Source organism: Vombatus ursinus, unplaced genomic scaffold (assembly GCF_900497805.2).
Source record: "Vombatus ursinus unplaced genomic scaffold, bare-nosed wombat genome assembly UNPS02014880.1, whole genome shotgun sequence".
Lineage (NCBI taxonomy): Eukaryota > Metazoa > Chordata > Mammalia > Diprotodontia > Vombatidae > Vombatus > Vombatus ursinus.
In genome coordinates, this window is record NW_020954658.1 from 184,511 (window position 1) to 328,689 (window position 144,179).

The 144,179-nt window shown below is 35.8% G+C and overlaps 4 protein-coding genes and 5 pseudogenes across 4 annotated transcripts in view; all 9 read left to right on the forward strand.

Moving 5' to 3' along the window:
* Positions 1 to 2,510, forward strand: part of LOC114028350 (olfactory receptor 4F15-like) — a 2,538-nt gene extending 28 nt beyond the window's left edge. Inside the window, exon 2 of the mRNA XM_027842600.1 lies at positions 1,561 to 2,510. Within this exon, the coding sequence (XP_027698401.1) occupies positions 1,561 to 2,510 (950 nt within the window). The remainder of the gene's footprint in view (positions 1 to 1,560) is intronic.
* A 24,706-nt stretch (positions 2,511 to 27,216) lies between these two features.
* On the forward strand, positions 27,217 to 28,206 carry LOC114028363 (olfactory receptor 4F6-like). The gene has a single exon (XM_027842612.1). The coding sequence runs from the start codon at positions 27,217 to 27,219 to the stop codon at positions 28,204 to 28,206; it is 990 nt and encodes a 329-aa protein (XP_027698413.1).
* Positions 28,207 to 36,446: 8,240 nt separating this feature from the next.
* On the forward strand, positions 36,447 to 37,368 carry LOC114028364 (annotated as a pseudogene).
* A 9,815-nt stretch (positions 37,369 to 47,183) lies between these two features.
* LOC114028351 lies at positions 47,184 to 48,123 on the forward strand (annotated as a pseudogene).
* Positions 48,124 to 65,776: 17,653 nt separating this feature from the next.
* Positions 65,777 to 66,727, forward strand: LOC114028353 (olfactory receptor 4F6-like). The gene has a single exon (XM_027842602.1). The coding sequence runs from the start codon at positions 65,789 to 65,791 to the stop codon at positions 66,725 to 66,727; it is 939 nt and encodes a 312-aa protein (XP_027698403.1). The 5' UTR covers positions 65,777 to 65,788.
* A 17,992-nt stretch (positions 66,728 to 84,719) lies between these two features.
* Positions 84,720 to 85,658, forward strand: LOC114028401 (olfactory receptor 4K15-like). Its single transcript, XM_027842641.1, has one exon. It carries the CDS (start codon positions 84,720 to 84,722, stop codon positions 85,656 to 85,658), a length of 939 nt encoding a protein of 312 aa, XP_027698442.1.
* Positions 85,659 to 103,801: 18,143 nt separating this feature from the next.
* On the forward strand, positions 103,802 to 104,738 carry LOC114028417 (annotated as a pseudogene).
* An 11,765-nt stretch (positions 104,739 to 116,503) lies between these two features.
* LOC114028418 lies at positions 116,504 to 117,443 on the forward strand (annotated as a pseudogene).
* Positions 117,444 to 133,939: 16,496 nt separating this feature from the next.
* LOC114028423 lies at positions 133,940 to 134,879 on the forward strand (annotated as a pseudogene).
* The last annotated feature ends 9,300 nt before the right edge of the window (positions 134,880 to 144,179 follow it).

Consider the following 144,179-nt stretch of genomic DNA (forward strand, 5'->3'; position numbering starts at 1 on the left):
CCCAAACTACTGTCTTTCCCTGATGAAAGCATCTTTTTCCCACTGCCCCATCTCGAATCTTCTGGTCAATATTTCTATGTGGTTATTGAATGACATAAAACTAGTGTAAATGAGGAAAGGTAGTGGAAGAACAGAACTATAACCAGGAATTGTTGCACCTGTTTCAAAGGGTAAGAAAGGCTCCTTTAATTCGAGGCATGGTAGGGAGAAGTGAGGAAACAGAACTAGGGAAGTGGTACAAAAGGTAGAATGGAATGTGAAGATCATTTTTGATCCTCCAAATCAATTCAATGGACATTTATTTATCATGGATATTAGAGAACACAATGACAAAACACATTATAACAGTCCCTGTCTTCAAGTAGCTCATGTTTTACCCTGGGAATACTGCATGTAAAAAGATAAATCAGATACTTGCTTAACTTCTTTTAGGCAGAGCAGTTACATGCCTTAGTAGTCTGACCTTCACTTTTATGGGGAAAGGATGTCAGAAGGGAATATAATATTTTATTGGTGACAGCTTATGTAGGCTCACTAGACCATGGGATGCTCCCTCCCATCCTATCCTATTGTTCTGGGATTCGCCGGCTCTAGGAGTCATCTAGTCCTGGCCCAATCTCCTCCTTCACCTACCTACTAGCCACTGCTGTTTGGACAGAGGTCCATTCTCAAGCTCACCACTTAGTGACAGGGAGACCTTTCATAACATATTTAAAAATTGGAAGTCACCCAACCCCACTTCAACTCTTTTTTCCTGGCCTCGGTTTGGGAGGGGGCTGCCTATGTTGTTAGAACTACAATGTCCTATGGGAAGAGGAGACTCCTGGTTGGCCAACTTCCCCATAAGCTGGCAGAGGGATTGCAGTGTATGTATAACATTCACCAGAGGATATGGGTGTATTAAAGTCCTATCTCTCCTATGTCATCCCCTTCTGAATAAATGTGAAGTCACTTCCTCTTCCTGGGTTCCAATGCTAATTTGACACATTCTAAATGTGTCTATTCTTAGGCATGGCCCTTTCTCCCTAGCTAGTATAGCTCTATGGAAGATTATGATTGATCTAGTCATGTGACTCTAAGAACTTGTGCAAGTTAACTCAAGTTTTGGAAAACTGAGGCTTAAACATGATCTGAACATGAAGTTGATGAGAGAATATCTGGAAATATGTAGGGGAAACTGTGGAAATTCTATTATTAGTAAAAGGATTGAATATATTGAGACTATGATAGGAAGTAAATGCATTTGCTTTATGCTTCTGTTTCCTCAGTCTGTTGTATTGCTATGGTTCATTTTTCTCCTCCTCCTCCTCCTCCTCTTCCTCATTCTTCTTCTTCCCACATCTATTCTTGTGAACCTTTTTTTCTTCTCCTTTCTTAACCTTTCCTTTGCTGACCTAATCTTGTTACCCTTCTACTTTCTTGCTTCTCCAAAACCTCTGACCTGCAATCTTTTGGAGTTTTTGCTGGTAAGACAAATACAACATCCACTTTTCATCCCCACAATTTTAATTCCTTTCCTTGTTCTCTACTCTTAGGTCATTTCAGCAACTGTGGAACCAGCTGAATCAATGGATGGAGCAAATGACTCTATGGTAACTGAGTTTGTGCTTCTGGGTCTCTCTTCTTCTTGGGAGTTGAAGATTCTACTCTTTTTGTTCTTCTCCTTGTTTTTTATGGGAATCATGCTGGGAAATCTCTTTATTGTATTCACTGTGATTTTTGACCCTCACCTGCACTCCCCTATGTATTTCCTGCTGGCCAATCTCTCCTTCATTGACTTAGGTCTATCTGCTACCACAGTACCAAGGATGATAGTGGACCTTTTCAGTGAATATAATATGATCATCTCCTTCCCAGGTTGCATGACACAGATGTTCTTTATCCATGTCATGGGAGGAACTGAGATGGTTCTGCTCATAGCCATGGCCTATGACAGATACATAGCAATCTGTAAGCCTCTCCACTATTTGACAGTTATGAGTCAGAAAATGTGCATTTGCTTTGTAGTGACTGCCTGGATAGTTGGGATGATTCATGCTCTTTCTCAGTTTGTTTTTGTTATAAACTTGCCCTTCTGTGGCCCAAACAATGTGGAGAGCTTTTATTGTGACTTTCCTCGGGTCATAAAACTTGCCTGCATAGACACCTATAGGCTGGAGTTTGTGGTCACAGCCAATAGTGGGTTTATCTCCATTGGAACTTTTCTCCTATTGATGATATCCTACATTTTCATCCTGATCTGTGTTCGACAACATTCTGCAGATGATTTGTCCAAAGCCTTCTTTACCTTATCAGCTCACATCACTGTGGTGGTTTTATTTTTTGGTCCATGTATGTTTCTTTATGTGTGGCCATTTCCTACATTGTCACTTGATAAATTCTTTGCTATTGTTGACTTTGTTATCACCCCTGTCTTGAATCCTGCTATCTATACATTAAGGAATAAGGATATGAAGATGGCAATGAGAAGACTGAGTAGCCAGATTGTGAGCTCTAGGGAGAACTTGTGATATATTTTATTGATCAAGGTCAAGAGATAATTTTGGCTTACTATGCTCACATTGGAATATGTGCATCTAATTTTCAACATGTGAGATTATACAAGTTGGAAGAATATGTGGTATGAGGAACTCTTAGCAGTTCATCTAGATGTAAGAGAAGAGATGATTTTGCTTATCACTGAGGATAGGACATTCCTTCATATTGAAAAGGACTGAAAATGTTCCTGAATTATTTTAGGAGACAACACATTAAACTGTCATATGCCTATTTCAGTGCCATATTTTGACCAGACTTTACTTCATCTTCATTGCATGCTGGATATCTTCATGGAAATTCCATGTATCCAATTGATAAAAATAGGGGTTTTATATTTATGTAATAAACATAATATATAATAAACATAGAATAAAGATAGAATAAAATGGCAAATAACTTCCTCAGTTTTTCCATTATAAAAGTGTGAAGTCATTGGAACAGGAATACTAAGTCAATGATACTTAAGTTCTTGAGTGAAACTTGTGATTTCTCCTCATGCTTTGCCAGTATGGGCAGCTACTTTGGAGGTATATAGAAGAGATCCTACATGTATCAACAAGGTTTTGGATACTGATTTTGGGCCATTGCATTTTCCTGTAACTTCTTCATTCTAAATGTGGCTACAACTCACTATTTAATGACTTGCACCTCTACCTTAATTATTGATTCTTACTTGGTATGCCTGGCTTAGGAAAGAAACATCTAATCCACAGAATAGGAACCACCTTCAGTCCTCAGTATTTAGGGGAAGGTTAGTTTTTCTTGCATAGGGTGATCCATTCAAATAAGAAGCCCAAAGAACTTGCTAAGATATGTTAGCTCATGGTCTATAGTGTGTTGTACTGCAGGAAGTAGCACTGACTTTGTGGTTCAGTGGACAAAGCACGGGGCCTGGAGTCAGGGAGAATTCAAATTTTCAGATATTTTTTAACCATGTAACCAAGTCACTTAACCTCTGTCTACTGTAGTTTCTTCAACAGTAAAATGGGGACAATAACAGCACCTACCTCCTAAGGTTGTTGTGAGGATCAAATGAGATAATATCTGTAAAGTAGTTAGCAACAATGCCTGGCATATAGTGGGCACTTAGTAAATGCCTGTTCCCCCCCCCCCCCCCCCCCGCTTCTTTCCTTATGTTTGTAAGTTTCAGTAAAACACAGGGTCAGGCTGGTTGCCAAGAAAGATATACTAGATACCACTGTAATTCTAGGTTCTATAATAAGTATTATCAACTTTTCAATAAATGGGAACACATAAGGACTTTGGTGTGAGTGATATTTGCTTCCCAAGTTCCTTTTGTAACTCAAGTATACATTGCACGTGGCACTTGAGTACCCCATATAATATTTGGAAAACATAGTTGTGCAAGCAGCCCTTCCTGGCTTATCTCCTGCCTTCATTAATCTTACAGAAAACCAATGTGTCCTGATGTCATCTTAATTATCCAAGATGGAATGCAGTCCATGATTTCCCCACAAGGTTGCAATGAACTGAAGCCACTAGTGAAGTGGTCTTTAGATAGCTTTGGATCCTGAGTGAATTAACTTAAAAAGATGCAGTATTCTACTGGGTCACCAGAGGGCACTCATCCTACACAATTCAGTTACCTCCCCACACCCCTTCCTCCCAGGAATGGCTTCTTGTGGTAGTACTGCATTGCGAATTTTGATTGAGGTATGATACCAAAATAATTACAGGAGTAGAAAAAAATCTATTACTCTAGCAAATGGACTTTTTTCTATTAGTCCACTCAAACTCCAAATTCTTAAAGTACAGTCAAACTATTGTGGCCAAGTAGTTTATTGAACATAAAAGAGAAATAGAATAAGTGGTTCTCTATGGAGCTTCCCCCCAAACATGACTTTTAACGCCTATACCAATGGATTGTGATAGCTTGTGGAAAGGTAGGGGCATGTGTGGGATCCAGCTTAGGGTCTAGACTGAATGAAGAGAAAACCAGGAAAATGCAGGGAAGGGAGAAAGCTGATCTGCCCTTTTATGTCACCAACCAATGGGATTTTCAAAAGTCCCTAGTTCTTATCCACTGGTGTAATCTTGCCTCTGACTCACCTCTATGGCCTCCATCATAGAGGAAAAAACATGGGCTACCTGAGTTTCAAAACTTGTTGCCACTTGCCTACAAGATAGGCAGAAAAACCTCAGTTAATTACACATCCTAGATCCCCAAAATGACTTACAGGGATTCTCCCTCAATGGTAAAAGAAAAAGGGTACTTCAAAATCTGTACGCCCATACATAAAACTCTTTATTTCAATCAATTGCCTGATTGAAATAAGAATACTTGAAATCTGTACACTCCTGTATTTTTGTTGTTATTTAGTTGTTTTCAGTCATGTCTGACTCTTTGTGACCCCTTTTTGGAGGAATTTTCTTGGCAAAGATACTGGAGTGGTTTGCCATTTCCTTCTTCAGCTCATTTTACAGATGAGAAAACTGGAGCAAACAGTTAAGTGACTTGCCCAAGGACGCACAAGTAGTAAGTGTTTGCACACATCTATTAAGTGTCCCAAACTGGATTTGAACTTAGGTCTGCTTGACTCCAGGCCAGGTGTCTATCCACGGTACCACCTAATTCATCTGGGTCCATCTGTAGTCGTCTTGTTCTGTATCTTGCCACTGGACCCAGATGGCTCCAGAGGAGAGAGTGAGATTAGTGACTTTGCACAGCCCTCCCTCACTTAAATGCAATTCACCTGCAAATCATGGCATTACCTTCCTCATGCCATGATGCTCTTCAAGAACAAAGACAAACAACAACCACCTAGTTGCAGAAGGTAATGGGAGATGAATGGCAAAGAGTGTTCTGATTTGTGTAAGACAACTTTTGAAATACAGATCTATAGAATTTTGAGTAGCCATACTGGCAGGACAGATAAGAAGAAAAAATACAATGGAAAGTGTCACAGATGAGGAAATTGACACACAGAAATGCTAAGTGATGTGATGATGTCACAAAGCTAAGTGGAAAAGCCAGCATTTGAACCAAAGTTTTTTTTTAATTTGTTCATCTATACATCAAGGTTGCATAATGAGTTAGTGACTGTGCAACAACAGGAATCCAGTTCCTAATTCCCACTCCAGTAACTATCACATCACCTAATTATCAGCCCTCCTTTCCCTCACTGTTGATTTTCTTTAACCTCCCCTTAGCCATTGCGCAAAACTTTCTTCTTTACAGTAGTTTTTTATTGATATATTTCATTTTTGCATAAGTCATTTCTGGGCATGCCTTACTTCACTACCCTTCCTCCCAAATTATTCAAACTTCTCCTATAAGAAAGAAAACTGACAGTGACAACATGCAATAATGTATGTGACATTCTGCACCAGTGTCACCCATGTCCAACCAACTAAAAGGGAAGACGTATATTTCTTCATCTCTTCTATGGGACCAAGTCTAATTTTTATAATTAATCATTGTTGAGTATCATGCCAATGTTCTTTTCATTTACATTGTTGTAGTCATTCCATATATTGTTCTGATTTTGCTCACTTCACTGTGCATTAGTTCATTGAAATGTTTGTTTCTCTGGATTCTTCATATTTGTTCTTTCTTACAAACTAATAGTATTCTATTATATTCATATATTACAATTTTCTCAGCCATTCCCCAATCCATGAACTCCCAATTTCCTTTTACTTCTTTTCTACCACAAAACTGATATTTTGAGCATTTTGTCATATGTGGAGATGGTTCTCACTGGGATCAGACTTTCAAAGCTTACTTTTGCAGTTCTGGGAAAACACAAGTGCCTCAGAGAGAAAATCCCCATGATGGCCAGATTAGGGACTCTTGCACCAACTGCATCAATTGGCCACTGACTCTTGATGTTAGGGTGGGATCAACATTTAATCCTTTCAGGCACTTTCAAGTGTCTAATGTTGTAGACTCTATTCATTTCTTTAATAATGCATTAAAAATCTATGAAGGTATTGCTGAACTTCTTTCAGACATGTGTGTAGGAAAGATCCAGAGTGAATTGTGTTTAAGGCTTGGTCTTTGAGAAAAAAAAATCTAGACAGCAAACCCCAAATTAACTAGGCAGCTTTTGGCCATCAAAATTCACCCTTTTTTGGTCAGAACACCCTCAAGTTAAGGAGAGGAGAAGAAAGGAGAGGAGAGGAAAGGAGAGGAGAGGACAGGAGACAGGAAGGGAAGGGAGGTGGGGGAGGACAAGCTGAGTTGCCAGCTGGAACTGACCAGCTGGTTCACCATTCATGGACTGGACAATAGGTCCGTGCCCAAGCACCACCTGGCTCAGAATGAATGTAAATAGTAACTATTTCTTTTTTGGCCAGCAACCCTGAGGGTCTTCCCCTCCAAGTTTAATTTTTTTTTTGTTAAAGTCTCCATCCCTTGACTCACTTCTTTTTTTAAAATACTATTATTGTTATTTTTTTTAGGCAATTAGGGTTAAGTGACTTGCCCTGGGTCACACAGCTAGTAAGAGCCAAGTATTTGGTCTGAGGCCATATTTGAACTCAGGTCCTCTTGACTTCAGGGCCGGTGCTCTATCCACTGCGCAATCTAGTTGCCCCATTGACTCATTTCTTAAATAAGCCTATTCATGGAATAGGCTCAAAGTAAGAACCTGAAAAGACCTTAGCTTAAAAGGGCCAAAGTCTCCCATTGCATCCTGGGTCATCTTCAATGGTCCGGATGGATATCTGGCCACTGGACTCAGATAGCTCCGGAGGAGAAAATGAGGCTGGTAACTTTGCACAGTCCTCCCTCACTCAAATCAAAGTCAATTGTAAATCATGTCATCATTTCCCTGATGTCATGGTTCTCTTCCAGAATGAGAATGAAGGACAAGCCACAGGTAGGAAAGATTAAATTAAGGCCAGTGTTATGGAAAGAACTTTCCCCTGGCAATTAGAAGGGTCTTTGACAAAACACTGAAGATTGGAGATTGCAAGAAATTCTCCGCCATATTTGGGTAGTCCAAGATCAGTGAAGAACTTTTGTTGCCCAGATCAATTTTAGGCTATCTGGAATGTACTCCTTGTCTCTAGAAAGGTTCAGAGGCTCTCAGTGCCACTTGAGTAAGGAACAGGATAGATCTGTGTAAGTAGTTGTGATCTAACTATTTTAAGTTGACTTTCTAAGCACTGGACTGTCCTAGATTATTTGGTTGACCATACAGCTTGTGGGTTAATTCTGCACTTTATCTACTATCCAAGGGAAGGGATGGAATCTGAGATGTATTTCTAGAAACTCTTAATCATATCAGGGCTCACATGCAACAACACAGAACTCTTGAGCAACCCCAAATGAAATCAAGTAAATCTCCTCCCCTTGCCACCCGCTCCACCTCCAATTCCAATCACAGACTTTAAATTACTTGTGGAGAAACTAAGGGGTCTGAGGCAGGGATACAGTACATTCAGAGAATAATTCAGGGGTTGCATGGGAACTAGATTTCTGCCTGGCACTTGAAGTTTAGCAGACCTCTATGACATGTAAAATTTTTTGCAATGGGGTTTAGATTGCCCTAAAGAGAAAATTTATTTCTTCACTATCATCATGCAAATGTGGTCTGATAATACTATAAATCTATGCAGAAGAATTATTCATATTTAAAGGAGGTGGAAGACACTGGAAAATCAGGTCCTGGAGAGAAAACTTCATTTTAAGAGGCAGAGACTTCAGAGAGAGGTACATATACTTATTTTATACTGGAGTTGACAGAAAGACAGTAGAGTCAGTGCCATGGGTAAAGAATCAAGGTGACCAGCTGTAGAACAGCTTAGGGATTGGGAGAATGAATCATGGTTAGGAAAAACACAAAAGAGAGGGCCAAGACCCTTTGGGGGTTGGAGTACACCTTTCTTCTCTCTTCCTTGTAAAAATTCTTTTCAATTTTTTTCTCTGGACACTATACTTCCTCCATATACCTTTTTTTTTTTCATTTTAATGCTTCTACTGGTTCCTGTGATGGAGTTTTTTTTTTTAAATATTTGGAGTATTTGAGCTTTGTTGGTGACAGATGGTATTCAAAATAAATTTTCTTTTTTTGAAGTGAAATACTTGTGAAGGGATTTTGTTTCTTTCCTCATTTCATTTATTGTAGTTATTTGGAAGATTGACATAAATATTGCAGCTACAACCCACTATTGTGTCTCTGGAACTATCATATTCTAGTTCAGGAAGCACTAGTTCACATGAGGTATATAATTAGGCTCATATTTAGTGTTGGAAGGTACTTCAGTGGCAGTTTAGTTCAATCCCTTATATTTACAGACAAGAGGTGTGAGACCTATGGAGATAAGGTGATTTACCCAACTTCATACAGATAGGAAGTATCAGAGACTGGATTTGAACCCCAGAGATTTGATGACTTCCCATTCTATTATGCTGACTCCTTTATGTTCTCCAAGTTCATGCAAGTAATAAGCATCAGAGAGATTTGAACACAAGTCCTATGATTTAGGAGTTAATGCTTTTTCTGCTTATCTTACAGTTACTTTCTGTCTTCTTGTCTTCCTTACAATTACTAAGCTCATAAACTCTATAGTGGTAGTTTGTTTCAAGTTTCCTTAAAACAAACTCCAGACTTCCACAGTTTTTTTTTTATTTCCTCTTTTACTTTATCTTTTCTCAATGACATGAAAATTTTTTAAACATTAGGTTTTTTTAAAGTTTTGAGTTCCAAATTATCTCCTTTCCCTTCTCTCCTTTACCCTCCTCAAGAAAAAATAAAGAAAGGAAAAAAAGTATACTTTGATCATTTAGACTCTGTTCTTCCTCTGGAGGTGGATAGAATTTTTAATAAATCCTTTAGGATTATCTTGGATCACTGTATTGATCAGAATAGTTGCATCATTCACAAATCATCACTGTATAATAATCCTGTTACTATGTACAATGTTTTTCTGATTCTGCTTTCTTCACTTTGCATCAGTTCATGTAAGTCTTTCCAAGTTTTTCTAAAGTGTGGCTGCTCATCATTTCTTATATCACAATAGTAGTCTGTCACAAAAATCATATACCACAACTTGTTCAGCCATACCCCAATTAATGGTCATCCCCTCAATTTTCAATTCTTTGCCACCACAAAAAAAGCTGTTTTAAATATTTTTGTATATACAGGTTCCTTTCCTTTGTCTGATCTTTTTGGACACAGTCCTCATAGTGATATTGCTGGGTCACAGGGTATGTACAGTTTTATAGCCCTTCAACATAGTTCTAAATTATTCTCCAGAATAGTTGGACAAGTTCACAACTTCATCAACAGTGACTTCATGTCCTAATTTTCCCACATTTCCTCCAATATTTGTCATTTTCTTTTTCTGTCATATTAGCTAATATGATAGGTATTGAAGTGGTACCTCAGAGTTGTTTTAATTTGTGGTTCTCTAATTAATAGTGATTCAGAGCACTTTTCCACATGACTGTAGATAGTTTTTCCTTTTTTCTTCTGAAAACTGTCTGTTCATATCCTTTGACCATTTATCAGTTGGGGAATGGCTTGTATTCTTATAAATTTGACTCAGTTTTCTATATTTTTGAGATGAGGCCTTTATTAGAGAAACTTAACTGTAAATTTTTTTGCCAAGTTTTCTGCTTTCCTTTCAATCTTGGCTACATTGATTTTGTTTGTGCAAAACCTCTTAATTTTAATTTAATCAAATTTATCCATTTTACATTCTGTAATATTCTTTATGTCTTTCTTGGTCTTCCACAATTCTTTGTATTGATTATTGCTTCAAATAAGAGAGTCATTGGCAGGTTTTTAAAAAATAGGATTTTTTTTATCCTAATAGTATTTGAGAAGTAAGTTTTGTCCTATGATACATAGGGAGAACACCCAGAAAAAAAACAGGCACACATATAAGTACATTGATTTGAGTCAACCAATTTGAACAGAGTTATAGAAACAGTGGATCATTTCAGAAAGAATAACTGCATCAATACAGTAGTAAGTACTTAATGTCTCAATTACAATTCAATTTTGTCAAAGTGTTAAAACACTATTGTATACATAGACAAAGTCATAGGATTTTATTAAGGGGAATATCTGTCATTGCAATAGTATGAAAGGAAAAATCCAAGGTAAAATAGGAATTGAGAGCCCTAAGATTGGAACCTATGGTTCAGAAATAGTTGAGAAATGTGAATTTTGAAAAGAAGACATAATGATGAAGAGAAGGCCCTACAAAATTCTTGATTCTACCCTAGTCTTTGCCAGTGTATTGGGATAAGGCAGAATTCATGTCTAGGTCTTGTAATTCCAAGCCTGGGGATATTTTTCATGGACAAATCCTGGAAAATTATAGATTACATGAAACTAGAGAAGGCTAACATGTTGGATGACTAAGATGGGATCTATAAAAGATCTCTATAGACTAAAATGATGATCTGAGTCTAATAAAATACAAATTAACAGGGATAAAATTCTTACTTTTGTGGTTAATAATCAACTGCACATTTACAGAATTGTAATGGTAAGGTAAGATATGAATTCTTGTGAAAAAGATTCCAGTGAATGAGAAACTCAGTAAGAGTCAATTTCAATATGGAACAGCCAGTGAAGTAGATGTGAGCTTAGTCTTTTTTTTTTTAAGGGAGACACAAGGGTCCTGAAGGAGAAAGTGATGGTTCTGCTACAGTCTACTCAGACCACCTTTGGAATATCATGTATAGCCTAAAATGTCACATTCCAGCATAGATCTTGATAAGCTAGAGATCATCCAAAGGAGGGAAAGAAGGGTGGTAAAGGGACTTGAAATGATACCATATGAGGATTGCTTGAAGAAAATGAGTATGTTTAGCTTAGAGAAGAAAAAACTTGATAAGACTCTTCAAGTATCTGAAGAGTGATCAGTCATATGGAAGAGGGATGGGACATTTTCTATTTATCCCCAAAGGTCAAAATTAGAAGCAGAGTGAAGATGTAGATAGGCAGATTTTACTTAATATAAGGAAGAAAAAAAAACATAGCTAGTGTTATCCAAAGTTGAAAGGTGGGAGTAGGAGGACACTGTCTCAGGAGGACATTGATTTCTTCTCCTTGGCATTACCCAAGTGGAAGTTGGGTGAGTCATTGGGTGCTGTTGTTGAGGAGATTCTCATTCAAGATTGGATTGGATTAGCTGGCCACTAAGATCCCATCCAAGTCTGAGGCTCTATGATTCTGTCACTCTAATGTACTGCTTAAGTTCTGAGCTTCTGACTGGTATGGTCAAGCCTTGAAGAGGAATGGTTTAAGGAAGAAGATCTTCTATAAGATAAATAGTGGATATTCCTGTTCTTGTATTTATTGTGTCAGGATCCATACTGGGAAGGTGAGGGGTTTATCTATGTCAGTATCCAGTGCAAGTTGGAATTCCATTGTGAGATTCTAAATACTTTCAGATAAAATCCATGTATTGCCCACTCACATGGGTTCTCATTTGCTCCTCAATCTATGAACCTTAGCTGTCAAACATGCTCAAGTCTGGGGCACAAAAAATTTCCTTTTAATCAAAGTTTTAGTCCTAGACAAGTCTATGGTCTGTGAATATTTCCAGTTTGACCACAGTCTTTTATTTATCCTTACTTTTATTTCTTCTACCTTCTCCTAGCCCTTTCCCTCTTTTCCCCTCATTTTTTCATTCCTTCTATTTCTCTTCCTATTTTATTTTTTCTTTCCATAATTTGATATATAAATTATTCCTTCCATTGACTTTTATTGAACAACTACTACAACTATATCAATGAGATGGATTTGAGAGGAATACATGGTCTTGACTGCAAGAAGTTAACTGCCTAATTAGGGAGGCAGAACATGTAACATGAAAAGATAAAAAACATGGAGTAGTATTTTATAAGTACCAAATCAGTGGTACAGACAATAAATACCCCAAGAGTTCAAAAGAGGAAGCAATTATTGACAACTGGGCTGGTCAAGGAGTTTTTAAAAAAAAACATTAATTAACTAATTTTTAGTTTTCAACATTCAGTTCCATAAGATTTTGAATTTCAGAATTTTTTCCCCTCCTTTCCTTCCCCCTACCCCAAGACAGCATGCAATCTGATATAGACTCTACATATATATTCATATCAAAAATTTTCACTTTAGTCTTTTTGTAAAGAAGAATTAGAACTAATGGGAAGAACCACAAGAAAGAAGAAACAAACAAACAAACAAAAAAGAGAGCAAATAGTATGCTTTGATCTGCATTCAGACTCCACAGTTCTTTTTCTGGATGTGGATAGCATTTTCCATTATGAGTCTTTTGAAATTGTCTTAGATCCTTGCATTGCTAAGAAGAGTTAAGTCTATCGAAGTTACTCATCACACAATGTTGCTGTTACTGTGTACAATGTTCTCTTGCTTCTGCCCACTTCATTCAGCATAAGTTCATGTAAATATTTCCAGGTTTTTCTGAAATTCTCCTGCTCATAATTTCTTATGGAGCATTCATATACCCCACCTTGTTCAGCCATTCCCCAATTGATGAGCATCCCTCCAATTTCCAATTCTTTACCACAACAAAAAAAGCTGCTTTAGATATTTTTGTATGTGTGGGTCCTTTCCCCATTTTTATGATCTCTTTGGGATACAGGGTAAGAAGTGGTATTGCTGGGTCAAAGGTTATGCATAGTTTTATAGCCCTTTGGACATAGTTCCAAATTGTTCTCCAGAGTGGTTGGATCAGTTCACAACTCCACCAACAATACATTAGAGTTCCAATTTTCCCACATCTTCTCCAACATTTATAATTTTCCTGTTTCATCATGTTAGCCATTGTGATAGATGTGATGTGGTACCTCAGAGTTATTTTGTTATTTGTTAAAAATTCTGTGTAGTTCAGGAGAATAGACAAATGAGGACAGGATAATGTAGAGGGTAATAAGCAGGCAGGATATTTTGAAGTAGGGGAAATATCTAAGGATGCCTGTTTCCAGCTTGTTGCTCTATGTGGTTCTTTGGAAGAAGGGTATAGATATATCTTGGATTGGGGCTGGTGGAGTTCTACAGTTGTCAGGATAGCCTGTGCTATTATTCTGTGCCCATTTTTTAAGGGTGGAAATACAGATAGTGTTATTTCAGAATAGAGAGAAAGGAGGAATGTGTTTTGTGGATATGTTTTTGTTAGACATTTGCTAAATATGATAATAATGATGATGATGGATAGTATTTATATAGTGCTCTAAAGTTTGCAAAGTGCTTTACAAACATTATATCATTTTATCCTCATAGTAACAATGGGAGGTAGGCGCTATCATTAACCCCATTTTATAGATGATTAAACTGAGACATAGAGGATAGATCTCTTGCCCAAGTTCACACAGCTAGTAAATGTCTGAAATCTGAACTCAGGTATTCTTAACTCCAAGTGAAATGCTTTACCCACTGTACCATCTATATAATAGTCATTTTGGTAGTTGAATATGTTTATTTCATTGTGTCCTGTTCCTCTTTTGCTGCAATGCTTCCTGTGTGCTTTTACACAATGAGAATCTTGGTTGCTTTAATGATATCTCTTTTGTTGCCCGTGAGGAAATATGGGGTATTGTCTGGACCTTAATACTAGGCATAGATTAAGTGTTTAATATATTTGTTGAATGAATGAATCCCAATGAATGATTCCTGAAGTTTCCCGATTTCAAAATCTCTAAATTACACTGACCTAAACCTATCCTAGTCTTTTAACCAGAGATTGCATTGTGCTGCACCTCTAATCCTCAACAATATAATTCAATATTTCTCAATACCATATTTTTTCACTCCTATTTTGTGTTTTTGATCCCTTTTTCATTATCTTACTGATGACAAATGCCTAACACTGCTTCCTGTTGGATTCCTAGAATTGCTCCCTACTCATTTCCCTTTCCCTAATTTTTAATGACTACGCCATGATTATGGATCCCTATAGGTCTGTTGCCATATTCATGCATGGATTCCTTCCAAATATCCCTGAATAGTTTAATTTCTCAGCTAGAATCTCTATCTCTTCTGGTTCTCTCAACCATGCTGGTGCTGAAAACAGAGGCAAGCCCTGGGGCTAGCTGGGTTGGAAGGTAGCCTTGGTCTTGGCCATAGATATTTTCACCTCTGACAGTGTGGGAAGTTGGGCATCTGAGCAGGGGAAGATTGAGGGAACCTCTGCTAATAAGAGATGTCAGACCCAGCTGTGTTGCCAAAATGTGGCCCTGGCCAGGAAGGCGCCAGCACCTGGCAGGGATGCTGCTTGCTGTGGGCACTTACAGGAGGGTGGAGTTCTTGGTTTTAATTTCAGGCCAGAGGAAAGACCTGAAGGATGATCTGAGGCCAGTGCCACCCTCCTCCATACTCCAGGACTAGAGGTGATTATAATAACAAGCTACTATAAAAAAAATTAGCAGGCAGAGGAGAAAGAACCCAAACATAGAAAGTTACTATGGGAATAGAGAAGACTGGGTTTTGTCTTCAGAGGAGGATATTGAAGCAAAAAAAAAAATCACCTCTCCTTCCCCAAGGAGTAACATCAAATGCTCACCTGTCCAAAAAGAATTCATAGGGGAATTTAAAAAAGACTTAAAATATCAAATGAGAGGGATTGAAGAAAAATGAAAAAAAATAAGAACAATTCAAGAAAAACAAGAATATTATGAAAGGAAGTCAGCCAACTAGAAAAGGAGATCCAGAATCTTAAGGAAGAAAATTAGCAAATTTCTTGAAAATTAGAACTGGGCAAGGGAAAGACAGCAAACTTATAAGAGATCAAGAAATAACAAAACAAAATATAAAGAAAGAAAAAATAGGAGAGAAAGTTTTTAACGTACTGGTAAATAAAAAATAGTTAAAAGTACTTTGCATCCATAAGAATCAAACAGCCAATCAGACAGCCTTTATTGAGTTCTTCTTGTCGAACACCAACAAGTTTATGGGTGTGATATTGATTAATTAGTATTCTTGTTTTGACTTTTGAGTAAATAAATGCTTTTTGTTAAAAGTGTATTTCTGTCATCTGCCTGATTGGTTCATTGGAAACACATTGTTGAGGGTTTGGGAGCTATGGTATTAGGAACCTTGAATGTAGTTGTTAGCAGCTGCTACTTTGAGAAACTCCACTTTCTAGAGTTAATTCAGTTTGGTTGATCAAGTCACTGCACAGAGAGATGTCCTGGGCCAGGGCAACAGCCTCCAATGAACTTGTATTCATTTTTCCCAGTAGATAGGTAGATAAAAAATGCGAATACAAGTGTATCAGGGACTGCCCTTGCCCAGGCTTTCTCTTTGTGTATATATCTAAATGTATGGATCCATATGCATATAGCATATTTATATAGATAGATTTACCTGCATATTTATGTAGACATATAGAGCTAGAGAAAGAAACAAAGATAGAGCTTGAGACAGAGATATGTACATGTGGTCTCCTCTTTCAGAATATAAGATTTTTGAAGGTAGTCATTTTTTCACTTTATCTTTAAATCACCATTGCTTAGTACAATATTTGCAAACAATAAGAGCTTACTAAAGGGGCAGCTAGATGGTGAAGTGGATAGAGTATTGGACCTGGAGTCAGGAAGACTGATCTCCCTGAGTTCAAATTTGGCCTCAGACATTTACCAGCTATGTAAGGTCACTTATCCCTGTAAATTTCCTCAGTGTCGTCATCATTGTTGTTTGTTCTTGAAGAGGACAAATTATATCATGAGGGTGATGTCTTAACTTGCAAGTGAGTTGGATTTAAGTGAGTCAGAGCTGTGCAGAGTCATCAGCCTCACTCTTTCTTCTAGAGTCATTGGAATCCAGTGGCAAGACATAGGTCAAAATGACTGGAGAGGGCCTTGGATTCAGTGGGGGACCTTGGTATTTTAAGCTAAGGTCTTTTCCAGGTCTCAGTTTGTCTGAGGCAATACCCATCCAGTGATTAAAGGTTAGGTAAGAATTGAGACAAAAGATGGACTAGTTTGCCTTCATTAAAGAACCGATCTGGAAGAAGAAGACCCTCAGAGTTTCTGGCCACAACAAAAACAATTTCTATTTACACTCACTCTCCCTCATTTTTAAATGAGCTGGAGAAGGAAATGGCAAATCACTCCAGTATCTTTGAGAAGAAAACCACAAATGAGGTCACTCTATCCACTGTGCCACCTGGGTCTCCCAATACATCTATATCTATTTTTAACTCTATCATTTTTATCTATCTCACTAATCATCAAGAATTTTATTAAACACTCCTGGGAATATGAAACTCATTACTTCACAAGAGAGCACACACAATTTTAGGACAGTTTAGTTATGAAAAAGTTCTTGCTTAAGCTGAACTGCAATCTGTCTCCCTCTAATTCTGTAGTATATACTATTTAATTCCAGTTCTGTACTCTGGAGCTACATGGAACAAGTCAAATCCCATCTGTAAGTGACAATCCTCTAAGTATCTGAAGAAAGCTAATGTCATTGCTGTCAAAGATTTCTTTTCTTCTGGCTAAAAATCTTAAGTCTCTTCAATTGTTCTTCATGTGACAGGATTTTCAGGCACCTGCTCACCTTCCTGCAAAAGTGCTTCAACTTGTCAATGTTTATCTTAAAATACTATTAAAAAAACAGAACAAAATTTGTTAGACGTATCCAGAACATGCAAATTTAGGACAATCATCACTTTTGTTTTATACATTATTATGTTATTAATATATCCTAAGATTGCATTAATTTTTTGACATCTATGCCAGACTATTGACATATAATGATCTTGGAGTCAACACAAATCTTTACATTCTTTTCTTTTTTTAAAATTAAATTTTATATTTTCAAATAACTCAAATCTTCCTTCTTTCCCTCTGTCTCTTAGCTCCAAATGAAAGACTTTCTTTCTCTCTCTCTCTCTCCATATATATGTATACACTCATGTGTAGCTTTTCAACTGAAAAAAAAAGCCCTTGTAACAAATATGTTATCACATACACACACACACGCACACACAGAGTAAGTGCTGGCCTTGGGACCTGGTAATACAGGACTCCTAACTCCATGTTCAGTGATCTTCTCACACTGGCACTCCAATATAGAATGACTGAGACAATTTGTGGATCCTTAAGCTCCTGGATAGTTATGAGACATCTCTTTCTGTCATATCTTGTAAGACTCTTTTGCCTCTCCTCAGACCTTTCCCCTACACTACTTCATATATATCTACATTTATTTATCTATATCAAAATATATTCTTAATACTGACAGCTTGAAGCTTAAGTTCACCTTCACAAATATTAGCTTTATAGCTTTCTATAGCAGTGACTCTATTTGTTCCCCTCAAATCATTACCATGAAGTTCCTAGAAATATTGTTCTATCCTGAAGTCTTAATTGATCGAGATTAAATCAATTTGTTCAGGGAAGTTACTATTTTTACCCTAGCTTCATGTTTTATTCTCCAAAGTCACGGAAGCTCATTCTGGGTTAAGGAAGGCATAAGTAGTGCTCTGAGATTGGCAAGATTCACTGCATTTGACTAAGTACTTAGCCTAGTTTGAAGTTAGAATTCATTCTCTGACACAAACTTGGTTGCCAGCAAATATATAGGAAAGTTTCAGAGGACAAATCAAAAGATCACAGACTATTAGAACTCAAAAGTAATTTAAGCTTGTAATTTAAGTCCACTTCCTTAGTTTATAGGTGGTAACTGAAAACAGAGATAGAATGAATTTCCCAAAGCCTTACAACAACTAAGTAGCAAAATTGAGATAAGAACTTTGTTATCATTAACGTGCTCTTTTAATAATTTGAGGCAGCCTCCAATGCATCAGAGTAAAGAATCTGAAAATAACTTAGCCTCTTTTCCAGTCCCTTGGTCATACTTTCCAATGTGTTTGTTGAATTAGATCACATGCATTTGTGTAAAAGGGAGAGGATATGGAAAAGTATGATAGTTTGATTTATGGTGCATCTGCTACAGCAGGCACAAAGTAGTTCAAGTGCTGGAGAGCTCCTGTTTACAAAGGGATTCAGTATACATGAGATAAGAAGGTGTGGAAACGGACTAGAGGATCAATCTCAACCCTGCTGTCTTGCATTGACAGAGGAAGTTTCTTTATTCAGGAATTCTCTTTATTAGTGAAATCAGAAGTCTAGGCCTAATCCCTAACATGTCCAGAAAATGGAGGTCATGATACAAAACAGATAGAGAGTGGGTATAATAATAGGAATCCTTGAATGTTCAAAGGACAACATGACTGAATATGGTGATTGGAGATTGTGGGGGGGGGCAACAGTGAAGATCAGAAAAAAGAAGGAATATCAAGGAAAAATTTCCAATTCAGAATTCATCACAGGCTGGGCTTTTATCTTAGTAGCCAAAACCTCTTCTATGTTACCAGTATCATGCTGTTCCTGGCACTGACGGGAGTGAATTTATTGGGTATGGACTGAAAATGAAAAGAAATTGAGGGCAGCATGATCCACGAGAATTCTGTATTTGAAGTCATATGACCTGTGTTCAAATTCCTCTTCTGTCATGTGCTAAGTGACTTTAGTCATTTAACCTCTCTGAGCCTCAGCTTTTTCCATAAAATTAGGTGGTCAGTTTTAATGATCTCTAAGGTTCCTTACAGCTCTAAATCTTTGATTGTATTATTTTTTTAAACACTTCCAGAAACTCAATGCCTTTTTATGAGAAATTGAATGATCCCAAATCAGAATTAGGCTGTATGGCTTAACTTTGTTGTTGGGTTTGTCCTTTATTTTCAAAGAGATCCATGATGTCAGGGAGATGATGACATGACTTGCAATTGACTTTGATTTGAGTGAGGGAGGGATGTACAAAGTCATCAGCCTGACTTTCTCCTGCAGAGCCATCTGGTTCCAGTGGCCAGATATCAATCAGCACAACTGGAGATGGTTCAGGATGCAATGGGAGACCCTGGCCCTTTTAAGCTAAAGTCTTTTCAAGCTCTCACTTTGAGTGAGGCAATGCCCATTCAGTGAGTAACTTTAAGAAGTGAATCAAGGGAAGGCCTCTTTAACTAAAAAAAAAAATCAAACTGGGAGGGGAAGAACCTCAGGGTTGTTGGCCAAAAGAGAAACAGTTATTCTTTACATTCACTCTGAGCCAGGAGGGTCCAAAAAATTACCATCAAGTGGTGCTTGGGCAGGGACCTATTGTTGTCCAATCTATGAGTTCCAGAGTGAATTGGGTTTAAGGTTGGTCTTTGAGAGAGAAATCTAGCCAGTAAACCCAGAGTTAAGTAGGTTAGAGTCAAAAGATGATGGGAGATTGGATTCTGGGTAGCTCTGATGGCTTGACAGATAACAAGAAAAAGTGACAGAAAATACCATAGATAGGAAGTTGAAGCCTAGAAAAACTAAGTGAGATAAGTAAGGCCACATAGCTGAAAAGTTTAAGAGCCTGGTTTGAACACAGGTCTTTCAATTTATTTTGGTGGCCTAGTGAGTTAGTGGAGACCAAAGATTAGAATCCAGGCCCCTACTCCCAGTCAATGCTTACTCATACTACCTGATTTTCCAGCACTGTCTCCCAACATTATTATTCCATACCCTCCCCTTTATTTCTGGATCATATTTTTTCTTTCCATATTTTTTCTTTTTAAAAATAGAATATTTTGTTTGTATATGACTAACATTTTTATATCAAAATCAATTCTGGTTAACCACATGCCACCCAATCAAAAGTCCCCTATAATGATGAAAACAAAAAAAAATTTAGACAAAACTACCTGAGTGACCTCATATGATGATGTATGTCACCTTCCTTACTCATTTTCCCCAATCCCAACTGACCAGAAAGAGAAGGTGTATTTCCTCATTTCTTCTCTGGGATCTGAGCTAGTCTTTATAATTACTCAATGCTTGGCATCATTTACTGTTCTTTTAAAATTACATTATTTTATTCAATGTATATATTACTCTACTTGTTCTGCTCATTTCCACCATTCTGCTTTATTCCATTTACATCTTTGTTTCACTCAGTTCCTCATGTTCATTCTTATTGCACAATAATATTCTATCATATTCATATGTAATAATTTGTTCAACCATTCCCCAATATATGAACATCTATTTTCTTTCCAGTCCTTTACTACCACAAAATGAGATACTTTCAATGTTATGCCATATGTGGAGTGTCATTCTTTATGAGTTACATGGACCAAAGTTTCTTTTTTAAAATAATTTTTTTTATTTTTAAAAAGAAGGTACCACTCTTCTCCTAGCTACCTAGGTTTGTAACCTAAGTGTCATCCTTAAATCCTTACTCTGTCTCACTTCTCATATCCAGTTGATTGCTAAGTCTTGTTTCTACTTCTGAAACATTTTGTATGCCACTCCCCTTCTCTCTCTTCTGACAAAGTCATCAACCTGGTAGATGCTCTTATCACCCCACTCCTGAATTATTGTAATACCCCTGCTTTAATTATGTCTCCAGACTAGTTCATCTTCCACTTAGATGTCAAGTTGATCTTAATGTGCAAGTCTGACAATGTCACATCCTTCCCACCCCATTCAGTCAACTCCAGCAGATCCCTATTGCCTCCAGGATCAAATAGAAAATGCTCTATTATGCTTATGAAGCATTCTTCTCCCACCCATAACCTAACCCCTTCCTACCTTTCCAATCTGCTTATACTTCATACCTCACCAGTGACATTGGCCTCCCTGCTGTTCCTTGCAGAAGACATTCCATCTGCAGATTCTGAGCATTTTCACTGGCTGTCCTTCATGACAGGAATTCTCCATTTCTTCATCTCTGCCTTCTAATGTTCTTGGTTTTCTTCAAGTCTGAGCTGAAATTCATCTTATGCAATAAGCCTTTTCTGATTACCCTTAATGCCTTCCCTCTGAGATTTTCCCCAATATATCCTCTTTAAATATTGTTTGTACATACTTGTTTGCATGCTGTCTTCCTCATTAGAATGCAGGGTACTTGAAAGCAGGGGCTGTCTTTTATCTTTTGTTGTATCCCTAGTGGTAAGCATAGTGTCTGGTATGTAGTAGGTTGACTGATATGACTTAAATTCTCCATCTATCTCTTTCCATTTCCCTGTCAGAGAAATATGTCATAACACAAAAAAAATGAAACTAGAAAGAGAAAAAATCAGCAAAACTGATCAATACAAAAAAAATTCTGAAAAAGATGTAATATTCCTGTGACCTCCCACCTCTGCAAAGGAGTGGAATGTCTTCTTAAGTCTTTTCTATGGGGCCATGATCTTTCTTTGTAGTTTTGCAACTTTTGCTTTCTATTATTTTTGTCAGCTTTCCATTTAAATAGTTTCATTCATTTTCTTGCTTCTGTTTGCTTCAGTCAACATCAATTCTTCTCTTTCCATACTTCTCTTTATTCATCATATTAATAATTTCTTAGAGCACAAGTAATATGCCATTATATTCAGATGTCACAATTTATTAAGTCATTCCCAAATTCATTGTTTCCAGGCTTTTTGGATTTTTGTGCTTCCACAAAAAAAACTGCTATAAATACTTGGGACATAAGAAGGCTGTCTTTTTCATTAGTGATCTCCTTGGGGTACCTGTCTAGAATGGGTCCAAACTTTCAAAGTTTACTTTAGTAACTCTGGGGAAATACAAAGTTTCTCAGAGAGAGAATCCCCATGGTGGCCATGCTGAGCCCAGGGATGCATCAATTGGTCACTAAGCCCTGATGTCAGTGTGGGAGTTAAACTTAATACTTTAAGCCTCTTCCAAGTACTGCTCATATCTTTAAAAATGCACCAGAAATCTATGAAGATATTTCTATACTTTGTTCTTCTTCCAAATAGGTAGGTAGGAAAGATGAATTTAAAGTTGGTTTTATGGAAAGAAGCTACAACAAAGCTTATTTCCCCTTAAGATTGGAAAAGTCCGTGCTAGAATGTTGCATTTGGTGCAATGACTCCAAATGCATATTTAGAATGCATCCTTTGCTTTGAGAAAGGTTTAGAAGGTTCAGAGGCTCTCAGGACCTTGGTAAGGACAAGGATGAGTGTAGGTTACCAGCTCTATAACCTATAGCATTTTAGAGTGTCCTCCTGCAAACCAGTTTATACTTGAAGATTTGGAGGACAGTAAGTAAATGGAGGGTTGATTTTGCTTTTTCAACCATAATTCAAGGGTAGAGGAAGATGGAATCTGAGGTCTTTTCCTAGATTTTATTTAAACTAGGATGTATTTCTTTTTAACCATACATAACTTGCAGATAGCTCAGAACTGAATCAATACCCAACCTCCACCAAACACCCATAGCCTATAAGAATTTAGTCTGACTGAGACCTCCTGATAGGTTTGGGATGGGGGTATGAGTAGCATTTGTTCTGGATTGGAAACAAATGTGTTTTTGCCTAGAGCTTGAAGTCCAGCAGATTTTTCTGTGGCATGTGAAAAAGAAAAGTGGCACTGGTATTTACATTTTCTAGGAGGTGAATCATTGAACTAATGGCATGCAAATTTAGTTTTACAATGATATCAAGGCATGTAAATAACTCAGGCTCATTATCATCCAAGAGAGGAAGAAGAATGTGGAAAATCACATCCTAGGAGAGGGATTTCATTTTCTGGAGAGGAGATTTCAGAGAAAAGTATGTATACTTATTTTATGTCAAGGCAGTGGTGTCAATGCCTGGCTGGAGAATCATTATGACCATTGGAGAAAGGTTAAGTAATGTCAGAATGAGGTATTGTGAATGTGATTATAGAATTTTTTCATCACCTAAGAGACAGGACAGTTAAGTAAAATAACTATTTAGTATTCACTTTCTGTCTCATTTATTGTTCAGTTTAATCTAAACAGATAAAATACTTTTGTATGTGTAGACACAGTCTGACCTAAAATGATTTATAGAGAGGAGTGATTTGCACTGAGATAGAACTAGAGGTGGAAACTTATGTGAGAGTAGAAAATAGAGATTTAAAAAGTAACCCAAAGTTCAGGAATAGTTGAGAAATGAATATTTGAAAGGAGGACATGATAAAGAGAAGTCCTGATTCTAGATAGGTCCATACCATTGCAGTAGAAAGAGGTATAATTCAAACTCAGTTTTCTAAACTCTAGCACTGGAGATCTTTTGCTGAAACATTCTGCCTTAATTATCAAATTTGCAGAGCACACAAAATTAGGAGTGATAGTTAACATGTTGAATTATATTTATAGGATGCAAAAAGGTCTCAATTGGCTAAATGATGGTCTAATAAAATATAGTTAAATACAGATACATATTAAGTCCTATATTTGAAGTCAAAATTTGACCATAAGTTTTCAGAATTGAGGAAGTAGGGGAAAACTGTGGCTAGACTACAAATTCTGTGGAAAAATAACCACAGAGTTTTAATTCAAGATGAATTGTGTAACAAGACTACCAAGAAAGCTAGTCCTTTTAATTAGGAGAAACATAGGATACTGGATGAGGGTGGTGATGATCCTATTACCTAGTAAGATTACATCTGAAATATAACATCCAATTTTGAGTGCCGTATTCTCGCATGGATTTTGATGAGCTAGAGATCATCCAGTGGAAGGCAACCGAGATGGTAAGAGGACTTAAAGTGATGTGATATGTAGGTCAGTTGAAGGAAGAGATAAATTCTAGGCTGAAGGAGAAAGACTTGATAGAAGTCTTCAAATATTTGTAGAGCTGTCATATATAGAAACAGTCTCAGATGTTAGAACTAAGAGGAGTGGGTTAAAGTTGGTGAAAGTCCTAACAAAGCTGCCCCAAAGTGGAATGTGATGCCTTAGAAGATAATAGAGTCTTCATCCATGGAATTACTCAATTGATGGCTGCATGAAAACTTGAGAGGATGTTGACAAAAAGACTCTTGTGTTGGTGTGGGTTGAACTGGGTGACTTCTAAGATTCCATCCAAACTTGAGATTCTATCATATTGCATTTACTGCTAAAGTTCCCAGACCCTGACTGGTACAGCCACACCTGGTACAAGGGGATGATTTAAGGTAGAAGATCCTGCATAGGATGAATGAGGGCTAGATCTTTTATTGCAGTCACTGTGCATTGGGCAGAATTATTCAGTCCATTATCCTGGGCAAGCTAAATGCCCTACCAGTGTTATATTATGATGCTGAGTCCTTTCAGATGATTATCTTGGATTGTCAACCAATATGGAGCTTTAGTTGCATCTCATTATATGGACATGACTTATGGTACAGTCAACCATGAGAAATAAAAACAATTCCTTTTGATAAAACTTTCAGTTTTAGAAGAGTCCTATAACCTGTCTATGTTTCAATTTTAACTAATAATTTTAAAAGGAAGGAATAAGCATTTAGGTGCCTACTATGTGCCAGGCACTATGATAATATAAATATTATCTCCTTTGGTCATAAAACCTCTCCTTTCCTTTATTTTATCAAAGCCTTTCCCCCATATTTTCTTTCCTTAGCTTCCTCTTACTTTCTTACTTTCCTCATTACTTCCACTTCCCTTTTCTAATTCTTTTATTTGTATCAATTGAATTATGAAAATATTGCCCATTAATATTTATTAAGCATTTACTGCAGGCATACAAAGTGATAAAGGCTGAGATGAATGAGAGAATGAAAGAGGCATGACCTTAACCACAAAAATATTCTAATATTTAGTAAAGCAGAATATGTATGCATGAAACAACAAATATAGTCTAGCATGTTTGATGCACCAAATTGTTGGCTCAGACATTAAATGCTATGGGAACTCACAGAAGAGAGAATTCATTGAGATCTTGGCTCATCATCTCTGATTCTTCACAGAAGAATTTGAGCTAGTCTTTGAGAGATAGGTAGGTTTTAGACTTGAACAGAATAGGGGAGAGGAGGTTCAGGCAAGGAAGATGGTTTAAATAAATGGATTGAACTAATCAGTGGGAAACAGTGAGTAAAATAGTATGAAGTGTGTGGTTCATGAAGTGAATAATAGGAAAAAAGGTCAAAGGGTAAGAGAGCTTATTAATACCTTATCATTCATCATAAACCACTTTCTAACAATTAAAAAATGACATTGAATGAAACAAAATATCATTCTCAAACTTCCTTGACTAGAATCTCAGAAAAAATCTTGGTAATGTCAGAATCAATTTGTTAAAAATTCCTAATGGGTCAAGGGACAGTGATGTGTTGGAGTCAGCACAAACTGATAAGGCTTATTGTTAAATATTTAGTACATTTACACATTAGAAATCAGGCAACACCACAAACCAGGGCTTTATTTATTGTTTTGTTAATTGCCTAGTCTTAAGAAAGTGATGGAGAAAATATTAATAATGAGGATTAAACTTCAAAGGATATCCTACATGCATTTTGTGAAAGGTGAGTGTTAAACATTTATTATCAAGCAACAAGGACAAGGAGTTTAGGAGGCAATATCCATACAGGATATTTTGAAGTATGGGTGATATCCAAAGATCCCTGTTTTCAACTTGGTAGTCGGTATGGTATTTTGGAAGAAAAGTGCAACCATTCTGGACTGAAGTTGGGGTTTGCCTGGTATAGGGATAATTTGGACTATTGGTTTGGAAATATTTCTGAGAGTGTGGTTCTGAAAGGTTGTTATAAAAGGATAGAAGGATATGTAAGATAATATGTGTTTCACAGGTGAGTTCTTTGTTAAAACTTCCTATATCTTTAGAGTTGTTTTGATAGCTTGCTCAGTCATTTTCATATTAATGAAGCTTCATTTCCTGTGTTGCTTCAAAGTTTGCAGGTGTTTATTGCAAAGTGTTTATTTCAGAACTACAGTCAGCTGCATTTTGATTATATTCCTGCCCAATGCATTTGCCTACTTACTTGTGGGTGTAGCATTAACCAGTCATAATCTTTGAAGATGCATGTCTGGCCCTGCTTCCTGTTGCATCCTTGGAATCGGTACCTTTTTCCCAGTGCCTTCATGGTTATGTCAAGACCACATTAATATCAGCATGAATGATGCTCTCACACAAGGATCCATTGTTAATTCCCCTGATGATGCAGTCCAGCTTTACTCCTTAACTGGAACACCTACCCCTTATGGTTCCCTCATCTAGTTAGTGTTGGGTGTTAGGCTAGAGAATGTGGCTAAGTGGTGAAAAGGGAGAGCTAGGAAGAAAGTCAAGGGGTGCAGTGGATAGAGCACTATGCCTGAAGTGAGGAAGGTCTGAGTTGAAATCTGGTCTCTGACCTGTGTGACCCTGGGAAAGTCACTTAACCTCTATTCACTTATTTTACCCATTTTAAAATGAGGATAACTGGAGAAGGAAATGGCAAACTATTCCAGTATGTTTGCCAAGAAAACCCCATGGACAAGTCCATGGAGTCATGAACAATTGGATACAATTAAACAACTGAATAACAACAAAAAGGAAAAAAGCAACTCTGAGTCAGGTGTAGGGCAAATATTTCAGATGGGTGGCAGGAGAGAAATCCATAAGACCTTAGGTTAAGTGACTATAAGATAAAGTGTAGGGTAAATATTTCAGATTGGTGGTAGGATAGAAATCCATAAGACCTTAGGTTAAGTGACTATAAGATAAAGTCACTTCTGAAGCCTCAAAGGCAGGGTGGTTGTGGAAGTTCTTTTGGGATGCATTGATGTCTAAATACGGAATATATGTCTTCCAAAATATAAACAAGAAAAAAAATATTTAAAAGCATCCTGAACCATCAAGAGGACCCTTTTTGAATATTAGAATTTAAAAACAAGACACTTTTATCACAATAGTTCTCATTCTTTCAATTCTTTCTCTTCAGGTAACATCATCTTCAAACCAATGAATGAAGTGAATCATTCCACAGTATATGAATTTGTGTTCCTGGGGATCTCCAGTTCATGGGCCATGCAACTTTTCCTCCTGGTATTCTCCTTTGTGTTCTATGTGGTCATTGTGCTGGGAAACGTCTTCATTATGCTCACTGTAATCTTTGAGCCTCGCTTACATTCTTCCATGTATCTTCTATTGTCTAACCTCTCTCTCATAGATGTGTGCCTTTCTTCTGTTTCTGTTCCTAAGATGATTTATGACCTTTTTCATGAGCACAAAGCCATATCTTTTCTGGGTTGCCTTATCCAGATACTCTTCATTCATATCTTTGGAGGAACTGAGATGGTGCTGCTCATTTCCATGGCCTTTGACAGATATGTTGCTATATGTAAGCCTCTTCACTATTTGACCATTATGAATCCAAAAATGTGTGTTTTCCTCCTGGTGGGTTCTTGGTTCATTGGCCTCATACATGCACTGACCCAGTTGGCTTTTGTGGTCAACTTGCCTTTCTGTGGCCCTAATGAAATTGACAGTTTTTACTGTGATCTTCCTCGCTTCATCAGATTGGCCTGTGCAGAGACATACAAATTGCAGTTCATGGTCACTGCTAACAGTGGTTTCATTTCCATGGGCACCTTTTTCCTTTTGATCATTTCTTACATATATATCTTGGCCACTGTTCAGAAACATTCTTCAAATGGTTTGTCCAAGGCTCTTTCTACTTTGTCAGCTCACATCACTGTAGTTGTCTTATTTTTCATTCCATCTATCTTTGTCTATGTGTGGCCCTTCCCCACAATGCCAGTGGATAAATTTCTTTTTATTCTTGATTTTGTTATCACCCCTGTCCTAAATCCTTCTATATATACATTCAGGAATAAAGAGATGAAAGTTGCCATGAGGAGGCTGATCAGCCAATTAGGAAGTTCCAGGAACATTTTGTTAATACCTCTAAGACTAACAGTATGTTTATTGCCTAAACTGACCACCATATAACATGCGAATAATAACATTCCAATCTGGGACTAAAGATGACAGCATACTCCATTTTAATGTTTGATATGAAGGCTATTTCCATGGGCTAAAAGGCACATTGGCTCTCACTACACCTGTTCCAAAAGAAACAAACAAAAAAACCAAAGTAATGTTGTTGTTTTTCCCCCCAAGGCAATGGGGTTAAGTGACTTACCCAGGGTCACATAATTGGTAAGTGTCAAGTGTCTGAGGTTAGATTTGAACTCAGGTCCTCCTGACTCCATTGCCAGGGCTCTATCTACCATACCACCTAGCTGCCTCCAAACCTAAAGTATTGTTGATCTCCCTTGGTTAGAAAATTCTATTTTGGTTAAGATTTTAAAATGTACTTTTTACAATTTCTTAATTTATATTCAAATCTGTAAGAGGAAATATACTTTTAAAAAGGAAAGTAAACCATGTTGTTTTCCACATAAATTTATGTGCAAATTCTTAGATTGACTGTCTTGATTAATTCAGAGGACCCACCTAAGCAATTATCTTGTCCTCCAGAGTAGGATTATCTTGTCAATCAAAAAGGATTTGATGTTACCTCCTATTCTTATCTGAAAATTCTGTGAGAAACACTCTCTCTGTAAACCTTATGAGAACTCACTAAATTAAATCTATACATAATCTTACATGAGTGGAAGAATGGTATAGTGGATTGAGGGATTACCTCAGTCATGAAGACCTTAGTTCAAGTCCTTCCTTAGACACATATTGGCTGTGTGACTCTGAACAAGTCACTTATCTTTGAAAATTTCTAAAACTATTAATTGGAGTGATTACTATTCTCAAATGTTACAGAAAGTTGCCAGTTTGCATTGTTAAAGGAGAGTTAAATGAGAGTTTTGCATATCAGTAAAATCATTACATAAAAACTCCTAGATCAGGGATGTTCTAGAGATATTTTCCTGGCTAATAATCCGTAGATCATTTCTGCAGTTGTTTCTAGGTTGATGATTGTATGATTCCAGGAACTGCCCAGTTTTGTTCTACAACTGTTGTTGTTCATTCTTTGTTTTCAAAGAGGACCAAAGACATCATGGGGTGATGTCCTGACTTGCCATGTATTGTATTTAAATGAGGCAGAGTTGTCAGCCTCACTCTCTCTTCCAGAGTCATTAAAGTCCAGTGACAGGACAAAAGTCAACACAACTAGCAAATGGACCAGGATGCAGTGGATGAGCTTAGTGTCTTCAATGTCAATTGGAGCTCCACGTGTTCCCTAGCATCTACTTCAGCTGCCTTCATGGCTGCTGGAACATGTTATTCTCATCCACCAATTCTGCTGGGGGAAGTCTTCATATTCTTGGAGTAGACATCCTCCTAACCTCTACCATTAATTTCTTTATGGAAGGATCATCCGTTGTTGCCAGATATTATGGCCAAAATATGTGACAATATATGATCAAATGCAGATATGAAACATTTCTTTTCTGTTTAACCCATAATATTGATATTAAATCTATAGTAGGAATCTATATTTCATTTCTTTTTCTTATTTGTGTTCTGTGTAAGTGAATTTTTAGTATTGTCCCAGAATAGTGGAATTTCTATGGCATGTATCTTATAATTTGATTTTTGTGTTTTTTAATCTAAGTATTGGGGAAGTATTGATTATTTAGACTATTCATACAGTTTGATATTATAGTATGAGATTAACCATATTAATTGTCCAGACTGGATACTTCCAGGGATGAGAAGCTAACTACCTCACAAGGCATCAAAATAACATTTGTATCACTCAAACTATTTCAAAGTTCTTGATTATATTGCATTGAAATGTGCCTCCCTATAAGTTCCTCTAAATCGTAGCCATTAGATCCGGTTACACGTGGATTAAATCAAATTCCTTCTTCACAGGCCAGTCCTCCAATTATCATTCCTGGGCAGTTATCATTCCTGCCCCAAGTCTGGTAAAAAATCCACAGTTTCTGCAATTGTTCTTCATATGACAGAGTTTCCAGAGTGCTGTTTGGTCTTCTATGAAAGCATTTATTTGTCAATGTCTCTTTTGAAAAACTATGCCAAGATTTGAACGCAACATATTAGATGGTATCAGAACTTGCAAAATTAGAACTATTACCCTGTCCTATATGTTATCATTCTATTAATGTGCCCTAATTTTGCTTTAGCTTTTTGACAGATATGCTAGACATTTGGTTTACTTTGAATTTGTAGTCAATTCAAATCCATAAGTTCTTTTTAATGTCAACTTCTGTAATATATTTCCCTATTTTTCTTGTGCAATTGCTTTTTTAAACTTAAGTACAAGTTCTTATGTTTTTTTCCTTTTTCCTTACTATATTTCACCTTGTTGATTTTGCCCACTATTCTATACTTTCTAGACATGGTTTCTAGGGGTTTCCAACAATCATAGTGAGAAATAAACTTGGCTGTCTCAGGGATGTGTTGCCACTTCCCCAGTGCAACCTTACCCAAATGGGGGAGGACTGTGTGAGTTATGGTTTTGAATGAAAGACAGGAGTGTGACATAAAGGTCTTCAGCAGGGCACACACAACACAGGAGAGACTCTTTATTGCTTTCTGGACTCAACTCCATATTTACCTACCAGGTTGAGCATTGTTAAAATTTTCTGGTAAGCTCAGGAATGGGACAAGTCATTGAAATAATAGCTTAGCAACTACTTATTGTCTTGATTACTGTTCAGTTCAGTCTAAATTGCTGAACAATTTTTTGCAAATGGAGACATAATAATAGACATAAATGGCATAGAGAAGAATAATTATGACAGGATCATAAGGAGAAACTAGGATGAAAATAGAAATAGAGAGATGTAAGACAGCAATCTACATAAATTTTAAATTTGAGAAGTGGTGGGGAAGAAAATACTTTGAAAAATTCCTGATTCGAGATAGGTCCTTGCCATTACATTAGAAAGAGGTAGGATTCCAGTCCAGGTCTTCTAATTCCTAATCTGGAAATCTTTCTTTAAAACATGCCAGCATAATTAATCAATTTTCCGGTCACATGATCCAAGGCATGATAGCTAATACCTAGGATGACAGAGATAAGAGACAATAAAATCTCAATAGGCTTATGGGGGGTCAGTTCTAGTGTTGGAATTGAAATCCAGAAGATGAATTCAAATTTTGTCTCAAACACTTACTAATTGTGTGACCCTGGGCCAGTCACTTAACATCTATCTGCCTTAGTTTCCTTATCTGTAAAATGGGGATAAGAATAGTGCCTACCTCCCAGGGTTATTTTGAAGATAAAATGAGATATTATTTGTAAAGTGCTTTGAAAATGTTGAAGTTTTGTATAAATGCTGGTTATAATCATCATCATCATCATCATCATTATCATTTAGTTAAGATACTAAGATCATTTAGAACTGGAATGAATGTTAGAGGAAATCTCCAATTCTCTCATTTTATAGGTGAGAGAATGGATGCACATGTAGTTTAAATGAATTAGCTGTGGTCTGACAAGTAGTGTGCATCAGAGACAAGATTTGAATTGAGGCACTTTGACTCCAGAGTGAGTCCTCTTTACACTTCACCAAGAAACCTCAAGGGATTTTTCATTTCCTGAATACATACACATGGTGGCCAGATAAATACTTCACTTGTAGAAAATTTCATAACGGAGAGTTCTCTTCAGCTGTGAGTCATCCAAGTGTTGAATGAGTTGACTGCTAAGATCACATAAAAACCTCAGTTTCTGTAATTCTATAGCACCCTCATTTATTACTGATGTTCCTGTCTCCTTTCTAGAACAAAGTGTATTTTAGGGCATAATCAATCAGGCATTTATTAAGTGCCTACTATGTGTTAAATCCTGGTCATAAAAATACAAAGAACAAAACATTTCCTACTCTCAAGGAGCTTAGAATACAAAGGGAGGACAAAAAATATAAAGAGAGAATATGTACAGAAATAAATGCAAGGTAGTCAACTGCTAGGTAGTTACGAAGGGAAGGCATTAGTAGTTGGAGAGATTACAAAGGTTTCACACATAACACCTCTTGCAAAGTTGAGGAACATACCTGGTATTGGATACATTGCATGAAGTTCTGTACTGGGCAGATGATAGGTTCTTATAGGCAGCTTTTCTGTGAGAGACTGATGCTACATAGGTGTTTTGCAGAGGTAGGGAACCTGCAGCTTTAAGGTCACATGTGGCCCTGCAGGTCCTCAAGTGCAACCTTTTGACTGAATCCAAACTTTGCAGAACAAATCCCTTTAATGAAAGGATTTATTCTGTAAAACTTGGAATCAGACAAAAGGCCACACCTGAGGACCTGGAAGGCCACAGGTTCCTGACCCCTGCATCCCAAGTTCTTTCAGATGACTCCTCTGAATTGCCCACCCATATAGAGCTTTATTTGAATCTTATTCTATGAACATCAATTGCAGAACAGGGTCAGGTTTGAGGAATGAAGAAAATACTCATGAAGAAAACTTTCAGTCCATCATTATCATGTAATCTGTATATGTTTTCAGCAAAATAATATAGTTTACTGGTCCTCTTTTCTCAGTTTTTCTAATTTCTCTCTCCATTTCTTTTATTTTCCTTTCTTTTTTCTTTACCTTTCTTTTGTTTTACTTGTTTACTCCCATTTTAACCTTCACTTCCTTCTTTTCCTTGCATCAAGTAATTTACAAATTACTCCATCCTAAAACATTTATTGAAAACCTTCTAGAGGGAGATCGCTGAAGCAGGGACTGAGGGGTGCAAGAAAATGAATCCAGCATGCACTTGACTATTTGGATCTTAAATTTTGGTGGGAGATAGGAATGGTAAAGATGAAAAGCAAAATATTGTAGGATAATGTAAATAAGTGCCAAAATCAGGGTGTAGACAATGAATGCTTCAGGAGAGCAGAGGAGGGAGCTATAGCTAAGAGCTGAAGGTGGTCAACGGAGCCTTATGGACAAGCCTCATTTGGTCCTTTTTGGAAGATCAGAACTCAGAGAGAAAGAGTAATGGTGAGCAGATGTTTTGAGGAAGGAAATGCTTTGAGTAAATAGGTTAGAATGAGGAATATTTAGAGAATTGTCAGTTTCAGTTTTGCTAGAGTGGAAGGTTCAGATGGGGTAATAGAAGGAAGCAAGGCTGGACAGTGTAAATACTTACTATAACTTTTTATTCTATCAAATTCTGCTCTCAAATTCCATAGCTGTTCAGTTATATTAATTGGAGCTTCAGCAATGCTTAGATCATTTACTAGGCCTGTGTTCTCAAACTTATTCAATTTGACACATTGACAGGTATGTTGAGGTTCTTCAAACTTTGTAACCCATTGCAAATTCCTAAATACTTAGGTGGTTAGACAGATAAGAGTAGGAGAGTCCATGAAAAAATGACACCAAAGCATTTTAAAATAATGGTGGTAAAAAAACAAAACAAAAAACAAACAAAAAAAGAAATAATGGTGGTGACTAAGAGCTACCATGGGTGCTGACCCAGAAAGTGGTTATCCCAGGATGTGCAGGGAGTATGTGTTTCAAAGATGGTCCTTTGCTGGGAATTTTACATTATATATGTATATATATATATGTTTATACACACACATATATTTACATACATATCACACACAAATATAAAATGTGCACACACGTGTGTTTTAACATATTGATTCACTTTAATTAAGAAAATACATTGACTAAATAATTACTGTATGTTAGGTCATATGGCAGGCCTTCAGGATACATAGACAGCAATGAAACAGTTGCTGCCCTTAAGAAGCTTATACTCTTTGGGAAGAGGGGAAAATATTGCTTGTGCAAAAGTAAGTAAACACAAATATATATAAAGAAACATAAAGAGGGAGAGGCTGCTAAATATTACTGGCATCCAATTAAGGCTTCATTTATTAAATTTTAGGAAGTTGTGCTTGAAATGTGCTATGTAGCAAATGAAAGATTATATGAGGGTGAGGTGAGGAAGAAGTTCATTGTGGACAGGGGGTACCACTTGTTCAAAGATATGAGGATAAGAGATAAAATGCCATGTGTCTGTAATAACAGATGGGGAAAACTGACTGAAATTGTTAGCAAAGGAGAATAATATGATATGTCAGGAAAATGTGAGTGGGAGCTAGAATGTAGATGCTTTAAATGCCATATTGAGCAGTTTATGTTTTGTCTGGAGGCAACAGAGTACCATTTCTTCATTCATTTATTTATTTATCTGTTTGTTTGTTTATCTAGCTATTGGTTTGTTTATTTATTTATTTATTTACATATTTAGTTATCTATTTATTCATCCATTCATTTATCTATCTACATTTATTATTAGTAGTAGTAGTATTAGTATTTTACTAAGGGGATGACATGGTGATATATGAATTTTAAAAAATATCAATTTGATAGTGGTGAGAACCTTGGATTTAAGGGGAGAGAGTTTGGAGGAAGAAAGTTCAATTACGAAACTATTGAGGTAGAATAGGAAAGAGTTGATGAAGGCTTGAACTAGAATAGAGATTGTATTGAATGTAGAAATGGTGATAGATACAAGAGATTTTATAAAGACAGTATTATGAAGACAAAACTTGGTAATTTATTTTATATGAAGTTTGAGGGAGAGGGAAATATCAACGACAAACTCCAAGATTGCAAACCTAGGTGATTAGAAGAATAGGGATGTAATTTATGGAAGTAGAAAAGTTTATAGCAAGTCTTTCAGTCAATTAGTATTTATTAAGTACCTACTTTCTGCCAAGTACTGTGCTAAATCCTAAGGACACAATAAAAGGCAAAAGCAAAACAGCAAACAAACATAAAAGCCAGCTCCCCAATCACTCTCCCTGCAAAAAATCCCAAACACTTCTTTCAAGGACCTGAGAGTATGGGCTTGCAGGGACAGGGGTGGAATATGAGATCCTTTTTAGTCATATGGAGTTTGAGATGCAGGTAGAGCTACTGAACAGACATTTGATAATACAGGATTGGATTTCAGGAGAGAAGTTTTATTTCTAAGACAGTTTTAAATAATTGCGGGTGTCTTGGAATTCATGAACATATTTTATCATATATGGTTCTATTTTGAAAACTGCTTTCTTATGTACTTCTATAATAATGAAAAAATCTCAATTTTTAGATAATTCATCTCAAAAGAAGGAAGATTGTTGCAGTTGAAAAAAATTGTGGTGTCAGCTGTGCCATAATATATACACATATGTGATTTTGAAATAAATATTTTAAATCAATGAATCACAATGAAAGATTATGAATATCCCAAATTTCAAAATATGAAAATCATAGTGTCACAAAATTAGCACACAAACACCTAACTGAAGTTCAATAACCCTCAGCAAAATCATTTATTATCTAATTTTCTTCCATCCTGTCTTTTATCTATTTTCTACTTAGTTATAGATATTTCATTACTTAGATATTATTATTACTGAAAATGCATGGGGCAGCTAGGTTGCACAATGGTTAGAGCACTGGCCTTGAAGTCAGGAGGACCTGAGTTCAAATCTGGCTTCAGACTAAACACTTGACACTCACTAGCTGTGTGACCCTGGGGAAGTCATTTAACCTCAATTGCCAAAAAAAAAAAAATGCATGCTTGTTACTATTTCTTTCTGCATTGCTAAAAATATTACATAATCAAAATAATTAATTTAATAATTTTCATTACTATATCATGACCCTTCTACTAACAACATGACAACTACCTCCATATATAGCTTGTAGCTCTCCAGTCTCCTTTTGATAAAGTCCAAATGTAATCCTCAGCTGGAACCTCTGCCCCATATGATCTCCTCAACAATAGTGGTGATGAAAATAATGTGAAAGCTTCAAGGAAAGTAAAAGAAGGAACTAGTTGGGAACACAATATTGAAAGCATTCCTGGGCTCAATAACCCGTGTAAGTGCTGGAACATTTGTGATTCATGTAGGACCAGGATGATAGGATTGAACTAATTATAAAGTAATAAAGTGACTATGAGATTATTTTCAGTAGGCCTAAAAAGTTGGGTGGTTTTTAAAATCTGAGGTGGAAACCATTTGACTTATACTCCCAATATTTATAAAATAGTGCATGTCAACAGACAAACAAAACTGATAAATAGAAAAACAAAATGTGCTGTGGAGCCTGATGAACAAAGGATTTAAAAAAGAGCCTGTGCTTTCAAGTTCTATTTTGCATAATACAATTTAAGAACAGGAAAATTTTATTGTCATAGTTCTGATTCTCTTTTTAATTTATTCTCTTCAGGTAATACTATATTTAATCCAATGGATGAAGTAAATCATTCTATGGTGTCTGAATTTGTGTTCCTTAGAATCTCTAATACGTAGGCCATGCAACTTTTCCTCCATCTTCTATGTAGCCATTGTACTGGGAAACCTCCTCAAGGTGCTCATAGTGACATCTGACCCTCATCTTCACTCTCCCATGTATTTTCTGTTGGCCAGTCTCTCCTCTATTGACCTGTGTTTTTCCATTGTTGCAGGTCCCAAGATGATTTCTGACTTTTTCCATGAACATAAAACCATATCATTCCAGGGTTGTATCATTCAGATATTCTTCATTCATGTCATGGGAGGAACTGAGATGGTGTTGCTCACTTTCATGGCATTTGTCAGATATGTTGCCATATATAAGCTTCTACATTATATGACCATTATGGACCCAAGAACATGCACTTTTTCTCCGGGTATCTTCTTTGACTCACTGTCCTCATATACTCAGTAATTCATTGACTTTTGTGATGAATTTGCCTTTTACTGGTCCTAGTGAAATTGGCAGTTTTTATTGTAACCTTCTTTGGTTCATTAAATTGGCCTGCATAGACAACTATACTGGAGTTCATGGTCACCACTAATGGTGACTTGATCTTCTTGGGTACCTTATTCTTCTTATTCATTTCCTACATTTATATCCTGATCAGTGTTTAGAAACACTCTTCAAGTGGGTTGTCCAAGGCTTTCTCTACTCACTCAGCTCACATCACTGTGGTGATCCTTTCTTTGGTCTGTGCATCTTTGCCTGTATATGGTCATTCCACATGATGCCAAATGGATGCTTATTGCTATTCCTGATTTTGGTATCACCCCTGTCTTAAATCCTTCCATCTACACATTCACAAACAAGGAGCTGAAGGTGGCAATGAGGAGACTGGGCAGCCAACTACTAAGCTCGGGAAAAATTCCCTAAATCACTGATGAGAAGTGGAACAGGCTTCATGCTCAAACTGACTACCATTTAACATGTGTATGTAGACATTAGATGTCAAGCCAGAAGTTTGGTTAACACCATGTTTTCTTCTAGTGGCCATCAGATTTATCTGAAGACAATTTTACTGGCTTTATGGGGACTTTGGCTGCTACCACATCTGCTCAAACAAGAAACAAATGTAAAATCCTTGTGGATATGTTCCCTGAGTTATAAAAACATTGTAGTTACAATTTTGTAAAATGTTCATTTTGAGATACCTTAATGTAGATTCAAATCTGCACAAAATAAGTTAAAAAAAGAGAAAGACATGTTTTGTTTGGCAATCTCTATGTATTCACTTGTTACCCAGGGGTATTCATCTTACCCTTGTAAGGACAATTATTTTTCTGATCACCACGGATAGGGTAGTGTTTTCTATTTTATTTCAAATGACTAGAGAAGAGAATTTTCACCTTATTAATACTCAGCATGTTATTATATCATAATAAAGATAATGTGAGTGGGCAGCTAGGTGGCACAGTGGATAGAGCACAGGCCCTAGAGTCAGTAGGACCTGAGTTCAAATCCAGCTTCAGACAGTAGCTGTGTGCCCCTAGACAAGTTACTTAACCCTGATTGCCTCCAAAAAAAAGAGATGCCAAGAGACAGCATGTTATGACTAGAGAACTGGTCTCAAAGTCAGAAAGTTTTGGATTCAGGTCCTGCTTCTGACACATTCTGGCTGTGTGATCCTGGGCAAGTCACTTAACATCTTTATGCTCTAAGTGACTTTTTTATGATTATAACTAGCAGAAAAAGAGCTATTCTACATTGGTGGAGAGAGTTTCTTCACATGGACTTCCCTATACCAATAATATCACAGATCTACTCCACATCTCCATATATCCCCCTCTCATGACCTAGATGAGATGTTTAGGGTGAATTGTTAGCTAAAGATCATCAAGGTCTCTTCTAATTCAAAATTCTACCACACTCAGAGTACCCTAGTTTGGTCCTTAAAACACCATAGCTAATTAATGTCTAATTTCTTCAGAGGGAACACCTTTTGTTATTAGATCTCATGGCCAAAGTGTATTTATATTAACGATGAGGAATTTAACTTGTAGTGAGATTCATCCTATACTTAGAATCAATAAAGCATTTCTTTTAAAAAACTGAATTATTTTATAAGTATGAATTTCAATACAGACTTTACTCTTTAGATTTATGAAATTTCTATGAAGCACATCATGTAATTTGTATTGGTGTGTGCTTTAAATCAAAGTCAGGAGGCAGCAGTGATCAAGGAAGCTTGATCGAAGATAAGGTACTATCAGAAATGTGCTGGAGCCAGCTCTTGCTAACTCTCAAGAGATAATTGTTAAATTTTCAATGTGAGCATTTAATGATCCAAAACTGGCAAATGCTTCAAGTTATGGCTTCATTTACTGTTTTGTTAATTGCCTAGGCTTAATAAAATCATTGGGGTGGTGGTGCAGTTAGGTGGCATAGTGGATAGAGCTTTGGCCCTGGGGTCAGGAGGACCTGAATTCAAATTGGTCCTCAGACACTTAACAGTTGTGTGACCCTGGGCAAGTCACTTAACCCTGATTACATCCAAAAAAAAAACCATGGGAACAGTGGTATTAATGCAGGTTAAACCTAAAAGCATATTTTGTGTGCAGATATTTCCACTATCCCATGTTACTCCCCTAGAATAGAGTTCTTGTGTTGAGCATATCTAGATGGAATGCTTTAACAGAGATTATGAGATGAATGAATTCATAGCACTTTTGGAGATGGGCAGATGCAAGGGGATCATAAGGAGGATTGAGTACATAAAAACAATGCTTCACAATTTGTCATGAGTCAAGGATAAATCTTATAGAACTTAAACTCATCTTTGTTTCCAGGTATTTTTTGCTCTACTTGCCACCAAAGGGAGAGTGGAAAGATATTCTTCCATAAACCAAGCATTATTTCAATGAGAAATAAACCTCCAAAAGTTGGGATTAAGTTGGAAAATTTTACTTTCTAGAATTAAGAAGATGATTGATAAAGGGCCATCCTAGGGGTGCAAAATGCTTATTAAATATTGATCTTAGCATTCTAAGTAGTTGTGCTATCAGGACAGACAAGCAAGAGAAAAAAACTGAAGAGACTACATACAAAGAAACTGAGGATCTGAGAGAGCATGAGGTGTTGAAGGACATAGTCAGTAAGTGACAGAGTCAGGAATGAAATGTAGGTCCTCTTATTTGTTTTTCTACTTCCACTGGGCTCCACAGTGAGTTAGTAGAATAGCCAAGACTAGCCTAAGTACTAATTCCCAGCCAAAAATTCTATCACTCTGCTTGATTCTCTACTTCCCCCTCAAGCTCCATCTCTTACTTACATTCTGCATTTGAATCTATGTACCAAACTTTTACAATTGTTATTTTTTTCTGGCAGCTCAGGGAGAAAAAGCAAAGTCTTTCAAAGGCAGAATCCCCAAGGTGGTTATGCTTAGGACTCTCACAATAAAGCTACACCAATTGGTGACTGATCCTTGATGTTCCTGGTAGAGTAATATTTATTCTGTCTAGGTCGTTCTAGGCACACATCCTACAGACACACCAGAAATTTCTGAAGATGTTGCTGTCCATTACCTTTCCTCCAGACATGTAGATGGGTAAGACCAAATTAAAGTTAATGGCATGGAAAGAATCAACCACCTAGTTTCCAAACCATGAGGATTCCATACCATAATGCAATTTGATTATGACAAGAAACCTTCTGCTATGTTTGGGCAAGCCAAGCGTCCTGCAGCACTTTCGTTACCCAATCTACTGTAAGCTGCATTTATAGTGTTCTGTGAAAGTTTAGCAACTATCAGGATCACTTGTGTAGGGACTGATCTTAACCAAAATAAGACTCTTACATGACGTGACAGAACTCCCAGACAGCTACAAACTGAGCTGCTCCCATACCAGACTTAAAACTGTTCTGATTTGGTACCTGGAGGAAAAGTATAGAACAACATATCCAGGGATACTCCAGAATTTATGCCTGATTTGATGCAAGGGGGTTTCTGCCTGATACTTGAAATTAAGAAAATGATTTTGGTGCATATCATAAATTACTAAGATGTGGATCAGAATTTTTTTTATTCTTCTGAAGAAAAATCCCCTTGTTCCTTAACATTATACCAATGTCATCTGGTGATTGTATTGCTCTATACAAAATCCTACAGATCATCTGTGTTCAGTTGATGAGGAATACACTGAAGAGACAGGTTTTGGGGAGATTTCCTTTTAGGGGATGGAGGCTTTGGAAAGAGAGGGATCTGGTTTTGTACTGAGATTATCCAGAAGGCAGGTAAGTGTCAATGTTAGTCTTGTGAGTTATAAAAACCAGATGAACAATAGCTTTAGGAAAGGAGAATGAGGTTGGGATATTGGTAGCCATGGGGATGGTGAGAGAGACAGAATGAGCATAATCACTTTCTTTATACTGAATCTTGAAGGTGATAGATGATGAACAAAATAGCTTCCTATTACTGTGTAGGTACTTCTAGGCACACATCCTATAGACACACTAGAAATTTCTGAAGATGTTGCTGTCCAATGACAATGAAATTTTGTTTGTTCCCTTCTATGTGCTTCTTAGTGTCTCTTGGAACACTGAAGACAAGACTTGAGGCAAGGGGTTTGCATTCATTAGTTGAAGACTGTCCTAAGGCACACATTTATAAGAAGTGTCCTAGAGATCAGCCATTCTTGCCATTGGAGGATTTAACCAAAATATTGGTAGGTATAACTGTCCCATGGAATTTATACCTGTCATCTCAGAATCCTATATCTGGAAGATACTTTCCATAAAAGTTATGTAATTACTGGTCACCAAATTCATAGATTCTCAATTTTTAGGAAGCATGCTCAGATCAAATATCTTTACTAGGAAATCTATGGTATTGTCACGATTCTTTCTTTGCATTTATTATTGCTTGAAATAAGTAACTGCTAATTCAACTATTATCCAATTTAAAAAATAATAATGTTATTTATCAAGTAGGTTTTGGTTCCTCACAGAGCAATAGTGATTTAGCATACACACAGAGACACATAGTGGTACATATACATATGAAAACCTACTGAATTATCTCTTCAGCTCAGAAATAGGAAAGTTCAGTGGAAGAACAGCTTAGTAATCATGTAATGTGACCTTTTTTAATTCTGTTTAAATAGTTAAATCATTTTTGTAGGTATGGACAGATACACAAATGATTTATAAGAGAGGAGTGACTATTAGCAAGGTAGAACCAGAGGCAAAAAAGCTGAAGTGAGAAGTATGAACAATGAGAGTTAAGACATGGATCAATGGAATCAGGAATATTTCAAAAGTATAAATTTTAAAAAGTGCTTGTGCTAATGAAGAGAATAAGAACAGGACCTATAATTTTATTGGTTTAGAGACCTTTTGAATTAGGAAGGCCCCTGTAGCAATGCAGGTCAGTGTCTCCTCTACAAATTAGTTTTCAAGAGTGGCCTAGGGACTTAAGTGACTTGTCTATGGCTCTGGAGACAGTATGTGTCAGAACTGGGACTAGAACCTTGCCTTGGCTTGTAGGTCAGGTCTTTATCCACTACCTACCACTACTTTATGCAGTAAATGAAATGGGAAATTCCTCATTGTAGCTAGGTCTTTGCAAGTGTATTATGAAGAGATTACATTCAAACTCAGATCTCCTAATTCTAAATCTAGAGAGCTTTCCCTGATACCAAATTTGATGACTGTCAAATTGGCAGATGGCAAAAGCCAGAGGAAATGAGGTAGGATCCTACAAGAGCTTGGTGGGCTAGAATGAATATAATTCTATTCAATTTAATTAGAATAAATATAAAGTCCCACACTGTGTTAGAAAATGATAACTTTTTTCCTCTTTATCGTCTAATTTATAAATTACTATATTCTCAAACATTTATAGTGAGGAAAGACAGAAACAAGAATTCATTAAGTGCCTACTATGTGCCAGGCAGTTAAAAAATATCTCAATCGGGGGCAGTTAGGTGGCACAGTAGATAGAGCTCCAGCCTGGGAATCAGGAAGACCTGAGTTCAAATCCGACCTCAGACACTTGACACTAGCTGTGTGACCCTGGGAAAGTCACTTAACCCTCATTGCCTAAGCAAAAAAAATCTCAATTGATCATCATAAACTTTAGAGATAGGTATTATTATTATCTCTATTTTACAGTTAAGGAAAGTGAGGCAGACTGAGCAGTTAAGTGTCTGAGATCAGATTTGAACTCAGTTCTTGCTGACTTTGGGCCCAATGCTTTACCCACTGTGCCACCCAACTGTACCAGTTATGTACTTATCACTGGGAAGGGGGCTGAGGAGTTAGAAAAAGATAGAAAAGATATTCCTTTGAGCACAAAGAGGTTTTGTTTTGTGGGAAGATGTGATACACCCCGTCAAAAGGTAAGGGAAGCATACTGTCCATGAAAAGTTCATACATAGTATGTACAAAAAAGCTTTGGGAACTCAGAGAACAAAGCAATCATTGAGAGTTGGGGGCATCAGGCAAGGTTTATTATTTTCTACTTTTGATGTCTTTGGGGTATATATATATAGGGTGGTATAATGCTGGGTCAAGTGGTGTGCACAGTTCAGCAACATTTTGGGCATAATTTCCTATTGTTTTCCAGAATGGTTGGCCAAATTCACAACTCCACCAACTCTGTCCCAGTGTCCCTGTCTTTTTGCTGTCTCTTCCAACAATAGTAATTTTCCATTTGTTCTCTTTTCCATTCTCATATGTGTTAGGTGGAATCTGAAAGCTGCTTAATTACATTTATCTTATTGTTGACTTGGAACATTTTTATATGGCTATTGATAGATTGGTTTTCTTCATTTGATAACTGCTTATTTATGTCCTCTGACCATTTACCTATTATGGAAGGGATCTTGTATATTTGAACCAGTTTCTTACATATCTTAGACACTAGACCATCAGAAGAAACTCTTTTTTCCCCTCAGTTAACTATTCCCATTATAATTTTACCTGCATCAATTTTGTTTGGGAATGTATTTTTTGATTTTATCAATCACAATTATTCATTTTGTCTCCTGTGATTGTCACTGTTCTCCTCCTGCTCCTCTTAGGAGCTCTTTGCCTCCCAATAGTTATGAATGGTATTCCTTTTCTTGTTCTCTTAATTTAATTATGATGTGAATTTTATATCTAGCTCATGTATTCATTTGTAGCTTATTGTCATATAATGATGTGAGGCATTGGTCTAAATCCAGTTTCTGATAGACTGCTTTCCATTATCCTCAGTAAATTTTGTTGAAGAGTGAATGCTTATTGTTGTACTTGGAATCTTTGGTTTTAGCTAATGGTATGTTACCATGTTCATTTGCTTATATATCTAAACTGTTCCTAATCTCTTCTACTGATTTATTATCGTATTTTCAATCAGTACCAAATGTTTTGATTCTTACTGTTTTATAGTATACTTTGACATATGATACTATTAAGCCCCTTCCTTTCCACTTAAAAAAAATCTTTTGAGATTCATTGACACTTTATTATTCTAGATAATTTTTTTCTTTTTTTTTCTAACTGTATAAAGCAATATTTTGAAAGTTTGGTACAGCATTGAATAAGTACATTAATTTAGAGAGTACTGTCATATTTATTATATTCACTCAGCCCAAAGATGAGCAATTGCTATTTCTCTAATTATAATTTTGTAGTTGTATTCATGTGGAGGGTATCCTAAAAGTATTAGTGCAGTTTTAAGGAATTAAAGCTTAAAATTGCACTGATATTTTTGGGACATCTTTTACTTCATCTCTATACCTTTGTCTCTCTCCCTCTGTTTTTGTTGGGAACACATAGAAAAGCTGATGTAGATTTATTTTATATCTTCTTATTTTGTAAAAGTTATCAACAATTTCATTTAATTTTTGTTAACTTTCTAGGCTTCTCTAAATAGACCATCATGCCATCTCTAAAATATGATATTTTTGTTTCTTATTTATCTATTCTTATTATTTCTACTTCTTTTTCTTGCATTATTGTTTTAGATAACATCTCTATCATATCAAATAATAGTCATAATAAAGGGAATCCTTGCTTTACTTTGGGGGCAGCTAGGTGGCATGGTAGATATAGCACTGGACCTGGAGTCAGGAAAGCCAGAGTTCAAATCTAGCCTCAGAAACTTATTACCTTTGTGTCACTAGGCAAGGCATTTAGCCTATCTTTGTCTCAATTTTCCCATCTGTAAAATGGGAATAATAATAGAACCCACCTGCCAGTGTTGCTGTCAGGATCAAATACATGAGTTAATAATTATAAAGCACTTAGGACAATGCCTGCTAGAAGGTGCTATATGAATATTTGTCTTTATTATTATTACTCCTGATCTTATTGTAAAGCTTCTGGTTTATCCCTATCACATTTAATGCAAATCACTGGTTTTGGATGCATATTGTTTACCATGCCAAGGAAAGGCCCATTTAATTCTATACTTTTTACTGTTTCAAACATGAAAGTATAGAAATTTGTCAGTATCTTTTTCTGCAACTATTTAAATAATCATGTGAGTTTTATTGTCTTTGTGCTTAAAATGGACAATTATGCTTATAGTCTTCCTAACAGTTTAGTCAATGTTGTATTCTTAGTATAAATCCAACTTGGTCATAGTATATAATCTTTCAGATATAATGCTGTATCTGCTTTGCTAATATTTTATTTAATATATATGTTTTGATTTTAACCCAGGGTTATTGGTCTATATTTTTCATTCTCTGTATCTCACTGGTTTCCATACTAAGACTATTGTTTTGATCATAGGATGAATTTGATATGATGCTTTCTTTTCCTATTTTTGTAGTTTATACAATATTGGAATCAACTGTTCTTAGAATGTTTGATAGAATTCACTTGTAAATCTATCACTGTTTCCCCCCTCTTTGGGAGCTCAGTTATAGCTTATTCAGTTTCTTTTCCTAACATTTCTTGTTCTGATATAATATGACACCCCGAGGACAGGAACCATTTTTGTTTTCCTTTGTATCTTCAATAAAGGGGCACAGAGTACACATGTAATAAAAGCTTGTTGACTGGCTGAATATTAATCTAGGTATTTCCTCATCTGTTTTTGTAAATTTCCATCCATTTTTTAATGATATCAATTGTGGGGGCATATAATTGGACAAAATAATTTCTTATAATTTCTTTTACTTCTTAATATGTTGTTAATTTCATTTTTTCCTTTTTAAATAGACAATTTAGTTTTTCTTTCTGTTTTTTGTAACAAGAGTAACCAAAAGTTTGTTTTATTAGCTTAAAAACAGAACTTAGTTTTATCAATTTGTTTTTTTTACTTTCAATTTAGTTAATAAGAATTTTCATTTTGTTCTTTAGTTAAGATTTTTTGATTTGTGACTTTTAAATAGTTTTAAATTGCATGTCTAATCCATTAATTTGCTCTTTGTCTCTTTTGTTGATCAAAGTGTTTAGAGACTAAAACAAATTTTCTTAAGAATTTTTTTCAATGCATCCTAATAGTTTTGGTATGTTATCGCATTTTTGTCATTTTCTTTGATGAAATTATCTGCTATTTTAATAAGTTGTCCTCTGACCTATCAATTCTTAAAGATTATGTTATTTGGTTTCCATTTTTATGAATCCTTTATTAAACATTCCTGGATTTGCTACAATTTTATGGTGCTTTTGGTTAGTAAAGGAGCTATTTCCTGTATCTGATTTTTCACATTTGTTTATGAATTTTTTATGCATTAGCATATGTATGATTTTTTTTTTTGCAAAGGGCCCATGTACAGATGAATAATAAGCATCCTGTCTTGATTACCATTCAGTAATTGCCAGAAATCTATCATATAAAACTTTTCGAAAAGTCTATCCATGTTTGAATAGATTTTTTGGTTATATTTTCTGTTAGATTTGTCAAGGTTTGAAAGATACACTAAGGCCCCCGTCTACCATAGTTTTGCTGTTTATTTCCCTTATAGTTTGATTAAATTACCCTTTAGGTATTTAGATGCTATGCCATTCATTAAATTTGTAACTATTGATATTATTATATTATCTATGATATATTTATATTGAATGTACTTTTTATGTTTATTTCTTTAAACCATGCCTATTTTCACTGTTGCCTTGCTTGAGATCATGATTGTTACCCTTGCTTTTTTTAGTTCACTAGATACATAATAAATTCTTCTCCAATAATTTTCTTTAAGTCTGTGTTAATATTCCTATTTCAAATTTGTAAACAACATAGTAGAATCTGCTTTCTTATCCAGTTTACTATTTTCTTTTATGCGTGAGTTAATTCCATTTACATTCATGACTTGTGTATTTACATTCATTAATTATGTATTTCCATTTATCCTGTTCTCATGTTATTTTCTATTTTTTTGCTCTTTGGTTCTTCTTTTGTAAAGAAGAATTAGAAAGTGAGAGAGAAAAGTGTGATTAACATTTATGAGATATAATTGAAGCAATCTGCTCTCACTTCACTGTCCTTCTACTTTTCTTCTCACATCTTGATCACAGAAATTCAGGGTTGAGTATACCCTAAGTTATTCATGCAGAATTTACTGAAACTATTATATTCCTTGAGAATCATAAATTTTTTAAAAATTAAGTTTGCAACATCCTGATGAATAAGAGGTATTTAAAAACACCTTGTATTAGCAAGAACTACTACATAAATATTAGAAATACATTTTTATTGCAATGGTTCTTAATCATTTTTTGTTTTTGTTTTTCCTTTCAGGTAACCTTAAGTTAGTCTGATGAATGAACTGAATCACTCCATGGTGTCAGAGTTTGTGTTCCTGGGAATCTCTAATTCTTGGGCCATGCAGCTTGGCCTCTTGGTGTTTGCCTCCATTTTTTATGTGGCTGCCATGCTGGGAAATTTCTTTATTGTACTCACAGTGAGCTCTGATAGTCATCTACATTCTTCAATGTATTTTTTGTTGGCCAACCTCTCCATTATTGATTTGTGTCTCTGTACTGTTGCAGTCCCCAAGATGATTTCTGACCTTTTCTATGAGCACAAAACCATATCATTCCAGGGTTGTATCACCCAGATGTTTTTCATTCATTTCATGGGAGGAACTGAGATGGTACTGCTCATTTCCATGGCATTTGACAGATACATTGCCATATGCAAGCCTCTTCACTATTTGACCATTATGAACCCCAAAATATGTGTTTTTCTTCAGCTGTTTTCTTGGACCATTGGCCTTATACATTCATTGACCCAGCTGGCTTTTGTGGTGAATCTGCCTTTCTGTGGTCCTAATGGAATTGACAGTTTTTATTGTGATCTTCCTCGGTTCATCAAATTGGCCTGCATGGACAATTATAAGTTGGAGTTCATTGTCACAGCTAACAGTGGTTTCATCTCCATTGGCAGCATGTTTCTCTTATTCATCTCCTATATTTATATCTTGGTCACTGTTCAGAAACACTCTTTGAATGGATTGTCCAAGGCTCTCTCTACTCTGTCAGCTCATATCAGTGTGGTGGTGTTATTCTTTGGTCCATGTATCTTTTTTTAATGTGTGGCCATTCCCTACAATGCCAGTAGATAAATTTCTTGCTATTATCGACTTTATTATTGCCCCTATCTTAAATCCTTCTATTTATACACTTAGAAACAAAGACATGAAGGCAACAATGAGGAGACTGAGTGGCCAGCTAGTGAGTTTTAGGAAAATTTTATAAATAACATTGATAAAAACAATATTTTTCATTATTATTACTGCCATTTAATATGTGAATGCAGTACAGTGTGCTGTTGTGGATAGAAAGCTGGCCTGGATACTAGGAAGACTTGGGTTTGAGTTATCCCTTTGCCACATACTGACTATGTGACCCTGAACAAGTCACTTACCTTCTCAGTACTTTATGCGACTGAGTCCATAAATTTCAGAGCAGTGGCTGATCTGATTTTTTTTTTTGGTCAGAGTTTCCTCATCCAGGAATTCCTGTACCCATGAGATCACAATCCAGTCCCTTTTGGGAGCTAGGTGGTACATTTGGAGTCAAGAATATCTGAATTCAAATCCTGCCTCAGATATTTACCTGTTGTGGAAACCTTTCAACCTCAGTTTTCTCATTTCTAAAATGGGAATAATAATAGCACATATATCACAGTGAAGTAAAGATCAAATGAACTAACATATGAGGAACATTTTGCAAACCTTAAAATGCTATATAAATTCTAGTGAGTTTTCCCTTCCCTCTCCTATTTGAATATGAACATGTCAAGTCAAAAGCTTGACTGCTAGTATGCTCCAATCTAGTGGTCCTTAAAGTGATATGATGACACTTTAATGGCCTAATACATATTTTGACTGCCACTTTGTCTGCTCAAACACATACACACTTTTTGGATGAATTCCTGAAATTATAACATCACTATTGTGGTTATAACTGTAAGATTGATCTGCAAGTTCATACTAATTAGCCACTTATGGGCACTAACTCTTTCCTTAGGAATAGGATTATTTTGCCAATCATAAAGTGTAGGTTGGTGCTTCCTATTTTCATCTGGCATGGCTATAGAGAAGAGAATAATAAATCTTATTAGTACTCCTTACACTGCTATCATGGAATAAAGCTTAGATAAAGGGTGATATAGAAGGGATTACTTGTGAGGAAATCTAGGCGCAACTAGGTGGCACAGTGGATAGAGCACGGCCCTGGATTCAGGAGGACCTGAGCTCAAATCTGGCCTCAGACACATAACACTTACTAGCTGTGTGACCTTGGGCAAGTCACTTCACCCCATTGTCTAGCCCCCCCCCCCAAAAAAGGAATATCTAGCAATTCTAAGCACTCTTGAATTTTTGGTTCTTTGATGCTGTAAGTAGCTACTTTCTGTTCTACTTGACCAGATTAATGTATTTTCTGAAGAAGCATCTTTGGTATGTAGAAATATATAACTAAATGTAACAATTGCAAATTTACTTTTCTGCTTGGTGCCTTACATTGAGATTAAAACAATAATATGAATCAATAAAGTATTTCTTTTATTAAACTTCATTCTATTTGGCATGTTGTCGCTTGGAATGATGAGGTTTCTGTAAAGCATATCTTTTGACTTGCTTTGATATATGCTTTAAATCTAGATAAGGCTGTATAAGTTATAAAATTTATTGAGCTCGATCTAGAGTATAAGAAATAGTTTCATAGCTGTGATTAAACACTTCCTATGATGGGAAGCTCTCTCTCTCTCTTTCTCTTTCTCTCTTTCTCTGTCTCTCTCTCTATCTCTCACAAACACATTGTAGCACTCACTCTTTTGTACACCTCTAATTATTAGAAAATTATTGCTTATAGGAAATGGAATTATCTCTTCTTGTAAGTCCTTGTATCTTATACTCATTGGTTCCTATTCTGCCTCTTGTAGCTACACAGAATAAATTCAATCACTCTTTCACAAGACAAATATTTGGTCAGATACCTGGAATCTATGCCTGCCCCAAATCTCTTTTTCCTCATGAAGCATATAATAATGATTCCTTTCAGTTTGATGAACACATTTTTGAATTTTCATCTAAATCATTCATAAAACTATTAAACAAAATATTATCAGAGATAGTCAATCAAGGACAATTGAGAATCATTGTTATAGAATAGTCTGCATAACTTTCATTGATAATGTTCAAGTATATCTTTGTTTCTCCTTTTGTTTATATTCTTTCTCTCTCCCCCTCCTCTTAATTTTTCTCCTTCATTTTTCTTTTTCTTATCTCATCCTACTCCCTTTTTTACCTCCCCTTTTTTCCATCTCTTTTCATTCCCTCTAAGGAAAGGCACCACTGTTTCATGTTGCATTTTCCACTGTCACTGAACCTTATTCTAAGCTCTAGAAGACACTCAGTGTTGTAAGATTTATCTGATTTTCTGCTTTTGGCTAAGACTTTAGTTTGATTTGAAGTGAGAATTTATTCACTGGAATTAACTTGATTGTAAGGGATTATGTGGAAAATTTAAAGTGGGAAAACAGAACAATAGAGCTTAAAGGTAATTTACCTCCATATTTTAAGGTGCCAACCAAGGCCAGAGATGAAATGATTTTTCCAAAGCTTTACAAATAGTTAGTAGCAAAGTCAGGATTAGAACACTGCTCCCTCCTCCAAAGTTCATTGAAATGTTAATTCTATAATGTTAGTCTATCTCCCATGGTGCTGTACTCTTATCCTAAAGCTTGGGAAAGTAACTGTTCCCAGCTATTATCCCCTTAATCTAAGGCAAGGGTTGTTCACTTGCAGTCCAGTTCATGGATAGATTTAGAAGGCCTATTAATTTGAACTGACAAATACATCTATTTTCACTAATATCTAACTGAAAATAAGCTCTTCCTTCAATTATTTAAATACATTATTCTGACAAGGGATCCACTGGCTTCCCCAAAATGCTAATGAGGTCCATGGTCATGCAAAGGTTAAGGTCAGAGGTTCTTTAAGGTTCCATTCAACTCTAGGTTTATTATTTCTAGAAGTAACCCAATTCTGTTCTCCTTGAACATTCTCCCAGATTAATTTCTCTATAAAAGTAGCATAGTTGGATGCCACCCATCATGGACAAAGTCTATGGATGAATACATGATCAGATGTTAAGAGGAGGAATTTACCTCGTGGTTTGATTCCTTATAGTGAAATTAAATTTATACTGTATTAAGAATCAATAAATTATTTCTTTTTAAAATTTATTTTATTCTGCATATGTGAAATTTGAAGATATCCTTTGGAATAATGGCATTTCTATAAAGCTTATCTTTTAATTTGCTTTGGTGTATGATTTAAGGCTAAGGAAGGTAGCAACCAGGTGGTACAGAAGGCAGCTAGGTGGCACAATGGATGAGCCCTGGACTTGGAATCAGGAAGACTCATCTTCATGAGTTCAAATCTTGCCTTAGACACTTACTAGCTGTGTGACCCTGGGCAAATCACTTTACCTTGTTTGCCTTAGTTCCTCATTTGTAATATGAGCTAAAGAAAGAAATAGCAAACTACTTTAGTATCTTTGCCAAAATTCCAAAATGGTGTCACAAAGAGTTGAATGGGACAGAAATGACTCAACAACAACAAAAGGTAGCAACAGAGATCAGTTCATAAAGCTTGCTCCAGCATTTAGTACTAGCTTCATTAGTTATTGGGGCTATGATCCTCCCATTTTCAGTGGAGGGTTACTCACTTCCTACTTGGCAGTATTCAATATCCTTTGTACAGAAAATCCTTTTTATAATTGACTGACATCTGTAACTTCCTGTGACATATTCATTTCTTCCATTTCTGTCTTCTGGATATATATAGAATTCAAGTCCCTCTTTCACAAGGCAGTCATTGATAAGACCTCTTATTTCCATCCTGTTTTCTGTTTCTTAGCCTACTGTATTCCCACTGGCTTTTCTTTTCAGGTGGTTCTTTCTTTCCTTTGTCCTTTCTAATTCTGTATATTTCATTTATCTTTCTTTCTTTCCCCTACTGTTTTGTCATTCTACCACTTTCTTTAAAAAAAAACTAAATTCATTCATCTCTCTCTCTGTTTCTGTCTCTGTTTCTTTCTATCTCTCAGCATTTATTCTCTTTTTTTTGCAATGCCCCCTCTAAAACTGAACAATTAAAAATTAAAACTCTTTTAACAAATATACAAAGTTAAATATAGCTTCTCCAATACATGTAACCTTGGGCTCCCTGAAGTCACTGGTAAAACAAGCAAAACATATACTTTTACTTTCCATAATTCTTATTACTTCATTAATTTCTACCTGTCGGTATTAGCAATATCAACTAAATTAATGGATGGAAAAAAATTACTCTGTTAATTGAGTTTATACTTCTGTGTCTCTGCTTTTTGGGAGATAAAGATTCTCCTCTTTTTGTTCCTCTTATTTACTTTTATTTTTAAAATCTGCCTCAAGCAGGGAATGCTTTCATATGTTCACTATGATTTTTGATACTCACTTATACTCACTCTTCCATCTATTTCTTACTGGCCAAACTCTCCCTCCTTTCACCACTGTTACCAAGAGAATAACTGACATTTAGTAAATGTAAGATCATCTTTCTAATTTGCATGATACAAATATTCTTTATATATATGTCAATGTAAGAAGTGAATATTCCAGTTTTTAAGTGAGTCTATAAGCCTGTAAGCTAGGTAAGTACTGGGGAGACTGGAAGATGACCTGTGATTTCATGAGTATAGAGAGTTCCCTATGAGGAAACATTTTTGTCTAGTGTGGATTGCTACCTGTGTTACTACTTTTAGTACTTGAGAGCTGGCTGAGACCAGAGAAGTAAAGTGTTGTTGTTGCTCAAGCTCTGACATTCAACATGGATCAGAAGTATAAACTGAATTCAAATCTCCCTGACTTCAAGCCAGTTTTCTATGTACTAATATTTACTGCCTTGGCCTCTTTAATTCCTCCCATAAAAGTCATTCCACTGAGTTCACATAATCAGAGACTCTCAGAGTAGGAATGGAACTTCAAACTCAGACCAGTAGCTTGTATGGGGTTTTGCACCAGCATGCTTAAATTTAAAGGGACCACTTCCTCCTTTGGATAGATCCTCTGTATATAGTTCTTATGTCACACAATTCTCTATTAACCACTCTCCATAACTCTCATTATCAATGCTTATATCACACTCACTCTTCCAGTTCAAGCCAATCTCACTCTGTTTTCTTCCATTTCCAGTGCTTTCACCATTTATCTTTGTCTTGGGGCCTAGTGCTTTACCTTGAGATATTCTCAATTTAACCCAGCCCAGTGGGCATAAACCCTGTTGAACCTACTCTCATTCCCATACCTTCATATGATATAGTATCCCCTTCAAATCTTCTTGGGTATTTGAGAGGTTTGAAAAGTTTAGCAATGTTGGGGTGGCAGGTGGTGGGTGGGGCATGGGTTGAAGTCTCTGGGGAATGGTTTCCTCTTCTCCTAGGTAACCTTACCTAACTGGAAAGGATTATGCAAATGAGGACTTGAATGACAGCCAATAGTGATACAGTGAAATTGGTAGTCAATGTGCAACAGTGGAGATGGAATGCTGAGGCCTTTCCACATCACCAGAAAGCTCCTCTTTTTTCTTGTCCTGTGTTTATTTCATTCCCGGCAGAGAGCTCCCCATAAGGTGCCTACCCATGTCTAGTTCTCAGTCTCAGTCTCCCTTTAATTGCGAGTTGCCTCTTAAAGGCCATGTTTAACAACTTAATGTTATATTCAGCTGTGTTCAGGGGGAATGGCTAATACCAACCCTGAAACAATGCAAGAACTCATTAACTATTTGGGTTCATAAGATTTGCTGAAAGTAGAGAATAGTGTGTAAGAGGCACAACACAACTATGTTTTGGTTTTTTCTTGTTAAGATAAAGTTGGGAAAAGTCATGGATCAAAGATCATAGAATTGTAAGACCATAACCTCATAATTTGAAGGGAACAATTACTTTATAGATCATGTGACCCAATTGCTAAGTTTTATAGATGATAGGCTCAGAGAACATAGGCTTATTCATATATTTATAGATAAGAGAGATCTTAGATATCATTGAGGAAGCTGGCACCCAGAGAAGCAAAATAACTTGACTAAGATCACAGAGCATCTATATAACAGATCTGGAGTGGTAAACTAGATTTTTTGATTGAAAATCTATTGAAATTTCCACTATACCAAACAGGTTCTTTGAAAAAAGAGTTCTATCTGGGGAAGGTGAGATACAGAAGGAAAGTCTTAAGAGGGTCACCTAAATAACCAAGGGACATCATGAATACATAGGATGAAGAGTTGGAGGAGGGGGAAAGAAAGATTAAAAAAATAGGGATGTCAAAAACAATTTTCTACTTCATAGTGTGTCATGGACTGGCTTTGTATATGATTAAACTTGATCTCTTCTTTTTCCACAGTTGCCTAATGCTATGCCAATGTGGGGGGTGGGTGGATTAATTAAGTATAGAATTAAAATGTAAAGAAATGCATGCATAAAACTGTAATCTTTTCATTAGGTAATGCATCTTTTATATTTGTGTAAGGCTGAATGCCTTTTTTTTTTCTTATCCTGTGGAAATGATTAAGAAGATAATAAAATGGTATTCAAAAGTGGGCAGAATGCTTGTTAAAGATTGATTTATAGTAATCTGAGTAGCTTTTCTAGACAGGCAGATAATAAGAGAACATAAAATTGAAGGAACTACAGATGGAGAAAGAGAAGTCCTGAAGGATTATAGGAGTGTCTAAGAACACAGCTTTTAAGTGGCAGACAGGATTTGAACACATCATATAGTTTGTTCTTTGACCCCAAAAAGATTATATAGCAAATCAGTAGCAGAACCAGGTCCTAATTACTCAAATCTTATTAGTTAAATGTTCTCTCTAATTCCCAATTCTTTCCTCTCCTATTCCTTGAATCTCTGAACCAAATTTTCACAATTATTTTCTCAGAAACTGGGAAACAGAAAGTGTTTCAAAGACAGAATCCCCATGGTGGTTATACCATGGCCTCTCTCACACCAGGACTGCATCAGTTGGTCACTACATCAGTTGGTCATTGATCTCCAATTACTGTGTTAGAGTAGAAGTCAAACTGTTTCAATATTTCTAGAGAATATTTATTTCTTTAAGAGCACACCAGGAATCTTGGAAAATATGGCTGTCCTCTGTCCTTACTCCAGACAGGTGGGAGAGATGAAATAATGGAAAGAAGCTATGGATTAGTTTCATTCCTGTGACTATTGGAAGGATTTACAGAGAACTTTGCAGCTTAGTGGTCACAAGAATACCCTGCGATGTTTGGCTAAGTCAAGTGACCTGCACAACTTTTCTTACCAGTTTGATTTATGTTACAAGACTGATATTCTGTGTCACCAAGGAGTTTCAGGGGCTTTTGGGAACACCCATGTAGGGACTGAAATGGTCCTCTACTGCTTTAAGGTGTCCTTTTTCATAAAAGGACTGTCTGAAAATTTTGAGGACTTCAGGTCTTTGGGGTTGAATCTGCCCCCTCTTCCCATTCTACTTAAAGGTGTAGGAGGATGGATTCAGAGAGTTTTCATAGAAGATATGAACCAAATCAAGATTCTCTTGTGACCTAATGGAACTCAGTTGCAAACTGAGTTCCTCTTTATCCCAAACTTTAGATTGCTGTGATTTGTGATAAGGTAACCTGGGGGATGGGCATAAGGCATGTAGGGATATGTCAGAATTTATATGAGGTTGGATACAAGTAGGTTTGTGCATGGTATTTGAAGTCAAGTAAATTTTTTGTTTCACATAACAAAGAATTGAAGTATGAACGGTATATTTTCAAACACCTTGGGGGACAATTCCCTCGTTCCCTGCCATCATGCCAATATGGTTTGGAAATAGTATAACCCTATGCAAATGCCTACAGATCATCTGCACCCAAAAGGTAAAGAAGATATTGAAAATTCAGGTTCTGAGGAGAGGATTTCAATTTTGGGGAAAGAGTATTTGGAGAGAAGCACACATGTTTGCTCCACATTGGGGTTACAGAAAATTGAAGACTGTCTGTAATTGCCTGGTGAGTCATAGAGATCAGCTAGGGAACAAAATTGGGATGGAGAATAGAGAAGGGGCATTGGTGGTGGTTGTGGTGAAACTAAGGAGTGTGAACTCTATCTCTGAGGTTTTAGTCTGAGCTTTATTGATGAAAGTTGGTGAACCAAATAAACCTCTTATTACTTTATGTCATACTGTATCACATTGAAATTCTTTTTCACCTGTTCTATGTGTCTTACAGAATATCTGAGCAGATTGAAGAGGTGACTTGAGGCAAGGGCATTGGGCTAATTGGTAGAAGTCACTAACCAAATCACAAATGTAGTAGAAAGGTTTAAGATATCATTTGTTCTCCTAATTGGAAAGATTAACACAAAAATTGGTGGGTATAGTTGGGTCCCATTCATTTGTGGCTACACTATCTGGTCCTAGAACTAAAAGTACTATTTCATGAGATTTCTATAGTTATTGGTCACCAGTTGCATAGATTCTAAAATGATAGGGAGCATATTCCTGTTAAACCTTCAAACTAAAAAAATTTAGGGGTTGTTGTAATCCTCTGTATTGACTATTGTTTGAAATAAGTGAGCCAATGGTCATTTTGTAGTACTTTTTTTTTAACCATAGTTTTATTTGTTAGGTAGGTTTTGATAAAGGATAAAAACAAGAAGGAAATATCACATAGGGAGAGTATGGAGAGAGAAGTAGAATGAGTGTATACACAGCACACACAGAGAAACTCATAAACACATATATCCAGGTGATATTAACATTCCAATAGGATTCTTGTTACTGATTTGTCTCATTCGCCTAGCTATAAGAAAAGTCAGTGGGGAAAAAAATGCATCAGGAACTACTCAGTGTGTTAGGGAATAAGTATTTATTTAGCACATACTATGTGTCAAGCACAGGTCTTAGTGCTTTAAAACAATGACAACAAATATCTCATTTTATTGTCATAACTCTATGAGGTAGATGCTATTATTATTCACAATTTAAAATTAAGAAAACTGAGGCAAACAAAGATTAAATTACTTACAGCTAGATAGTATCTGAGTGCAGATTTGAATTCAGGTCTTCCTGACTCTAGATTCAGCACTCTGTTTGCTGTGGCACCAGCTGCTTCCATGTGTTATTGCTCAGTCAGTTTAAAAAGCTAAACTATTGTTATATACAATACAGAAACAAATAATTAATAGAGACATGTGATGATCACTGAGGTAGAAGAAGAAGCATAAGCTGAAGTGAAAATATTAACATAAAGACTTAATAGAGAAAGCTGTAACTTGGGAAAATTTTTAAAAAGGGACATGTAGTAATGAAAATGCTTCACTGGAAAGTTCTTGATTTAACAAAGTCCTTGCCAGATTATTAGAAAGAGGTAGGATTCAAGCCCAGATCCCTTAACTCCAGATCCAGAGATCTTTCCCCCAAACCTGATGGCAAGGTTGTCAATTGTGAAGATGTCAAAAAGTGACAAAGAGATGGATTGCCAAAAGTTCTCAAAAAGCTAGCATAATAGGCTATCTAATTTAAAATGTACCTTCAGCAGGATGAAGATAAAATCTTGTGTTTGAGGTAAACAATTGTCACAGAAAGGGAGAATTGTGGCTAGATAATTCCTGCAAAAAAGTCCTGTGGGATGTAGAGGACAGTGAACTCAATATAAGCTGCTAGTTGTACATTGTGACCAAAATACTATTAGGATCCTAGTTTATATTTAACAAAGGGTATCCTGAATGATGGTAATGATAGACCTGCCATCCTCATCTCTATTCAGATCACATTTACGTGTTCAAAATAGAGCTAAACAGAAGTGGACTGGTATATCCTAAGAGGTAATACACTCGATTGTCCTGGAGTTTTTAAAAGAAAAGGGGGAATAACCATTTGGAGATACTATCTAGAATATTGCTATATCTTTATAGGTTGGTAGATGGACTTATATGCCTTTCAAACTTGAGCTTCTGTGATTCTGTAACATCCTCATTGAATATAGATTGTATAAACTCCTGACAGTATGGTAAAGTCTGAAGCAAGATGTGTTTTAGGGCATAAGATCACATGAAGGATTGAAGGGGGCTATATCACCTATTGAAGTTATTGTACCAGGAGTGAATTAGATAGCAAATCAGGCATTGGTCAGCCTAAGTATTCTGTGAGAGTTACATGTCTTAAAGCTCTTTTAAGGACAGTAGCTGAGTCCTCTAAATTGCCTAACTAAATGGAACCTTATTTGCAACTTTATCTATGGACTTCAAATTTGGAACAGAGTTAGGATCAATGCTCAGGTTGGAGAACTTGAAAAACATTAAAGAAAATTTTTATCTAATCAGTCATTTAGCATATGCATAGTTTTGTTTAAACTTGCATGTTTTATTGATCCCTTCCTCTTATTTCTTCTAACTTCTCTCTCAGGGTGTTCCTTTTTTCTCCATCTTTCTCTCCACCTAATTTCCCTTACACTAAATTCCTCCTTCCACTTCCTTTTTTCCTTATCAATTAAATTATAATTTACTTTGTACAAGAACAATTATGGAAAACTAGATATATGCAGATCACTGTGAAGGGGGATAGGTGAATGAAAAGAAGATCAAAGCATACTTTTGATCACAAGGAGCTTAAAATGGGGTTTTATGAGGTGGAATACATATGAAAAAGAGAAGACATGTTCTAACAGACAAAGGTATGGTATGGCACATACAAAAATACTGCAGGAGTTTAGAGGAAGGGACAATCATTGAACAGTGAAGCATCCAGGAAAGAGACTTCATGGAGGAATTTTAGCTGGTCCTAGATGTTTGGACAGAACTCAGATAGGAAGTAGCCAGGGCACTGGATATTAGGCAAAGGAATGTCTTGATAAAATGGGTCAAGGAACTGCATGTTTTTGGAACAATGCATTCTAATATCATTGGAGAAGAGCAGTATATCTCAAACTTTTTGCTCTTAAGACCAAAAACCTTTATATTCTTAAAAATTATTGAGTTCATCAAGCAACTTTTGTTTATGTTGGTTATGCTTATCTAGACTTACCATAATAAAAATTAAAACATAAATTAAAATTAAATTGAAACAAATTTAAAAATCATACATTTATTCATTTAAAATAACAATCAATTATATCTTAAAATAATATCTTCATGGAAAATAACTATTTTCTAAAACAAAAGTTAGTGAGTAGAGTTGCACTGTTTAACATGTTTTTGAAAATCTCTTTAATGTCTCATTTAATAGGAAATAATTGAATTCTCATATCTACTTTTGCATTCCCATGTCATGATATGTTGGTTTGGTTGAAGTAAATAAAGACAATCTTGCCTCATAAATACATGTAATTAAAAAATAGAGGAACATTTTAATAGATAAATAGAACCTTAGTATCATTATGAAAATAATTTTCACCTCATGGAATCCCTTACAGGATTTTAGGGACCTCCAGGGATTCATGGGTTATTCTTAAAGAATCACTGCACAGAAGGGTTCATGAAATAAGTTAGAAGGTGGTAAGGTTGCAGAGTATAAATACTTACTAGTACCTTGTATTCCATCAATCCTTAAAAAATGAAAAAAAAAATAGACATGGTATGAACCATACTACCATTTTCCAACAGGATTTACTTCATATCCAGTGCTCAAGTCCCTTGCTAGAGCTATGATATCAAACTTAGTTCAAATGGAAGAAGGTCTGAGGCTGTGTTTTTTGTTACAAGAAAGTTCTTTAAACCTTGTAACTCATTAAAAATTCCAAATGGACTGGAGTTTAATATAGGATAGCATAAGATATAAAAACTCCCAAGTATTTTGACTTGTGGATGATAGTTGAGCAAGGTATTTTATAGTTGACAGTCTGTAGGATATTCTGGAAGAAAGGTGGAGGCATTCTATATATATGGGCTGGGGAAGGTCTCTGGTTTTATGAATAGTTTTATTTGGGCATTTGAGCTTGCAGCCCAGGGAGAGGATCAAGAAGATGGGGTAATAGTTACAGAAGAATTTCTAACAGGGTATGTGTTACATGAGTTAAACGTGTTATATATGTACATATATAGTTGTGACAGCACAGTTGTTTACGTATTCATTCATTACAATTTTAAAAAATCTTCATTAAACACCTAATATATGTAAGGATTTAAAGACAAAAAATGAACAATTAGTGTTCTCAATTATTTAAAAATTGTATTGGGAGAAACAAATTATAAATAAATAGAAATATACAAAGCAATATAAAGTATTTTAAGAGGGGAGAGTTTTCTTATAAATGGTGGAATAAAGCAAGGTTTCAAGTAAGAAGTGGCATCTGATCTGTGCTTCAAGGAAAGATAAGGATAATATGAGACTGAGGAAAAGTGGGAGTGCATTTCAGATGTAAGTTATCATTAAGTCAAAGGCATGTAGGGAAGAGAAGTCATGATGTCATGATGGTGAGAACCTAGTGGAGTAGTTTGACTAGAACAAAAAGTGTTACAAAATAAGACTGGAAAGGTAGATGAGAACCTTATTGTAGAAACTTTAAATTTCAATTTAGCCTAAGCTCATTGTTTACACTAAGGTCGTTAAAAGTCGTCTTTTTTAAATTTTGTTTTTAATTTATGAAATAAACAAGCATTTCCATAACATAGTAGAATTTTTAAAAAAGATGATTGTGCATGAAATTGCAAATCTATTATGTAAAACTTACTATTCCTTTTAATTATATAATAACGTTATCATAAAACTTTCTTCCTTGCTTTTTTCCCCTCCTCTCTACCCTAGAGATGGCTACTATTAGACACAAATATATTTGTATGTAAATAAATATATGTATAAAAGTGTAAAATCATTCTATGCATACTTCTATTCATCAGTTATCTCTCTGGATGCAGATAGCAACCTCCTTCATAGGTCTTTTGTAATTAATTTGAGTTTCGGTACTGGTTAAAATGACTTATTTACTCAAAGTTGTCCTTAAAACAATCTTCTTGTTATTAAATACAACATTTTCTTGGCTCTGCTCATTTTGTTCTTCATTACTTCATGCAAGTCTATCCATGTTGTTCTAAGATGATTGAGCTCATCCTTTCTTATAGTACAGTAGCATTCCATCATGATCATATACCACAACTTGTTTGGCCATTCCCCAATTAATGAACATCTTTGCAATTTCCAGTTCTTTGCCATTACAAAGACAGCTGCTGCAAATATTTTAGAACACATAGGTTCTTTTCCTTTTTCCCTAATCATCTTTGGAAACAGATCTAGTAGCAAAATTGCTGGATCAAGGGATATAACCAGTTTAATAACTTTTCCAATGACTCTCAAAAATGGTTGGATCAGTTCACAGTTCCACAAACAATGAATTAGTGTCCCAATTTTTCCACATCCCCTCCAACATTTGTCATTTTCTCCTTCAGTCATTTTAGCCAATCTGATAGGTATAAAATGATATCTGAAGGTTGTTTAACTTGCATTTCTCTAATCAATTTGAACACTAGAAAGCCAGCAGTATAGTTAGACATACATTTTGCCTGTATTAACTTATTAATTGTGTGGAATGTGCATTAGTGGGGGAAATTAGAGACAGAGAGGCAAATTAGAAAACTATTTCAACAGTACCACTAACAGATAATTAAGTACTGAACCAATTGAGGGCTTCTAAGCCTGTAAAAAAGATGACCAATGCAAGAGATTTTGGGGAGGTGGAATGACAAGATTTGATAATTGATTGAGCATGGAGGTTGAAGGAGAGGGGATATCAAGGCTTCCTCCAAAGTTCCTATTTGGGAACCTGAAAGGATGGTGGCATCATCTACACAAATAGGAAATCATGTAGGAGGAATGAATTTGGGGAGATTATGAGTTCTGTTTTGTTCATGTTGAGTTTGAGAGGCCTACAAGAGACACAAGTAGTAATTTCAAAGAACTGCTAATAAAGTATTAGTGTTTTGGGGAGAGGGGCATTTATTAACAAGGTGGTTTTAAGCATCACTGGTGTGTTAGAATCAGAACTACTGACCTTTTAAACATGCTTCATCATATATTCTTTCTATTTTGAAGCCATTTTTCTTATGCCTTTTTTAAAAAAAATGTTAACTATATTTTGTTGACTTGCTTTACAAAAAAGATGGTTGATACAATTGAGGAAATTGTGGAGTTTAGCAGCACCATGGTGCTACCCACTCACTAGTATCTTAATACCTGCTGAGTGAAGAGAATATAAAGAAAGATGGATAATGAGTTATTTCACTATTTTTGTTGATGGCAACACCATCCTTTCAGGCACCTAGGTTTGCACTTTTGCAGATATCTTTGATCCTTCCCTCTCATTCAATTCTAATATCCCCTTAATTTCTATATCTTGTTAATCTTACTTTCACAAAGTCTCTCACTATTGGCATCTTCTCTCCATTCACGGAATCCCTGACTTTCATTAGAATACAAGCTCCCTAGGAATAGAGATTTTTTCAGTGATTATATTTGTATACAGTTCCTAGAACATAGCAAACATTTACTAAGCTCTTATTGATGGCTAGAAAAAAATATTATATTTACATAGCACTTTAGTGTTTCCAAAGCATAAAAAATACATTATCTCATTCAACCAATCAGAATTCCAAAAACCACATTTCCCCTAACCATCACAACTCTATTCAACTGTTGTTCCACAGCCCATCTCCAATAAAAATAACAGAATGAGCAATGATAGGCCCTGAAGTAAAGGAGCAAAAATATTGGACAGTGTCAAGGAAACAAGGTTAAGGGACTTGTTGAGCTAGATAAGAAAAATTGGGTTTGTTGGCTGTGAGGTTATTTTTCATAGGGTTAATTAGAGAATTGAAGAGTTTCAGATCCATCGACATACATGTAGCATTTACTAAACTCCTCAGGAGCCAAGTAAAAATAAAAAAGAACTGACTAGACTTTGTAACCTAATGAACAAATATATTGAAATGGAATTCATATTATTTATATATACACACACATATATATATATATATATATATATATATATAGTTCAGTAGAAATTCATCTTTTCTCCCTCTTACCCCAACTCTCCCTGTCCTTCAAATGAGAATGAAAGAAAAACAAATCCACCATTACAAGCATTAATAGTCAAGCAAAACAATTTTCACACTGGCCATATGCAGAGCAACATGGCTCATTCTTTGTTCTGAGTCCTTCACCTTTTTATCAGGGAGTAGGGAGCACCTTTCATCATTAATCCTCTGGAATCATTGTTCACCATTATACTGATTAGAGTTTATAATTCTTTCAGGGTTGTTTGTCTCTGCCATTTGTTGTCATTGTATAAATTATTCCCCTGTTTCTGTTCAATTTCTTCTGTGTTGTTCATATATGATTCCTACTTTTCTCTGAAATAGTTCCCTTCCATATTTCCTGTAGCACAATATTATTCCATCTCATTTATATATCATAATTTATTCAGTCATTCCCAAATGTAGGGCACCCCATCAGATCACCATTATTTGCCCTCAAAAAGAACTACAAATATTTTTATACACCCTTCATTTGAGTTTGTTTTGCTTAGGACTAACTCTTCCTTTATTCTACTCTTCTTACCCCTTCTCCCTTCTTCCATTTCTCTCCTATTTCCTTTTTGCAGGAAATATCTTTCTTTAACCAGCTGTGTATATTTGTGTATTCCTTTCTAATTGACCAGTTTAGATGAGGGAATTTCCAGTGTTAATCACTCCCCTCCACTGCAACTCCCTCTTCTTTGTTTGTGTAGTTGTTTAATTGTGCACTCAGATTATTTGAGATAACTTTCCCTAACCTTTCTTTCTATTCTCTCCACCAGTATATTTCTTTTCTTCTCTGTTTCCATTCTTCCCTTAAGGTCATTGAGAAAATGGAATTACTCCCAGACTTTTTCTAATTAGAATCCCTCTACGACTCTTAAGGATGATAGAATTCAGAGGGGCTCATGTCATAAACTTCAAGTAAGCAGTTTATCTTTGTTTAGTCTTTTATCATTGTTCATTTGTGTTTGTTTTTCTCAACTCCTGTGTTTAAACTTCACAATTTCTACATAGCTTTTGCCTTTTTATCAGGAATATTTAGAAATCTCTGTTTCTTTAATGGTTCATTCATCTTTGGTAGAATTATACTTAATTTTCTTAGAAAGTCAGTCTTGACCATATGCTTACATATGTTACCTCCTGGAATATTGTATTCTAAGCTCTCCATTCCTATGTGATAGCTGCTAAATAGTGTGTGATCCTGATTGTGGCTCTTTGGTACTTGAATTATTTTTTTTTCTGGAAACTTTAAGTATTTTTCCTTTGACCTGGAAACTCTAGATGTTCATGGGGGTTTGGGGTTTCTTTTTGGAGGTGACCAGTGGATTATTTCTAATTCCACTTTTACCTCTGGTTCTAAGAGAGCTGGACAATTTTCATTGAAGATTTATTGAAAAAGGATGTTTAGGCTTTTTTTTCAGTTGTGATACTCAATTGTCTAATTATTCAAATTTTTTCTCCTCCATCTTTTTCTGGATCAGTTCTTATTGCTATGAGATAACTTATATTTTCTATTAATTTTTTCAGTCTTTTGATTTTCTTTTTTTTTCACAGAATCATTGGCTTCTCTTTGGTCTACTACAGTTTTCAGGAAGTTTTTTGTTTGGACAAGGTTTATAACTCTTGTCACAAGTTGTTAATTTCCTAAAATTCTTTCTTCTATAGCTTTCAATTTATATACTTTTTTCTTTGGCTTTCTCATTTCACTGATACAAATATTTTTAACTCTTTCAAAAATTCTTGCCTCATCACTTGTAGGAATTCTAGTTGAAGTTGTACCTAAGCTTTCTCTCTCTCTCTCTCTCTCTCTGTATGTATGTGTGTTTGAGGCTTCTTTTCTGCATTTATATCTTGAGCATCTCTATTAGTAAAACAGCTTTTTGTGCTGGGATTTTTTTTTTTGCTTACTCTTATATCCTACTTACTAACTTCAGACTCGATATTTGGGCTGGGCTCTGTGAACTTTTGGAGGGAAGGTCTGGGTTGGTCCTATTGCTGTTTTTTAGGGGATACTGATTATTGTTTCAAGATCTCAACATTCCCAACGTGGTCTGAACCAGAGCAAAGTCTGATTGATGCCTCCTGGTTTGAGCTCTGCAAGTTCCTGACCTGGGTTTGGGTCTGACAGTAGCCTCCTTTTGGATTCAGCCCCCATGAGCTATTGGGAATAATCCATTGGTTCAGAATAATGGTATTGTAGGTTATTCTTTGTTCTGGTATTCTCATCTTGGTTATTACTCAGCAGGCTGGGCTAGTTGCTGAAACAGACTATGCTGTGATCCTGGGATCTGAACCACACTGTTGTTATTTGCTTTTGAACTTATTTCTCTCTTAGCAATTAAATCACCCAGAGCTCCTTATCAAGGAACTAACTCCACCCCTAGTTGCAAGTTTCCTCCTCATTTTCCCCTAGATCTGGGACCTGGAACTGATCAGTGGGCTACAAAGCTACCAGCTGGCATCTGTTACTTTTGTAATATCCTGCAATGAGTCTGTGGGGTCACCCATTTGGGTCAGGCACAAGGCTCAACTGGCTAACATTGTCCACATACCTCTGTCTCTCTCTGGCAACATTAGCAAAAAAAAAGATTCACTGTGACTTTTTCTTGGATTTATCATGTCAGACTTCAATTAGTGCCTTTTCTAGATCTGTTTGAATGAGTTTTGGGGAAGAGTTCACTTTATTATTTTTTACAATTATTCCATCATCTTGATTCTACCTCATCAACTTCATATACTATATGGAATATTAGAATTTTAATATAAAACACTTGTAACTTGTAACAACTGTTCTGATTGCTTCCTCATTTTCTTCCTCCAGGTGTCATCATAGTCAGTCTGATGAATAAATTGAATTACTCAGTGGTGTCAGAGTTTGTATTCATGGGAATCTTTAGTTCTTGGAGCATGCAACATCTCCTTCTGATTTTCTCCTCCATCTCCTATGTTGCCATTGTGTTGGGAAACCTCCTCATTATACTCACAGTGACTTCTACCCCTCAAGTACAGTCTCCTACGTATTTCCTATTAGCTAATCTCTCCTTTATTGACATGTGTCTCTCCACTGTTGCAGTTCCAAAGATGATTTCTGACCTTTTCTATGAGCACAAAACCATATCATTCCAAGGATGCATCACCCAGATATTTTTCATTCATTTAATGGGAGGAACTGAGATGGTGCTACTCATTTTCATGGCCTTTGACAGATATATTGCCATATGTAAGCCTCTCCACTATCCGACTATTATGAACCCTAGAACATGCATTTTTCTCCAGATGTCTGCTTGGGCCATTGGTCTCATACACTCACTGACCCAGTTGGCTTTTGTGGTAAATCTGCCTTTTTGTGGCCCTAACAAAATTGATAGTTTTTACTGTGACCTTCCTCAGTTCATCAAATTGGCTTGCATAGACACTTATAAGTTGGAGTTCATTGTTACAGCTAATAGTGGCTTCATCTCCATTGGCACTGTATTTCTCTTATCCATCTCCTACATTTACATTTTGGTCACTGTTCAAAAGCACTCTTCTAGTGGATTGTCCAAGGCTCTCACTACCCTGTCAGCTCACATCAGTGTGGTGGTCCTCTTCTTTGGCCCATGCATCTTTGTCTATGTTTGGCCATTCCCTACGATGCCAGTGGATAAATTTCTGGCTATTCTTGATTTTATTATTACCCCTGTCTTAAATCCATCCATCTATGCATTCAGGAACAAAGATATGAGGGTGGCAGTCAAGAGACTGAGCATCCATTCAATGAATTTTAAGAAAATTTCTTAAGATTCTAATTAATATGTGAAGAGTATGACTCAATTTCATCCTGGCTACTATATAACATGTGGATATCAACTTTAGTACATTAAGAGCTATATTGATAACATGCTCTATTCCAATGTTCCTCAAGCTGATTCCAAGACTACCTCGGTGTGGCAAAACATGTTGCTGACACTTTTACATTGGTCAGATGAATATCTTGTGGATTTTTATCTCCTTGTGTTAAAAAAATATTGTGGCAAAACTTTATAATGTTTATTATAATTATTTTTGCTTTTGTAATGTACAGAGTGTCTAAAAAGTCTTATTGAATGCCTGAGGCCAGATCTGAACTCAGGTTCATCCTCACTCCAGGGCCAGTGCTTTGTCCACTGCATGACCTAGTTGTACCCAGTCTTATTAAGTTTTAAGCAAAACTTATAACTGCATTAAGACTTTTGGGATAACTTATTAAAATCTCTGTGGAAAAATATACTTTAATGAAGAGAGATATTAAGACAGGTACTTTATTTGACTTGTAGGTTGTTCTGCAAGTTCAGGGACTATTTAACTTTATTTGCAGACTACACAGAAGCACTGGTTCTATCTTTTAGAGTAGTATTATTTTGTCAGTCACAAAATGTTATTCTCTCTTGAAAGATCTGTGGAAAAGAGACATGGATCTTTTTCTTCAGTACATTTAATTATCATGTAATGGAGATATTTCATTATACTCTAACAAGGGATGGTATACTTGAATGTTCCTGGCTTTTCATCTTTAGCTGATCTTTAACGTCCCTTCCAACTTTACAATAGTATGATTTCATAAGAAATCCAGTCTTTCTCTAAACTGGATGACCTTTCCTGATTAATTTTACTACATGACAAAAAACTGGAATCAAACACAAAATGAAGAATTGTCTCTTTTTTTAACCTATGACAATGAGATTCAAGCTATACTAGGGAGAAATAAACTGTCTTTCTCACCACCACTCACCTCACTTTGTTCTGTGAATTTCAATACAGACTTTTGCTTTGCAAAGATGGAATTTTTGTGAAATGTTACAAATTTCTTTGGTGTTTCCCTTCACTCTGTCATAAAGCAGCAAGGATGACTTGCATGATACATAGAGTCTGATCAAGGATATGTTACCAGCTTCATAAATGACCAATTCTGGATTAACCACTTACATGGCAGGGAAGTCCATTACTTCAAAAGACAACACCTACTATTATTGGACAGCTCTAAATATCAGAAAACATGTAAACCATTTTGATTGCTTTTCATGCATAAAGTCAAATAAATATATAAAAGTGTCATAATGGGTAGAAAAAAGTGGACTTCAAAATACCTCCAAAATCAGTGTGTGCTATTATATAAAGTAGTGAACTTTCCATCACTGAAAATTTTAAATTATAGTTTTGAAGACTGAGTGTAGTGCCATATCCTGGATCCAACTTTATGTACAGTGTAACCCATCTGTGTTCAGCTAAAATCTGCCCTTGTCCCCAGTCACTTGCAAATGTTGATTATAGTTCTGCCCTCTGGAGCAACATAGTATAAGTCAAATATCTCTTCCCCACGATAGCCCTTCAGACAATTATCATTTCTTCTTATCTCATGTCTTTTCTCCTGGCTAGACATTCCTAGTTTTTTGACCATTCTTCATTTGAAATGATTTGCAAACCCCTCACCTAATAATGGTTCCCATTCATATAGCTATTTAAGGTTAGAAAAGTGTTTTACACATATTATCTCATTTGATCCTCACAACAGCCTGATAATTTGGGCTTACTATTTGCCTAATTTTTTAGATGAGGTAACTGAGGCTCAAAGAAATTAGTGACTAGTTCCAAATCATATCTGAGTCTCTGGGGCAGTATTTGAACTGTAGTCCTCCTAATTCCAAACCTAACTCTTTAACCTCCATACCATACTACCTATTCATCCTTCTATAAAAGTGCTCTAATTTATCAATGTCCTTCTTAAAACATCATGTTGAGAATGTACACAGTACTTGAGGTGTAGTCAGACTAAGAGAAATTTAGTATTATTTAGTGTTTCTTCTCTTGCCAACTGGACTGCTAATGCGCCCAAACACCTCATTACCTTTTTGACAACTTGTCAAACTATTGACATATTGATCTGTAGTAAACAAAAATTCAAAAATTGTTTTCACATATACTACTATTAAGACCCTCAACCTCTATCTGTTCAGTTCCTAACCCCCCTGCCCCCAATTCTTAAGTATAGGACTTCTTGCTTGTACATTTATCTTTAGTAAATTTCATGTTGTCAGTTTTGTACATTTTTCTGTTTTCTTTTTTTCAGATCTTTATATGTCCTGATTCTCTAATACAGGAGAAATTAGTCCCAAAGTATTTATCATCTCCTTAGTGGATAAGCATACTTTCCTGTTTTTACAAAAATCATTGATATAAATGTTAAATAAGACAGGACCAGAGACTGTCAAGCATTGTAGTTCAGTTAATTCAACATCTACTTAACTGGATGTATATTTGGTCCATATTTCAACCTCCTCTTTACAAAGATCTTATGCAAGATTTCCCCCACCCCCAAGACTGCCCATCTTCCCAATTTTGCTGATGTTGGTGACCCTTTAGATTTAACAATGTGGAAATACTACTTTCTGTACACTGGTTTGCTGGTGACATTTAATTTCCTGGTGTAAGAGCACAGGATTTGGAGCAGAAGACCCTAGTTCAACTTTTGCCTCTGCTTCTTATTACCTGTGTGATTTTGGGCAAGTTAACATCTTCAGACTTTCTCAACTGTAATATGAGAGTGGTAGATTAGAAGACTCCTCATATAACTTCCCACTTTACATTCATGATCTCTTTATATTAGCATCAAGTACACTTTTCTGTATGTATTACACTCTTTCTATCGAATTTAAGCTCCCTGACAATGGGAACTTTTCCCTTAGATCTATGCCCCCACTCTCTTGTATAGGAGGCATTTAATAAATTTCCATTGAATTGAATTGTCAGTCTGCTTGGCCTGTCTACTGAATAGGATCTCTCATGAGTCAAATGTATATAGTCAGCAGACAGTCAGATGTGGTTAAGATACCAAGTTGCTTGGTGTCAACTGAGTTTGTTTAAGGGCTGACAGTAGGTATATATGAAATTACATACGAGGCTAACAGAAGTTTGAGAATATAGACTGAGGGGGAATGGCTTAGAAACTTTTTTTGAGAGTTCAATTTTATTCCACTTCTTAGGAGTGCATAACTATTAAGAAGGCAGTGTAGTACAGTGGATAGAGTACAGAACTTGGAGCCAGAAAGACCTGAGTTTGAATCATCCATTGGATCCTATGATTGTGACAGCTTGGACAGCTAGGATTCTGAGCAAATCACTTAGTTTTAATTAGCCTCAGTTTCCTTCCTTGGAAAATGGAGAGAGTACCTACCTTATATAATTATTGTGAGGATCAAATGAAATAATACAGGTGTTCCAAAAGTCTCAGTGCAGTTTTAAGCTTACATAGCTTAAATTGCTCATTTAGGTCATCACGGAGTAAGGGATCCCACCTTAACAGGGTTCTGGTGAAATATTAAAGCTGGCTACATATTTAATACCTCTGTTGTACAATATTGGCTCATGATGAATGTGATGTATAGAGGGAACATGGAAAAACCAATATGAACTGATGTACAGTGAAGTAAGCAGAGACAAAAAAAATCTATGCATGGTAGTTACAATAGTGTAAATGAAAAGAACTTCCAAAAAACAAAAACCAAATGTAAATGTGACAAACTTATAAAGGTCTAGCAAGATTTAATTGAAGAGAGATGAGAGGATACCACAAATGCACCCCTTCATGGAGGAGGGTGGTCCCCAGGTGTTACACATTGTACATGTTTTTGGGCTTGTTCAATGTATTGATCAGTCATGCTGATTTTTTTTTCCTTTCTAAAAAACACTCATATATGGCATGGATCTCTGGGAGAGGGTAGTGGAGAGATACATGGGATAACTATGATCCTGTGAAAAACAGAAGAAATCAATAAGAAGTTATTTTTAAAAAAGTTGTGAATACTCGAATTACATGTAGCAACTTCATCCTTAAATTCCTTGTAATTGAGCCTGTACCACTATTCTCTCAGTTGCTCTATAGAACAGTTGTAATATTCTTGACTTCTTAATGGTAGTATTCTTCAAGTATCTATCCTTAGCTCCTTCATATTTTTATTCTAAATTCTATAATTTGGCAACTCACTTAGTCTCAGAATTCAAACTGCCATCTTTATGAACATGGATTCTGAACATATGCCTCCAAACACTCATTTCCCTTCTGAACTGCATACATGCATCTACAGCTCCCTAGCAGTACATCTCCACTTCTATATCCCATTAACATTTTAGAAGTCTACATTTCCAAAACCAAATTCATTATCTTTCCTCAAAAACTTATTCTTATCATCTGCTTTTATTTCTTTTATGCTGTTATGATTTACTCTATCTCCACTGTTTTTCTTCTGTTTTTCCTTTTTTTTTTCTTGTTGATTTATATGTTTATATTCAAGGTCATTGAGGGTTTTTTTTTTGTAATTTCAGTGTTCTACCCCCTTACCAACTGATCTTATTATTATTATTTTTTTATTTTTCACTTTTTCAATTCCCTGCCCTCTGATTGTGATTTCCTTGAGAGATGGATCTCAAAAAAATCTCTGTCTCATTTCATGCTGGACAAGTCATTGTTCATCAGCCCAAGTCTCTGTGCCAAATGACTTTTGGATGGTCAGAATTGTTTGTAGCTAGGTTCTTGCTCTTTCTTTTAGGCTAAATGGATTTCAGCATAGCACCTTCTACCTCCTCCTCCCCCCCAGTCCTCACTGTCCTGTCCTGTTTCCTCTATTTCTTAGTTCTTTAGCCTGTGCCTTTTACAATTTTTCTGTTCTAGAGCTCCAGGGCTGTTCACCCCAGAACTTACTGATGGTGTTAAAGGACCAACTCTATTGACTTCCCTGTCTCTCCTGGTGCTACATGGTTGTTTGCCACAGCACTAGCAATTTAGAATTTTGGGGGCTGGTGGAAGGAGGTTATGGCTCCTGACAGGATTTTACTCTTGATGGGCTATGATTAGGTGAATATTTGTGTCAGCCAGGGCAAATTTCTGTAGCCTGGGGACAAGGTCTCCATGATACTGGAAAAGGGGAAGAGGAATGGGACACAAGTAGATTTTTAAAAGTAATATTTTCATTTTGTTTAATATTTCCCAATTACAGGTAAAGATTTTTAATGATCCTTTAAGATTTTTTTGATTTCCAAATTCTTCCTTCCCTTCTAGCACTGCCCCCTCCTTGAGAAGACAAGGACTTAGATTTTGATGATGCATGTGAGGTCATACCAATAGTATGTCCAAATTAGCCATATTAAAAAGAACCCCGCCCCCTCCAAAAAAATCCAACTCCAAGAAAAATAAAGTTAAAAAATATGTTTCAATTTACATAGTTCATCAGTTCTCTCTCTGGAGTCGGATAGCATTTTAATCATGTCCTTTTGAACAGTCTTGGATCATTGTCTTGATCAGGGTAGCTAAGTCTTTAATGGTTGATCATCCTTTTTACTGCATACAATGTTCTCCTAGCTCTGTGCACTCCACTTTGCATTAGTTCATGCAAGTTTTCCAAGGTTTCTCTGAAACCATCCTACTCATCATTTCTTATGGTAGAGTAGTATTCCATCACAACAATATACTACAATTAGTTCAGCCATCTCACAATTGATAGGCATAACCTCTATTTCTAGTTCTTAGCTGCTGCAAAAAGAGCTCCTATAAATATTTTGGTACAAGTAGGTCCTTTTTTATTTTGTTTGGCTTCTTTGGTCTACTACAAACCTAGTACTGATATTGCAGAGGCAAAGGGCATAGAGAGTTTTATAGCTCTTTGGGCATAATTCCAGATTGTTCTCCAGAATGGTTGGACTAGTTCATAACTCTACCAACAATGCACAGCATTCCAATTTTGCCCCATTTCCTCCAGCTTTTGTCATTTTCCTTTTCTGTCATGTTAGTCAAACTGATAGCTGTGGAGTGGTATTTCAGAATTGATTTAATTTACATGTCTTTAATCAGTAGTGCTTTAGAGCATTTTTTATGTGAGTAATAGCTTTAATTTCTTCTGAAAATTTCCATTCATTTATATTTTTGAGAAATGAAGCCTTTATCAGAAAAACTTGTTGCAAATTCACCCCCCCCTCCCCAGTTTCTTGTTTTCCTTCTAATTTTGGTTGCATTAGTTTTGGTTGTGAAACTGCATTTTAATTTAATGTAATTAAAATTACCCACTGTACATCCAATAATGCTTTCTATCTCTTCTTTGGTAATAAATTCCTCCCTTATCCATAGATTTAACATGTACATTTTTATGTCCCCTAATTTACTTACATTGTTACTCTGTATGTCTAAATAATTTATCTATTTTGACCTTATATTAGTGTATGGTTTGAGATATTGGTCTCTGCCTAGTTTCTGCCAGATTCCCTTCAAGTCTTCCCAGCAATATTTGTCAAATAGTGAGCTCTTGTCTCAAAAGCTTGGATCTTTGTGTTTATTAAAGACTAGATTACAATAGTCATTTACTACTGTGTTTTGTGTGCTCAATTTATTCCACTCATCAACCATTCTATTTCTTAGCCATTACCAGATTATTTTGGTGATTACAACTTTATAATATAGTTTAAAATTTGGAACTGCTAGGCCAGCTTCCTTAACACTTTTTTTCATTGATTTCCTTAATAATCTTGACCTTTTTACTCTTTTTACTCTCATCAATTTTCTTGCTATTTTTTCTAGCTCTATAAAATAATTCTTTGGTAGTTTGATTGTTATGGCACTAAATGAGTAAATTAACAGGTAGAATTGCCATTTTTACTATATTGGACCAGCAATTAATATTTCTTCAATTTTTAGATCTGTCTTTGTGTGAAAAGTATTTTGTGATTGTGTTCATATAGGGTTTGTCTAGTCAGGCAGAATCCCAAGTGCTTTATATTGTCTGCAGTTATTTTAATGAAATTTCTCTTTCTATCTCCTCTTACTGGGTTTTGTTGGTAATATATAGAAATTCTGATGATTTGTGTTGGTTTATTTTATATCCTGCAACTTTGTTGAAGTTGTTAATTGTTTCAACTATTTTTTTTAGTTAATTCTCTATGGTTCTCTAAGTATACCATCATATCACATGCATTTTCTCATTGACTATTTTTATTCCTTTAGTTCCTTTTATTTGTCTTATTGCTATAGCTAGTATTTCTAGTACAATATTGAATAATAATGGCAATAAGTACCATCCTTATTTCACTTCTGATCTTATTGGGAAGGCTTCAAGCTTATTTCTGTTATAGATAATGCTTGCTCTTGGTTTTACATAGATATTAGTTATCATTATAAGAAAAGTTTCATTGATTCCTATGCTTTCCAGTGTTTTTAATAGAAAAGGATGCTTTATTTTGTCGAGGGTTTTTCTGCATCTGTTGGGATAAACATATGATTTTCATTGTTATTCTTATTGATATGGTCAATTATGCTGATAGTTTTCCTGATATTGAACCATTCCTGCATTAGTGATATAAATCTCAACAGATCAACTTTGTGATATGTTGTCATAATCTTCTTGATAGTCTTTCATTTATTTTTTTTTGCATCACTATTCATTAGGCAAAATATGACAATAGGTTTCTTTCTCTGTTTTTGCTCTCCTTGGATTAGATATCAAAACCATATTTGTGTTCTAAAAGGAATATAGTAGGACTCCTTTTTTACTTATTTTTTTCAAATAGTTTATATAGTATTGGGATTAAATGCAGCTGGGATTGACGGAATAAATCATTGTGGAGAAGGGGCCTATTTTTCTTATCACTACCACCAATTGTTGATCAACTCACCAACAGGCAACAAGAACACTTTAAGTCGTAGCACCCCCACACCACAGGTACTGCTTCTAGCCCAGCCAATTAACTTAATTGGATTAAATTGTTCTTGGTTTTAAATTTGAAAAAAGTCCAGTGTCAGATGATACTGTGAGTTTAGGAAGACTCAATTTATCAAGAGGTCCCGTAGGAACACAGTTTGTGGTTTCTCTTCATGAATTTGCTCTGCACTTCCTCCTCCAGTGAATATATATCACACACACAGTCATAATCTAGCATAAATCTTGGTGTCCTTTTAGCATGCATATAGTCCTTTTACCTCTTCTATTGTCAAATCAGAATAGGAAGAAAAGAACTTGTTATTAACTAAGAAGTTTTTGGTCATAGAGAACTTATGTATATGGTAAATCATCTCCTTTATTCTCTAACCTTTTCAAATCATTTTAAAAAAGTTAAGGATATTACTATTTGATACTTTATACATGCACGCTGGACTTGATTTCATACTGTGTTATTCTGCTATTCCTGGCATGTTTCTTTTCCCACTTCAGCCTTGGGAATTAAGCCCTCTCTACAGCTGTGGCTTTCATATTATTTTTTTTTAAGTTCTTGCTTGGATTCACTCCTTCAGAATCCACAGGTATCTGGGTGTGTTTTTGATTTGCACTGTTAGCTGTTAAATGTTAGCTGCTTGTAGCTGTCAAGTGTTTAGTGATCCTGGTCTAGGTCGACATATGGATGACCAAAAGAAGATAATTTCCCATAGAGGAAGAATGTGGTTTGCCAGAAAAGCAGAGACAAGAAGGAAAGGAAGTCAAGGGAAAAGGGAAAACCTTTGGCTAGTTACCCAGACCCAAACAAAGAATTAGTCTCTGGAAAAATAAATGGAAGAATTGGCCTTGAAGTTGCAGTGCATGAGCGAATGTAGAGGTTTGGTTCTGTTTTCCTTTTCTTTGTTTTCTATGCTTTGCTGTTTTATAAAGTGCTCATTCGTTTTAGAGGGGTGAGGATTTTTGCCTGCATTGATTACATTGTACATTTGATAGTCACAATCAGACACTAATTAGTTGGAACCTGCCTTAGTTCTACTTTGGCAAGGGATCCTTTGCAAGGTTGTGCTGAAGCCAACTCAAATTGGCTTTACTAACTTTTTAGAGTGAGGATTTACACCTCAGAAATCAATAACTGCTACAAAATGTTCCTTGATTTATTGTTTTGTTAATTCCAAGACATGGAGAAAATGATAATAATGCAATTAAATCTAAAGGTATGTCATACACATATACATACATATTATGTATATGCGTGTATGCATGTATATACACACATATGTGTGTATATGTGTATATTTGTATGTATGTACACATGTGTGTGTGTATGTATTTGGAAAACCAGTTGTTAAATATTTACCAGCGTACTCTTGGTACTACACTATTTAATGTTCTCTTTCCCAATTAATTAATCAATTACCAACTCCTCAAGGTTTTTTTTTTAATTATTCTGATTCTGGGGAAGTAGTGAAGGAGATAGAAAAAAATTTTTTTTTTAGTTCCCCAAAATCAGACATCTGTTTTGTATCTGTTTTTGTTTCTCTTATAGTCCCAGCGATAGGGCTGAATGAGTGCTGGGCATAGGACATAGATTCATAGAAGTTATGGTATTGAAGATCAAAAAAGACCTTAGAGAACTTTTTGTCCAAGTTTTATATTTTAAAGATACTGGGAACTCACCTCTATATAATGCTTTAAGGTTAGCAAAGTGCTTTTACCTCTTCCAACAAGCCTGTGGGGTAAGTGATGAATGCATTCTTATCAACATGTGAAATGAGTAAATTGAAGCTCCGAAACATTGAGTTACTTGCTTATGAACCAGCTAGTAAGTGACAGGGGCAGGTTTCAGACTCAGTCCTAACTCCAATTCTAGCACTCCATCCACTACCTCATGCTGGCTCTGGAAACTGAGGAGATAAGGCTCATAGAGGATAAGTACTTTGTCCAAAGTCACAGTTTGTGACAAAGTGGAACTAAATATCAGATCTTCTGAATACCACACCCAATGATCTTTCCAGCCATGTATATATCCCATTACCTGTTAAGTGTTACATTCAAACATTTTTCAAGTTCTATTAGAAATGTAATAAATCATTACTAAGGAAAGACAAAAAGTTTTTACCCCAAACATTTCCTGTGTTTCTTCTAATTTAAAAAATTTTCTTATTGTCAAACAAGCCTGAATACAGAAAGTAAGATTGCAATCATTTAGAATAATGAAGCTAAGGAAAGTATGGATTAAGTTAAAAAAATCTTAGAGAATTTTAAAAAGTAAATTCAATGCTATTTCTTTCTAATATAGAAAAAGAAAATCAAAGGAAAAGGGTTAATAAAATATTGTTAGGATTTGGGAACCAGAATTTTAAGGATATTTAAATGGAATAAATAGGAATAATTTTGATATCAATATTTAGACATTGCTAGGAACCCCCAAAAGTCTTGACAACATTTTATTTTAAAATTATTTTCTCCAAATGCAAATGATTCAGTAAAAATTCAATACAAACCATTAATAAAATGAATTAAACATGCTTTATTTTCATCTACATAAAAAACAAATTACTGTTTTAAAAACCATTTCCATAAGCCCTTTATTGGACTTCCTTGTTCTTGTTCAGTCTTTCTCTTATATAATTATAATGAGCAGATATTCTCTTCTTTCAGTTCTGTTTTTTCCCACTCTGTGTTATCTCACAGTTTAAAAAAAAAATTTGTATTCCTTATTTTTGTCATTCTTAATTGCACTGTAGAATTCCACTACATGCATGTGTTACAATTTATTAAATTAGCTTAGTAATTGACATTTAATCTTCTTATAATATCCTTTTTGTAATAACAAATAATGTCAACACAAATAGAAAACTTTTTTTAAAATTAGATAAAACTCTCAGCATATTCTCATCATTGGAATTATTGATAGTAAGTAAATGGTTATTTCCTGAGAATCAACAAATTATTTTGCAGAAAGATTCCACTAACTGGCAATCTCATCATCTGAGACTTTTATCAATTTTTCCACACCTTCCACAGCTCTGTGTTTTGCTCCTTTTCATAATTTTTAGAATTTTGATAAATGTGGAGTGACATCCCAAAGTTGTTTTAATTTGTACCTCTTGACTTATAAAGTTGAACAAATGTTTTTCAAGTAGTTATTAGCAATTTGTATTGCCTCTCCTGTCAAGTGTCTGTTAATATCATTTGGTCTTTTATCCATGAAAACTTGGGAGTTGTCTTTGTTTATTCTTAATAGTTATTTAAATATTTAAATGTAAATTTTTACCTTTCTTATTTCTCATAAATGTTTTACCCAATATTTTATTTTTCTTTCTTCTGATTTCATTTTTTTCAAAAGGTAATGCTTTTTAGAGCTTCATGTACTCAAGTAAATCTTGTCTGTAATAATTTCTTCTACTCATTTATTAATTAAAAGGCATCTTCCTTCTATACCTGAGATAAACATATGATTTTATTTCCATCCATCTTTTTTTTTTGCAATTAAGAACAATCTCATTGAAACCCACTATGGGATATGCTGTGAAATGTGGGTATAAATTTATTTACTATTATATTATAATGAGGTTTCTCAAACATATTTTTTAAATAATGATTTTTTTTTGTTCTATAGGTTTATCAAAAGATCATCATCATTGTGAGAATAGAGAATTGCAGAAAGAAATCAGCCTGTGAAATACTGCTGGAGGATGCAGGAAAGAGGCCACTAGGCTCCCTGAATTCTCTAGCTAGTTTAGCAGTTATTATTTGGTTTTAAAAAACCATATACTATGGTTTTAAAAGCTGTGAAAACTAAAAAGAACTAAATGAAAAAATGCTCTAAATCACTAAGAGTAAGAGAAATGCATAGTAAAATAATGTTGAAATTTCTTCTAACATCCACAAAATTGGAAAAGTTGACAAAAAATGGAAAGATTCAATTTTGGAGAGCCTTTAGGAACATAGACATGCTGGTATATTGTTGAGGGCGCTGTGAATTGCTCCCAAGATTCTGGAAAACAAATTTGAATCTTGAAAAATGTGACTAAAATGTCCATATCCTTCGACTCAGAACTCCTACTGATCATCACATAGCTCAAAAAGGTAAAAAAGAGAAAAAGAAAGAAAGAAAGAGAGAGAGAAAGAGAGAGAGAGAGAAAGAAAGAAAGAAAGAAAGAAAGAAAGAAAGAAAGAAAGAAAGAAAGAAAGAAAGAAAGAAAGAAAGAAAGAAAGAAAGAAAGAAAGAAAGAAAGGAAGGAAGAAAGGAAGGAAGAAAGAAAGAAAGAAGACATTATATATTTATCTAAACTTTTACAGAAGAGATTTTTGTCTTGGCAAAGAACTGAAAAAGTGGGTGTACAGTGAATGGAAAATTACTAAATATGTTGTGGTATCATTATTATGATGGAATACTATTGTACTTTAGAAAGTAACAACTATGAGGAATTCAGAGAAAAAATGGAAAAAACATACCTACTGATGCAGAGCAAAGTAATCAGGACCAGAAAAACAATATTCACAATGCCTGAAAAATACAATGGAGAGAAAAATAAAGGAAATAGGATATTGCACTGTCACAGCATAAAAAACATGAGAATATGTATCTCCCTCCTTTCATTGGAGAAGTAAGGTAATGGGAGAGGAATGTGGCATACACTGTCATATGCAGTTAATGTACTAATTAGTTTTAATGAACTACTTAAAAATATTTGTTCCAAGGGAAGCCTTTCTGGGTAGAGGAGATGGAGGGACATATTTGTAAATGAATTCAATGTACATAAAAATAGTATTAACAAAATTTTCAAAGGAACTGTTATATTTTGAAAATGGAGACTTGAAACTCTTTTCTTTTTTTATTCTCTCACACTTTTATTAATCTTTCTTTTATTAATTTAACTGCTAAAATTTTGGTTTGTATAAATTGAGAACAATTTAATTTTTTCACCCTTAAAAAAATCTTTCCCTGTTTTCTAGTTTAAATTATATTTTACCAGCTACCATTATTACTGATCTTCTTTTTTGGAAGTGCCAACATATAATATATTTAAAATCAACCTTTTGGTTTTTATACAGCTATATCTCTTTATGTGTAATAGTTTTCCTGTCAATAAAATAGTGATTGGTTTTGTTTCTCAATCTATCTGTAATTTTTCCGGTCATTCAAATCTATTCTTATGAGTTTTGCATCCAATTTGCCTTCTTATATTTCCTTCTTACTGTTTTTGATGTTGCCTTATACAAGCCATTAAAAGTGGCTAGAGAGACAAGTTATATTTCTGTCTTTATATGATTAATTCTGATATTTCCTTAAGATTAAACCCTCTTTTTATTGTACATAGGAATCTGAAGAATAACAGAAATTGGGGCAGAATATAACAAGGTAATTTGAATTTAAGGGCACCATGACAATGTGACTGTATTGGTAGTGGCTGACTAAGTATTTCTCCTTCTCAAGGTGATTTAATTTTTTTTAACTTTCTCTTTTTGAGGGGCAGTAGGATTAACAGAAGTGCTACTTCTATATTTGTCTGGGGATTTCAGCAGATTTATTTGGCTCCCTTGCTTCTTTCTACTCTGCTCTATTTGAAAAGGAACCTCATTAGTATTTTTGTTGAAGTGTAACATTACTCTAAAACTTAATATATAGTAATTTGCTCATCAAAAGCTTTTTTTTTCATGGATAGTTAATATTTCACTTCAACCTATACTTGTTACAAATTACAAATGAGCATAATATGAATCTATTAATGTAATATGATCACATGGAAGGATCACTAGATTGGGGGTTCAGAGACTAATGTTTAAAACCTGGTTTCCCTATCTATTTATTGTGTGTTCTAAAGTAAATCTCTATAGAATTAGGGATTACAAATAATAATGGGAAATGACTGAATTAAGTGATCTTTAAGGCTCTTTTCAGGCAGCTAGGTGTTGCAGTGGATAGAGTGCTGGGCCTAGGGTCATGAAAATTCATCTTCCTGAGCTCAAATCTGGCCTCAGCACTTTTTAGCTATGTAACCCTGGGCAAGTCACTTAACTGATTGCCTCAGTTTCCTTATCAGTAAAATCAGCTGGAGAAAGAATGGCAAGCCATTCCAATATCTTTGCCAAGAGAAGACAGAATGGGTCACAACTAAAAATGACTGGACAACAAGACTCCTCTCTGCTCTAAAATTTTATAATTTAAATTCTACCTTTTCCAAAAAAAAAAAAGATAAAAAAAACCCAAACCATTATTCCTATATGTTATATGGAAACTGTTGTGTAATAAATATACGTATGTAACATTTTATCTTAGTTGATATTATCTGTAAGGTCCAAATCACGGGCATTTCTTTTTAACTGTGTAGCAATAGAGAAGAAAGTGGGACCCATTTGTAGAGAGGGGTCCACATATGGCAAAGGCTGTCCTTGTGATTGGCTCCAATCAAGGCAGAATAGACATCTGTAGCCTTTTCTCCCTTGCCACCACTCTCTAATGGAGACATATTCCTGCTGAGAGGGGAAGAAGGAAGTTATGATAGCAATGGATATGATAATATCCAAATCATAGCAGTGCAGAAATCAGAGAAGGGGAATATAGGAGATTATATACCAGACAATGCAGAGGGTAGGAGCTTGCTTATAGGGAGCAAGAGAACTCAGCTCAACTGAGAGAGATTGCTGGATATCACCCAAAGGAAAACTCCCTGAAGTCTCTAGAGTATTAAGCTGGGAACAGGGACATGATGGAGACCATTTGCTCTCCTTATGTCTTCCCAGTCTTTTCCTTCAGCAGCCTGAAGTGGGTTTGAACTCTTCCATCTCTCGAAGCTGGAATCTAACTTGAGACTCAAAGAAGACTCTCACTTGGAGAGTCCCCGACGTGGGACTGGCAAAAACTAGAGCTCTCTCACCTCTTGCCAACTCCACCCTGCCTCTCACATAGGTCGGGGCATTCATCTCTACCAAAAAGGAGAGAATTCTATAGCCATGGGCTTTGGGATAGGGGTGACAACTTCCTAAGTCTTCCACAATTTAATAGTAGGATTTTGGTGATTTATGAGGCTAACTATGGTAGTATCTCTCAGTACTACCATAAATTCTTCTTGGATCTAATTTCTTTTTCATTATTTTAAAAATTATTTCATTTTTTACAATTATGTGTAACAATAGTTTTTAAGAATTATATTTTTTAAAAATTGAGTTTTAAATTCTTTCTTTCCCTTCCCTTCCCCCTCATTGAGAAGGCAGGCAATTTAACATAGGTTATATGTGTGCAATCATGTAATATACATTTCCAAATTAGTCATGTTGTGAAAGAAAATATAGACTGAACTATCTCCACCACAAAAACTCTGTCCCTCCACACCACAAAAATGGAGTAAAAAATAGTATGTATTGATCTACGTTCAGACCCCATCAGTTATTTTTCTGAAGGTGGATAGCATTTTTCATCATACTTCTTTCAGAATTGTCTTAGATCTTTCTATTGCTAGGAAGAGCTGAGTCACTCCCAGCTGCTTATTGTAAAATATTGCTGTCACTGTGTACAATAGTTTCCTGGTTCTCCTTTTTTCACTTTGTATCAGTTAATGTAAGTTTTTCCAGGTTTTTCTGAAAGCATCCTGCTAATCATTTCTTGTAGTACAACAGTGTTCCATCAAAATCAAATACAACAACTTTTTCAGCCATTTCCCAATTGATGGGCATCCTCTCAATTTCCATAAAAGGAAATTCAATAATTATTTTTAAACATATAGGTCCTTTTCCTTTTATAAAAAATCTCTTTGGATGCAAACCTACCAGTAGTATAGCTGGGTCAAAGGGTATGCACAGTATATAGCCCTTTGGGCATAGTTTCAAATTTCTCTCCAGAATTGGATCAGTTCACAACTCCAGCAACAGTGCATTAGTGTCTTCCTCCAATACTTGTCATTTTCCTTTTCTGTCATATTAGCTAATCCGATAGGTGTGGGGTGGTACCTGAGTTGTTCTCATTTGCATTTCTCTAATCAATAATGATTTAGAGCATTTTTTCTTATTACTATAGATAGTTTTGATTTCTTTATCTGAAAACTACCTGATAAATGTCGACCATTTACAGTTGGGGAATGACTTGTATTCTTATACATTTGACTCAGTTCTCTATATATTTGAGAAATGAGGCCTTTAACAGAGAAAGTTGCTAAAATACCCCCCCCCTCCACACACATTTTCTGCTTTCCTTTTAATTTTGGCTGTATTGGGTTTGCACAATAATTTTTACATTTTATGTAATTGAAATTATACATTTTTGTATCCTGTAATGCACTCTATATCTTGTTTGGCCATAAATGCTTCCCTTGTCCATAAATCTGACACCTACACTATTCCATTTAGCTCTAATTTGTTTGTGGTGTCACCCTTTATATTTAAATCATGTGCCCATTTTGTTGGATCCAATTTCTTAATTAGAAGGAAGCTCTCATCCACATAATCCCATCCATATTTCTTGGGTTCCAAAACTGAGTTATAGTGATACTAGTTGTTATTTCAGATTAATCAAAATGATCTCAGATTTGACCAGATTGACCTCAGAAAAACACTGAAGCCAGGGTGAAAGAAAACAGGAGAAAGATGGAAGATCTTTCTACACTCTCACTAAAGAAATCATTATATAAATTTATATAAAGGTCAATTTAACCTGTATCATTGCAATCTAAGGAATTGGTTAAATTTGGTAGCTAGGGAAATTGAGTTATTATGTTTTAGACAACATGGCTAAGAGAGTAATTATCTTGGATTGATGTATTTGAGTCAAACTGGTCTTAAAAAAGGGAAGCTTCTTGGTGCCAGTGGAGGAGGAAGTGATTGAAAATGTGAGATATTCAGGGCTGAATCAAATGTAGTTGAGCTTGATTAATTTCCTTTTATAGATTCTTAGGGACAACTGTGAAAATGCCTAGGGAGATTACAAGGTCTTTTTGAAGCCAAAACTTACTCTAATCCACAAGACAGTTAATTGAATGCTCCTAATTGTAACAAATACTGGTCTAATTATGTTTTAGAATGCCATTAAACAATATATTTCAGTTATTAATTTGTCACTTATCAAGTATTATACAAGAAACATCATGTTGGAACATCAAGACTTATTCTACTTAGGCACAGAGGCAAAAACTAGGAGCAGCAGATAAAGATAAAGGGTAACAAAACAAACATCTTTGACATAAGGAAACATATTTAAACTGAGAATAGTCAACAGGTAGAAAAGGAATTTACTTTACTAGAAATATTCAAAAGAAGGCTGGATGGTCATTTGGTGATGCTGTTGGGTTGATTTCTCTTTAGTTATGGGTTGGATTGTCTAGCTTCTGAAGTCCCTTCCAAATGTGAGATTCTGTGATTCTATGATTTAGTTTATGATTTTGAATACAATTTATGATATAACAGAAAACTTAGATTGCAATTTAGAATTATGCTATCAAAATATCCTCAGGATAACTTAACATTTGAGGTATAACCCAGCTATGGAATCCTGTTAAAAATAGGTTGGACAAATGTCAATATTTTAGAATAAATAAGACACTTTAGATTCCCCTCACAGGAGTGGGGAATTTGTAGCCTTGAGGTCACATATTGGCTGCTAGGTCCTTAAATGCAGCCCTTTGAATGAATCTAAACTTCAATTGTTCTGTGAAGTCTGAATTCTGTCATGCAGCACTTGAGGACCTAGAAGGTCACATGTGGCCTCAAGGTTGTAGGTTCTCCACCCTGCCCTAGGGCAGATATCAACCTGCAGTTTTTCATATAATCTCTGATATCTAATTTACCTTTAATTTCTGATGAGCTCTTAGAATTATAGAATGTTTAAACTAGAAGACACAATAGAGATGGTCAGATCCAATTTTCTCATTTAATAGATAATCTTCTTGGTCATAATGATGACTACATTAGCAAGATAGATATTAATGGACACAGGTTTTGGTTTTAGATATACAGTATTTGGGAAAATACTTTTTTGGGAATCAAAGATTTAAAATTAAGCTATCTTTTCCATTCTAATGACTGCTTGTCCCATTTTCTCTAGGAGACTGGAGTAAATACTTGATGGAATGGATAGAGTGAATCAGTCTGTGGTATCTGAATTTGTGCTATTGGGACTTGCTGATTCATGGGAGCTCCAGATCTGTCTCTTCCTATTATTTTCTGTGATTTATTTGGCTACTGTTTCAGGTAACATTCTCATTATGACCACAGTTATCACTGATTCCCATCTCCATTCCCCCATGTACTTCCTGTTAGCCAACCTATCTTTTGTGGATTTGTGCCTTTCCTCAGTCACCATCCCCAAGACAATCATAGACTTTTTTAGACATAGCAAGACCATCTCCTTTGAAACCTGCATGTGGCAGGTTGTCTTTGTACATTTTGCTGGGGGTGGTGAGATGGTGTTGCTTGTGACTATGGCCTATGACCGCTATGTAGCCATATGCAAGCCTCTCTACTATACAACAATCATGAGCCAGCAAAAGTGCATTTGGCTTGTAGTGATCTCATGGGCTATTGGGCTTGTACACTCGATTAGCCAATTGGCTATGATTGTGGATCTGCCTTTCTGTGGCCCTAGAGAGATAGATAGCTTTTTCTGTGACCTACCACTGGTGATTGAACTTGCCTGCATGGATACTTATACCCTAGGATTATTGGTGAATGCTGATAGTGGATTCCTTGCTACAACCTGTTTCATCCTACTTTTGATTTCTTACACCTATATCCTACTCACTGTTCGCCACCACTCCACAGATGGGGTATATAAAGCACTGTCCACTTGTACTGCCCACATCATGGTGGTGGTAATATTCTTTGTACCTTGTATCTTCATTTATCTTTGTCCACTCAACATTCCTTCAGTGGACAAATTTCTTGCTGTGTTTTATGCAGTGTTCACACCTCTATTAAATCCTGCCATCTATACCCTGAGAAACAAAGAGATGAAAGCAGCCATGAAGAGACTGAGAAGTCAATATGTGAGTTCAAGGGAAAAATCTTAGGTTTTTTTCTTGATTAGAAGCACCATCCATCAAGTAACTCATTTGACTTGAAGTCATGGATGGATACATGAATTAGACCATTGTCAACACTCAGTTTGCACCTGGAAGCTATGCATATTGTTAAAACCATGATTAATATCCTGATCATTTAGTGGAAATATGTGAAGTTTTCCTTTGAAATTTTAACATGATAGATATTCAGAAGCTATTCTCTTTGAAGAGTGCTGTTTTTGTCTCTCTCTTTCTCTTTTTTTTTTCTCTCTATCCCTTTCTCCTTCACAGATATCCTTAAAGGTAATATGGCATAGTGCACAGGGCACTTGACCTGAAGTCAAGAAAGACTTGTGTTTGGCATTTGCCATACCTGTGTTCATGGATAAGTTATTCAAGTCCTCTGGACCTCAATTTCCTAATTTATAAAATTACAGTATTTACCTCTTAGGTTTGTCATGAGACTCTGAGAAGATAACATGTGTGAAGTCTTTTTGTAAATCCTAAAATACTAGATAAATGTCAGTTATAATTTGCCTTGATCTGCCAGACAATATAAAGGGATTTATTGAAAAGACAATTGTTTCTGTGATGATTATTGTTTTTAGATGAAATCATAAGTTTCCTGTGAGTTTTAAAAGTTCACTTAAAATTTATCAAAAAGTTGCTTGTTCAGCTCTTTTTGTGGTGGCTAAGAATTGGAAATCAAAGGGATGCCCATCAATTGGGGAATGGCTAGACAAACCGTGCTATATTGTAATGGAATATTACTGTGCTATGAGAAATGATTTCAGAAATGAAATGCAGGATGATTTCAGAAACACCTGGAAAGACTTACATGAACTGATACATAGTGAAGTGAACAGAACAAGGGCAACATTTTATACAGTAACAGCAACATTGTTTGATGAAGAACTGTGAATGACTTAGCTCAGGGGTGGGGAACCTGCAGCCTCTAAGCCACATATGGCCCTCTAGGTCTTTATGTGTGGCCTTTGACTGAATTCTAAGGTGATTTGCTCTGTGAAGTTTGGATTCAGTCAAAGCTCTGCACTTGAGGACCTAGGGGGCCACATGTGGCCTCAAGGCCATAGGTTCCCAGTCCATGATTTAGCTATTCTTAACAATACAATAATCCAAGACAATCCCAAATGACTAATGGTGAAATATACTATCTGCTTCTAGAGAAAGAACTGATATTAATTGAGTACAGACTAAATCATGCTATTTTTCACTTTCTTTTATTTTTTAAAATTTGAATCTTCTTTTGCAAAATGACTAATATGGAAATGTTTTACATGATTACACACGTGTAACTTATACCATTGCTTACCATAAAGTAAGATTGCTTATCATCTCAGGGAGGTGGGAGGGGAGAAAGGGAAGGAGGAATAGAATTTGGAACTCAAAATTTTAAATAAAAATGTTAAAAAATTTAAAAAAATGCTTTTTAAATCTAAAACAATTTGGGATGATAAGGAAAAATGGATTTGTTCTCATATGTCCTCCCATGCTCTCTCTGCTTTCAACCAAACTCAAACATACTTTCTCAAGTGTGTGTGTGTGTGTGTGTGTGTGTGTGAGTGTGTGTGTGCATGCCTGCACAATGGCTTAGGGCAATGAAGATGATTTTAAGGGAAAGGTTCCCAATTTATGATCATTGAACTCCTTGGAGTTGTGGAATTATTGCAAAGAATCTATCTTATTAAATGAGTCATTAATTAAATAATTAAATATTCCTTTTATATTCTGAATAAATGACATATCTTTAATGCATATGAATTATAATTTTTCAAATGAATGCCAATGTTTTTGTGATTAATAGAATATAAATTTATTCAAAAATTGAATTCATAGTAACTTTTTATCATATTTTCCTCCTCAGGTAATTTATTTAATATTACTATGTTCCAAGCATTGTAATAAGCACTAAGATTGCAAATAGAAAAACAGGATACTTCCTGCTCTCACACACATTGTAACTAGGGGAGGCAATGTATATTAAAGGTTCAGGAAAAATAAACCTATGCCATGATTAAAAAGCACTCCAGAGATTTTCCATATCCAAATATATTTTGGAAGAACTATAAACAGAACAGAAAAGATATTTTAAAAAATCCATGTGTGGTTCTTTGGAAATTCTTTGGAGACTTCTGGGTTAAGAAATGTGACCAAGTCTTATAAGATGCCCAGTATATGTACCAATTTTGTTTTTTATTCAACCAGAAGAGCCTATTTGAAATAATGGAACAAAAAGTTATTAGAATGGAAAAGAGAGCCTAATTTTCAAACTTTGGTTCCTAAACAAATATTTCTTCACATGCTGTATATCTAAAACCAAAACATGTATCCATTAACATTTATCTAGCTAAGATATATTCAGCATTAGGACTAGGAAAACATCTATAAAATGAGACAGCTGGTTTCGATTATTTCTATTGTGTATTCTAATTAAAAATTATATGATTCTATGAGCTCAGCAAAAATTAAGGATTAGAAATTAGAGATTGTATGAAGAACTACAGGCTGAATGATGTCAGCCTAGATGGCTTGGGAGAAGATTTGTACTAAAATAACATCAGCTATCAGAAGGTATTGAATTTGTCTCTAAGTAAAGACTCACTAGTAGTAACAAAAAGTTAAAAAAAAGTTAGAATTCTTGACCTTAAAGTTGGCTGTCACTGAAAAATTTTGTCTTTATGTGTGGACATGTTTTAGCCATACCTCCTTCTGGTATTACCAAGGGGATCAGGCTTCTATAGATAGATGCTGGTTCAGGCAGAAATTTTCTAATAATCTCTTTAAATCTCCTTTCTCCTCATTCCCCACTTCTGACCACCAGCCAAGGATTTTGTAATGACTTTGGGTCTGGAGCAGGTGCTGATTTGGATTCACAAGGTCATCTCTTCCACTTTTGCACTTGTGGGAGCAAAAAGCCAGAGAAGGAACAGGAGTTGGGGAGCTAGAAACACAGAGGAACTTGTCGCCATAGAAGAGCAAAATGGTGGTTACCTACCCCAGAACTCTGGAGCTGAGACTGTGTAGATGAATTATGCATCAGTCTTTGGTGGTGAAAGCTTATTTCTGAGACTCATGTTTCCCTGAGGCTTATCCTTACTTCTTTACAGTTCATTTGCCTTTTTGCATTTAAAAGTAAACTTTTCAGAGATGTTATGGGTAGCTAGACTGAGAAAACACAATTTTAGGTGGCTAAAGGGTAAGAATGATGTTTTAGAGATGCTTGGCACTTGAAGGTGAGAGTAACAGCAGTAGGGATGGTGAAAGTAACAATGGCAACAGTGACTGGGCAACCAGATTGGAAACATAGATCACATTTGGTCATACTTCCTAGAGCCCTGGGTTAGGCTGACATTCAAGGATGTCCAGAGCTGACCATGGACTCAACCTCAGGCAAAATACAAGAACTCAGGATTCTCTCACATGAGCCAGGAACATGGACTTTATATCTAGGGCAGCCAGCCAGGATCACTTGGAACAGAATGTGAATTGAGTACCTCATTCCCCTGCCAGCAAACGACTGGATATCTTCTAGAGAAACTGCATTTGCAGACTTACTATAATCCTACAGGTGAAAAAAAAATTAATCTTAAAGGAATTAGAGGACTTCCAAGCAGTGTGCTGGAGCAAGCTTAAACTAGCTCATGAGAGTTGATTGTTAAATTTCAGTGTGAGCATTTATACCTTAGGAATTAGCAAACAATAGAAATTAGGGCTAAACTGATTGTTTTGTGGAATGTCTAGCCTTAAGAAAGTGATGGAGAATCATTAATAATGCATATTAAACTTAAAAGTGTGTTGTGTGTGCATTTTTGAGAGCTAGTTTTTAAACATTTACCAGCACATTCCTACTTCCAAACATTTGTAATGAAAAGACCAGAGGTAGTAAAAACTTTGAAACACAAACACAAGAGTAAAGAGAAACATAAAAAAGGAAAAATACAAGTGGGAAATTGGGGAAATAAAAGCTTTTTAAAAATGAAGTATTTACATTCTATTGGTGAGGGAGAAGATGATACAAGTATGCAATGTCATCAGGAGTCATAGATGGAGTCAAATAAAATGGAGAACCTGGAAATAATTTTATTATGTTTTGATTTTCTTAAAATAAGAAAGGAAGGAGAAGGGAAAAAGAAATAGAGAAGAAAAAAGTTGAGGGAATTTATTTTATATAATGAAGGAACACAAGTAAATGTCTATATACATGAGGAAATGGAGGCAGGTATCATTTGAACATCATTTCTTCTGAACTGTTGAAAGTAGCGTAAAACACATGATATACACATCAAGACTTTGTTCTAGATATATTTCAACTTAACAAGGAAATAGGAGGAAACAGGGAAAGGGAAAAAGGGGTTGGGAATTGGAAGGATTGATTTAGGGAAGGATTAGTTATATGCAAAACAAATCCTAAATTCAGAAGAGAGATTATAAAGAGAGTTCTAAAAAGAAAAAATGAAGTGTAGGAACTGATTATTGGGGTCTGGGTAAAAGGAAAAGAGAGCCTGGGGATTAGAAGCTATTTGTATTAAGCAAAAAGCATTGATGTTGAGCTCCTGCCTATTCTGTTTTTCTCCTCTTATGTAAAGAGCATCTGTGTACCAAGAGACTGAAAAATGAGAATATGATATAGAAAGAAATGCATAACTTTTAAAAAAAGTTTTAATATAAACAAATTTGATGAAGCTAGGATTAATAGAAACTATTTAACTGGAGAAAAAAAATCTTAGCAACTAGCTTCACTGGTAATGATTTCATTTCCAAGATAAATATCCAACTAATGAAAATCAGTACTAATAACAGTAACAATGATAATTATAACTCACATTTATATGGTGCTTAAAGTTTTGAAAAATGTTTTGTAAATATTATCTCATTTCATCTTAATCAAACCCCTAAGAGGTAGGTTCTATTATTATCCCTATTTTATGGATGAGTGAATGGAGGCAAAATAAGAACCATTCCCCAATTTGATAAATAGCCAAAGGATATGAACAGGCAGTTCCAAAGGTCAGAAATCCAAGCTATCTATGCACATAGGGAAAAAAATAGCACCAATCACTAATAAGAGAAATTCCAACTAAAACAACTCCAAGGTTCTGCCTGATACGTACCAGACTGATAAAGCTGACAAAAAAGGAAAATGACCAGTGTTGGAGGGGCTGAGGGAAAAAAGGTACCTTGATGCATTCCTGGTAGAGCTATGAATTGGCCCAGATGTTCTGGAAAGCAATTTGGTACAATGCCTCTAAAGTTATTGAACTTTGCATACCCTTTGACTTAGTAATGTCACTATTAGGAGAGCCAAAAAGAAATATCCTATATGTACAAAAATATTTATACCAGCTCTTTTTGTAGTAGCAAATAACTGAAGACTAAGGACATAACCATCAATCAGGGAATGGTTGAGCAAAATATGGTATATGAGTATAATGGGGAGCTATTGTGCTATAAGAAATGAAGAAAGACAGAATTTCAGAGAATCCTGGGAGGACTTGTAGAGACTGATGGAGAGTGAAATGAGCAGAACAAAGGGGAATAATGTATACTGTAATGTCAACTTTTAAAAAACAGTTTTGAAAAATTTGCAAATTCTGGTTATTGTAATGATTAATCATGATTCCAGACAATTGATCATGAAAAATTCTGCCCACTTCCTGACAGAAAGTTAGTAGGTTAATGTGCAGAATGAGGCACAATGAAAAAAGCTATTGTTAAAGCTATTGATCAGTCATATTGTTAAATTACATGTATATGAATGTGACATTGGGGAGGATAATTTTGAATGGCCTGGGAAGAGAGATGTAAAATAGCTTTACCTATAGAGAAACATTTCTAGGTGGGTACTTTGAATTATTGTTTTTCTTTCTAAGATTTATTATTTATTTATTTTTTACATTCTTCTCTTTTTAAATTTTTAATTCTAGATTCCCTCCCTTCCTACCACACCCTCCATACCCACTGAAGAGGCAAATAATATCATATAAATCATACATGTGGAATCATGTAAAACATGTGTCTATATTAGTTATGCCACCAAAAAAAAGCAAAAAAAAAAAAAAGAAATAAAGTGAGAAAATTGCACTCAGAGTTCATCAGTACTATCTCTGGAGTTGTGTATCAATTTTTTTTTTTATCATGAGTCCTTTGGAATTGTCTTGAATCATTGTATTTATCAGAGTACCCACGTCTTTCACAGTTGATCGTTATGATATTGCTTTTAATGTGCACAATGATTTCCTGGCTCTTCTCATTTCACTTTGCATCAGTTAATATACATCTTGCCATGTTTTTCTGAAACCAGTGCATCACCATTTCTTATAGTAAAATAGTATTCTATCCCAATGATATGCCACAACTTATTCAGCCATTCACAGATTGATGAGCATCCCCTCAATTTGCAATTCTTTGTCATCACAAAAAGAGGTGCTATAAATATTTTTGTACATGTAGTTTTTTAATCCCTTTGGGATACAGACCTAGTAGTAGTATTGCTGAGTCAAAGGGCCTGAACAGTTTCATAGCTTTTTGGGCATAGTTATGAATTGCTTTCCACAATGGTTGGACAGTTGACTATTTCACCAACAGCTCATTAATGTACCTATTTCCCCCCATGCCCACCAACATTTCTCATTTCTGACAGTTATGAGAAGGTACATCAGAGTTGCTTTGGTTTGCCTTTTTCTAATCAATAGCGATGTAGAGCATTTTTGTGTGACCATTGAGAGTTGATTTCTTCTTCTTCTGAAAACTGTTTGTTCATATCTTTTGACCATTTATCATTTGTGGATTAGCTCTTATTTTTATAAATTTGACTCAGTTCTCTATATATTTGAGAAACAAAGTCTTTATCAGAGAAATTTCTGTTAAAGTTTTTGATATTACTTCATTGCTTATGATACTTTTTAGTAAAATGTAATTTCCCTGATAATCTCTTTTAATTAGATTTATTTTTATTTTTGCTTTGTCCAAGACCATGATTGCTACTCCTGCCTTTCTTGCTCCAACCATTTATTTTACTTCTTTGTGTGTCTTTCTGTTTCAAGTGCATCTCTTCTACACAATATATTGTTGGATTCTGGTTTCTAATCTATTCTGCTATCTGCTTTCATTTTATGGGTGAACTCATCCCATTAACATTTAAAGTTATAATTACTAACTGCATATTTCACTCCATCCTATTTTCTTTTGTTTATGCTTCTCTCTCTTCTCATCTTGTCCTTACTCAAAAACCTGTTTTGCTTCTGACCACTGCTTTTCTTAATCTGCCCTGACTTTTCACCTCCATCTCTTATTTCCATCCCTTTATATTTCCCTATTGGGTAAGAGATTTCTGTACTGAAACTGACTGTGTATACATATTCTTCTCTCCTTGAACCAATTCTGATGACAGTGAGGTTCAGACTTTGCCCACTACCCACCTATTTTCCCTTCCACTATAAAAGCTCTTCCTTGCATGCTGCTTTTATGTGAGAAAATTTCCTCCCTCCATGTTACCTCTTCCTCTTCCCTTCTCCTACTGCATCCCTCTTTCTCATTCCTACATTTATTTTTGGAGATAATCAGGACATAATTGACTTACATATGTCCCCTCTGTCTGTGTAAACTGCTTTTAATTTCTCTATCAATGATAAAGTTCTTAGAAGTTACATGTGTCATCTTCCCATACAGGAATGTAAACAGTTTGACTTTTTAGGGCCCCCTATGTTTATACTTCTCTTTAAGCTTCTGTTTAAATGTAAAATTTTATATTCAGCTGCAGTCTTTTCATCAGGAATGCTTGAAGTCCTCCATTTCCTTAAATATACATTTTTCTTTGAAGGATTATACTCACTTTTGGTGGGTAGGTGATTCTTGGTGGTATTTCTAGCTCCTTTGCCTTCTGGAATATTATATTCTAAGCCCTTCCATCCTTTAATGTAGAAGCTGCTAAATCTTGTGTGATCTTGACTGTGGCTCCATGATGGTTGAATTGTTTATTTTTGACTCCTTGAAATATTTTCTCTGTGACCTGAAAGCTCTGGAATTTAGGTATAATATTTCTGGGAGTTTTGATTTTGGGATCTCATTCAGGAGGTGATTGGTGAATTCTTTCAATTTCTGTTTTGCCCTCTGAATTCAAGACATTGGGGTAGTTTTCCTTGATAGTTTCTTGAAATGTGATGTCTAGGCTTTGACCATTTACCAATTGGGTAATGATTCATATTTTTATATATTTGACAAAGTTGTCTATATATTTGATATATGAGACCTTTATTTGAGAAACTGTCTATAATTTTTTTTCCAAAATTTTCTTCTTTCCTTCTAATCTTGGTTATATTGGTTTTATTTGTACAATTGTGCAAACTTTTTATTTAATGTAATCAAGATGATCCATTTTACATCTCACAATGCTATCTCTTGTTTCTTCATAAATTCTTCTTCTATCCATAAGTCTGATAAGTAATATGTTTCATCTTCCCATTTTCTTATATCTCCCTTTATATCTAGGTCATGTATCCATTTTGACCTTATCTTGGTAAATTGTGTAAGATATTGGTCTATATCCAATTTCTGCCAGACTGCTTTCCAGTTTTCCCAATATTTTAAACCAAATAGTGAATTCTTCTCCCAGAAGTTTAAATCTTTATATTTGTCAAACTCAAGGTTTCTATAATTACTTACCACTGTGAATTATATATCTACAATGTTCCACTTATCTACCTTTATATTTCTTGGCCTGTACCAGATAGTTTTGCTTACTATCTTATAATATAGTTTAAGATCTTATACTGCTAAACCTTTCCTTACATTTAGAAAACAAATTCCTTTGATATTCTTGACCTTTCATTCTTCCAAATGAATTTTGTTGCCATTTTTTTCCTAGCTCTATAAAATAATTTTTGGCAATTTAATTGGGATGGTATTGAATAAGTAGATTAATTTAGGTAGAATTGTCATTTTTATCATATTGGCTCTGCCCTCCCATAGACAATGAACATTCCTCCAGTTATTTAATTCTGATTGTATTTGTATAAAAAGTGTTTTATAATTATGTTCATGTGGTTCCTAGGTTTGTCATGACAAGTATACTCCCAGTTATTTTTACTCTCTACAATTATTTTAAATGGGGTATCTTTTACTATCTCTAGGGTTTTGTTGATGATAAATAGAAATGCTGATGATTTAAGTGAATTTATTTTATATCTTGTTGCTTTGCTAAAATTATTAATTGTTTCAACTAGATTTTTTGTTGAATCTCTATGATTTTCATAGTGTATCATCATATTGTCTGCAAAAAGAGATAGTTTTATTACCTAATTGCCCATTTTGATTCCTTAATTCCTTTTTTCCCTCTTATTGGTAGTACTACCATTTCCAATACAATATTGAACAATATTGTTGATAACGAGTTTCCTTGTTTCACTCCTCATCTTATTAGGGAATGCTTCTATCTTATCCTTTAGAAATAATATTTGCTAATGATTTTAGGAATATGCTTCTTATAATGTTAAGGGAAAATCCATTTATACGTATGCTGTCAAGTGTTTTTTTTTTTTTAATAGGAATGAATGTTGTGTTTTGTCAAAAGCTTTTTCTGCATCTATTGATATAATCATATGTTTTTTTGTTATTTTGTTATTGATGTAATCACTTATCTTAGTTTCAATGTTAAACCATCCTTGTTTTACTGGTATAAATCCCACTTGATCACAAAATATAATCTTTTTGATATATTACTGTGGTCTCCTACCTAGTCTTTTGTTTAAGGTTTTTGTATCCATATTAATGAAATTGGTCTATAATTTTCTTTCTCTATTTTTGCTCTTCCTAGTTTAGATATTTGTTTCATGAAAGGAGCTTGGTAGAACTACTTCTTTGCCTATTATTTTAAATATTTTATTTAATATTGGAATTAGTTGATCTTTAAATGCTTGGTAAAAAATTGCCTGTAAATCCATCTAGTCCTCATGCTTTTTTCTTAGGAAGCTCATTTGTGGCTTGTTCAAATTCTTTGTTTAAAATAGGCTTGTTTAGATATTCTATTTCCTCTTCTTTTAATTTAGGCAGTTTTTATTTTTGTAAATATTCTTCCATTTCACCGAAATTGTTAAATTTATTGGCCTATGTTTGGGTAAAATGACTCCTGAAGAATGCTTTGATTTCATCTCAATTAGTGGTATATTTGCTCTTTTAATTTTTGATACTGGTAATTTGGTTTTCTTCTCTCTTAAAAAAATCATATTAACCAATGGTTTATCTATTTTGTGTTTTTTCCCATAAGACCAATTCCTAATTTTATTTATTAATTCAATGCTTTTCTTACATTTAGTTTTTTAATCTCACTTTTAAGTTTCAGGGTTTCCAATTTGGTGTTTAATTGGGGCTTTTTAGTTTGTTCTTTTTCTATTTTGTGGATATAAGCTTTTAGAGGTATAGAATGTTTTCACATATGGTCTTGTTGTTGTTATTCTCTTTAATAAAGTTATTTATTACTTCCATAACTTGTTCTTTAACTCACTCATTCTTTAAGATTAGGTTGTTTAGACTTCATTTTTTTTTTAAATTTTTTTTTCAGTCAAAGACAAGGTTTATTAGAACATCCATCATATTGGGTAGACCCTTGAGGAGTCTGAATATTAGTAAGCTATTGGCTAGATTATAAGAATCTGACCAGTGACAAGATTTTAAGGATCCCAGCAGTGGCTAGATTATAAAAATCTAAGCATCTTAATGGAGGCAAGATGGACTTTATATATAGAAAGACTGTGGGAGGGATCTAGGAGTGGCCAAGTAGTCCATGAGGTAATAGATTAACCAAGTGGGAGGTGGCCTGGGGCCATAGGTAGGTAAGACAAAGGAAAGCCAGGCTAGATTTACAGAACTGGGAGATTGGGTGTAGCCATAATGAAAGGTCAGTTAATGGGATTATAGCCTCAGGAGAATACCAGAGATTTGACCAAGTGGGAAAGTCCAAGGTTTTTCTTTTCTGGGGTCTAGATCCCAACCCCATCATTCCCCCTTTAAACAAATGGGACCCAAATTCTTTTGGTAAGGAGCAAAGGTCTTGGCTTCTGAAACTGCTTCCTACTGGCAAGGGGCATAGAGCTGTCCCGGCCTCAAGCAGGTCCCAAAGAGGAGGTTGACTGGAACCAAGCACAGGCTGCATCCAGAGAATGATGTGGGGTCATTGGCCAGTAACCGCTGTTTGCTACTAACTGTAGGTGAATGGCCCATAGTCTGGAAGACATAAATCTGACAGAAAAGACTGCAGGTCTCAGATATAAAGCAGGGACTAGATTTAGGGCCCAACTTTGAGAGGATAAAACATCCTTAGCTCTATTTGGATTCAGATAATTCAGTTTTCCAAGCATGCAGTATCAAATCCACCTCATAGCCAGACTCAGGAATAGCCAGGTGGGTAACATTCCCTTTCAAAGGAACATAAAGGGGAAACCAGGAAGATCCCATCTTAGACTGAGGCTAAAAATTGTCCTCTCAGCTTTTCCCAATGCTGACTTCCCACCAGTATCTCCTTCTCTGAGTAGCTTGTGGCATTTCTCTCAGATGGTGGATTATTGATTATTGATGGGTTATGACCCATCAGACAACTCAAAATCAAATCCTATGAGCTTTTACTTCAAACAGCAAATTTTACTAATCACAACTTAGGAAAAGCTTTTCCAGGATTTACACCTCAAACTTAAATTTGTCCTGGTATAAAAAGCCAATCATTAGAGATTTCCATACACTTGCAAATTCTCAGCAAGCCACACATAACCCAAACAAACATTAAAACAATAACCAACAATAGCTAAATTATTTTAGTGGTAACCAAATTATGAAAAGTTGCTTGACATAACTGATACAGAAAGTTCACCAGTTTGAAACTTGAAACAAACCCATTACCAATCAGGTGACTTCAGTTTTTTTAAATGCACTTTGAAATTACTTTACACAGAGAATCAACATTTCATCATTAACAGTTAAAACTACAAATTTAAAAGAGCTTGCTTACCTGTGTTTGGAGGCTAGCTTCATTACCTTGAGCAGGATGTGGTGAACCTGGGTGATGTTCCCAGGTGAAGGTTGCCATAGGGCCCAAGGCCATTGCCAGGGGGGCCCATGCCTTAGCTGCTGCCCCTCCCCCCTCTTTCCTTTCCCAGGTGGTGGAGGGCAAAATCAAAGGTGAGAGGTTATGGGTGAAACTCTCTTGTCCTATGAGAGAAATTAACAGATACCCTCTTGATTCAAGGGGAGTGACCAGGTTATACAGGTGTTTCAAAACTCCTTAATGATCAATAACTAAATCTCCAGAATATGCCAAGATAGTTTTAGCTCTTCTAACTTTCCCTGTAATCTCCATGAAGGAGGATTCAGAGGTGCAGAGGGAAGGGAGTAAGTAAGCCTCAGGGAACCAAAAAGTAACTGCAGTTTTCCCCAATTCCCTAGTGCTGAGGAATTAACAGAATTGAACATACACTTCCAGATACAGCATCCATCCTTGTCCTCTATGCTATGGAAGGTGTACCCAGGTCCATTGCCTCAACCCAGTGGACTGAGCCTGAGAGTGTCAGGTCCAGTGAGAGACAGCCTAGTAACTGTCTGCCAGAAAAGCACCTCTAAACATTGGTGCTTGGAGAGCGACCCTAACTGCAGAGCAAGAAAGGAGGGTGGGGAGGCTTACATGCCTTCCAGTCTTGATGGGAGAAAAACTTGGGGTTAGGTGGTTTCCCAAACAGGCCACCAAAATGATGCAGTTTGGGGGTTCAGGGATGCTGGAACCCCAATATCACAACCTATGGGTCCTGCCCAAAAGAATTCAACCCAATCCTTCTTTCAGCCAAAGACAAGGTTCATTAGAACATCTGTCATATTGGGCAGACTCTTAAGGAGTCTGACCATTAGCAAGCTAGTGGCTAGATTATAAGAATCTGACTAGTGACTAGATTTTAAGAATCTTAGCAGTGGCTAGATTTTAAGAATCTAAAATGACTTCAATATATTTTTAATCTGTGTTTTCATGGTCCATTATTACATATAGTTTTTATTGCAGATCTGACAATTTACATATTTACTTTTCTGCATTTAGCTGTAAAGTTTTTCTGTTTTATGTGTTCAATTTTTGTGAATGTATGATGTCCCACTCAGAAAAAAGGTATGTTCCTTTCTATTCCTATTCAAGTCTCTCCAGATATCTATCATATCTAGTTTATCAAAGACTCCATTCATCTCTTTGACTTCTTTCTTATTGATGTTTTTTCATTAGATTTATCTAGTTCTGAGAGGGGAAGATTGAAGTTCTCCACTACTATAGTTTTGTTCTCTATTCTTATCTGCAATTCATTTAGCATTTTATTTTAAAAATTTGGATGCTATAGTATTTGGTGCATATAGGTTTAGTGTTGATATTACTTCATTATCTGTGGTACCTTTTATCATAACACACTTTCCCTGTTTATCTCTTCTAATTAAATCTATTAGCTTTAACTCTGAGATCATGATTGCTACCCCTGCCTTTTTATTTTGCATCAGCTGAAGAATTCTAATTGTCCTTAAATCATCTCTTCTCAATTTATTCTCCAGTTTAGTTGTTTTTCCAATGAGATATTTCATATTTTCTTCTATTTTTCCACTTTTTTAACTTTTTAAATTATTCTTTGATGTCTCATGAAATCATTAGTTTCCACTCCCTCAGTTCTAATTTTTAAGGAATTATTTTCATCCCTGAGATTTTGTACTTCTGTTTTTTCAGTTTGTTAATTTTACTTTTTAACGAGTTCTTTTCATCAGTGAATTTTTGTGCCTCTTTTCCAAGAGTCCCTTTCTTCAATGAATTTTTGTGCCTATTTTATCATTAGGACAATTCTGTTTTTTAAAATGCTATTTTCTTCAGAACTTTTTGTGCCTCTTTTATCAAGTCATTAATTTTTTTTCATAATTTTCTTCCATCACTCTTGTTTATTTTCCCTATTTTCCTCTACTACTTAAAGAGATAGAAGTCTCTTTCTTGAACTCTTCCAGGAATTCTTGCTGGCCTTGCATGTGCTTAGCATTTTTCTTTGAAGTTTTGCTTATTGCTGTTTTCACAGTGTTGTCTTTTTCTGTTTATAACTTTCTCTTCCCTGACATTGTAGTAGTTTTTCACAGTCAAATGCTTTTTGTTGTTGTTGTTGTTGTTCATTTTCCAAGCCTATTTTTCCATTTTGAACTTTATATTAAAGTTGGGCTTTGCTCACCTGGGGTTGGGGAGACACTGTCCTAAGCTTCAGGCTTTTTCATGCTACTTTTTGAGACCTAGTTATGTGGGTCTGCATGTTTTTGGTCTTTCTGAGATGAAGTTATCCTTAGAGAAGTGTGGTCACTGCTCTTCTGGTTTGTGCCCTAGTCTTTATCTATGAAGGGCTCCTACATCCACAAGCACTAGTACTCTTCTTGACCCTGGAATTGGAAAAAGGCCCCTGTTTCCTTGTGGCTAATCAAAGCACTCCTCTCTGCCTTGGAACTGTGACCAAGAAGGGGCAGCTGTACCCTGTGGTAGGAAATGGTCCCCTGTTATCTCTTTCTGATCAGTTGTGCAACCCTCATACTGTTGTGCCTGCTTTAAAAGGGGCCCATTCCTGGTGCTCCTACCGTGCTCTGGACCTGTACCCATCTAGGTGTTATAGACCTCTTCTATAGATTTTGTAGCTTGTCTTAGGCCAGAAGAATGTTTCCCTCTCACTTTTTTTTTTTTTGGCTCTCTTGTCCCCAAATTTCATTTGAGGAGTTATTTTAAAGTTGTTTGAAGGGGAATGTTGAGAGAATTCAGCTGAGTCCCAGCTTGTACTTTACCACCTTAGCTCCCTGGGGGACTTGAGTTAAAGAAGAATTATCGACTCATTTTTACTACTTCTCTGGAGCAAAATGGATTTATTCTTTGGGGTTTCTCTGGACAAAAAAGTGAGCAACAGTATAAGATTTTACCAATTTATGCATTGAGGCAGGCATTTGCCAATATCTCTATTTATAACTGTCCCAATACCTCTATTTATAAACTAGTCCCACAAATGTGACAAGAGCAGATGGTGAGAAAACACTTGCAGTTAGGTTGGGGGAGGAGGTAAATCAAAGAAAGTTTTATGGACTATTTGGCACCTGGGCTAGGTTTTGAAGGAAAAAGCAGAGTTTTAAGAGATTCAAGTGTGGGAAGACCATATTCAATGCATGGAATATGGAAGGGTCATACCATCCAAACACACAGTTGGAGGGGAGGTGGGTTTTAAGCTTATTAAGGGATTTTTTAGTTGGATGGAACTCTTCTCTCTGGCTTTGAATTTTCAAAGGACTCAGTGCCAGATGTTTCTTCAAATTTGGTGATACTCAAAGACGCTAAGAAGTCCCAGAGGACTATAATATATGGATTCTTTCCATGAACCCTGACCTGTCTTGCCTAGAATACAGAGAAAGAAGTTTTCCTCACCAGGGATATTCCCTGAAATGAATATATATGTCATACTGAGGAAGATCTTCTTTGTTACATCATAGTCTCTAGCCTGGTTATATTCTCTTCGTTGCTCACAGACTCAAACCAGAAGAGGGAAAACAGAATTTGTCACCAAATGAAAAGTCTTTAGTGAGAGAGGCCTTGAATATGGTAAGCTCTTTCCTGTCATCTCTGATTTTCTGCTGTTCTCTCTAATTCTTTCCTATTTCTGTCTCTTCTTTATCTTAAGGCAATTTAAGGGTATCACCTTTAGATTCTACTTCCAAATACACGGGGCTCAGAGTTTACACCATGTCATGCTATTCCTTGGAAAATTCAGAGTTTCTTCTCCTAATTTAACCTAGGAAATTAGCCTTCTGTGTAGCCACAGCCATGGCTCTCAAACCATTTCAAAGTCTCAAACCTACTTATTCTTCAGAGTCCTTTCTAAAATTTTTGGTTTTGTACATGATTATTTTCTCAGTTCACTTTATATTAGCAGTTTGCGCTCTTAAGGCATAAATGACAGGCAGGTCAATGGGATGGATGAACAAAGAGTTTTCCAGATTAGAGGAAAGTTGGGTTTTGGGTACATTGGCAAAAGAGAAACTGAAGACAAATCTGAGCAATAACAGGGTGGGGGGGAAACTAAGGGAAGTGGAAAAAAGTCTCAGATAGTTGTTATGATATGGGGACTCGGCTTTGTAACACTGAGCTCTAGAAATTATATATATATATATATATATGTTTATAGTTACAAGTGTAAATCATAGTAAAATATATATGGGAAAAACATACATACATAGATGTAACCTCAGGTCATGTAATCTAAACCCCACTTTTTATATCTTAGGAGACAGATCTAGGAAGGATATGTGACTTTCCCAAGGTCACCTTGGTATTAAGCAGAAGAGGCATTATTTGAATCCCAGTCTTCTGACTTTGACTCAGAACCAGTACTTTTTCAACTATACCAAGTTGCTCCCCTAAATATCCTTGTTATAGCAATACAAATGAGAAAAGCCATAACCTTGATCCCATTTCTGCTATTCTCTTATTTCACTACTTTGCTATTTTAGTAGTTTTCATTCTTTTTTTGGGGGGACAGGTGAGGTAGGAAAATGTTCCTGAATTTACAGAATTATATAATTAACACTCCTAGTAAACATAGAAATCTATCTCTTTTGGGTAAAACTTGTTTAGGTTCTCCAAAAGTAAAAGGAAAGGCTGCCTATTTAGTTTTCTTTCTTAGAACTTTATAAAGCGAATCGCAAGAAAGCAGTGAAACAAAGGCAGGGATGATTGTTAAACTACTTGAGAGAAGACTGCTTATTTATAGCCAATAAGGTCTTGTATAGGGCTAAGTGCACAAAACATGGAAAACTAGAGGCAAAATATAGATCATGCATTCCATCTCCTCTTAGTATCAATGAGGAAACTGAATTGCAAAAAAGGTAAGGGAGTTATCTTGGGTCAAATAGCTAATTAGCAGTAGTGTTGCTATTAGAAACCAGGCAGATTAAATAGCTATCCAAGGTTCTTTCCATATTACTATACTACTTCTTGGTAGCAGTGTGTAAAATTCTTTCTTTATAGGATGACTGTAACATGCTATACAAATGTAAGTTATCATCACTGAAACACAAAAATATATCTAGACATATCCAACATCCTGATTTCTATATGTGTTTCATGTGGGAACAAGTCTGAATACATATCACAAAGTATCATTCATTAAAACTAATGACACTAATTTTAATCTGGAAAAGAAGAAACCATTTATTTAAAGAGAGGAAATAGTAGTATTTTTAAGTATGAAAAATAATGGGAAACAAACCAATACATTATCAAATGGTATGACAATGAGAAATCGTGAATACCCATTTTAAAGAATTAATAGCAAAGGTTAGTACATTGATGGTACATACAAGTTAAGAGCTTTGGAGGGGATTAAAAATAAAGTATTTTTGCAAAGAATTTAAATGTTCTTTCCCTACTTTTTTAAAATTTAGTTTATACACAAATTATTTTTCATGGATGGTTCTTAATTCAATTCAGCCCCATTCCTGAATAATATATTGAAAACTGGCAATGAGGACAATCAGAATTCATAAGGCAATGTAGCTGCATGAAAAGAGCACTGGAATAATTATCAGGAGATCTGGGCTTCATTGTTTATTAACTTGGAGATGTTGAATAAGTTAAGGCCTCTCAGTTGTAATTTATGAGTAAATCAATAATCTCTAAGGACTCTTTCAGCTCTAAAATTCTATGATATTGTGGCTTCCTACGTTGAAAAGCCCTTGTACATTACAGGCAAACATTTTCATATCAAAACAAATTAATATCTTCTTCCACGCACTCTCCTTCTCCTTCCCTCTTTCCTTTTTCCCTTTGTCTTTCATCACTTCTCCTCCCCATTATTCTACATCTCTTCATCTGCCTCTTCATTTTTCTCTCTCTATCCCTCTTACTCTTCTTTCCCCTCTTTCTGAATCTGTCTGTGTGGGTAAAAGATCTCTCTAAAATGGAAAAGTATTTTTAACAGGTTACATAGGTATTGATATATTTATGTGGAGAGATATTTATTTGATAGGCAAAGACTGAAAATTAAGTTCTCTTTTCTACTTCAACAAAACCATCTTTTTTAAAATCTTCCCAGTAAATTTTCTACTAAATACTGAACTGAATGGATGAAGCAAATAATTCTGTGGAGTCAGAATTTGTGCTACTGGGGCATTGTGACTCTGCAGAGCTGCAAGTCTTCTTGTTTTTATTGTTTTCCATGCTTTACTTGATCATTATCTTAGGCAACATCCTGATTATTCTCTCAGTCATCAATGATCCTAATCTCTACTCTCCCATGTATTACTTGTTGGCTAACCTTTCTTTTGTTGATTTGTAGCTTTCCTCAGTCACAACACCAAAGATAATCATGGACTTTCTCAAAGAAAGAAAGACCATTTCCTTTGGGGGCTGCATGTGCCAGATCTTCTTTGGGCATTTTGTTGGAAGGGGTGAGATGGTGCTGCTCGTGGTCATGGCTTATGACTGCTATGTAGCCATATGCAAGCCACTTCCCTATACAATCATCATAAACCAGCAAAGATGCATTTGGCTTGTAGTGATCTCATGGACTATGGGGTTTGTGCATTCAATCAGTCAACTGGCTATGGTCATAGATTTGCCCTTCTGTGGCCCTAGAGAGATGGACAGCTTTTTTTGTGACCTCCCACTGGTAATTCAGTTTGTGTGCATGGATACTTATGTCCTAGGACTAATTGTGAATGCTGATAGTGGAATCCTTGCCTTGATTTGCTTATTTCTCTTGCTAATCTCTTACACCCATATCGTACTCACTGACTGTCATCACTCTATGGATGGGGCAGCCAAGGCATTATCCACCTGTAGTGCCCACGGTATGGTTGTGGTGATATTCTTTGTACCTTTCATCTTCATCTATCTGTTGCCACTTAAAATCACCTCAGTGGACAAGTTTCTTGCAGTGTTTCACAGTCTTTACACCTCTGTTGAATCCTGCTATATATACCTTGAGAAACAAAGAGATGAAGGTTGCTCTTAGGAAACTGGGAAGTCAGTATATGAATTTGAAGTGGAATTCTTAGATGTTTCTTTTTATTGGAAGCCTTATATTGAAATATTGACATTTTTTTACTGTTGAGGGTAAAACCATTCTTCCAGCCACCCAGACTTGTAATATAGATGTCACTCTTGAGTCCTTATTCTCTTTTACTCTTTATATAAAATCTATTGCTAAATCCTGTCATTTTTTTCCTTTGTATCAACAGTTTTGTACACCCCCTTCTCTGATCCTGTCACCACTCTGGTGTAGGTCCTTATCACTTCACTCCTGGACTGTTGTAATAATCCCTCAGTCAATAAACATTTAAGCATCTATTGAGTGCCAGACATTGTGCTAAGCACTGGGAATAAAGAGATCAAAGACAGTCTCACTTTCAAGGAGCTCATAGTCTAGTTGGGGAGACAATACACAAAGAACTATGTACACATAAGTTATATACAAGATAAATCAGAAATGACCAATGGAGGGAAGGTAGTAGACATAAAGGTGTTAATAAAGATTCCATATAGAAGGTACTATCCACAACCATATGCAAAATGTTCCAAATCACTAAAAATAATATGCAAATTCAATGAACTATGAGGCTCTACTTCACACCTAGAAAATTCATAAAGATGACTAAAAAAGGAAATGACAATTGTTGGTGAAGCTGTGGGTGGAGACACACTGATGTACATTTGGTAGAGCTTTGAAGTGGTCCAAACCAACTGGAAAGCCATTTGGAACTATTCCCCAGTAATAACTAAACTTCACTGCATATTTTGACCTAGTAATATCATGATTTGGCTTATACTATGAGGAGATCACAGGAAAATGGAAACACCCATATATACTGAGATATTTATAGCAAAACTTTTAATTTTAGCAAAGAATAGAAAACAAAATGGGAGCCTGTTAATTGGGGAATGGTTGAATAAATTACAGCACATGAGTATAATAGATGGGTATGGGTATGGTTATGGTGCACTAAGAAATGATGAAAGAAATTGATTCAGAGAAAACCATTGGGACATCCATGTATTGATATAAAATGAAATGAGAACAATTTATACAGTAACAACATTATAAAGAAAACAACTGTGAAAGTTTTATGAACTATAGTCAACAAAATCAGGGATGTCTGAAAGACTAATGATTTATCTGCCCCTTGGCAGAGAGGGAATGAAGTAGAGGTGTAGAATGAAATATAAATTTTTTTCAGACATGGCCAATTAATGAATTTATTTTGCAAGACTATTTGAGGGAGAGCAGTGGATAGTTACAGGGGATGGAGAGTATGATTGTGATACTAAAAAAAGAAGAAAAGAAAGAAATAACATTATTTAATCATTAAAATACACAGAGCAGATCATGAAGAAATTCAGAAATATATACATATAAGAGTGGGAATGTTGGAGTTAGCTGTTTTATACTTTAAAATTTTAAATAATGAAGATTCATTATTTTATATGAAGTTCTTTTTTAATCTTTTTTGAATAGAGAAATGTTCATTTTAGATCATCATAAAGAAAAGGAAAAAATTAAGAATAAAATAAAAATAATATATAGTCAGTGGTATGCTCGTAAATGTTTAGCAACCAGCTCAAACATAACAACAACAACAGCAGCAGCAACAAGATCAACATATACTTAGCACAATTTACATTTAATCTGCATTGTTAACATATTCTCCATCACTTTAAAAAAATCTAAACAATCATCAAAACAATAAATCAAACCCTCATGTGTAGTAATTTCTGATTTCAGAGGTGTAAATGCTTACCCTGATTATTTAAAAATCAGTTCCTGCAAGCTGATTCAATCTGACTCTACCACATTCCTGTGCATAGTCAAAAATATTTAGGAACATTTAATAATGTCATAATATTGAATACTTACCATCTTTAAACTACATAGGAGGAAAAACTTTCAAGATATAGCAATCGAGCAAAAACAACCAAACACCCTAGAACTATGTGGCAATGGGATGAGATATATTTCATCCTTGTTATCCCATCTTCTAATAGAGTTGTACCAAAGATGCTTTCAGTGCATCTACAGATGATGGATCTATACCACAGTATTCATTCAATCACAAAAAGCAGTTATTAACTACACCCACATCATAGTCCACAGAACAAAAAATATAAAAGAATAATAGAACATTAGATATAGATGATGATGGTATTTGTATTAATTCAAAGTTTTTGTGAGTAAAGTGACTTATACATCTTAAAATGTTAGGAGCATTTTGTTAAATGTATTAAAAGGAATATCACATGCTCCTGGGAAATAAGAAATACAGGAAATGGGGTACAGAAATCTATCCTGACCTACAGGAAAATAAAAGGGGGAGGGGATAAGAGAAGGGGGGGAGAGATAGAAGGTAAGGCAGACTAGGGGATGGGGTATTCAGAACACATTGCCATCTTGGGGTGGGGGGAGGGGCAAGATGGGGTGAAAATTTGGAACTCAAAATCTTGTGGAAGTAAATGTTGAAAACTAAAAATAAATAAATTTATTAATAAAAAATAAAAAGAGGAGGAATAAAAATACCTCAAGTATAGACTTAAAAACCTATAGTTAAGTCAAGAAGTATTTATTTTTTACAAGAATGTTGATTTATGAAGCAAAAAACTCACTGTATTGAGATTAGTAGACTTAGCTTCTTAGCTTTGTCCATAATCAGATATGTAAATTTGGGTAAGATATCTAGCTTCTCTTTTCAATGATTTTGGGAAAGTAATTCAAGCCTCTCTGAGCCTCATTATCTCACCTATAAAACGATTTGGTAATATTAGATGACTTCTCTTACCCTTTGACAATAGATATTATATTGGTCTAATAGGGATGGGTAATTCCTTTAAATGATAATAGATATTTTCCAGGAGGCTTCGAATTTTTCTAGGGATTGAAGAAGCCACATAATGCCATCTAGGTTAGAAGTTTGTAGAGAATGTTACCTTCCTGTACACAGGTAACCTTTCATCAACGTGGATTCTGTGCTGGAAGCTGCCCCATCTTAGTGTCAAACACCTCTGTTGAGCATAGATGTCTATGTTTTATAACTTGCTTGTAATTTACGATATGAGGGTCATTGAATGGGGCTATTACTATTGAACTAGATTTTTTAAGGTTGTTTATACCTCTGAAATTCTATGGGTCTCTCACATAGGATTACTAAAGGAAGAAAGTTTAACAGAGAGAAAATCTTTTGCCAGGCAGATAGGCCATAAATTGGAGGAGAATCAGAGAAATAGTTGCAAAGACATGTAAGGAAAGCATAAAATAGCTCAGTTCATTGCACTTGACCTGAAAACTTTTTAATTCACCTAGCATGCATGATTTTAGGTTAGTTATTTGTGCATATGTCAGAGGATGACCCTACATATTTCTTAGGGAAGTCTTGAGAAGTTTTGTATGCCTTCTGGGAAATTGAGTTGGGTTGCTAATATATAGTATGTCTTATTTCATTTTGGGTAGAATGAGCTACTTGCTGAATTAAATACAAATGAACTGAAATTAAAGGTAACAGATGGGTAATGTTCAAGAAGAGTGTCATTGATGTGACAGTACTACTGTGATAGTTCTATTAGAGTTATAAATGGGGAAAGTGGAGGGTAAAGACTCTAACAAATGAAAGGGGAAGTATCATGAATCCTGTCCTTCTTATATCCTATTTGGGAGCCATAGGAGGGGAGATGGTGCAAAAATCTTCTTGGTTGCCTATGCGACACTCTAACTTTCACAGACAAAGCTATTGAATATCTACCATGTTTTCATTTCTACCCTAGATTTTGGGCCAATCTCACCCCTAAAGTGAGGGAACACAAGAAATCATGCACCAGTACATTATAGGCACTTATTTGATGCAATCTTGCTCTTGAACTTGTTCCCTTGTGCAGTAACTTGTCCCTTGTCTTGTTCTGCTGTGATTAAACCCCTATTTGTTTTGTAGGAATCAAAATTAGTCTTTCTCATATATTTCCCCCTCACCTTGCCTTCAACTAAATTCAAACCAATACAGTACTATAGTATGTTGTTTATTGATATATAGTTCTTTCCAGAATGTTTTTCAGTTACATAATCAAAATATATATTCACTACTTCTGGCACTGAGGGGTCCAAATGGGTCCACATCTCTCAAAGACTGAATAAAAATAGATAGATGACTGATAGATAACAAATTGATGTCATTTACACTGATAAAAACCATATCAGTTCTGATGCCGAATCATTTCACAATGCCAAAGATTTTGGTGTCAAGAACTTTCTTTTCTGGATCTTCAGTAGCTATGACTGTACCACCTGCAGGACAGTTACCAAACTGCATCTACAGATGGTGTCCTTTCTACAATGATCACTGCAGGCATCGAACTAGAAGGCTCTTGGGTAGTGGATCTTGGGTTGGATAGGAAGGTTGGGCAAAAAAGGACTTCTAAATAGAAGATAAACAAGGGATATCAGTCACAGCCTGTCTCTGGACTTGCTTAAAATTCTAGAATCTGCTAGGATTGATTGTTTCTTTTTTTAAAATATATACTTAAGTAATTTATTTTTAGTTTTCAACATTCACTTCTATAGGATTTTCAGTGGTAAATTTTCTCCCTCTCCCTTTTCTCCCCCCTCCCCAAGATGGCATGTGATCTGATATAAGCTGTACTTACATATTCTTATTAAACATATTTTCACATTAGTCATGATGTAAAGAAGAATTAAATCTATGGGGAGGAGCCATGAGAAAGAGAAAAAAGAAAACAACAAAAGAAAAGCAGAGCAAATAGTATGCTTCCATCTTTATCATTCAGACTCCAAAGTTCTTTCTCTGGATGAGGATAACATTTTCCATCATGAGTCCTTTGGAGTTGTCTTGCATTGCTAAGAAGAGATGAGTCTATCAAAGTCAGTCATTGCACAGTGTGGCTGTTACTGTGTACAATATTCTCCTGGTTCAACTCATTTCATTCAGCATCAGTTCATATAAGTCTTTCCAGGTTTTTCTGAAGTCTGACTGCTCATAATTTCTTATGGCACAATAGTATTGCATTACATTCATATACCACAACTTATTCAGCCATTCCCCAATTCATGGACATCTCATTTTGCCATTCTTTGCCACCAAAAAAAGAGCTGTTATAAATATTTTGTACATGTGGGTTCTTTTCCCATTTTTATGATATATTTGAGATAGAGACCTAGAAGTGGTATAGTGAAAGGGTAAGCACAATTTTATAGCACTTTGGCTTTAGTTCCAAATTGCTCTCCAACAATGCATCAGTGTTGCATTTTTCCCACATATTCTCCAACATTTATCACTGTCCTGTTTTGTCATGTTAGCCAATCTGATATGTGTGAGGTGGCAAATCAAGTTATTTTGATTTGCATTTCTCTAATCAATAGTGATTTAGAGCATTTTTTCATATGACTATAGATAGCTTTAATTTTTTCTTCTGAAAATTGCTTGTTCATATCCTTTGATCATTTATCAATTGGGAAATGACTTGTATTCTTATAAATGGGTCCTGTCTCTATCAAGATCCAAGGGGAGATAGTGATCCAGGTGCTGGTATTAGTTTGATTTCCTGTGTTTTTCTCTATTTGCCATGCTGTTTCATATAGGTTAGCTTGCTTCCTATGTGGAGGATATTTGATTGGAAGTTTATAAGGATGGTTGGCCACTTCTCCACAGGAGTAATTTCCCAAAATTAAGGCCAAGAGACCTTGGCCTTATGAAGTAGAAATGAAGTTGAACTAAAAGGCTGGTGATGCTACCATTCCCAGGACTTCTATGCTTATCTGTCTGTTGGTCATTAATTGGTGCTAGTGAAGATGAGGAAGGTGGCTCCTTTTCCATAATGATTTCTCATCTCAATGATTGTCATGTGAGGCTGGGTTGGAAGCAGTTCTGGTGGGTTGGGGGACACTACTATTCCCAAGGCTTTACATACCACCATCACCATCCTTATACCCCTATTACTCAATGGAACTCTCCGAGACTGGATTTATTTTTCTGGCCTTGTTACCAAATTGTTTCTTAAGCTGAAAAAAATCCTTTTCAAAGTTGAGAGAAGGGCAAAGTTTCAGAGATTTTCACATCTGACAGCCTTCAAGGGTCTATGAAATTATACTCCAGTGGAACAAAAAGTACAACCCAAATCATATATCTAAAAATGGATGTTACATTCTAGCACACAGTATTTAGAATATACTTAGTATGAAAACACAGAGGATTGCTAAAACACATGCAAAAAATACATTTTACTTACAAGAGATTTGGAGAAAAATCAGTATTCATTAATGTTGAAATCCCTTAAATAAATCTCTTCATAAGTCCCTTAAATTAATACTAATTATGTTATGAACTGTTCAGATTAGTAATTGTTAGTTTTGTACTCAGTTGATTGTAGGGGATTTTATACATATGATATGTAAGTCATACTTGACTTATGACTGATTATCAATTTATAGGCAGGTTCACTTGTTGGAGACTACCAGTTTGCCTAGCTGGTATATAATCTATAACATATGATTTACTCAATCTTTTGCTGTCATATGTGCCACAACAACATATTGCAATGAAAACTCACAAATAAAATCAACTTGTTGCCAGAGACACAATATATAGACAATCTAATTCAATTAAAATTATTAATTGCCCATTATAAATATGATCTCATGCTGGGCACTAAGGATACAAATATGAAAAAAGAACCCTACAATCACTACCTTAAAGAATCTGATAATATATGTTGGATAAAGCAATATGGCATGCATATTGCAAGTAGAAAATGATAAGCATAAAACACTATTAATGGTAGTATTAGGAATTTTAGAAGAGAAACTCTTCTTTCAACTTTTAGTGATAGAGGATGATGATCAGGAAAGTCTTGTTGAAAGAGGCTGTACCTGAGGTGGCTTGAAGAAAGAGAAAGATTCTAGCAAATAGGAGATGTGGAGGAAGTACACTCTAGGGACAAAATATGGAAGAAATATTTAGGGGAAAAACCTCTCAAAATAGTGCTTGTTTGGGGATTTCTATTTAGATTCAGTTGTTCTTGGTCTTGAATTTTGAGAAATGATTTGCCAGGTGATACTATCAACTTAAGGAGCATTAGGGATAAAGAAGTCTCAGAGGACTAAAGAAGATCACTCCTTTCATGAACCTTATGCCCTTCTCTGCACAGAACACAATGTGGAAAGTTCCCTGATTTACCACAGGGACTACACTGCTTACCTGAAGTGAATATAATTCACTACTACACCAAGAACAATGGTCATTCAAAGATCAATGGTCTCTACTAGAAAGATTAGATGCCCATCATTCTCCACAAACTTGTTACCAAAGGAGAAATCACTGGCTGAGAGATTGTGTATGGTAAGTCATTTCTGTTATTTTTTTTACCTCTATACTTATTTCACTTCTCTCTTCCTCTCTTACCAGGGACATAGGACAGACCTTTAGAATGTTGAGCATATGAAACAATACAAAAATACAATTTTAGAGGAGAGAAGAAAAATTTGGTTCATTTTCCTTTTCTTTGCTTTTCCCACTTTGTTATTTCCAAAGTTTCTGTTTTCTTTGATGTGAGGGGACAGGGAGAGTTTTGCCTGTATTCACAGAATTGTAAAATTAATCATGCCAGGTATCACAAAGAGAATTATTTTTCTTCAGTGGAACTTACCTAGTCTTTCTAGTATAAAGGAGGTAGATTGATCTTATGATTTTGCTTTTTAGAGTTTTAACCAATCCCATTTTAAATGAAGCAATGAAAGAAAAGAAGAGGATATTATTGATCTTTTTGAGAGCTCATTTATTTTGAGTACCCCCACAGGACATAGTGTATTTGAAAATATTACATAAGTTCATAGAACCATATATTTTTAGAGCTAGAAGACTTTTTATTTATTTATTTATCTATTCCCTTTTTATCTACATCCCTGAATTATGAATGAAGGAATTTAAACCAAGAGATGCTAAGTGTAACATAATTCTTTAGTAAGAGAGTCAGGAATAGAACTGTGACCAGCTTTATCCCCATCCAAAGGACATTCCAGTCCACCATACTACCTCCAAGTTTTTAATAAATCCTTGCTAATGGTAGCCATCTCTGGCTTGGTGGGGGAGAGAAGAAAAGAAACAAAAAGGAAAGAAATTTACTTGATAAATTTATTATATATTTAAAAGGAATAGCAAGTTGTACATAACAGATTTGCAGTTTCATATAATAATTATCTTTATTTTTGATTATACTATGTTATGGAAATGCTTGTTTTATTCCATGAAGAAAAATGAAATAAATAAAATAAAAAATAAAATTAAAAAATGCTTTTTAGTTTGACTTAATCCTTTGTGTCTGGAAAGTGCTGTATAAATTAAAGGAAAAAAAAATTCCCTTCCATTTATTTCTTGTTTTCTTTCTGATATCTCAATTTCTCCTATCTTGGAATCATTACAAAACAAAAAAATCCCAGAATTTTACTCAGCCTTATGCATGAATATCCATAAGACCAGCCTAGATGAAGGAAAAATCTTAATGAGGGAATATTTTAAGAGATACAGTAGTAGTATGGATTTCAATATTTTTTCAATATTTCCAACTATTTTAAATATTCAACAGTAGCATGGATTTGAGGATTTTTCCTAGCTTGAATATTGGAAATTGAGTTAGAAAGTACTGTCAAGAAATTTTTAGCAACATTTAATCAATAAATATTTATAAAGTGCCTACAGCGCCAGGCTGCTGTGCTGAACAGCAAAACATTCCAGGGACTTGTTTAAAGAATAAATAACAGTGGTTAAATATTCCAAATTACAAATATTAGGAGGTCCCAAACAACTTGAAAACAGTAAGTTTTCTTGGTTAAGTGAGTTATTGCTTCTCTAAAATCCATTTCTCCATTAATTTGCTAAAATATTCTTTTTTCATAGCTGGGGCATTAGGTGATTTTTGACCATGCTTGTTGGAAGTATTGCCAATTGTGTATGATGATGAAACAATGAACTTGGGTGGAAAGAGCACTAGGTTAAATCACAAGAAAACCAAATCTGAGTCCTGTGACCATCACTTTCAATGTGATGTTGAGCAAATCCCATCAATTCTCTGGGTCTTAGTTTCCATGCCTGCAAAAGAAAGATTTGGAGAATTTAGATTAATATTCTTTATAAAACCTCCAATTTCTTCCATCTCTAAAATGCCATGATTCTCAATCTTCCCATTCTAAAAACTCCTTATACCTTACATGATGAGCATTTGTATGCAAAAAAAAATTTCTTCCTCTCAGGGGATTTATGTCCATAGGTGCATGACATCATAACATTTCTTTTTCACTTAAAAAATTTCCTTCAACTTTATATCAAGTGGAGAATATGTTTCTGGTGAGTTTTGAGGTCTCAAAGTATAAACATTTCCCTTTTAGTCCATGCAAAATTCCTACCCCTCACCTCCAAATAAACTCATTTAATGCAAAGGCTAATTTTGCATAATAATCAAACTTATCCTTTTTTTTCTTTAAATCTCAGACTGAACTACTTTAATCATGCAAAAACTTTCAATCATCCCTTTGTGTTTTATCCTTGTGATCTAAGGAGATTATTGATAGTTTAATGAACAGTGATGGGATGATTTTCCAGTTCTTCTCATAACAGCTGAGAGAGTTTCAATCAATCAATCACTCAATAGACATTTATTAATCATTTACTATGTACCGTACATTGTGCTAAGTGTTGAGTTTCCTTTCAATGAATTTGTTGAACTGATGTCAATCACCTGGGTCTTAAGAAAGAAAACCTATTGGTGGCAAGGGTGGAAAAGAAGGTGATGGTAATAATGATGCAGTGAAGGTAAAGGTGAGTAAAGACATAGGGTTCTGATAGCTAAGGAAGACATGGTTGTGCTTAATTTATCTTCCTGTGTGGATGCTTAGGTAGTTTTTTTTTTTCTTTTTGGTCCAGACCATCTGTGATTTAATTAGTACAAGAACTGCCCTCCTCAGGAACAGTGTAGATTGGTGCCTGCCTGCAATTTAGTCTTAGAGCATTTCCTGAAGCACTTATAGGTTAAATGAAAACATGTAGTCATTAAGGTACTGAAGACTGTCCACTCTTGAAGGAAAACTTTAGTCTGTTTCACTGGACAGTTGATGCACAGCTTCTCCTCTCACAGATCAAAATATCACCATCAGGTCATATGGACCTGAAGCAAACTTAATATTATTTATTCTAATTATATCATTTTAGAGCTAAGGAAACTGAGGACCAAGGTAGTAAGTAATAGGAGTTTTGAGCTCCTCTGTTTCTGAACCTTTCTATTTATATCAAACTGCTATTGAATTACATAAATTAAATCTTAGAATTCCATTTAGTGATGTATTTTGGTTATTGATTAGTCACATATTGAACACATTTCAGGATCATGTCAGGATCTTTATTCTGGTCAATCATTTAATGATTTTTTATTAAGTGTCTACTGTGAGCCAGACAAGTGAATACAACCATTACCATGCTGAAGCCTCAGATTGCATTTTAGAGTTCTCTGATTAAGATGTTGGATTAAGTCACTTATTTTGGATTTGCTTAGGAATCTTTGTGTAGCCCTTCTTGGGCATCACATCTGATGGTTGACTTCTCTTATTGGTCCTCACTTGGAATCACAAAATCATTGAATGTTAAATATGGGTGGGATATTTGAGACATGAGCAGTCTCAGAGGTTTCTCAGCTGTTTATTTATTCTTTTTAAGTCTTCTTGGCTTTTTTTTTTAGTATGCCTTGACTTTTAGCAAACCTTCACATACCCCCTATTCAATATGAAAGGAAATAAATTCTAGAATCTGCCATGCATAAGCACAAGACAAAATAAATATATTAATCATAAAATCAATATTTATGGATTTAAACTTAACATTAAATTTAATAAAAATAAAATAAATAATATTTTATTTACATACTTTTAGTATAATAAAGTTGTTAAACATTTGTCAGAATACAGTTAAATAAATTAGCATGAACCATGATTTTATTTGTTAACCAATAGTTTTATTGTCAGTATAGTTTTTGAGATAAATATCTGCATGTGATGTTCAGCCTCCAGTTTCTTTTTTGCTTTGGATTTGAGAACAGGATTGATAATCTTGCTTCACAGAGAATAATTTTTAAAATGTACTGAAGGCCTCATGGAACGTTTGGAAAATTAAGAATTCTTTTCCAAGTTTATGCCAAATATTTAACTTCATTCATTGAAATGCAATTTGGAGTCTCTCTTTATCATTGGGGATCAATCAGATCATCTTTCACCTGGTGGAATTTGCCTTTTTATATTTTTTTCTAACTCATTATTAAAAGGGCTTCTCATTCAGACCTCATTCACTTAGTTTTGATCAGCTTTTTTTCAACTGTCTCATTTTTTTCAGATGTCTTCCCTTTTCCAGCCTACCTCCACCTCTTTACCATTCCCTCTTCCTCCATTATTTTTTTCAGTTAACACTATTACTTTTGGAATATTTTAATAGGGTAATATAGTTATTTTTTCAAATATTCCACATACATCTTTCACCAGATGTTCCTTTTCATTTGGGGTATGTGCATCTCACATAGATTGGGAACCCCCAATCTCTCAAATCATATTCCCACATACATATCATTGGAAGACTGGTTAAATGAACATAAGATGTTCATTTCATATTAAGATGTGGTTTCATATTTATGTGGGAGAATATTTATTTGCCCATTAAAGGTAGAGAATTAAGCTCTTTTATATTCTAATAAATAATTTTCTCATTTTCTCTAGGAGGTTTATAAAAAAGATAAATGAATGGCTGAAGTACATCATTCTACAGTGTCTGAGTTTGTGCTGTTGGGAATTTGTGATTCATGGGAACTTCAGATTTTCTTTTTTCTTTTGATTTTGGTGCTCTACCTGGTCATTGTTTTAGGTAATATCTTTATTGTGATTTTAGTTATTACTGACTCTCATCTCCATTCTCCCATGTACTTCCTGTTGGCCAACCATTCTTTTGTTGATTTGTTGCTTTCCTCAGTCACTACTCCAAAGATGATTACAGATTTGCTAAAGGAAAACAAAACCATCTCCTTTGGGGGCTGCATGTGTCATATCGTCTTTGGGTATTTTGTTGGAAGAGGTGAGACAGTACTGTTTGTGGCCATGCCCTATGATTGCTATGCAGCTATAAGCAAGCCACCCCACCACACATCCATCATGAGCCAAAGAAGATGCATTTGGCTTGTAATGATCTCATCGTCTATTGGATTCGTACCCTCTATGAATCAATTGGTTATGATTGTGGAGCTGCCTTTCTGTGGTCCTAGAGTAGTGAACAGTTTTTTTCTGTGACATCCCACTGGTGATTGAGCTTCCCTGCATTAATTCCTCTTTCCTGGGAATCTTGATGAATTCTGACAGTGGTGTTCTTGCTATGACATGCTTCATTCTCTTACTGATTTCCTATACTTACATCCTACTCACATTTTGCCATTACTCCAAAGGTGGGGCATCCAAGGCACTATCCACTTGCACTGCTTATATCATGGTTGTGTTGTTATTCCTTGGACCCTGCATCTTGATCTATGTATGGCCACTTAACACAACATCTGTGGACAAATTTCTTGCTATGTTTTACTCAGTCATCACACCTCTCCTGAATCCAGCCATCTATACCTTGAGAAACAAAGAGATGAAAGTTTCCCTGAGAAGATTTAAAAGTCAGTATGTGAATTCTAGGTGGGATTTGTAAGTGCTTTGTACTTAGAAGTTCCATGTTTTGTGTATCTCAGTAGACCAGTTAATGGCTGCAAGTAATGTTGCATACAATTCCAGGTATTTGATTTGCAAATAAAAGTTGTCATATAAAATAAGATAATATACAAAATTAGTGTGTTGATAATCAAATTAATGATTTATTGTGTTATTCATTGTTAGCCTATTATTCATTATTATATTATAATTTATAATTAATAATTGAATACATTAAATACATATCTTACTCTAGAAATTTAGTACCCAAGTCTTCATGAGCAATGCTCCATAATGACTTGTTTTCATGCCTCCAGAAAAATCCAAAAAGATCTTTATTTGAATAGACTTTGTCTCTCATGTGGTACCAGTGGAATTGGTTGGTGACTGCATTCATCCTGAAGTTCAACAGAGAATGTAAGCTCCAGGGACTATTTCATTTTTGTCTTTGTGTCTCTGGCACTGAGTCCACTGCTTGGTACAGAGTGGACATTTAATAAATGATTGTTGATTGGTTAATTGAGGTCTTGCACTTAATCTTTATCACAACTGGGATCTTGAAAATTGTGGGTGATTATGATTAATTTGTCAAGCTTAAGTGACTTTTGAATAATGGGGAAAAAGTAACAGAATCACTACCTCTTCCTTTTACCCTCCCCTCTCACCTAAGAAGAAACTGGGATTTTTTTTTTCAAGGGGGAGAAAAAAGGCAATACAGGAGACAACAAGGAATATACAGTTTGTAGATGTCATTTTATACTGTTTTTCACCCACTCAGAAGGAATTAAATGAAAGTAAGCCTTTATACTTCCCCTATGAGTTCTTATAATTTTAATCAGAGAATGTATTACATTTGATTTCTTTTACTCGATTTGCCTATGATTATGAGTTGTCTGTAGAGTGTAGTCATCAAATACACAATTTGAGAAAAGATCTGTTACCAATACTTGTTTGGTTTACTTTGTTGATCTTCAATTTAAAAATCATACATCACAATCATTTTCTTCTGAGATAAAGTTAATTGTGTCATGGTTAAATTATAGGAAATCATCATTATTATTTTACCAAACTAATCAAATTGCATGAATGGGGATGATGTTGTCAATATCCTTTGATTCTAGTGGGAAAAAGACAAAATACAGTAAAAGAGTTAACAGCAACAACAAAAATAATGAACAATAAGCAACAAATTCTAGCATTTATATAGCATTTCAAATTTGTAAAGTGCTGTTTGCAAACTTACATCATTTATTAATGAAAATTACCTCTTTTGGGCCAAATAGTAGAACTATTTCCCTATAATGAGACTGATGGGGGAGGTCATATAATCTCATTGTCACCCATTTCATCTCTACTGAACAGGATGCCAGGGGTTGAGAGAATTATAAACATTTTCTTAATTAATGTGACCCCTTTTTGGACCAGTTGTATTATACCAAAGATCGTGTAAATTTAGGGGGTGGATATTAGTTCATTCTAGCTTCCTTCGTTCTAGGGGACATCCTATCTTTATCTCACTGAATTGATTTAGTCAGTTAGCATGATTCTTAGCCCTCAACTTGCCCTTCTTTGTAAATTGGCAAATATTTCCCATCCTCCAGTCATGGAAGAACTATTTGGGGGCAATATTGCTCTGTATATATTCCCCGGCCTCATTCCTGAGTCCTCTTTTTTGATATAACTCAATATCCTCCTTGACTTGGCATCAGGAAGAGATCTTTGTTTAAATCTTGCTTTATTTACTCACTAGCTGTGTGATACTGGTTAAGTCAATTAGCCTCTCAGACTCAATTTCTCCATTGGATAAGAGGGAAAATAATATCACCTACCTCACAGGGTTGCTGTGAGGATTGACAAAAGTAAAGCTTTTTGCATATCTTAAATTGCTAAATAAGTGCTATTTGTATCATCATCATCATCATCATCATCATCATCATCCTCTTTCACCTTACAATCTTCTCATGAAACAACCCAAATAAAGCATGATCACTTCAGGTGTGAAAACTCTTGTTGGACACCAAATGCATTTGAATGAAGGAACATAAAATAATTCCAAGCCTGGAAAGTCCTATTTCAAATATGACTGGATAAGGCCTTTCTGTCATAGAGTAACAGTCATGTATGACCTGAGATGGGAATGGACTCTGCATAGATATATTGATATGTTTTTACTGATTCTAAATCCTCTGATTCCAATAGCTAGCTCTAAATTTTCACTGATATTTCTGATGCAACTCTTGTTTCCACATTTTACTTCCACTGAGGCAATAAATACCCTAACTTGTTACTACCACTCATGCTCTCATCCTCATCTGGGTTAGTCCCAATCCTGAAATTTCTCTGTTCTCCCCTTCAACTGTGTCCTTTGGAACCCTCATCTCATTTTTTTTCAGCCAAAGACAAGGTTTATTAGAACATCAGTCATATTGGGCAGACTCTTAAGGAGTCTGAGCATTAGTAAGCTATTGGTTAGATTAGAAGAATCTGAGCAGTGGCTAGATAATAGGAATCTAAGCCTCATCTCATTTTCTTACAAACTTTTATTCATCTAATATTTCTTCCACTCTTATTCATCTAATCCTTTTTGATTAAAATTAGTGTCTTCTTTCTGATAAAAACTTGGCCTTCTGGAAGACACCCCCCTTTATTGGCCACCTGACCACAGCAGGATGTTCCTTCTCGTACTCTTGATACATTGGGCCAAGAAGAAGGGTCAGCAAACTCCTTATTGCTCATTGCCACTTTTAGAGTCTCCCTTTATTGTCATCTCTTTTCAAACTTTCCTTTTCTGAGAGTCACACCAACTGTCTATATCTTTGGAGTCTGTATATTTGTTGCTGGTTTTCACATCATATGCCTTTTTCAAATATTTTAACATCAGATAGTGTTCCTTTCTATAGCAGGTGGTACAGTGATTAAAGGGTTGAGTCCAGAGTCACTAAGACCAGAGTTCAAATTGAGCCTCAGGCAAATGTCACAGTGGCTGTGTGACCATGGACAAGTTACTTAACTTCTGTTTGCCTCAGTTTGCTCAAGTATAAAATGGGGGTGACAACAATGGAGCCAATAATAATGTTGACAAAGCTGGAACCAGAAAGTTGGAACAAGAAAGGGATTTAATTCAATCCAGCTAGGCATATGCATTAAGCATGTACTATATGCCAATGAATGTGTGAATTTCTGGGGATACAAAGAAAAATTTAAAATAGCCCTGTTCTCAAGGACAGCATTTTCAACTGTCAATATTCAAGGACATTGACAGAGGGCATCTGGCAAAATGTAGTTAATACTATGGCAAGAGATTTGGATTCCATGCTTCTGGACATCTTATTTACCATGGAGGATGTAGGACCAAACGTGCTCACATATTTTTCAGGACAGAAGTGTTCCTAAGTAGGAGGATCTGCTTAATTTTTAAATGCCTCAGGTGACCAATCAGGTAGGAAAATAGAAATCTTGAACCTAGAAAGTTCCTGTCATAGAAGATCTACAAATGTAACAAAACTGATCAGTATATTAAAAAAAAATATGAGGCAGACTTCCAAGGGTAGAGTCAAAATGGAGGGGTAAAAAAAACACAGGCTCTCACAACATTCCCTTCCAAACAACATTAAAGTAATGCATGAAATCAAATTCTGGAGTGGCAGAAACAACAAAAAGTCAGGATGAGACATTCTTCCAGCCCAAGATAACTTAGGAGGACAGAAAGAGAGCTCTGTGACATGGGGGTGGAGACAGGTCTGGGGTCTAAGTGTATGCAACAATAGTTGTGGGACACAGTGGTGGCAAAAGAAACAGCAGCAGCTTTGGGAGCTCTCAAGTCAAAGGTTTTAAGGGGAGCTGACAACTCATCAGAAAGAGATTACATGGGACCACTGTGCAAGTACTGAACGTAGGACCAGATGTTTGGAGAATCCATTGGCTATAACCATTTCTGGGTCATAATTTAAGGGCAGAGAGGAGCAGTTTCTGTGAATAGGTAACAGAAGCCCTGAGGAAACAGTACGATTTTTGGTCACAAAGCATCAGGGACCCTGAGGAACAATATCACTTCTGGTCCCAAGGGAGTAGGAAACTGGAGGAGCAGTATTGATTGCAACCCCTGGAGATCAGGGGCCATGTCTGGATAAGGAACAGAGTATAGACCAAGAGAGCATTGGCCATACCTCTCCATAGATCACACCACCTTGGAAGCACCAAAAACTTCCAAAACCCTAGAACTAGCTCTAAAAATGGTAGTGTGAAAAAACTTAAAGTCTGAGACAGTGCCCATGCCCCCACGCACTCTGGCAAAAGAGCCCAACTTTAATATAAAATTCAAAATCAAGAAATAGTGTGGAAAAATGAGTAGATTAAAGAAAAAAGGCCTGACCATAAAAATCTACTATGGTGACAGGGAAGATTAAGACACAAACTCAGAAGAAGACAATGGAGTCAAAACACCTACAAGCAAAGTCACAGAAGAAAAAAAAAATGTGAATTGGAGAAAAACCCATCAAGAATTCCTAGATGAGGTAGAAAAATGATTTTTAAAAACATTTAAGATTTGTAGAGGAAATTTTAGATAAAAAAAGAGATAAAAAGGAAGAAAATTATGAAAAGGCAATTAACATATTGGTAAAAGAGGCACAAAAATTACTGAAGAAAATAACATCTTAAAAAACAGAATTGGTCATACAGAAGGAGAGGTAAAAAAATTTAACTGATGAAAATAACTCCTTAAAAAGCAGAATTGGCTCAGATTCTTAAAATCTAGCCAATCTGCTCAGATTCTTACAATCTAGCTAATAGCTTACTAATGTTCAGACTCCTGAAGAGTCTGCCCGATATGATGGATGTTCCAACAAACCTTGTCTTTGGCTGAAAGAAGACTTGGGTCAAATTCTTTAAGCCAGGGACTTCATGTTGTGATATTGGGGTCCCAGCACTCCAGAACCCCTAAACCATATTATTTTGGTGGCCCTTATGGGGAAACTGCCTAACCCCAAGTTCTTCTCCAGCCAAGACTGGAAGGTATGTAAGCCTCCCTTCCCTCCTTTCTTGCTCTGCAGTTAGGGTTGGTCTCTAAGCACCAAGGCTTGGAGGTGCTTTTCTGGCAGACAGATACAAGGCTGTCTCTCACTTGACCTGACACTCTCAGGCTCTTGGTCCACTGGGTCGATTCAAGGTCATGGACCTGGGTACACCTTCTGCAACATTGTGGACAAGGACTGATGCCTTATCTGGAAGTGTATGCTCAATTCTGTTAATTCCCTTGGTGTTAGGGAATTGGGGAAAACTGCAGTTGCTTTTTGGTTCCCTGAGGCTTACTTACTCCCTTCCCTCTGCACCTCTGAATCCTCATTCATGGAGGTTACAGAGAAAGTTAGAACAGCTAAAAATATCTTGGCAGATTTTGGAGGTTTTGTGATTGATCATTAAGGACTTTTGAAACTCCTCCTTACAACCCTGGTCACTCCTTTCTCCCACTCCCTTCCCTTGAGTCAAGAGGGTATCCATTAACCCCTCTCAAAGCAGAAGAGACTTTCACCCTTTACCCCTCACCTTTGATTTTGCCCTCCCCCACCTGGGAAGAGAAGGAGGGAGGAGAGGGAGCAACTATGATATGGGCCCCCCTGGCAATGTCCTTGGGCTCTAGGGCAACCTTTATCTGGATGCAAACCCCAGGTTCAGCACACCTTGTTTAAGGTAAAGAAACTGGCCTCTGAACTTGGGTCAACAAGCTCTTCTTAAAGTTTTAGTTTTAACTGTTAATGATCAAATGTTGATTCTCTGTGTAAAGTAACTTGGAAGTGCATTTAAAAAAACTGAAGTCCCCTGAATGGTAATGGGTTGCTTTCCAGTTTCAAACTGGTGAACTTTCTGTATCAGTTATGTCAAGCAACTTTTCATAATTTTGTTACCGCTAAAATAATTTAGCTATTGTTGGTTATTGTTTTAATGTGTAAACTAGCCAAAAAGTTTGTCTGGGTTATGTATGGCTTGCTGAGAATTTTCAAGTGTATAGAAATCTCTAATGATTGACTTTTTACACCAGGACAAATTTAAATTTGAGATGTAAATCCTGGAAAAGTTTTTCCTAAGCTGTGATTAGTAAAACTTGCTTTTTGAGGTAAAAGCTCATAGGATTTTATTTTGAGTTGTCTGATGGGTCCTAATCCATCGATAATCAATAATCCACCATCTGAGAGAAATGCCACAAGCTACTCAGAGAAGGTGATACTGGTGGGAAGTAAGCACTGGGAAAAGCTGAGAGGACAATTTTAGCCTCAGTCTAAGATGGGACCTTCCTGGCTCAGTTTCCCCATTATATTCCTGTGAAAAGGAATGTTACCCATCTGGCTATTCCTGAGTATGGCTATGAGGTGGATTTGATAATTGCATGGTTGAAAAACTGAGTTTTCCAAACAGAGCTAAGGATATTTTATCCTGTCATTGGGTCCTGCAGTCTTCTCTGTCGAAGTTGTGTCTTCCAGACTACAGGCCATTCACCTACAGTTGGTAGCAAACAGGAGGTACCAGCCAATGTCTATTCTTCCCTGGATGCAGCCTGTGCTCAGTTCCAGTCAACCTCCTCTTTGGGACCCCCTTGAGACAGGGACAGCTCTATGCCCCTTGCCAGCAGGAAGCAGTTTCAGGAGCTGAGATCTTCGCCCCTTACTCCAAAAGAATTTAGGTCCCATTTGTTTGAGGGGGTAATGATAAGGTTGGAATCTAGACCCCAAAAAGAAAAAACCCTGGACTTTCCCACATGGCCAAATCTCTTGCATTCTCCTGAGGCTATAATTCCATACCTCCCTATGGCCCCAGGCCACTTCCCACCCTTAATCCTAACTAGGCTCCATTCTCCCTTGGTCACCCCTGGAGTTCTATTACCTCATAGACTACTTGGTCACTCCTAGATCCCTCCCATAATCTTTCTGTATATAAGGTCCATCTTGTCTCCATTAAGATGCTCAGATTCTTAAAATTGAGGCACTGGTCAGATTCTTATAATCTAGCCAATAGCTTACTACTGTTCAGACTCCTTAAGATTCTGCTCAATATGATGGATGTTCTAATAAACCTTGCCTTTGGCTGAAAAAAAAAAACAGAATTGGCCAAATGGAAAAAAAAAAAGAGGTACATAACCTCACTGAAAAAATAATTCTTTAAAAATTAGAGTTGGACAAGTGGAAGCTAATGACTTCATGAAACATCAAGAAACAATAAAACAAAGCCAAAAGAATGAAAAAAAATGTAGAAATGTGAAATATCTCATTGGAGGAACAACTGACCTGGAAAATAGATCCAGGAGAGATAAGTTGAGAAATACTGGAGCATCTGAAAGCATGACCAAAAAACAGAGCCTAGTCATCCTCTTTCAAGAAATTGCCAAGGAAAACTGCATTGATATTCTAGAACCAGAGGGTAAAATAGAAATTGAGAGTCCACCAATCACCTCCTGAAAGAAATCCCCAAATGAAAACTTCCAGGAATATTATAGGCAAATTCCAGAGCTCCCAAGTGAAGGAGAAAATACTGCAAGCAGCTCAAAAGAAACAGTGCAACTATTATGGAGCAAAAGTCAGAATAACACAAGATTTAGCAGTTTCCTCATTAAAAGCTCTGAGGGCTTGGGATATGATATTCCAGAGGGTAAAACAGTGAGGATTACAGTCAAGTATCACTTACCCAGAGAAAGTGAGTATAATCCTTTAGGGGGAAAATGGATATTTAATGAAATAGAGGACTTTCAAGCATTCCTGATAAAAAGACCAGAGCTGAAAAGAAACTTTGACAACTAAATAAAAGACACAAGAGAAGTATGAAAAAGAAAACAGGAAAGAGAAATCAATAAATTTAATAAATTTAAATAAATTTAAAGTGCAATAAATTTAAACTGTTTATATTCCTACATGGGAAGATGATCTGATGATACTTGTAACTCCTAAAATCTTTCTGATTATTAGGGCAATTAGAGGGAGGATACACTGACAGAGGGAATAGGTGTGTGTTGGATATGATGGTATGATCATACAAAAAATAAAATTAATAGATGAGAAAGTGGAATGCACTGGAAGAATGGGAAAGAGAGAGGTAGAGTGGCGAGAATGATGTTATATAAAAGAGGCCTGCAAGGAAGAGCATTTATAGTGGAGAAAAAGATGGTGGGGGGGCTGGGTGGAGGAGCACATGGACCTTACTCTCATCAGAATTGGCCCAAAGCAGAAATAACATACATATTCATTTGGCTGTAGAAATCTAACTTGCCCTACAGGAAAGTAGGAAAGGAAGGGGATAAGAAATAGGGGAATGGTGCTGATAGAAGGGAGGGTGGATTAGGGTGGTAAAAGTAAGAAGCAAAAAACTTTTGAGAGTGAACAGGGTGAAAGGAGAGAGAGAGAGTAGGATAAAAGAGGGGAAATAGGGTGGAAAAATACATAGTAACCATAACTGTGAAAAAAGTGTTGCAGCAAATTTCTCTGATAGAGGCCTCATTTCTCAAGTATATAGAGAACTGAATCAAATTTATAGAAATAAGAGCCGTTCATCAATTCATAGATGGTCAAATGATATGAATAGGCAGTTTTTAGATGGAATGATCAAAGCTCTCTATAATCATATGAAAATTTGCCCTCAGTCACTATTGATTAGAGAAATGCAAATTAAAGCATCTCTGAGCTACCACACTACAGCTATCAGATTGGCTAATATGACAGAAAAGGAAAATGACAAATGTTGAAGGGCATATGAGAAAATTGATATACTAATATACCATTGGTGAAGTTGTGTACTGATTCAAACATTCTGTAGAGAAATTTGGAACTCTGTTCAATGAGGTATAAAACAATGCAAACCATAAAGTGGTTGGACCAAAGCTGAAACGAAGCTCAGCTGTGGATGTGCCTGGTGCTGAAAGGAAAGTCTGATGCTATAAAGATCAATATTGCATAAGAATCTGGAATATAGTATCTATGAACCAAGGTAAGCTAGATGTGGTCAAACAGGAGATGCATTGGTTAAACATCAACATCTTAGGTGTCAGTGAACTTAAATGGACAGAAATAGGTGAATTTAATTCAGCTTATCATTACATATACTATTATGGGTAAGAATACCTTAGAAGAAATAGAGTAGCCCTCACAGTCAAAAAGATAAGAAAAGTAGTACTGGAGTATAATCTCAAAAATGACAGAATATGTTTCAATCCAAGGGAAAGCATTCAACATCACAGGAACATAAGACTATGCCTCAACCACTGATGGTGAAGAGGTCAAAGTTCATTTGTTCTATGAAGACCTATAACATCTTCTAGTAATAATAGCAAAAAAAAAAAAGTCAAATTCATCATAGGGGATTGGAATGCTAAAGTGGGAAATCAAAGTATAATTGAAAGAACACAGAAGTTTGGCGTTGGAAGACAAAATGAAACAGGGCAGAGACTAATATAGCTTTGTCAAGATAACTTACTAGTCATAGCAAACACTTTTTCAACAACCCAAAATGTGACTCTGATGTAATTCAGCTGTTTTTCAATCCTGTCTGACTCTTGGTGACCTCATTTGGGGTTTGCTTGGCAAAAGATATTGGAGTAGTTTGCCATTTTCTTCTCCAGCTCATTTTACAGAGGAGGAAACTGAGGTTAACTGGGTTAAGTGACTTGTCCAAGATCACACAGCAAGTGTCTGAAGTTATACTATAACTTGAAAAAATGAGTCTTCCTGACTTGAGGCCCACCACTGTATCCATTGTGCCACCTACATGCCCCACAGGTGACTAACTACAAATGGACATCATCAGATGTTCAATATTAAAATCAGATTGATTGCACACTTTGTAGCCAAAGGTGAAGAAGCTCTATATAGGTAAAACAAGACCTGGGGTTGACTATAGCTCAGATCATGAGCTTCTTATTGCAAAATTCAGAAAGAAGGGAAAGCCACCAGACCATATGGGTATGACCTAAATAACATCCCTTGTGCATATGAAGTAGAAATGACAAATAGATTTAAAGGATTAGATCTAGTAGATAAAGTGTCTGAAGAACTATGGACAGAAGTTTTCATTTACACGAGGCAGCAACAAAAACATTCCATAGAAAAAGAAATGCAAGGAAGTAAAATGGCTTTACAAATAGCTGAGGTAAGAAGGAAAGCAAAAGGTAAAGGAAAAAGGAAAAGATACACCCAGCTGAATGCAGAATTCCAGAGAATAGCAAGGAGTGATAAAAAGGTTTTCTTAAATGAGCAATGCAAAGAAATAGAAGAAAACAATAGAATGGGAAAGACATCTTCAAGAAAATTACAGATGTCAAAGCAATGATTCACACAAAAATGGACATGATAGAAGACAAAAATGGTAGGGCTTTAATAGAAGCAACAAAGATTAAAAAGAGGTGGAAAAATATACAGAAAACTATATTAAAAAGTTCTTAATATCACCAATAAGCACAGTGGTGTGGTTACTGATCTAGAGTCAGACATCCTGGAGAATGAAGTGAAATGGGCCTTATGAAATATTATTAACAACAAAGCTAGTAGAGGTGACAGTTTCAGCTGAGATATTTAACAACATAAAAGATGATGCTATTAAAGTGCTGCAGTCACTGTGCCAACAAATTTGGAAAATTTAAGGGGCAGCTAGCTGGCACAGTGGATAGAGCACTGGCCCTGAAGTCAGGAGGACCTGAGTTCAAATTTGGCCTCAGACCAAACACTTGACACGTACTAGGTATGTGAGCTTGGGCAAGTAACTTAACCCTGACTGCCTCACCAAGAAAAAAAAAAGGAAAATTCAACAGTTGCTACTAGATTGGAAAAGATCAGTTTATGTTCCAGTCCTAAAGAAGGGCAATGCCAAAGAATGTTCAAATTACTGAACTCACTTCCCATGCCAGCAAGGTCATGCTTAAGTTTCTGCAAGTGAGACTTCAGCAATATATGAACTAAAAATTATCAGAAAAGCAGGTATATAAATCAAACCTCACCAAAGAAAATCTGTTTCCTTTTTTTTCTTTTCCCAGATAAATCTAGTGTTCTCCTAGGTGACCCTGCAGATAAAAAGCTGGACCTTAAGTCAGAAAGACCTGAGTTCAAATCCAGCCTCAGACATCTAGCCATATAACTTTGCACAAGTCACTTCACCAGCCTCAGTTTCTTCTTCTGTAAAGGTGGAGATATAATAAGAGCACCTACTTCCCAGTGCTTTTGTGAGGATAAAATAAAGTGTTTGTAAAGTGCTTTGCAAATCTTAAGATACTTCATCAACATTTACTATTACCTATTTTCCTAGTCTTCCAACTTTCTTCTTGGAATTTTTTCTTTTAAAAATTCAATACTATCTTGTTTCTTCCATGTCCTGCCTAATAGTCTAATGTACGGGATACTCCAAAAATTCCAGTTTACACTATAATTCTCTCCCTCTTTAAAGGAAGGAAAGGAGGGAAATAAGCATTGATTCACTGCCAACTGTGTGCCATGTACTGTGCTAAGACCTTCAAAATGAAAGGAAATAAGCATTTATAAAATTTGTATTATGTGCCAAGCACTTTGCCAAGAGCGTTAGAAAGGAAGATAATAAGCATTTAGTAAGCACCTTCTATGTGCCAAGCACCATGCTAAGTTCTTTTTTCTGTTACAAATATCATCTCATTTGATCCTTGAGACAACCCTATGGGGTAGGTGTTGATAATCATTTAAGATCAATTGAACCGCAATAAGGGCCAAAAACCTGAACTAATCTTTTCTCTCTGAGTGAACTAACAATGCCCCTTCCTGTGTCAGCAACAGCAAGACCAGCTGATGAGCATTCTTCCTGTTTGTGATCACTAAGAACAGGATACGTGTGATCAGACACTCTCTTGAATAGTGGGACTTTTCTTATTTTGGTATCCTATGGACATATGTTATGTAGGGGAAACACAGATATTCTTGGACTGTAATTCCAATGGACACTTTGATACTTCTCTTGTCTTATTGCATTTACATCACATTCAACTAAGAAACTTCCTTTCTCACACTGTATGTTAAAAACACATGGAGGCTATATATTTTTTTGAGTAACACAGATATCCTGAGTCATGGTTTAAATGTCCTCCTAAAATTGCTTGAGTCAGTCAGAGTTAAAGCTCTGGCTCCCTCTACATTTCGCTAACTTAAGGGAATAAACAATATGAATTTACTTATCACCTAGCTTGTTGCCTCTTTAACCAATTTCAGGTTGACAGTGCTACTTTCATTTTACTATTGAGGAAACTGAGGAAAACAGAGGTTAAGTGACTTACCCTGGATCACATTTTAAAATTATACATATGCAAATATCTGCATATACACACATGCACAAGTATTTCTCTCTCCTCTTACTTTTCCCCTTCCCCGTGATATGTTAAAAAAATAAAAATTACTTATAAAAACAGGCATATTCTTGCAAAACTAATTCCCATATTGGTCATGTCTCAAAATGTACGTTTTATTTTGCATTTTATATCCATCGATTCTCTAGCAAGAGAATAGGGAGCGACCTTGTTTCATAGTTAGTCCTCTAATGTTGTGGTTTATCATTGCATTTATTAGAATTCCAAAGTCTCTTAAAGTTGTTTTTCTTTATACTGTTGTTGTCATTGTATACCATTCTCCATGTCTTTTCACTTCATTCTGCACCACTTCATTCAAGTATTTCCATTTCCTCTGAAAATGATCATTTGTCATTTTTATGGCACAATAACATTTCATTATATTAATTTACAGTAATTTATTTAGCCATTTTCCGATACATGAACACACCTAATGAACCTCTCAATATCAATGAATGAAAAACATTTATTAATGGTTGAAAGGAGCCTCAAATACTCATAGAATTGAGAATAGCCATCTAAGTGTTAGTTGGTTGAAGGCTGTATCTTCACACTAAACTTCCTTAGGGAAGATTTCATCTTTTCCATTTAGTTATTATATCTGTAAGGAAAAACAAAACAAACCAAAACCAAAAATCTTTTTTATGGTTAGAATTTAGTGAAAGAATATAACAGATTAATGTTGGCCATCCATCATGCCAACTCTAAATGAAAAACTTAAGGACCAACCTCTTCAGTGGACACACAGATTATCACCTTGTAGGCTGGCAGACTTTCTCTGTGGCCCTGGGAATTTCCACATATAGGAACTCTTTCTCAAGCAGAGAAAGTGAGAGGAAACATCTTTGTACAATAATGAGCACTGGCAGGGATTCAATCCCAGTGGGATTTATTAAATAATGCTGTTGATTTCACCTAGACTTCAAAGCAAAGAATTATTTCTTGTTGTTGTTTAGTTGTTTCAACCATGTCCAACTCTTTGTGACTCCATTTGGGGTTTTCTTGGCAAAGGTTCTAGAGTGGTTTGCTATTTCCTTCTCCAGCTCATTTTACAGATGAGGAAATTGAGGCAAACCACGTTGAATGACACAGCTAGTTAGTGTCTGAGGCCAGATTTGAACTCAGGAAGATGAGCCTTCCTGACTTTAGTCCTAGGACTCTATCCACTCTGCCACCTAGCTGCCCTAAAGAATTGTTTTCTATTCAGTTATAGTGAATAGAGAGTCTTGCCAAAATGGGTGTGTTATCTATTTAAATCTCTTCATAATACTTACTTGATAGGAACGCATAAAACTGATGCAAATGAGTTCTTTAAACATTTTAATGAACTTTAAAACTAACCTTTTTCTGAGATGAATGCTTTGTGTTATGTAAATTCAGGATCCTGAACTGTAGTTTGAAATTAATTCTTGTCCTACCAGTCCTGGATTCTCAAAGGCCATCCCAAAATATAGAAAGCTCCTATAGGTCTTATGAAATTGAAAAATCCATGAGGAAATGAATTAGTAAGTCTAGAGCTAGGCTAGCTAAGTTTTGTAAACTAAGGCACACACCCCAAGGAATCTGGATATCTCTTTCCTCCAAGGGAAGATGTCCAGAGGGCACAAAGGACAGCCCAAGAAATCTCTTTTCCTCAGAGAGGAAGGAAACTGGAGGGAGACTGAAGGGTTAAGGTCTTTGGACCCCCCCCCTTTGAATTTTCCAGTGACTTCCAGAAACTCAGCCCCTGAACTGAGATCCCTGTGCTTTGCCTGAGGCATCTGCAAATTTTAAAGGCCATTTCATTGTGGCCCTCATGGTCTGCACCTGGCCCCAACCTATACCACTGCTCCTTGATTCCATCTATACCTACTCTTTGACCACTGTATGTAAGTGTCTATCTTTCCCCCATTAGATCTCACAGATTCCTTAAGGGTCTGGCCTGATTGTTAATACAAGCATCACAAATGAATGGATTCTTAGGATTTTGCCCACCCCAAATGGTATTTTAATAAACATTGTCTCTGACTGAAAGAAGACTTGAGTCAAATTCTTTCAAGGCAGGACCCAGAATTTAAGCCTTTGTGATGCAGATACAACTGGGCCATAGTCTTAAGGAGTCTGAGTGATCTATTGGGGGAAAAATGGACACTTATATGCAGTGGTCAAGGAGTGGGTCTAGATGGAATCAAGGAGTGGTGGTATAGTTTGGGGCCAGGTGCAGAGAATGATGGTCACAATGAAATGGCAGTTAAAAGGATTATTTGCCAATGTCTCGGGCAAACCCCAGGGATCTGAGTTTAGGGGCTGAGTTCCTGGAATTCATTGAAAGTTCAAAGGGGAAGGGTCCAAAGCCCATACAGGACAAGACAATGCCTGTGAAATCAAAAGTGATCTTTATATATAGGTATGATATGATCACATGGAGCAGACAGCCTAATGCTGATACAGCTCTTCTATGCAGAAGATGAGGATCACATATATATTTTCCTGACAAAAGCAGGCAGGAAATGAGATTAGGCTGGTCAGAGAAGGGGACCAGGCTTGTAGTGGGAAGAGAGCACCAGGCATGAGGGGAGGGGTAGTGTCAGGAAATGGGGAGACACACAGACACACACAGGCAGACACACACATATATCTGCATATCAGAGAGGTTCATACATCTTTGAGTTCATGGGCAAATATTAGATTTCTCTTTCAATAATATTTGTTAAGACTTTTCTACCACTTTCCATTACTCTCACCTCTGCATACACAATTTTGACACCAAGTATTACTTGACCTTTTCTTTCTTTCTTTCTTTCTTTTTTTTTTTTTGGTTAGACAATGGTGTTAAGTGACTTGCCCAGGGTCACACAGCTAGTAAGTGTCAAGTGTCTGAGGTTGGATTTGAACTCAGGTCCTCCTGACTCCAGGGACTCCAATGAACATTTATTTATCTTGGATATTAGAGAACACAATGACAAACATATTATAACAGTCCCTGTCTTCAAGTAGCTCATGTTTTACCCTGGGAATACTGCATGTAAAAAGATAAATCAGATAATTGCTTAACTTCTTTCAGACAGAGCAGATACATGCCTTAGTAGTCTGACCTTCACTTTTATGGGGAAAGGATGTCAGAAGGGAATATAATATTTTGTTGGTGATCACTTAGTTTGGCTCATTAGGCTATGGAATGCTCCCTCCCATCCTATCATATTGTTCTGGGATTCATCTGCTCTAGGAGTCATCTAGTCCTGGCCCAATCTCCTCCTTCACTTATCTACTAGCCACTGCTGTTTGGAAGGAGGTCCATTCTCAAGCTCACCACTCAGTGACAGGGAGACCTTTCATATATGTTTAAAGACTGGAAGTCACCCAAACCCACTTCAACTCTTTTTTCCTGGCCTCGGTTTGGGAGGGGGCTGCCTATGTTGTTAGAACTACAATGTCCTATGGGAAGAGGAGACTCCTGGTTGGCCAACTTCCCCATAAGCTGGCAGAGGGATTGCGATGTATGTATAACATTCACCAGAGGATTTGGGTGTATTAAAGTCCTATCCTTCCTATGTCATCCTCTTCTGATTAAATGTGAAGCCTCTTCCTGGGTTCCAATGCTAATTTAACACATTCTAAATGTATCTATTCTTAGGCATGATCCTTTCTCCTGAGCTAGTATAGCTCTAAGGAAGATTATGATTGATCTAGTCATGCAACTCTAAGAACTTGTGCAAGTTAACTCAAGTATTGGAAAACTGAGGCTTAAACATGGTCTGAACATGAAATTGATGAGAGAATATCTGGAAATATATAAGGGAATCTGTGGAAAGTCCATTATTAGTAAAAGGATTGAATATATTGAGACTATTATGGGAAGTAAATGCATTTGCTTTATGCTTCTGTTTCTTCAGTTTGTTGTATTGCTATGGTTCATCTTTCTCTTCCTCCTCCTCCTCATTCTTCTTCTTCCCACATGTATTCTAGTGAACCTTTTTTTCTTCTCCTTTCTTAACCTTTCCTTTGCTGACCTAATCTTGTTACCCTTCTACTTTCTTGCATCTCCAAGACCCATGACCTGCAGCCTTTTGAAATTTTTGCTGGTAAGACAAATACAACATCCACTTTTCATCCCCACAATTTTAATTACTTTCCTTGTTCTCTACTCTTAGGTCATTTCAGCAACTGTGGAACCAGTTGAATCAATGGAGGGAACAAATGACTCTATGGTAGCTGTGTTTGAGTTTCTGAGTCTTTCTTCTTCTTGGGAGTTGAAGTTTCTACTATTTTTGTTCTTCTCCTTGTTTTTTATGGGAACCATGCTGGGAAATCTTTTTATTGTATTTACTGTGATTTTTGACCCCTACCTGCACTCCCCTATGTATTTCCTGCTGGACAATCTCTCCTTCATTGACTTAGGTCAGTCTGCTACTGCAGTACCAAGGATGATAGTGGATCTTTTCAGTGAATGTAATATGGTCATCTCCTTCCAGATTGCATGACACAGATGTTCTTTATCCATGTCATTGGAGGAACTGAGATGGTTCTGTTCATAGCCATGGCTATGACAGATATATAGTAATCTGTAAGCCTCTCCACTCTTTGACAATCATGAGTCAGAAAATGTGCATTTGCTTTGTAGTGACTGCCTGGATAGTTGGGATGATTCATGCTCTTTCTCAGTTTGTTTTTGTTATAAACTTGCCCTTCTGTGCCCCAAACAACATGGAGAGCTTTTATTATGACTTTCCTCAGATCATAAAACTTGCCTGCATAGACACCTATAGGCTGGAGTTTGTGGTCACAGCCAACAGTGGATTTATCTCCATTGGGACTTTTCTCCTATTGATGATATCCTACATTTTCATCCTGATCTGTGTTCGACAACATTCTGCAGATGATTAGTCCAAAGCCTTCTTTACTTTATCAGCTCACATCACTGTGGTGGTTCTATTTTTTGGTCCATGTATGTTTCTTTATGTGTGGTCACTTCCTACATTGTCACTTGATAAATTCTTTGCTATTGTTGACTTTGTTATCACCCCTGTCTTGAATCCTGCTATCTATACATTAAGGAATAAGGATATGAAGATGGCAATGAGAAGACTGAGTAGCCAGATTGTGAGCTCTAGGGAGAACTTGTGATATATTTTATTGATAAAGGTCAAGAGATAATTTTGGCTTACTGTGCTCACATTGGGATATGTGCATCTAATTTTCAACATATGAGATCACACAAGTTGGAAGAAAATATGGTATGAGGAACTCTTAGCAGTTCATCTAGATGTAAGAGATGAGATGATTTTGCTTATCACCGAGGACAGAAGGACATTCCTTCATATTGATAAGGACTGAAAATGTTACCCTGAATTATTTTAGGAGACAACACATTAAACTGTCACATGCCTATTTCAGTGCCATATTTTCACCAGACTTTACTTCATCTTCATTGCATGCTAGATATCTTCATGGAAATTCCATGTATCCAATTGATAAAAATAGAGGTTTTATATTTATGTAATAAACATAATATATAATAAACATAGAATAAAGATAGAATAAAATGGCAAAAAATTTCCTCAGTTTTTCCATTATAAAAGTGTTAAGTTATTGGAATAGGAATACCAAGTCAATGATACTTAAGTTCTTGAGTCAAGCTTGTGATTTCTCCCCATGCTTTGCCAGTATGGGCAGCTACTTTGGAGGTATATAGAAGAGATCCTACATGTATCAACAAGGTTTTGGATACTGATTTTGGGCCATTGCATTTTCCTGCAACTTCTTCATTCTAAATGTGGCTACAACTCACTATTCAATGACTTGCACCTCTACCTTAATTACTGATTCTTACTTGGTATGCCTGGTTTAGGAAAGAAACATCTAATCCACAGAATAAGAACCACCTTCAGTCCTCAGCATTTAGGGGAAGGTTAGCTTTTCTTGCATAGGGTGATCAATTCAAATAAGAGGCCCCAAAACTTGCTAAGATAATGTTAGATCATGGTCTATAGTGTGTTGTACTGCATGAAGCAAAACTGACTTTGTGGTCCAATGGATAAAGCACTGGACCTGGAGTCAGGGAGAATTCAGATCTTCAGATATTTACTGTGTGACCAAGTCACTTAACCTCTGTATGCCTCACTTTCTTCAACAGTAAAATGGGGACAATAATAGCACCTACCTCCTAAGGTTGTTGTGAGGATCAAATGAGATAATATCTGTAAAGTAGTTAGCAACAATGCCTGGCATATAGTGGGCACTCAGCAAATGCTTGTTTTTTCCCCTTCTTTTCTTGTTTTTGGCCAATGTTTGTAAGTGTCAGTAAAACACAGGGTCAGGCTGGTTGCCAAGAAAGGTACACTAGATACCACTGTAATTCTAGGTTCTATAATAAGTATTATCATCTTTTCAATAGATAGGAACACATAAGGACTTCGGTGTGAGTGATATTTGCTTCCCAAGTTCCTTTTGTGACACAAGTATACATTGCACGTGACACTTGGGTACCCCATATGATATTTGGAAAACGTAGTTGTGCAAGCAGCCCTCCCTGGCTTATGTTCTGCCTTCCTTAATCGTGCAGAAAACCAATGTGTCCTGATGTGATCTTAATTATCCAAGATGGAATGCAGTCCATGATTTGCCCACAATGTGGCAATGAACAGAAGCCACTAGCCAAGTGATCTTTAGATAACTTTGGATCCTGAGTGAATTAACTTTAAAAAATGCAGCATTCTACTGGGTCACCAGAGAGCACTCATCCTGCATAATACAGTAACCTCCCCCCCACCTCTTCCCCCCCAGGAATGGCTTCTGGTGGTAGTACTGCATTTTGAATTTTGATTGAGGTATGATGCCAAAATAATTACAGGAGTAGAAAAAATCTATTACTCTAGCAAATGGACTTTTTTCCTATTAGTTCACTCAAACCCCAAATTCATAAAGCATGGTCAAACTATTGTGGCCAAGCAGTTTATTGAACATAAAAAAGAAATAGAATAAGTGGTTCTCCTTGGAGCTTCTCCCCAAACATGACTTTTAACTCCTATACCAATGGATTGTGATAGCTTGTAGAAAGGGAGGGCTATGTTTGAGATCCATCTTAGGGTCTAGACTGAATTAAGAGAAAACCAGGAAAATGCAGGGAAGGGAGAAAGCTGATCTGCCCTTTATCTCACAAACCAATGGAATTTTCAAAAGTCCCTAGTTTCTATCCACTGGTCTGATCTAGCCTCTGGCTCACCTCTATGGATTCCATCATAGAAGACAAAAACATGGGCTACCTGAGTTTCAATGCTTATTGCCACTTGCCCACAAGATAGGCAGAAAAACCTCAGTTAATTATACATCCTAGATTCCCAAAATGACTTACAGGGAGTCTCTCTTAATAGTAAAAGAAAAAGAGTACTTCAAAGTCTGTACGGCCATACATCAATTTTTCAATCAATCAATTGCCCGATTGAAATAAGAATACTTGAAACCTGTATACTCCTGTATTTTTGTTGTTTTTTAGTTGTTTCAGTCATGTCTGACTTTCTGTGACACTTTTTTGGGGGGGTTTTCTTGGCAAATATACTGTAGTGGTTTGCCATTTCCTTCTTCAGCTCATTTTACAGATGAGAAAACTGCGGCAAACAGGTAAGTGACTTGCCCAAGGACACACAAATAGTAAGTGTCTGCACATAGCTATTAAGTGTCTAAAACTGGATTTGAACTTAGGTCTGCTTGACTCCAGGCCAGGTGTCTATCCATTGTACCACCTAATTCATCTGGGTCCATCTCTAGCCTTCTTGTTCTGTATCTTGCCACTGGACCCAATTGGCTTCGGAGTAGGGAGTGAGATTAGTGACTTTGCACAGCCCTCCCTCACTTAAATCCAATTCACTTACAAGTCATGGCATTACCTTCCTCATGCCATGATCCTCTTCAAGAACAAAGACAAACAACCACCACCTAGTTGCAGAAGATAATGGGAGATGAATGGCAAAGAGTGTTCTGATTTGTGTAAGACAACTTTTGAAATACACATGTATAGAATTTTGAGTAGCCATACTGGCAGGACAGATAAGAAGAAAAAATACAATGGAAAGTTTCACAGATGAGGAAATTGAGACGCAGAAATGCCAAGTGATGTGATGATGTCACAAAGTTAAGTGGAAAAGCCAGAATTTGAACACAAGTTTTTAATTTGTTCATCTATACATCAAGGTTGCATAATGAGTTAGTGACTGTGCAACAACAGGAATCCAGTTCTTATTTCCCAGTCCAGTAACTATCACATCACCTAATTATCCTCCTTTCCCTCACTGTTGATTTTCTATACCCTCCCCTTAGCCATTGTACAAAATTTTCTTCTTTACAGTAGTTTTTTATTGATATCTTTCATTTTTACATCAGTCATTTCTGGGCATGCCTTACTTCACTGCCCTTCCTCCCAAATTTTTCAAACTTCTCTTATAAGAAAGAAAACTGACAGGGACAATATCTAATAATGTATGTGACATTCTGCACCAGTATCACCCATGTCCAACCAACTAAAAGGGAAGACATATATTTCCTCATCTCTTCTATGGGACCAAGTCTAATTTTTATAATTAATCATTGTTGAGTATCACATCAATGTTCTTTTCATTTACATTGTTGTAGTCATTCCATATATTGTTCTGATTTTGCTCACTTCACTGTCCATTAGTTCATCAAAATGTTTGTTTCTCTGGATTCTTCATATTTGTTCTTTCTTACAAACCAATAATATTCTATTTTATTCATATATTACAATTTTCTCAGCCATTCCCCAATCCATGAACTCTCAATTTCCTTTTACTTCTTTTCTACCACAAAACTGATATTTCAAGTATTTTGTTATATGTGGAGATAGTTCTCACTGGGATCAGACTTTCAAAGCTTACTTTTGCAGTTCTGGGAAAACACAAGTGCCTCAGAAAGAGAATCCCCATGAAGGCCAGATTAGGGACTCTTGCACCAACTGCATCAATTGGCCACTGACTCTTGATGTGAGGGTGGGAGCAACATTTAATCCTTTCAGGCACTTTCAAGTGTCTAATGTTGTAGAATCTATTCATTTCTTTAATAATGCATTAGAAATCTATGAAGGTATTGCTGTCCTTCTTTCAGACATGTATGTAGGAAAGATCCAGAGTGAATTGGGTTTAAAGCTTGGTCTTTGATAAAAAAAAATCTAGACAGTAAACCCCAAATTAACCAGGCAGCTTTTGGCCATCAAAATTCACCCTCCTTTGATATATACACCCTCAAGTAAGGGGGAGGAAAAGAGAGGAGAAGAGAGGAAAGGAGAGGACAGGAGAGGGGAAGGGAGGGGAAGTGGGGGAAAATGAGCTGAGTTGTTCAGCTGGAACTGGCCAGCTGCTTCCCCATTCATGGATCGGACAATAGGTGCCTGCTCAAGCACCACTTAGTGGTTATTCTTTTTGGTTCTCCTGGCTCAGAGTGAGTGTAAATAGTAACTGTTTCTCTATTGGCCAGCAACCCTGAGGGTCTTCCCCTCCAAGTTTAATTTTTTTTTTTTTGATTAAAGGGTCCATCCCTTGACTCACATCTTAAGGAAACCTATTAATGGAATGGTATTGCCTCACTCAAAGTAAGAAGCTGAAAAGACCTTAGCTTAAAATGGCTGACATCTCCCATTGCATCCTGGACCATCTCCAATAGTCCTGATGGATATCTGGCCACTGGACTCAGATAGCTCTGGAAGAGAAAATGAGGCTGGTGACTTTGCACAGTCCTTCCTCACTCAACTATAAGTTGATTGTAAGACATGTCATCATTTCCCTGATGTCATGGTCCTCTTCAAGAATGAGAATAAAGGACAAGTCACAGGTAGGAAAGATAAAATTAAAGTCAGTGTTATGGAAAGAACTTTCTCCTGACAATTAGAAGAGTCTTCGACAAAACACTGAAGATTGGAGATTGCAAGAAATTCCCTGCCATATTTAGGTAGTCCAAGATCAGTGAAGAACTTTTGTTGCCCAGATCAATTTTAGTCTATCTGGAATGTACTCCTTGCCTCTGGAAAGGTTCAGAGGTTGTCAGTGCCACTTGGGTAAGGAATAGTATGGATCTGTGTAACTAGTTGTGATCTAACTATTTTGAGTTGACTTTCTAAGAACTGGATTGTCCTGGATTATTTGGTTGACCACACAGCTTGTGGGTTGATTCTGCACTTTATCCACTATCCAAGGGAAAGGATGTAATTTGAGATGTATTTCTAGAAACTCTTAATCATATCAGGGCTCACATGCAATATAGAACTCTTGAGCAACCCCAAATGAAATCAACAAAATCTCCTCCCCTTTCCAGCCCCTCCACCTCCAACTCCAATCACAGACTTTAAATTACTTAGGAGAAAATGAGGGATCTGAGGCTCAGAGGATAATTCAAGGGTTATGAGGGCAACTAGATTTCTATCTGTCACTTGAAGTTTAGCAGACCTCTATGACATGTACAACTTTTTGCAATGGGATTTAGATTGCCCAAAAGAGACAATTTATTCCTTCTCTATCATCATGCAAATGTGGTCTGATAATAGTATAAATCTATGCAAAAGAATTATTCATATTCAGGGGAGGTGGAAGACTCTGGAAAATCAGGTCCTGGGAAGGGAACTTCATTTTAAGGGTCAGAGACTTCAGAGAGAGGTAAATATACTTATTTTATACTGGGGTTGACAGAAAGACAATAGAGTCACTGCCATAGCCAATGACTCAAAGTGACCAGCTATAGTACAGCTTGGGGATTGGGAGAATGAATCATGGCTAGGAGAAACACAAAAGAGACGGCCAAGACCCTTTGGGGGTTGGGGTACACCTTTCTTTTCTCTTACTTGTAAAAAGCCTTTTTCTTTTTTCTCTGAACACTGTACTTCCTCCATATACCTTCTTTTTTTTAAATTTTAATGCTTCTACTGGTTCCTGTGATGGTGTTTTTTTTTTTTTAATTTTTGGAGTATTTGAGCTTTGTTGGTGACAGATGGTATTCAAAATAAATTTTCTTTTTTTGAAGTGACATATTTGTGAAGGGATTTTGTTTCTTCCCTCATATCATTTATTCTAATCATTTGGAGGTTTGAAATAAATATTGCAGCTACAACCCACTATTGTGTCTCTGGAGTTATCATATTCTAATTCAGGAAGCACTAGTTCACATGAGGTACATAATTAGACTCATATTTAGAGTTGGAAGGTACTTCAGGTGCAGTTTAGTCTAATCCATTATATTTACATACAAGAGGTGTGAGACCTATGGAGATTAGGTGATTTATCCAATTTTATACAGATAGGAAGTATCAGAGACCGGATTTGAACTCCAAAGACTTGATGACTTCCCATTCTATTATGCTGACCCCTGTATGTTCTCCAAGTTCATGTAACAAGCATCAGAGAGATTTGAACAGAAGTCCTCTGATATAGGAGTTAATGCTTTTTCTGCTTATCTTAACAGTTACTTTCTGTCTTCTTCATGCCTTCCTTACAATTACTAAGCTCATAGACTCCATTGTGATGATGTGTTTCAAGTTTCCTTAAAACTAACTCCAGATGACTTCCACAATTTTTTTAAATTTCCTCTTTTACTTTATTTTTTCTCAATGATATGTAAATTTTTTAAACATTTGTTTTTTGAAGTTTTCAGTTCCAAATTATCTCCTTTCCTTTCTCTCCTTCACCCTCCTCAAGAAGGCAAGGGATTTCATATAGATTATAATGTGAAGTCACAGACAACATATTTTCATATTAGCCATGTTGCAAAAAAAAAGACCAACCCCCCCCCAAGAAAAAATAAATAAAGAAAAAAAGTATGCTTTGATCTTCATTTAGACTCCATCAGTTCTTCCTCTGGAGGTGGATAGCATTTTTAAAAAATCCTTTAGAATTATCTTGGATCACTGTATTGATCAGAATAGCTACATCATTCACCAATCATCACTATATAATAATCCTGCTACTATGTACAATGTTTTTCTGGTTCTGCTTACTTCACTTTGCATCAGTTCATGTAAGTCTTTCCAGGTTTTTCTGAAGTGTGGCTGCTCATTATTTCTTACAGCACAATTGTTAATCCATCACAAAAGTCATATACCACAACTTGATCAGCCATTCCCCAATTAATGGGCATCCCCTCAATTTTCAATTCTTTGCCACCACAAAAAAGAACTGTTATAAATACTTTTGTATATACAGGTTCCTTTCCTTTGTCTTTGATCTTTTTGGATACAGTCCTCATAGTGATATTGCTGGGTCAAAGGGTATGTACAGTTTTGTAGCCCTTCAATATAGTTCCAAATTATTCCCTAGAATAATTGGACAAGTTCACAACTTCACCAACAATGCATTCATGTCCTAATTTTCCCACATTTCCTCCAACATTTGTCATTTTCTTTTTCTGTCATATTAGGCAATGTGATAGGTATGAAGTGGTACTTCAGAGTTGTTTGAATTTGTGGTTCTCTAATTAATACTGATTCAGAGCACTTTTTCACATGACTATAGATAGTTTTTCTCTTTTTTCTTCTGAAAACTGTCTGTTCGTGTCCTTTGACCATTTATCAATTGGAGAATGACTTGTATTCTTATAAATTTGACTTAGTTTTCTATATATTTGAGATGAGGCCTTTACTGGAGAAACTTACTGTAAATTTTTTTCTCCCAGTTTTCTGCTTTCCTTTTAATCTTGGCTACTTTGGTTTTGTTTGTGCAAAACCTCTTAACTGTAATTTAATCAAATTATCCATTTTACATTCTGTAATGCTCTTTATATCTTTCTTGGTCTTCCATTACTCTTTGTATTGATTATTGCTTCAAATAAGAGAGTCATTGGCAGGTTTTTAAAAAATAAGATTTTTTTAATCCTAATAATATTTGAGAAGTAAGTTTTGTCTTATGACACATAGGGAGAACCCCCAGAAAAAAAAGGCACCCACATGAGTACATTGATTTGAGTCAACCACTTTGAACAGTTATGGAAATAGTGGGTCACTTCAGAAAGAATAACTGCATCAATACAGTAGTAAGTACTTAATGTCTCAATTGCAATTCAATTTTGTCAAAATGTTAAAACACTACTGTATACATAGAGAAAGTCATAGAATTTTATAAAGGGCAATGTCTGTCACTGAGATAGTATGAGAGCAAAAATCCAAGGTAAAATAGGAATTGAAAGTCCTAAGATTAGAACCTATGGTTCAGAAATAGTTGAGAAATGTGAATTTTGAAAAGAAGATATAATGATGAAGAAAAGGTCCTACAGAATTCTTGATTCTACCCTAGTCTTTGCTAGTGCATTGGAAAACGGCAGAACTCATTTCTAGGTCTTGTCATTCCAAGCCTGGGGATATTTTTCATTGACAAATCCTGGAAAATTATAGATTATATGAAACTAAGGATAGCTAACGTGTTGAATGACTTAGATGTGATCTATAAAAGAACTCAATAGACTAAAATGATGATCTGAGTCTAATAAAATACAAATTAATAGGGATAAAATTCTTACTTTTGGGGTCAATAATCAACTACATAGTTAAAGAATTGTAATGGTTAGGTCAGATATGAATTCTTGTGAAAAAAAAATTCTAGTGAATGAGAAACTCCATAATAGTCAATTTCATGATGGAACAGCCAGTGAAGCAGATGTGAGCTTAGTCTTTTTTTTTTTTAAAGTGAGATGCAAGGGTCCTGAAGGAAAGGGTGATGGTTTTGCTATAGCCTACTCAGACGGCATTTGGAATATCATGTACAGCTTGAAATGTCAAATTCCAGCATAGATCTTGATAAGCTAGCGATCATCAGAAGGAGGGAAAGAAGGGTGGTAAAGGGACTTGAAATGATACCATATGAGGATTGCTTGAAGAAAATGGGTATGTTTAGCTTAGAGAAGAGACAACTTGATAAGACCCTTCAAGCATTTGAAGAGTGGACAGTCTTATGGAAGAGGGATGGGACATTTTATATTTATCTCCAAAGGTCAAAACTAGAAGCAGAGTGAAGATGTAGATAGGCAGATTTTAGCTTAATATAAGGAAGAAAAAAAACATAGCTATTGTTATCCAAAGTTGAAAGGTGGGAGCAGGAGGACACTGTCTCAGGAGGACATTGATTTCTTCTCCTTGGCATTACCCAAGTGGAAGTTGGGTGAGTCCTTGGGTGTTGTTGTTGAGGAGATTCTTATTCAAGATTGGATTGGATTAGCTGGCCCCTAAGATCCCATCTAAGACTGAGACTCTATGATTCTGTCACTCTCATTTACTCCTTAAGTTCTGAGCTTCTGATTGGTATGACCAAGCCTTGAAGAGGGATGACTTAAGGAAGAAGATCTTCTACAAGATAAATAGGGAATAGTCCTGTTCTCACAGTCATTATGTCAAAGTCTACACTGGGAAGATGAAGGGTTTATCTATGTCAGTATTTAGTGCAA

Bases quoted from the DNA above. Each gene is read 5' to 3' on its own strand.
- LOC114028363 (XM_027842612.1), top strand. From the start codon at position 27,217: ATGAATGAAGTGAATCATTCCACAGTATATGAATTTGTGTTCCTGGGG.
- LOC114028353 (XM_027842602.1), top strand. From the start codon at position 65,789: ATGAATAAATTGAATTACTCAGTGGTGTCAGAGTTTGTATTCATGGGA.
- LOC114028401 (XM_027842641.1), top strand. From the start codon at position 84,720: ATGGATAGAGTGAATCAGTCTGTGGTATCTGAATTTGTGCTATTGGGA.